This window comes from Opisthocomus hoazin, chromosome Z, assembly GCF_030867145.1.
Source record: "Opisthocomus hoazin isolate bOpiHoa1 chromosome Z, bOpiHoa1.hap1, whole genome shotgun sequence".
NCBI classification, from domain to species: domain Eukaryota; kingdom Metazoa; phylum Chordata; class Aves; order Opisthocomiformes; family Opisthocomidae; genus Opisthocomus; species Opisthocomus hoazin.
The window spans coordinates 39,979,271-40,123,449 of record NC_134454.1 but is presented as its reverse complement, the minus strand read 5'-3'; the positions used below and the strand labels follow the sequence as shown (position 1 = coordinate 40,123,449).

Below are 144,179 nucleotides of genomic sequence, written 5' to 3'. Positions count from 1 at the left end.
CTGAAAATATAAGAAAACAGGAAATGTTGTGTGATATGTGTGTATTTCATCTTTCCAGATAGGTTAGGTCTGCTTTGACAGGAGAAAAACAACAAAGGTCTTCATGAATTAGGCCAAAGATGGGGATGGGAGAGGAGCATGAAACCTGAACATCTTCAGAAGCTTAGAAGAAATATTCCACTCCGGAGTTCAGACTGAGGCTGGATAAAGATTTGAAGGTAAGAGCTGCAAGCAAGAACTGACACATAAAAGTACCCAGTTTGTGCTAATTTTATTTAAGCTTTCAGTCAGTTCTGTCTTATCCCAGAAGAATGATGGTTGCATAATAAGCATTTCAAACAGTGGATATGGACCTTGTTACGAGAGAATGAAGGGACTTGCTAGGATTTCCCATCTTAGCGTAGCAAAGAAGATGCCTACATGGGGTTTGCATAGAAACACAGAACCTAGAAAGGACCATTTTGGTCATCAAGTATAGACAAGCATGCAAGAGATTTTTAAATCACATAGATCCACAAGATCACTACTTCACCTGTCTCTGCATATCACATGTCAGAGAAAAATTTCCATCAATCACCTTAAAATAAATGGACGCCCTTCAGTACAGCAAATGAAAAATGAGGCTGAACTACAGGAAGTGAGCATGAGAGCTCAGCAATGTTGCCACTATAGGCTGCTCCAGAATCTTAAAATCCCACTTGCTCAGCAGCACATGTGTTTAGGAAGGTTCAAGAACAGCTGTCTTAGCAAACACAGTTCTTTCCCTAAGTCCAGAATAAACGTTGAAGAACTCTTAAATACAGAAAACCACAAGGCAGGAAACTTCAGCATCTATCCTGATGATAACTCCTTCATTAAGGGATGGGGAACGTTGACAATGTTTTTCAAAGAAAAGCCACAAGGAGTCCATCAAATATGGAGGTCCTCGTACATCTACCCATAGTGTGAGAGGGGATGTGCTAAAAATATCATAGCTAAAGGGCAATTGATTGCACAGCTTTTCAAATTGCTACTAGAAATTGTGTAACACTTTTTCTCCCTATAATGCCATGTGTGTGCATTATATCTTACAAAAAACCTTTGAAACAGAGACTACTTCATGTTCACCTACCTGCTTCAAACTAATGCCCTTGGAAGATTCTGCTTAAACAAACTTGATGTTGTCTCTGAATCATTCCAGGAAGTGCATATGAAATGCGAGGTATTAGGTGAAATTATTCATCTTTTAACTATTTGGAAGTTCCCCTTTGCCACAGTGTGCTCATGCTTTCTAAATTGTTAGTGTGGTCATTGTGAGATAAGTCCTCCAAACATCACTGATGGGCATGAAAAGAGATATGCATTTTTCACACTAATCTCATATTCTTCAGTAATAATGAGCGGCATAGAGAGCAGGATCTGAAATTTCAGTTTCAGTTTAAACTGGCCTCTGAAGTTGAGTGTTCCTCAATGTTTAAGTTCTTCCCTTTTAAGTGTGGTAGAAAAATAAAATTACTAGTATGATAAACAGCATGTAGCGTGAGAAAACCATTAAGAAATACTTTAATAATGCACATCGATTTCTAAATTCCCATAAGAAAACCTTATTACAACAGTAATCTACTCCGTAATACTTTCCGCTAGTGCTAAAAGAAAACTGGATGAAAATCATCTCAGAGGTGTGTCTAAACATAGCTTGCTTTGAACATGAGCATATTAAGTTTTGTGACAGACTGAGCTTCATTTACAACTAGTCCATAGAAGCTCTGCAAAAATTAAGGCATTACTGTTCTGAAAACGATGTGATATTCCAAAGCGTCACTTTTCAGATGTTCCCTGTAGTCTTCGTCCTCCTTCAGATCTAATAACAACACGAAATGATCTATTCCTCTTTGAAAAAAGAATAAAGTAGTCTGCAAGAGACGCTGTTGGCTGCAGGTACTGAGGAAATTCTGTGCATCTGCCTGAGTCCCTTGTACTATCTCGGCTGGATTAGGGCTCTGCTGTGTAAAGCCCTATTGTACAAAATGCTTCCTGTCTCACAGACTATAAGCCAGGATCCAGAAAAGCCTTTAGGCATCTAAGATAGGCTTTAGCTGCATAAATACAAATTGCAGTCCTCAGAAACGTCATTCAGCTGTTGCCTAAATCCGGAAAGTGCTGAAGTTTTCAGCATTCCACTGACTTAAAACTTGGTTTATGGTCATTCCCAGAATGACTGGAAAGTCCTGGTAATAGCACATAGCACTCTGTCTCATGTGCAAGCCCCACCGTGTCCCACAGTCCAGATCTGTTGTCTGCTGAGTGGCTCAATACAATCTGCATTGTAAGAGCGCACACCTTCCAGACAGGGTCCTGCTGAAGGCATGGCTATCGCGTTGCCCCAAAATGTGTCAGATGATGAACTGGGTACACCACTGCTCCTGCTCCTTATGGAAGATCTATTTTGGTTCTCTTCCCTACCTGAGAAGATCCCAAACTATCTGTCCTCCTTTCCTTTCACTCAACACGGTAAGAGAGGGACTCCTCTAATGTCAATTTCTCCTGTTGTTGATCCACTTGATACTGAATATCTCAAAGTAAAGTGAAGACAGATAGTGTCCATCTGTCATACTAAGGTCCTAGTCCCTGCTGTACTGACATCAGATATTTTATCAAATAGGAAGAGAAGGAAGAGAGGAAGGAAGAGAGGAAGGGAGGGAGGGAGGGAGAGGGAAAGAAAGAGAGAAAGAGAGAAGAGAGAAAGAAAGTGAGAAAGTGAGAAAGCAAGAAAGCAAGCAAGCAAGAAAGAAAGAAAGAAAGAAAGAAAAAAGAAAGAAAACATGTTTCCATGTTTTGCAATGCTACTCATCACTTGTTAGTGAAAATGTCAATTAGAGCTCAGTCACACCCTCAGAGCATTACTGTGGCATCAGACTGGCTACCAGACCTACTACTGTGCTTGTAGCACAGGTATTTTGTATCCTTGTGCTGTCTTCCCTGATGATTTTCACTTTCTAACGGAGTTAAATGTATGTTCAGTTAAAAACTGGTCCTAGTCTGACAGCTGATGATTCCTGTCTTTCATTAGAAGTCCATCCATTGTGAGGGGGTGGGAGTGTTCTTGGTTTTGGTGGACTCAGTTCACTCTCTCTGTTTCTACAAAAGTGTGGTGTTGTTGCAAAATTCCTTGCTTTGGTTACTTTTTTTCTTTTCCCTTCTTTAAGTGCCCTTTTTTTTCTAATTTCAGCCAAAGCAAATAGAAAAATATTGCAAAAGACAAAAATCTTTATTGGAGTTACAATTCCAGAAATTTACAGGCCTGTTTCTCATCCAAAGACATTTAGGCAAGTTTGATTAAGCTTTAAAATGAAATACAAAGCTCCAATAAAGCTCTGTGCCAAGCCATTACCCCTCTCAATATTGTCAGTATTGCACTAACAAGTCAGAGAAGTTCACGCTGACTTTACACCAGCTAATTGCCCCTGTGGTTCTGCTGGTCTGCCTTCACCAAGTCTTTCACACCTCGCAGCTTTCCCAACTCCAGAAAACAGTCATTAAACCCCTCTCTAGGGTCTGTATAGACCCCCGAAAAGTTGTATGCTTGCATAGAGGTCTCCTAGCCATTTATTGCTCCCATTCTGTCATTCCTCGCAAGTGTAACTCTGGAATTACCCCTTTATTCCCAGGAACATATCGAAGTAATATAACTCTAGACTGTACAATACTTTTTGAGGAATCGCTGTAGTCCAAGAAAACTCTAGAAAAAAATGCTGTCATTCCTCTTCATTGCCTTGTCCTGTCTTGTTATAACAATCTTCTCCTGTAGAGACATTTCCAACAGATGTGGTGGGGAAGGCAGTAGGAGGTGATTAAGATCCCCCTTCATTGAGGTTAAAAAAAACACCACCAAAAACCACATCCACATGAAAGGTCACTTTGTTAAAGGTTTCTCAGGGGCACAGTCCAGACACTCACTGTAAATGAATTGTGGTTTCTAAGATACCTCAGTGTTTAGGATGGCAATTCCAAGTAATCAGAAGAAATCTACAGCATGTAAGTAAAGCTAATAATTTTATCAGCTGCTTTGTTGAAAAATGAGGCTGTGTGATTTCTCTTTCTGGTCTTTAGTAAAAGGAAAAATACAAGAAAAAATATGAATTCTTTTTTTCTGGAATCCCATTCAACTTTGTTTTGACTGAACAGGGAAGAGAGTCACAGGGGGCCTAGCAAACCCAGTCTTATCAGTTCAACGAGTACATTGAAATATTTTGCTTTTGAGTGAAAAATGATGATGCTAAAAATGGTTGTTAAAGAAAGGAAATCTCATGTGTCTAACAATTTCCAGAATTTTTAGCTAAGGCAGCTTTTACACTGAAATTTGTCATATTCATTTTTCAGTTGTCAGCAGCCTTTGTTGGGTCTTAAGCTTTCCAAAAATTTCTGTTTCTGTTTGTAGGAATATATAGGCAATCAAATCTCTAGATATTGTGAAAAAACCCAAAACTTCTTAATATTTTTGAATATGGAAAGGAATCATATGGAAAGGAAGACAGGTCACATAATTTTATTTCTAGAACTATTCTTAGTGATCCTACGTATTTCATCCGAGGAAGGCATTATAAATAAGCCCTAGACACAGTACACTTACGATGTTTAATTTTTTATAAGTTCATATTTTCTCTCAGAGTGAAACTGAGTGATCTGTCTTACTTTCAACTCGGCAGATTAAAATAATCTCTTAAGGTCCTACCGAGAAAGAATTTTACAAATACTTCATTAAGCATATTTATATAAAGCTTCGCTACCAACACCTCTGCATCTACAAAGTGGCATCTTTCCACAGCTCAGTTTAGAGATTTTATTTTTCCTTCATCCAAAAGTGGTATCCTCAAAAATAATGAACGTTTCAGTCAGAACTCCCACAGTTCCTTAAGAATACCACAAGGATTTTGTTGCTAATTGAAGAAATAGATAACATGTGTCTTCACTTCAGCAGCCTTTATTTATTTTTTGGACATTTTTCATCAACTTTCAGACATTTTCTGTTTGAAATCCTACCTAACATAATGTTCCCCATCTGGAATGTTAATACTCGGCATCAAGAAAAGGAAGTCAAAGGGGAAAAAAAAAAAGTAACATTTCTTTGACTCCCGTGTCAGGAGTACCAATTAGCTACATGAATTTTCCATCTGCTTTTGCTAAAGAATAGGTGAACAGCTGCATCCTACAGGAAGACAACCTGATGCAGCCAGCAGAAACTGTCAAGCACCTGGTCATTTCCTGTCACTAGCTTGACTAGTGCTGCAGATATCAAATCACACAGGCTGTGTCTGCTAACTTTGCATAAACTCTGCTAAAAAAATTGCTGCTACTCTATTTACTGTTGGTGAAATCTCTTTGCCTGCTGATTTAAGTGTTTTGGGTTTATATTTTACTTTATGTGCATTGGATTGAATAGCATAATGCTGTATGCGTGGAAAGTTATAGGCCTCACAGTCTCCTAAACAATAAGTACACCACAGTAATGCTGCAAATTAAAGAGAAATCAATGATTTTCTTTGGTATGGTCTAACTCTGCTGTTAATACGTAATATATATTGTGTTGGGTGGTTGCACCTAATCTATTCATTTGCTTAAAGCAATACTTAACACTTTACCCTTCTGTGTCACAGCGTATCATGCAAACTCTCCATTCCTCAAATTTAAAAAGAGATGCTATTTTCTACCCTCCTACTCCCCATCACCCCATCCTCCTGAAAGAAAAAAAGAAAAAAAGAAAAAAAGAAAAAAAGAAAAAGATGCATAGATAGTACAGGGATAGATGACTTCAAAATGTCTGGCTAGCTGACATACAACTGGAAGCACTGATGTTTTCAGATATTTTGCATGAGCACGAAGATTTTTGCAAGATATCTGGACCTTTTTCTATGGCCTCCTGCAGAAACTGCCGAGAGAATACCTTTCTCCTGTTCATTGTTGAAGCAATCTGCTTACTTGCCATGGTATTGTTCAGCTCTCTGGCTGAATCAGTGAAAGGCTTATAAAGAGGTAAGACCATCTGTAGTGTTGGGAAGAGAGTGAGAATGTTTTCTGGAACTGTCAGGGGAATTAGGAGATTTCTAATCTTTTTAAACCCAAGGACTGTGAACCCTGTAATTTTGACCTTGCTTGAGAAATAATTGATTTTAAAAGAAATAGATCATTTTAAAAATAACAGTATGTGTCAGAATTTAAACTTACGCTCAACATCACCAACAGCAATTGAAAGTCACGTATTCATACATAGTTTGGGGCATGACGCCTGTATATTTATGTAATCTCAGTGCTGCATCTCTTCTCAGGAGTTTTGCCTGACTGCAAAACTGCTTTATGGACTGCCTGCCTGCCTTATTCAATTTGCTGATACCATGGCTGTGGTCTGCAGAGCTGTGAATACAAGACTGCCTCCTTCATACTACACTGTTTTTCGAGATCTACGTTCCTTCCAGTTCCAAATGGTCCAATAAATTGTCCTTCTCCCCAGTTTCCACGGCAATCATCTTTAAAAACAACAGTTGCAACAGAGGTTTTGTATTGTGCATGCATGCATGCACTACAAGAATGCACTCAGGATTTGCCAATAGGTCCATCCCTAGAAATTGGGAGGACACTTGAGCAAGCCTTCTCCAATTCTCTGTGAAGGTCTCTGTTGCAAAGACCTGTTATGTGTTGTCTTCTCTGGTCCTCAGCATACACAGGCTCACAATGAGAGCAGCTAACAGGGAAGGAAACATCTGTATGGGAGCCTGGGCAGACTCTGGGGGACGGTCTCATACGCATTATGCTGGCACAGCAGCGTCTTTGCAACCTAGTATTTCTGTTAGGTCAGCTCACACTGGCATGTATGGCATAGCAACAGAAGCATCTTCTTGTTGCTTGACTGGGAAAGACAGGTTTTCTGCCACAAACACATTGCTGTACCTCATTTCTACACAAACATTTGTGAATCTCCTGCATTTTTAGAAGAGGGAATTGAAATACAGGGGTCAGAGCTACAACCAACAAAGTGTCTTAGCTAATTGCAGGTGCTCATCCCGTGAAATCCACAGCATAAGTTTACAGCATTTCTTGATGCTTCATGAGTTCTGAGTGAGCCATTTTGTCTCACTCCTGTGTTCACACCTGTTCCCACAGCGCCTGTCCCTCATTTTTTCCTTTCACAGCTGACGGCCAAGCTGTTTTTCGGTCTTAGCCCAAGGAGGAAAAAAATAATCATTCGGACTCTTTGATTTACAAGGTTGTAAGTAAAACTGAATAAAGATCTTGGAACTGGAAATGAGTATGATTGGTATTCAGCAAACTAAAGTTGTGATGGCAATTATTGAAATTCAGAGTTCGCAAGACCCCTCAGAGACGAAAGAGATTTCATTTTATGGTATGTTTTACTACTTCTCAGAATACCCAAACATCTGTATCTATGAAAAAGTAGTGACCTTTTAATATAAACATCTCTACATTTAAAGATAATATCCGAAGCCAAAACTGTTTTTCTTCACATATATTTAGATCTTTTAGATAATGCTTGGTCACGAAGACGAGAATACAAATGACTGATTTTTGGGTCCCGAATTATTAGGTTATCATCTTATGAGAGATTTTCTGAAGTGCAGTGTAGAAGTATACGGCTTAGCAGTACCTTCTCTCTTGTTAATCCATGCTGTTGCGGATGTATGTCCATTCTGTTTTTCTCTTTTAGGCAATTGCACCTGAGAATAAGTATATCCTGACAAAATCACACTTTAGATCTAAGAACTGAAGATCATAATAGGAGATTCTGTAATTAATTTTTAGAGATAAGAGAAAATATCTGTAACTCAAAGATTTAGCTGCAGCAGTCACTCTTCATTATTGGAGTTATTTGTGCAAGGTTTATTCTTGACTCCTATTTAACACCTTCTGCACTTGCTGTATCTGTATATAGGCTCCTGTTTCAAAAGATTTATGATAGGTGTGCCATCATTGTCTGTAAAATCAGTTCTAGATACTTGGCTTTTAAAAATCTGCACCTATTCAGTAAGTTCGCAGCTGTAGCTTACCCTCCACAAACACTTCCCAAGCACCTAGACATTATTAGTCTCTCATAACAGCGTAACTCTCTTTTTAAACTCTTTTATGATGACAAAATCTCTGATAAGGGCTTCTAGTACATCAAGCTTTATCATTATCACCACTACTATAACAGCACCACTCTACAACACACAAATAAATTGGCTTTTGAAAATTGTTTTAGATTGCACAAAGTATCCGTTAGACAGACACATACAGTAAGCCACGTATCTACATTCGACAGCAAGAAAGGATGGGCAAAAGTAGCCCATTTTTTTGGATAAGGGTCTGTCCCACTGAATCATTTGTGTTTTACTGACTGACTCACCAGATGAACCAGATGCTGCAAAGCAGGGAATTATGTCAGATAAAAATGGTGAATAATAATTTAGTTAAAAACTGAAATAGAGACTGGTGTATTATCCTGTATTGCTTTATTCAGAAAGCAGCAGGATTGTGAACCTGTTGAAGTAAATTTATTTTTATTTCTTATGATTTACAAACCCACCCATTTTGCAGTCTTTAAGCTCTCCACCTTTTGTCATGCAGTAAAGATTCGTAATCTGAAGCATCAATCAGTGTGTGTATCTAGATACAAGGCAACAATCCTTTAATTCCATAATAGCCACTATATAAATACATACACAAATACATAGCATCAGTCATCAATCGCTTTGGTGTTTCCCATCAAGTGTAGGGCTGCACTGAGCTAGCTGCTGTACTAATAAGGAAATATTTAATGCCTTTCCTATTAAACAGAATACCTTTCATTTAATCCCACTGGTTACTGCCAGGGTTAAGGCTAGAAGCAGCAATAACAGACCATCAAAGAAAGGTAGAGAAGAGGTGGTACAATGGAAGATTTTGTGTTTGCACAGCCAGAGTTGTACCATACACTACCTGCTGGTATGGCTGTGCAATATTTATCCCCTTTAGTCACCATGTAGCACTGGAGAGAGAGAGAGAGCGAAAGTGAGCATGAGAAAAAGAGAGCAAAAGAGTGACAATAAGAGGGACAAAAAGAAGAAAAGGAGGAGACAACGGTTGTTCAAAGTGCAGGAGGGGCGGCGGTGAGTGGGGTGAAAGCAACTTATTAGCAGCAGTCAGCTAGCTACAAGGAGCTCCACTGGGGAGGCAGAAAGCTCAGCTTGAAGGCATTGGTGTGAAAACCATTGGCTGTGGTGTCAGTTTTGATGTGGTTCTGTCTCTAGTTGCTACTGTGGTTGCTCGCACTGCTCACATCTATCACTGCCACAAGCCTGAAGGAGAAGGCAGGCTTTGCAGTACTGTCAGGTAGGTGTAAAAAAATAGTCAGAGAGACAGTGGACTGAGAGGGGGAAATTCTTGCCTGCAAGGACACGTTGAGCCTGTCCCGCTAGAAACCCCATCATTTAAATCACCAGAGCAACAGCTTAAGCTGCTCCAATCACCCCAGCAGTAATGTGCTGTGCTGTGCTGGGAGTTATGGTTTCTCGGGTACACAGGTTTGTGCCAGAAATAGTCAGCACCAGTGTAAGTGCGTGATGTTGGATGGGAGGATTTGTGCTAGCTCTGCGAGTAAAGCTTTATACCAGAGACTTCACAGCTTAATCATAAAGATTTCTTAAGGAAGAAGCTGAAAAGATGGTGCTTAGTGACTAATTCCAGACACTGTAAACCAAGAGAAAGGGAAAAGATATTCAGTGGATGTTGAACACATTCATGTCAGTCAGCAAGTAGTACCTTCTTGTATTTTCCTTGTTGTTCTAGCCTTCATAGATTTTTTTCCTGTTTCAGTGATGTAATTATTATATAGGCAGAATCATTGATATATATTAATTCCTTGTTCTATTGCAAAAGCAGTGGGACTCAAGGTATGCCTTACTAGCTATGTGTAAATGACAAAGACTAAAAAGAATTCATGTTAATTAAAAAGAGATCATAACATGAATTGATTGTTTCCCATGGTTGCAATTTTTTGTTATAACACTTTATGCTCTTTCTTGATGCACTCATGTGAAAAATAATGCTTCTACTTGAATCAGTCTTCCAAACTCTTTTCAAGTCTACCGTGCACTCCAACCTTTAACAACAAGTACTTAAACAAAATGCACTGTTCCACCAGATTTACTGTGAGCCTCTTAAGAGATTCTTCTGGTCAGCAAACTCACTTGAAAGCTTGACAATCTAGCCTTTTTTTTAAGTCGAAGTGGAGCTAATTTAAAATCACTGGAGAAATCAAATATAGGAAATTAAAGCAGCAAATCAACAGAGGAAAGGCGAACAGAATCAAATGGCCAGTAATTTAACTGGTATCATCTCCTCTGATCATGTATACGTTATGGGCACTTCATCCCCCTTCCTGCCAGTACTTCTTTAAGATCACTAGGGGTGCAAGAGCTGCTTAATACACATACTGTGAGTAAAAATCATCTTAAAATATTTTTCCATAAAAGCCTTCATTTGACTTCACATCCCTGTAGTGAAATAACTCAACACAAGCTAGACGTCTAAACTGGTTTCCATTTAGCACGATTTCTGATGTGATCACTTAACAGGAATTAGACAACAAAGGAACTACATCCAGATATATTTTTTCTTTTGAAACCCACTACAAGCCCATTTATTTGAGCCATAACCCTGGCTTAGTGGTCCTGAAACTAGTTACAAACTTGCTAAATCATTTTGACTTAATAAAAAAAAAAAAAAGAAAAGAAAGCAATCTTCAAAGTAGGCTGGAGGAAGAGATATCAATGCTATGTATGCCCCTCTTCATCTCATGAGCTGGTGATATGTGTGCTCACCCAAGACCAGCCGCCTCGTCCACCTGACGGGGATTTCAGCCGACATCTCTCGCAGCACACTGCCTGTATCTACATGCCAAAGTTTATTCCAGGGTGATCAATCTTCTCGTTCATACCTTGTCACCCTGGCTGCTGTGTCAGCGCGATGGCTCTTCGGATCGGTCATATGAAGTGGAATAGTGTCATAAACGAGGCTGGGAGCAATTCAGCCTCACACGCCCAGCAGCCTGGCAGCGGCAGTGGCAGCACTCCCCTGAGGTCTCCGAGCTCTGAGGCTTCTCAGGGAGAGGACAGGATTGAACCCAAGCGTTGCCCAAGCCATCGAACACACCAGTCCCCGGGCTACCGGACAGATGAGGCTGCCGCTGCAACCACCTCAATAACCAACGTATCTCTACTAAAAACTCCCCCAACAAAAGGAGACTCTGCTCGGCTTGCGGCAGAGCACGTGAACTTATCCTCTCTTCACCCCTCAGCCTCCTGGTCTGCTTACCCAGGCTGAACCCACATTGTGCCAACCTTTGGGTGCATGGTCCTGTATGACCGTAGTTAATCACCTGGTCTTTTAAAAACTCCACCACCCAGTGCCCACACCACCAGCTCTCCAAGGTCAGCTTTCTGCAGCTCGCCTGAATTATCACCCTCTTTGATCTGCCAGGGGAGCTGTTTGTGTGATTCTCTCTTTAATACATTTCAATCTGAATGTGTCAGGCTGGCAAAACCCCACCACTTGAACTATTTTAAGTCAGATAAAAACTGTTTAAAGAGGCACACGAGGGCCTTTCGCACCTATTCTTCCTGAAAATACTTCAGAGACAAAACAGACCTTGTGCTAAGCAGGAGAAATGTAGAACTGTTGTGACTTTGTGAGTCACTAAAAATAGCACGTAATGGGATCTTCTTTTTTTTCCCTCGTGTCTGGTAAAATGAGAGAAAAGTAATTGTAAATATGTTGTCTTGTTTCACACAGGACTAGATCTCAGCCCTGGGATGCTGTCATAAACCATCAAATCACACACACAGGTTTTCGTAAGATGCAAAACAAAAACCCTCAACCATATATTAGGTCTTTGGTTTTGCTTCTGGTTTTTTTTTTTTCTGCCTCTGTACTGTCTACTGACTCCCATGTAAAGAATAACCTCACATTTTATCTTCTTTGCAGAAAACAGTGATCTCTTCATTTTCAGATAATTTTACAGGAAAACAAGTTTTCATACAGTTTTTGTACTTGGCTTTTTCAACATCTTAGCCATGAGATATGCACATGAAAAGATCTTCATGATGCTATCTCAGCCTGCTCCCAGCTACCAGCCTCAGTGAAATCCTGCCCCACTGAACTCAAAGGCATTTTAAGGTAGATTGCTGTAGCACTGGACTTCTTACCTATTTCCGAGGACAGCCTAGAGAAATCTAGCAACATACGGTTTGCTTTGAATCTAATGGATGAAAAGTGGTTGAGGGCAGACTCACGTCTCTGGCTTCCCGCTTGCTGCTGCAGCTCTATTTATTAATTCTGCAGTGGGTATGTTACAGGCACCATGCAATGCCAGCTGAAGGTTACCACAGTAAAGCAGCAAAAAAGATGAGGACTACAAAGTCATTGGCAGTTTATTTTAATTCAGCTGGAAAGAGCAACTTCTGCTTTTATCATCCTTTGTATTTGGCAAAGGTTAGAGTTTATCTGAGTTTCACAAGCTGCCAAAATGCTGAGTAGATCCTGACATTGTCTCAGTGAACACTGAATTGCATATTAATTGAAGATCTAAGGCTCTACATCAAACAATAGAAGTGTAACCAAACATTGCAGACCTGGGACATGACTGTCTCTGGAGCTAGACGGGAATGTTTGATTTAACAAGACCCTTTGAATGTTTCCTACAGAATGCTGCCAAATCCTTTGGAACTTTGACAGTGTTTTGCTATCAGCTGCCATTGAAACGATTTTCTGTAGGTCAGTCCAGCCTGCTTACCTGGTGGCCATATCCAAATGACCTGTGTTAGGAACTGCCCCAATCATCCCAGCTTCTAGGGCTGTTCAAGATCCCACATGTCCTGGAGATTAAACACCTCACCTCCCACAATGCCTATTGATCATGCACACAGGCACGTTCTTACCTTCCTACTTCCTAATAAAAGGAGAAATAAGATGAGGGCCCTGAGAGGAGCTGCCTATCTCATCCTTCCAGGAGGTATATGAGTGTTGCAAGGGCAGAAAATAGCAGCCAACGGAGGAGACCTAAACTGGTAAAGTGACATTTGTACGCTGCTTGAATAAACAGGTGAATTCAGTCACGCTGCAATGCATTAAGAATTTCTATCAGCCACAGATAAGACGTCTCCTGGATGCCATTTAATATATGCATATACATAAAATAGAAGGAGGCAGAGAGAACTGAACATTTTTCCAATATGAGATACTAATAATATAACGCATATTACTAGAGGTGGAAATCAGGAATAATGCCAAGGAATTTAATGGATTCAAATGCATATAAAAACAGGTCTGGTAATGACTACAACATATTTGAGTTGCAGAAATTGTTCTAAGCTGCTTATCTGATAGATTTATCTTTTACGGAAATCTGTATTGGATCTGGGTCCAGCTTTGCTGCTCAGTCCTTCTTTTATAGTGGTCCTGATCTAAAACACAGAACTCCAGCATTTATGTTTACATGTTTACACAGGACCCTTCTATTATGTGATTTATTTGTCCAGGGAAACACTGTGAATTAAATGCCAGCTTCAGCTTTGAGGAGGTAACTGGCAATAGTCGGTATCATTGTGGCTGGTTAAGTCCCTTGCTTTAGAAGTAGAGTCACGAACACAGGTTACAGTGTGGATATGGTATCTTAATCACATATTAGATACCTACACACCTTTCCGGGTCTGACTCCACTTGACTGCCCTATGTATAGTATGTGCCATTTACATAGGATATATTGCCAAGCAAATCCCTACACATCATTTTTCTCATCATATTTGTAACGTAAATGGTAAATAGTGGGCAGATGTAGAAGACTTGCAAGTATGAGTGATTAATGATAACATATGTAGTTTTAATGGACCTTCTTTTAATAGAGAATGGATTATAACTTTTAGCATGCAATAGTGTAATTTTAGATGTGGTCCAAAAGTCTAGGAATCAAACATTCGAGTAGGAAACAGCTTAAACTACTAAGTATCTGCCATAATTTTAGACTCTCAATGCTGTAAACTGCAGCCAGGAAAATTTGCACCCCAGGGTTGGATATCATCCAGAGAAGATCTTCAGGCTCCTACTACTTTTTACAGACTCACCATAGCAACTTCCATCTCTGCCTCATCCATACAGCTGACTGCTTTCCTTCTGCACCGTACTTTGGGGATGCACCCAGATACTTCCAGTAAATACACAGGGCAATTGATTCTTAAGATTGCAAAGAAAGGACTGGTGAAATAAAAGATGTTAAGGCTCTATTTCCTTATTCAGTACACGTATGTTAAGTAACAGAATTTTGTTGAGGTTCTTTTATTTCTTTTCTTGTGGGCATATAACTGATGCATTATAAAAACTTTGTCCTGCAGCTACTGGAGCCAGAACAAAGCGGTCATTGTTGCAAAAAGTCATTTATTACCAAGTGCCTCCTCTATATAGTTAAACACACATAAAACCTGTGATTCTAAGAGGTAGCAATAAAAAAAAAACAAACTGCAGTGAGATAAGAGAGGTAAGTTCAGTGAGATAAGATCTGTTCTATATAAAAAGCTCTACATCTTTCTCCTATCAGTACAGCAAAATGATTTTTACTGTTGTCTGTATTTCACCTAATTCTCCCAAATGCTGTTTCACTTCATAGTTACTATTTACGCACACTAGCATTTGACACGCTATATGTTAAAAATCAATCATATTTAGTGCTATTGTCAGAATGTTAAGTTCCATAAACAAGAAAGTGTGTGCAAGAGAATCACCTCTCAATGAAAAAGTTACAATGTAAAACTGAGTTCCTAAGGTAAAAGATACTATTTGTGATTTACTCACATGCTCAGAGGTGACTAACAATCCCCACCCTGCTTCAAGTTCTAACAATAGAAGGTGCTTCGTAGGTAATTCTTCCAAAACAAATTACAGCTTCAAAGGAAAGAGTAGCTTCATTCACAAAAATGGGTCACCAACAAGAGCTGTCAGATGGAAGGAAATGTAGCAAGCAAGAAGCATGGAAAAATGGAAAGTAAATTTACTGAGATCTCTTTCATGATATACAAAGAAGAACTCCCACCTCTTCTCATCATCTCTGGAGAATTTTATAGTGTTGCTTTTCTAATGCTGGATACAGAAGTGTCAGTAACAAAAAACAAAAACAAAAAAAAAAGCCATGCAAAGATTACAGAAAATTTTTTAATCTTTAAATTTTTTTCAGAGGGTGTTATGCACAGCACAAAGTCAACTGGAACATGTCATAAAATCTCTTGCAAAGCTCCACCTATATATTGCCACATACAATACAAATAGGGAATAGACTGTACTTAATTTCCACTACTTTTTGTATTTCCTTATTCACCACTGAATTCATTCTGTCCTGATCTTCCAGTCACTTAACTTGAGGGTAATTAGTTGTGTACTGGAACCCTCTCTTCAAGTTGTCCAAAAAAAAGTTAATTGTTTAGCCAGTTTGGAGACATTGGTAGCATAAGAGCCCCATTTGCGCAAACCTGCATCTAATATGTTACCTGTTCTTCAGAAATTACCTTCTTTCCATCAGTTTGCTTCCAAAACACATTAAAAGCACCTCCCACTCTTGTGTACAGCAAAATAGTGTAGCAGGGGCTTTTTGTTCAGAGAGGTACTCACCCTTACTTAATTACCTGTGCAGTTATACAAGCTGAGCTAATAAGGCTAATTGAGTTTCCCATGTCACACTGTAAACTCATCTGTAGAAGAGATCAGTCTGCTCATCTAAATAGCTGGTGCATTCTGCCTGTCTTCCAACAAGTCGTGGACAGATAAAATACCCCAGTTGCAGATTTTTAAGTCCTCATTTATTGCCAGTTGCTATACACTACCGTTTTCGGTGCTTCCCTACCAAACTTACACACACGATCACAGGGCATTCACTATAGAGTGTGGTAATAGTGTTGTATTTTAGGTTTGTAACACCAACCGTTTGTCTGGCACCATAGTGCATACTGTTTTCTCATCCTAAATCCAGAAGGCAGAGAATTTGAGTCTATCAGTTCAAAATTAAAAGTGGATCTGCAGGACTCCTCCAGGTTTTTTTCAGCCACATATGCAGCACTGCAACATCCAGCTTGCTTGTTCCATTGTATTTCCTCCCAAAGAGGAGCTCTAAAGGGACATTTCTTTGGCTGCTGAATGCCCTGTATTTTCTCTCTTCACTAATCATGCATACTGTGCAATGTAGAGTTTGAACTGCTAAGCAGAGTGTGATTCACTTTCTTATGTGAAAAAAAGGCAGGACTGTTGCACTTCACTTCAAAATCAGCACGTTTGTAACTGCTGGGACTTTTAATGATTGATGAGAGCTTTGGCATAGTTTCTGTTTGGAAAAGAGAGCTTTGAACTGGTGGATGAAATACGAAGAGGAGAGACTTACATAATGGGCCCATCTCCCCTAATCTCCTCACCAAAGAATACATAAGGAAGAAAAACAAGGAGTCCCTTGTAACCCTTGCAGTGATGAGCGCCTCACTTAATGTATTCAGTTACTTATTAGTAGGCCAATATATATCTAGCACAACAGTGCGCAAAGTCAGCAGGGGGTCTGAATCCTGATGTTATTTTTCCCACCACTAAATAAATGATCCAAACCACCAGCTTCAGAAGCTCACCCTCATTAGTATGTATGAAAGGAGTGGAATAAGCACTGGGAGATTTATATTGTTCTGTATTCAATTTAATTAATAAGAGACAGTGCCGATTTCTGGAGGAAAGAGGCAGCATCCATAGATTCCTGTGCACCTTTCATTGTTATTAGTGATATAAATCTATCACAGCATGGAGACCTTAAAAAGTGCCCTCATCATTTTCTAGTCCTACTGACATTCATTAACTAGACATTTTAGCAACCTGCATACTATAATCTGCCACCATCACTAAGGTCACCACAGAGTTTTCAGTGTAAGCTCCCTACTTACAAGGTTTTATAACTCATTTGGAAAATTTAAGGATAACCAAGGAGTACTTTTTGCAGCTGTCTTGTCTATTTTTAAATTCTGGACAGTCAAAAACCAAAAAAGAACAACATATAAGCCATTAAAAAAAAAAAAAAGATAACAAGAAAAACAAAAAAACCACATCTATTTGTTGGTGTCAGACACTGCTTTGAGAGCAAACAGTACAGGTAAAGTCACTGTGAAACCAGTTCCCAAAAGGCAGGAATGGGATATTAATTTCAGTAGCATGAAGCAGACTGTGGGAGAAGGTGGCTTGCGTATGTCTTACCTGACATACGCAAAGACCATGCCAAAATCTGGATTTGGACTTGCAGATCAGTGTCTTACCACACTGAGGTCAGCTACAGTTTTGCCATTGAAGCCAGTGAGACCAAGAACTGAACCAAACTTTCCAGTTTAATGCCTGTTTTATTTAATTTATTTTATTTTACAGTTACGGTCTTCTGAATTTTCTGTTTTCACAGAGTTAGGAGGCATGGTTACAAACTGGTTAATGTTACGGGTTTTGCATCTCGGGTGGTGTTCTGGTCTCGTGAAAGTCAGTCACAAAGACTTCTGTAAGGCCACGTCTTTACCCCTAGCACTTTAGCCCACATCAAACACGGATCATTTATAAATCTACTTTGTTTTTTATTCAACCGAAGACCCAAATTAAAGATTTCAATAGAATACAAGCCCTAGCAAAAATTTAATACTCTTAAATCAAGTTTTATTTGTGTCTTTCACATAGGATGTAAGTAGATATTAAAATGCACATATGCTTTCTGCTGAATTTCTGTGAACACTAATGCATATTCCACACAGTGCCGAATGTACAATCCAAGCAACATCCACAGGAAGTCCCTGCCAAAAATGGGGAATAATGTTGTCTTCAGGACAGCCCAAATAAAGAGTTAGTCACCAACAATATTGCTATAAATTATACCCTTGGCAATAATACGTGAATTTATTTTTCAGCTAGTGGGAGTTTCATCACTGACGGCACGTAAATGAGGATGTCTGTGGTTTATTTCATGCAAGTTGATGTTTTCCTCCACATTTCGTCTTTATACTTAGTCTTGCCACTTCCGCACCTATAAGGTATCCATCTTCACCTGCTAAGCTTCCACGCGTGCAATGTTAAGTACACACTAATACACTGTGTTAGGTATGATGGATTAAGGAAAGGACAGTGGTTTGACTCAGAAATCAAACATGTGTCTCCAAGCAATGGAAACCGTGCTTTCATGGTGAGTCAAACAGGCTTCTCCCAGCAGTCAGTTTCTGCATGATCTCTTGCCCTTTCTGTTGGATCAGTGACAAATCTTCCAAACGGATTTCACTCACGTCCTCTCAATTTTGCTGCATTAGTATCAGAGTGACTGAAACTCACTTAGTCAGGGCTGGAATGTCTAGCCTGTGATTTACCTGGGACGGTCACACCCGGGAGGACGGGCTAGCTAATGATTGCCAGGAATGAGCAAACACGGGAAGTCTCTGCTCTCCTTCTCGTATTCCCTGGTAATAGTGCAGGCTTCATTAGCAAATGCTTTTCAGCTCTAATAATCACTAGGAAACTCCAGACTACAACCAGCCTTGAGGGAGGGAGGGGTTGTAGGTGCAGTAACGCTGTTGTCATCATCGCCCTCAGATGGGCCAGAAGCTTATCACCCCTGCACACAGTAAGAAACATCTAACACCACAGCTACCTTTACTAGCTTCAGTGCAACTTCTTGTGGAGTAAAACCCTTCTAAATACAAGTGCCATTGGCAGAGAACAGATAGTAACCTGCAAAAATCTAGACTACCGAATTTTGTGTCTCCAGCATCATTATTTTTCCTGGCCTAATGCAATACAGAGAAAGGCAAATAAAGCCCTTTCTACACCAGTTAATTGAACTAGTGCTAGGAATGCCGTCCTGTCAGTTTTGCTCTTAGGAAAAGGACTATGGACAAGCAGACAAAGGAAAACACCCAATTCAGATCTTTTTCCTGAGTAACACCTTTGCTAGATGCATACTCAGAAATCACTGAAAAGACCCCATCAGCTCCCCACTGCGAATTCCTCACTATATCCCGTAAAAGCCACGCTGTGCTACAAGCTGACGGCTCATCCCAGGTCCTCCACTGGAGAAGAATCATTTTCTGCTCTTCCCTGTGAGACACCAGGGGTATTAATCCACCAATGGTAAAGCAAGGTGCATGGGGAGCGTGAGAAGTGAGGTCTTTCCACTCGCCTCCTGTTTTTGCCTTGCTCACAGGTGTGAGCCAAGAGAAGCCAAACTCCAGCCAGCCCATCTGGGGGTGATGGCTGCTGGTCGCCCCGCTGTGTTTCCAGACTGATCCACCATCCGACCCGTGTCCCAGAGCACTGTTATTTCCTGGCTACCCAGTGTCACTTTTTCCACACAGAACTAGGTCCAAATAGCTCATCAGGCTGTGTGGGGAGGTGACTGACACTGACGAAAACTGCTTTGCCAGAAGCAGGACACGCTCTTTTCATCCCAAATACTTTGTCATGTCTTTCAACACATTTTCAGTCACTCTTCTGTATCTTAGCAGGCCATAATGTGTTTGACATTAATTTCTCCTTTAGTATGTAAAAATATTCATATTGTTTATAAGCAAGTGTAAACCTAGAGCAACTCAGGCTCTCATCTCTTGTTGTTTTAATTCAGTAATCTTGTGGGATTGAAGGATAAAACCTGACTAAAAGATCATTATCCATCAGCTGCTCATTCGTCAAGGTTCAACCAATGCCATTTTTCCTGCACTGCTTTACTGTTTCTTACTAATTTTCTCTGCACATAGACACTCTTTGCTTTCCTCTTTCTTTGGTCCTCTTTCTTCCTTTCTCCTTCCCCCCATCACTCCTCTCTGGTTTCCCTCCCTCTCCCCCACTGCACACTCTACTTCAAAGATTTTCTCAGCTGGAGCTTTCTCCTCTACTCGTCTCTTTTAACCTGGCTGCTCTTTTCCCCTCTGTTCTCCTTCTTCCTCTTTTTTTTTTTTTTTTTTTGTCTGTCAGTTGCAGACCCTTTTTTCTTCCCACTGCCATCAATTTAAGGGTTAAAAAACAAAAGTCAGCTGGATGAGATTTAATGTTATGAATTAAAGTGTGTGTGTTGGGGAGGAGGATGGAATTAAGCCTCTTTCTTTCAGATACTGAAACCATTAAAAGTTTCTCTTTGGTAATATTGTATTGCCTGGCAATTCCACTTACTGAGTGTTCCTAAGGGCTCAGTTAAGCTGGAGGGACACTGAAAGCAATGATTTTAACTTGCTAAAAAAAACACTTATTATTATTTTAAATTGGATTTGCTCTCAGTTTGATGCTATAATTGTATTTAAAACATTTTTATTAAAATATCAACTTCTTTCAGTATCGTCTTTTCATTTATGATAATTTTACACTTAGTTCCCCCATCTAGATCTGAACTGTTCATTGCTTTTTAGGGAGCCACTACAATGGTTCACTTTGGACCACCTTTATCCACTGCAAGAACACAGGAAAAGCCAAAATAAATCTCTTTTCTCACTGTTTTCCTTAAGGTTTTGATGAAGCCCCTGATTTTATGGAGTACTGATGAGAACAGAGGATTTACCGCAGCAAAACTGTATGAATTCGACTTAACTTTCCAATCAAAATATATTTCGCATGTTTTCACAGTGTGCCTCTGCACCTCTTTGCTTGCTGTCCAAGAAACTCCATAGTGAAACCTTAGTGTCAAACCTTAATCATATAAAGAGAAACAGCAGCTGAGAGACATATTTTATTCTGTTCAGCTCCTCACTGTCCTCAAGAAGGATGCAACATCTAAGCACACTTCTGGAAAAGCTGGGGGGAGGGGGGGGGGATTTCCTGAAATAGTGAACTAAAAATGTAGAGCACAATACTTCAAACTAAACCACCATGAAATAACTGCAGAGCATACCACCTTCTCCCATAATAAAATTGATGGGAAAGAAACCCTGAAAACTCTCTTCAGATGCTCTCTCTATAGTTTCTGATTAATTTTCCTCTCAGAGACTCTAACTAGAAGAGACTAACGTGAGATCATCAACATCCAATGCGTGACGAAAGCAAGGTTCCCTTTATGGTAAATCCGATAGAGTTCAATTGCAAGTAATTTTTCTAGTGACTGAAACAACTGCCTATGGAACACAACAGATCAGTTATATTCCTGTTGTGGAGCTCTACAGGACAGTTAAAAATTACCATACACTCCCCTCCTGGTGAAATTTTACGAAACACATCATCAGCAGGTGAAATCCATATGGATGCATTAACGTTAATAAGATTATGTTAATTTACACCAGAGGAGGATCTGGCCCATGTGTACTCAGAGTAATTTGATAACGACTCTCTGCAAATTTCTGTTGGTTTTAACAACTGTTAAATTCCACATCACTTTCCCATATCAATCTTCCATGCTCTGTTGTTTTGTTTTTTTAACAGGGAACCACTCCCTTTACTATATGGTCCAGCCGCTATCCACAGTACTCTCTACTTCTTTCACCACCATGTAACACTCTCCTCTTCTGGGAACTAGAGGACACAGTGACATGTTAATGTTGCTCACAGTGCAACACTAATTTCTGCTGATTTTTCTGGCACAGTACAGCAGGGGCTGACCAGGGCAGCCTCCTGCATAAAACATCTGCTCTGCAGCCTTGTCTGCCTTCCAAAATCCTCCATAGTTGTAAAGACCAACCTGCACAGAATTGGCACAGAGAGACTCCCTTTGGGTTCACAGGCAGAGCCAAATCTTTCAGTGGAGTCCCTGGTATTTCTAGTGAATATCTTGAACTCCTTGTCTGAATTTTGAACACTTCAGTGCACCCGGGTCAGCTTACGGTCATCTGGGTATCCATTTGGAAGTTGTCTGAACAAAGTGATTAAGAAAAGCAAATTTACATATGCCATCCAGTGACCTAAAAACATGGCATTTCTAGCAAGGTCCTTAATTGCAGAAGGAACTTTGCAGGGACTCACCAACCAATAAAAATCACATCCGTCGAGGAAACTCACGGTTTACCTGTTCTTAATCTAATCTCATTTTACATGTTTACAGCAGTCTGTAAACTCAAGTGGTCATAATTTTAAACTATGAGCCTGACTCTGCAAGAGTTAATTGGGAAAAAGACCTGTTGCCATTTTACTTTAAAGACTGAGAATTGGGTCCATGTTGGCCTTCATGAGTATTCTCTCCTTTAACTGCAGTGTACTCAAGCACACCTATGTGCTGATTAAAAACCTGCCCACTTTCAACCACATTTTCAGAGTACAGGTCTGTTTGGTGAATTCCTCTGAAGTGATTAAAAGCAAGATTTTTCTCTGTGTAGGAGTAATTACTTTGCCAGACATTCAATAATGCTGTCTTGACAAAAATCTTATTTACAGTTTCATGAGCTTTCACTATTACTGTAAGACTAAAGAAGTCAACATTCTTTATACCAAGATGTCCCTGCAGTGAACATTTTGTTTTTATTTGTGGTGAGATATATCCTCACAGGTAAAGACCTCTCCTCTGATGCCAGAATGGGAGAAGGGAAAAAGGAGTTACAACCCCTCCTAAGATTACAGGCTTTGAGTGTCTCCTGGACAACAAAACTGTCTCATACCTCCTTGGGGGCAAAACCCCATAGTGTTTCTCAGACAGTTGTCAAATCCTCAGCTCCATCACTCTTGTGTGTTGTTTCTCGTCAATGTAAAACTCTGATGCACTTTGAACCTTCGAAATAAGGGCAAGAATGAACCGAGTTGAACCTAACAGCAACAACTGATACAGAAATCGGGGAACGTTACACAGGTTATTCTAGCGTGGGAAGACAACGAGGGGGGATGTGCTCAGTGACAAGGCACCCTCACACTCCTGCAGTACCCCAGCCTCTCAGAACTTTACCTAACGGGATGCTGCTCCTACAACCGCGTGGCTCTGGGAAGTTGGTAAGCAGAAAATATGGACGTATACAGTGTGGGGCTCAGCACACCAATGGGCATCGAATTTCACACAACCCAACGCAGGTGTCCCACAAACTTCAAGTCAACATATTTCACACGTGACTAGGAAGCAGGGGTACAGGTAACGCTTTCATACAAACTCAGTGCAAATCTCTGGTAGAGAGCTACTCTGCAGAGGGGTTGGAGCGAGTTGGAGAACTTCTCTGTAGCTTGTGTGAATTGTTCAGATAAGGCTTTTAAAATGCCCAGCTCCATGGAGAACTCACCAACAATTCCTGACTGGAAAACCCACTGCACTCAGTCTTTGCAGCTGCCAAAAAGCAGCCAGTGAAAAAATATGCTTCTTGCAATCAATAAGGGCAATAATTCCCTTCCCCAAGCCCGTGTGACTAGCCCACAGTTGTTAACTAGCCTAGGCAAAACAAATAAGGTTGTGTCTCTGTTCTCAGAAAACCCAACAGCATGGAGAATCGAGATTGATATTAAAGCGCCATGAAAACAGCCTAACAAACCTGGTGGAAGAGAAAAGATGAGAAGAATAGTTTACTGGATTGGGTACAGAAAGAGAAAGGGAACAGGGAGTCAGGTAGAACAAAAGAGAGTGTCTTTTAAGCCATGAAGACATGTCTGATTTTGCAGATCATTCTCGTAAGCTAAGAGCAGAAGGAGCAGTAAAGGAATGAAGGACAGAAGAGCTGACTTTCATTTTGGCAGAAGGCTAAATGAAAAAGGGCTACAATGTGTGATTTAAGTGAAGAAATTAGGCAGTGCAGGCTTGGAAATTAAAGACTGGGAAAGAAAGCAGATGAATGGAAACCAGTTTTGTAAAGGACCCTGAATATAAAACTTCTAGCAACTGCTGCCTTAGCTAGCAGCAGTATCTGGAAAAGACGATTCTTTAGCACTTTGTGCTTCTTGCAGAACTTTCATAATGTAAAAATCTGGTCTGTATTTTTCAAAACCCTAAATACAGGGGAGACAAAATGTTCTCTGTCACAGAGCCTTTTCTGATTAACGACGAAATATAAGTGTAAAATAAACCATTCAGTACTGCGGAAATGTTTGTGAAGCATCTGAAGCACACAGCAAGGGCCCAGTCTAGATCTGCTTACAGCCGAAACCCACAACAAAGTCAGTGGAAGTTTCGAACACCTCAGAACGTATGTAGTGATTGAGCATAATGCAATGATTGAATGTCAGCCTTTGGTCCTGTTGAAAGGGTATTTCCCGCAAATCCTGACTGCGTTCCGTCTCCGTTCTCATTTCCTGACAGAGGGAGAAGTAGCATGAGATGATCGGGGGCCTTTTTGTGGAAATGGGGTTAGTGGTCTTGGCAAATCAAGGGACATTCATCTGGTTTACCCCCCTGACACACACTCGGGTACCCAGGAATTATTTGTACCAGTTCGGTTTCTCTAATTGCTTTCAGATCTAGGGTAAGCCCATTTCACTAAAATTTATCTGTCCCCAGCAATTAGTCTGTTCGGTGCAGAACTCGCTTCTGGTTTAGATTTTCAGGGAAAGAAAAATATGTATTCTCAGTTCCTTAGGTTAGAAAATTACCCTAAGTATACATTGAGTTTAAACTGTCTGAAAGAAGAAACTTTTCTTTGACATAGATGAATGTTTTCCCTTGTAATCTAACAACTAGAAATTGAACGAATGTGTGTGTAATTCTAGATCCCAAATCAAATAACGAACCAAAACCAATTTCTTGGAGTCCTTTCATTATCTGGAAATAAAAGGCAGGAAAATAGCTGTCATAAACAAGTAATTATTTTAATTTTAATGCCACACTTCGTGGCCTGACAGCAAACCCCCTCGTTGCAGCCCGTCCTTTCGCTTACCTGGTTTGGGGGGGGGTTAGGAGGGTAAGAAATACTATGAATCACGATAAAGCGATGGCACACGCAAATGGATCCTCTGGAAGAGGCAATAACCAGAGGCTCTCGGCGCAGCGCGGCTCCGGCGAGACCCAGAGGCGGGAAACCACCGCCTGAAGGGAGCGCGTGCCGCCGCCACACGGACGCGCAGGCGGACCCCCAGCCCCCGCTCTGGGGCTGCCCGGCCGGGCTCACGCCGCAGCCCGCTGCTCCCGCAGCAAGCCCGCCCGACCCTCGGTGCTCCGAGAGGTCAGCAGGGCGCGGGGCGGGGGGGCTCGGACCCCACGGCGGCCGCGCCCGTGGGCAGCGGCTGAGCTCCAGGTGGGGAGCGGTCCCCGGCGCAGGCCCCGCCCCACCGCGCCCCACCGCGGGGATTACCACCGCCGCCGGCGCGGGGCCGCGGAGAGGGGGATTAACGCCTCCGCGCCGCTCGCTCCTGCCTGCCACTGGCTGGGCCGGCTCCGAGACGGGGATCAGCGCAGCGAGCGACCACCGAAGCAGGATCTGGGCGGAGGGAAGGGGGGGGAAGACAAGCGGGCGGCTCAGACCCGCCCCGACCGCCAGCTGCAGCCTCAGTCCCCGCTCCCCCTTGACCCCGGGGATGCGCCCGGGGGGCCTGGCTGGGGGGCTCGGAACCCCCGGGGCGGCAGCTCCGGGGACTGGGGGGGGAGGGCGGCGGGTCCGCTCCGCTCACACCTGCTCTATACCGGCCCGATAACACTCAGCCCCGGCTCCAAGCCCGCGGGGGGTGGCGGTGCCAGAGGGCGGGGCCGCGCCCCGCGCCCGCACCGACACGGAGGCACCGCCCGGGGGCGGGGCGCGCCCCCGTCCGCCGCGGTCCAGTCCGGGGTTTGTCTCCGCCTCCGCCGGCGGAGCTGCGTCCCGGGGGCAGGGGGCGGGCGGCGAGGGGAGGCAGCGCGAGGCAGCGGCGGGCAGCGCGAGGCAGCGGCGGGCAGCGGGTCCCCGGTTGTGGCTGCGCACAGTCCGATGCCCGGCAGCCCGAGGCGAGGAGCGGCTGCGCTTTTCCTGCCGTGCCACGGCGAGTGCCTCCAGCCCGGGAGTTTTCCTGAAGCGGCCGTCGCACCGGGAGCGCTTTCGGTAGAGGGGGAACAGGAGGACACCCCGCAATGACTTGCCTCCCGAGGCGCGACTGAAGGGGACTTGCTGGAGTGGAACCGTAGTGGAATTTGGGTCTTCAGAGGAGTTGCTAACGCCTTCTTTTTTTTTTAATCTTTTTTTTTTTTTTTTTGCCGCCTTCTTCTTGTTCTCCCTGTTCCCTCCCCTCTTTTCGCCCATCATTGGAAATGAACAAATCGCGTTTGCAATTCAGAAAGTAGAAATACCAAATACTCCGTCCCCCGGGAAGCACACATGTAGTAATGACAAAGGATTGCAAAGGCGAGAGTGGCTCCAGTTTCCCAGAGAGATCCCCTTAAATGGATTACTAAATGGGACACTACATCAGCTAGTTCAGTCCTCTAGCTGCCCAGATACATGCACCGAAAAGGTACGGTACCCCCCCCCCCCCGGTATCCCTGTCTGATATTTTGGGGTTGCTCGGAAGGGGAAGGCCCCCGGGTGGCCCCGGCGGGCTCGGGAGGAGCGGGGATGGTCCGTGGCTGACGGCTGGCCGCCGCTTTCTGTCTGGACGGCGTTCGCAGCGCCCGGCGAGGAGGAGGAGGAAGAAGAGGAGGAGGAGAGCCGCCCGCGAGCGCACACGCCGCGCCTGCCGCCGCCGCTGCCCGGGCATCTCGGGGCTTCGCCTTTCTTTTTCCTTCTTTTTCTATCCCCAGCCGCTCAGCGTGTCAGCCTTCCTCCCCGGCCCCTTGGCACGGCTTGCGTGCGCCGGGATCGGGCTCCTCTCCGCCTCCCCGGCCCCGACATGAGGGCCGGGGGGTGATAGGGCCCGCCGGGGCCCGCTCACCCCGGGGCCGCCGGGCACCGTGTGGGGCTGGGTCGGGGGGGGGGGGGGTCTTTGTTACAGGGACAGTGTGGGCGCTGCGTGCAGAGGCGTTAACCCCGCGATCTCCGCTCTCCCACGCGGGGGAGTGGGGTTGCCGTTGGTTTATTTATTTTTATTGGGATTTTAATTTTTCTTTTCTTCCAAAGCTGGGGTCGCGTTTTGGGGGGAAGCTGCCGGGAACCGAGGAAACTTCTTCGGCGGCGCAGCCCCCGGCCCTGCCGCGGGCTTTGTTCGCGATCGTGGGCTGCGGCCGCGGGCTCCCTTCCACGCCCGCTCCCCGCGGACGCCTTCCCCGCTGCCCCGGAGGAGAAAGACGGGGGGGTCTGGGGCCGGGTTGCGCCCCAGCCTCTGCCCCGCCGACCCCGGGCTCTGCCGGCCCGCGGGCTGGCCCCGGCGCCGAGCCCCGCTGAGACCGGAGCCCTGGGGCTGCCCGGCTCCTCTCCCCTCCCTGCCGCTCCGTCAGCCCCTCGCCTCCCTCGGCCCCGGGGGAGCCGGGCGAAACGGCGGAAGAAAGTTTTTCTAAGGGGCAATAACAGGGCCGGCCGGCACAAAGGAGTTGTTGTTCGACCGGCCCTCCCAGAGGGGCTGTGGGCTGGCGGCAAGGCGCCCGGGGCCGGGACGGCGAGGAGGGGAGGGATGCCGAGGGGGGACAGGATGCTGAGCAGGGTAGGGATTTCCCCCTACGACCCCCACCCCGTCCCCCGTGTACGCAAGGGCAGGGAGGGCTCCCAGCAAGGTGTGTCAGGAGCTGCGGCTCCGCATGAGCGGGGCCTGTCCGCTCCCCCCCGGACCGTGCTCCTGCCGGCGGGGCGCCGGGGACAGGGAGCCGAAGGGCGAGGGGGGGGCAGCGGGGGCAGCCCCTGCGGCCGGCCGGAGAAAAGTTTGGGTCTCCTTCGTCACGCGTGGAGAAAGTACCTGCGAGAGCTCGGCTATCCCACCGCCCTTTCCTTCCTCCCTCCCCTCCTCCCTTCCTTCTTCCTTCCCGCCCGAGGAAGGCGTTTCCCGGGGGTGGCTGGGGGCAGCGGGGCTGAGCCTGCCGCCCGCTCCGAGATGCCCCGCTGCCCACCGGCCCCGTGCTGCCCGCCGCCTCCCGGGGTGAGTCCCGCGGCCGAGAACGGCTCTGCCTTTTTTCCTAACCTTGACCCGCTTGTTCGGAGGGAAATTCTGTTCTCCTGCTCCTCTCCCGAGCTAATTGCCGCTTTTGAAGTTTGTAAACATGCGCGGTGTGCCAGCATCGGTGCAGCACGGATCCCTCGCTGCTGTAGGCAGAAATTGTTTCGCTAACAGAACGGCGAAAATAAAGGCTTTGGTCAGCTCTGCCGTAAATTTTAAAAGGCTCTAATTGCTGACTCTGCCAGGTGAATGCTTGGTCCCCCAGAGGGGCACACAAGGCTTGCAGGTGTTGTAAATGGCGAAGAGCTACACCTCCACAACCATCTTCTGTCACTGGGCTGCATGCGGTGGCTTGTTATTCGACACAGATCCTTGTGACTTTTGTTTGTTATCGTCCAGCAACGGTATTAATTATTAAGCTAACCTCAAAGATAGTAGCTAGAGGCGTGATTTTCCCACTGTCTTTGCATAATTTAGTTCAGAGACTGCTTTTGGTTTGCATTCGTGTAATCTAAGAGTCATCCAGCGAGCCATTCTCATGCAAGTAATCTTTACATGGCGGGTAAATCCTTTGGCATCAACGTGAGGAAGTCCAGCAGTGTCAGGCACTTTTAATCACAGAACTCATGGAGATTTTGAGGAGTCTGTGGTGTTTATCTCAGAGTGAGATTTATACAGCTGTTACTGTGTTCAGGGCGTCCTTTGCGTTTGTTTTCAGACCAGAAAAGCAAAATGATCTTGCTCTGGTTAAATTCTGGTGTGGTTTTGTTTTGTTTTGTTTTTTAATGAGACTAATCTAGTGTATTGTGAGGAAATTTGGGTCTGCTCCAGCAATACCATTTCTTGATGGAATTGCCTCGTACGTGGTTGAGAGCAAATACTAGCTTCAGTAGATTGGTAAGGTTTGTCACTCTTAAAAAAGTACAGTTGCTAAGGCGTTTCGCTGTCTAGGGTATAATTTTATCTAAAAGGAACCCATTTTTAATATGGTAGCTTCTTACAAGGTGTAAGACAAAGAGAACATATACTAACTCTCTTTAAAGCCAAGTAATTTCCTATGCATAAAAATGCTGATCTCTATTCTTCACCACTCTTCACTGGAGAAGATCTGTGCCTTTCATGGAAGTTTAGTTCCGGAGCAGAATGCCCAGATGAGGTTTCTGTCTGAATGCTAAAAATTTTTAAAATAGTAACACTGTAAAGAATACATGCAACATTTTGCTTTTCATGCAGTAGCAATTAAATGCTTGAAGCATGGGTGAATACTTTCAGGGGAGATGAATCATATGGTCACAGATGTTCTATGTATTCTCAATCAGTGTACATTAAAACAGTACATTTTTACTTAATGGCAAAACCAACCTTATCAACTGTACTGCTTGAACCAAAAAAGTAATTTGGCACTAACATCTATGAGAAACGTGACTAGCTAACATCTCTAGCTACTTGGAGGTGAAAGTGAATATTAGCCATAGTCCCCTGTTAATGTTTGTAAAGGATCGCAGTTACTGGAGTTTAAGACTGAAGAAGGAGGTAGGTCGGGCTAAGAATGAGGAGTTGCCTTCACTGAATTTTTGAAGGGGAGGGGGGGAGAAAAGGAAGAGAGATCAAATTAATGACCTGTGATAAATCCAGACTAGAACTGTTTGCATTAAAAAGGAAGTAAGTGATTGTGAACTTGCTTGTGCATGCTTTGTGAAGGGAACGGGAAATTTGTCATCTTGTTTTGAAGAGCCATACATAAATACACATGAAAGGAGTTCACTGGTTTACAGCAGGGGAGACATAAAATGTTTTAGGATTAAATTGACCTGAGCTAATACATGCCTTGCATCCAACTTGTTTGCGAGACCACACTGTTATACTACCCAAACAAATGTTTTGTGTATAGTACCTGATTCCCATACACTGTAGCAGAATGCTGAAAACAAACAACCGGGTAAATTCTGAAAAATAACATTCAACTCTGTTAGATGCAGCATATGCTAGGGAGAAGTTGAACCATACTAAACCAGAAGTTTTCACTACCCTAATTTGATACACATGCTGCAGTATTTTACTTCCTACTGTTGATTTATTGAGGAGGTAAATCTGTAGCCCATATCCTTCCTAATCTCATTCACCCAGGTTTGCTCACCCAGCGAAGCCTCGCTTGCCTGAGTAATTTTCTGAGAGTAAGGGCAGTTGCTGAAATACTACTGAGACAGGGAGTTTTTTTCATGTTTAGGCCCCAATCTGAAAATACTTTTTGCTGTGGGGATTCAATACTAGGTGAGGACCTGAAGCTGTGGTGTGAGCACGTTAGCTCTGGATCGACCTTCAGTGTTAGGTTGGACCTAGGTCTGCATGTTGTGGAGCAAGTCGCATCTGACAAATTGTGACAAGCTTTGTCTTGATGAGGCAACAGAAAAATAAGAGGAATGAGCAGTGCTTTTTACTGGTGACGATTGCAGCATTTTATGCTCATTAATTCTGGGAATCAGGATTCCTCTGTGGTGGGTGAGGCATTCACAGAGACCATTTTGGCAGTAAGATACAGTCAGGAGTAGCGTGGAGTCCGGCTGCTGATCAGCGGCTTACAGCAACTCTGAACAGTGTTCAAAGGCAGAAACAAGCAGCTGGGGGAAACCCTGGGCCTGAGCCTGACATCTCTCTATAGCAGTATTTTTATTTTTGGCCTGTTGCAGCCGTCTGTTGAGTGAGGAACAGCTTAGATGTGCGTAGGGTCTGTGAAGGCAGAAGTGGACTTCCCCAGTTCAAGTGCAAACCTGGCAGAGTGTAGTTTGTATGTCTTTATTTTCTTTATGTGCTGTCTTATGAGACAACTAAACCATTACCTATGGCCGTGGAATAACTGAATGTTCACGTTTATACAGTGTGAAGGGACTTTTAATTGTCCATGGTGAACAATGCTTTGGTTTTGGGTCTTGATTGCGACATGGCAAGTATGGCAGCACAACTCCGAGGCGCTGCTTTAAGATTTAAAGGGAAGAGTGCCACCTACTGTGTTATAATTATACATATTGCATGCCCCGTGTGTCTTCGGGAGAGCCCAAGCTGTTCATTTGCCTATCCTATTTTAGCAGCTGGAAGATGTGAAAGGATTCATAATTAAACGTGGTATGGGAACTGAGGGAGAAAAAGAAATAGAAGAAAAGAGGTGTGTAGCTAGAACATCAGGGTATTCTGAAAGTCTTAGGAGGGGTTTATTGAAAGACAGGCATACAGGCTTCTGGATTTTTTTTCTCTTCAGACTTACAAAGGCTGCTAACTGTTAATAGTGGGCCCACTGGAAACGGGGAAGGGCATGAGAGATCTGTGTCTCCCCCCCCCCTAAAATAAACATATTAGCAGCTTTCATGCACTGGATGAACATAAATGAGGCTGCCAGACTTATGCCCTCTGAAATCTGAAGTTTAGTTCCAGCTATAGTTTAATAAAAAAAGGAAGTAGATACCACTTCTTAAAAAAAAAAAAACTTTCGAAAAAGGACGAAGAAAGCGAGAAAAACCCAGCATGAGTTATCCCATAATTCGCAGCAGAACCTCTTGAAGTCTTTCCCAGTATAGAACTGTAGTTATTTATCAGCCAGAAGGAGGGGTGTACTATGCTGTATGTGAATAAGAGTAATTTTTGCATGAAAGGAATTTTTCCCCAAGCCCCAAAGTGTTTCTTTAGTGGCTGAAATACAGATGTAAAGTGAAATAGATAAACCAGCTATTAAGAGAACTGCCAGATGCTGTATCTCTAGAGTGAAGACATATGGTAATTTGCTACATTCAGTGATGACCTTTCCTTTAAAAGTATTGTTAATAATAGGCATTTCTATATAGAGTATTTATAGTAGATATTTGAAATTCACATATCATGGACGACCCCATGCCATTTTTTCCGGGTTTGTTTTTAGCTACCAAAAAAAACTGCTACTGAGGAACTTTTTACAGAAATACGGTTTTATAACATTCATGCAGTGCTGAAGTTAGAGAGTTTCCAGAGGCAGATGTACAGCATTGCAGCACATCGTGTGACATGGCAGCATGCGTGCTGTCCTCGCTATGGGAAGCCTTTGGCTCCTTCTCCCTCACCCTGCTCAGGTAAAGTTGTGCCTTGACTGCAGGGTTATACCCTTTGTGTGATACGGGCAAAAAAAGCGTGCCTGTGCTTTTATGATCTCTGTAGCCAGTTGCCTTTAGTGAAAACTTCATGTTTATGAAAGTGGAAAGAAATAAAGAATCTTTTTTAGCCAATTGCCTTTAGTGAAAACTTCATGTTTATAAAAGTGGAAAGAAATAAGGAATCTTTTTATTATACCCCGTCACCTTAGTCTGCGACCATGTGGTAGATGAAGACCATAATACTAGTATTTTAATGGAGATAATGGTTGAAGTTTGATTATGCACTAAGAAAAAAGGTATTCCTAACCCTCATCAATTTTGCAATGACCCTGACAGACTCACAGGGCCTTCTAGTAATGAAAATGTGTAGCGTATATAACAGATATTGTCGGGTGTTCCAGTTCAGCAGATGGAAAAAGTACTCTACTGTATGAATCCCCACCACAATGGGAAAAACTCTGTCCAAATATATTCCTGACTGCAGCAGACATTATTTCTACTTTCTTATCTCCACCTATTCAGCTTCACTCAGATGTTCTAAATATTGAGTATTCCTAGGTATGGGTTTGATAGTCGGATGGGAAATTTGCTGTGTTGGTTCCTTCACCATGGTTCATAAACATTTCTCCATTACTTGCACTAGAGGCAGCTGTTCATTGAAATGTTAATGAGAATTTGAACAGTTTATAGTTCTGCAGAATTTTTTTTTTTTTTTTAGCGAAAAAGAAAATTGATGTTTTGTTGATGCCTTTTGGAATCTATTTTTTGTTGGTAGATTGAGATGGATTCTATGCTAATTCCTCCTGCATTCCTGAATTATGGCCTAGCTAGGCACTGTCGCTGGGATCTTCATCTATTAATCATGGAAGCTGCTTTCTTACTCGGTTGCCATAGTTTCAGTGCCTCAGATAGTGTTGGGGTGCCTTGGGAAAGGCTTGAGATATACTCGGACTTGCAAGCCTTGCAGTTATTTTGGGAGTAGTAGAGCTCTGAAAGAACAGAGAACAGCATCCAACATTATTCAGAGTTGAATTAAAAGAGGAAACTTCTGGTTATGTCTCTCTGGACCTTGTTATGTGAATGTCCAGCTGATATTTACTCTCAAGATTTGCTTTTTGTTTTGTCTTGCTAGTAAAATTGTACACTTCAGAGACTAATGGCTACCTTTACCCGTTACAAGAGCAAGAAAGGCTTTTCATTAGTTCTGCTGATAAATGGTTGGGTAAATTAGGGCATTTAGGGTTTCTTAAGCATCCAGGTAATTTGTTTTACATTCTCTTTTACCCTAGCTACATACAGCATGACATTGTGTTCGAAACTGAGTTAATGTTTATTGTTACCTTAAATTTAATAAAATGACAACAAATACCCTTTTGTTAGCTGCGGAGCAGCTTGAATTAAAAAGTAGAAAATGGGGAGTAAACTTTTTTCCCGGACCGAACTGATGCTCTCTCAGCACTGTGTTAGCATTGGCAGTATTTTTTTTTTTAATACTGTTTCAACATCTGTTCAGAAATTCAGCATGAAAACATGGATACTTTCAGAAATACAGAGCTGAGTAGTCAGAAATAGCTTTTTTAACAAATGAGAAAAATGGTATAGTAGATAGTCTTCCAGTTACTTTCCTGTTAGACCTGACTTGTCAATGTAGTGCTGAATAATATTTTTCTCAGTTATGCACAATATAAAATAACGCACAAACATCTTTCACTAAGCAAATCATGGTCTCCTTTTTCCTTTCCCATTGAGGAAAAAATTTCTGTGTGAGCATGAGTAAGACACATGTTTTAGAAGATACTTAAATCCCATTTCTTTTGCACTTTACATTACAGTGTCTCTGGAATTAAGTGATTTCCCTCCAGTTCTAATAGAGCAATTTGGTTCTTGCACAGATAAGCTTGATACGTATCTTTGGTTCACAAAAAAAAAGCCTTGAATATTCACATCAAGCAAAGAATCATGTTAAAAACTGTGCAGTTTAGATTAAAGTATTCAGCATAATTGGAACGAATCTGGAAAATTAGCCACTTTTTTACTTTCAGATGGTTAGCCTGCTTTCAAAGATGAGTTTTAAAGCTTCAGCTTGGAACTTCACTGCCCAGTCTTGTCAATTTTTCAAGTGAGATTAACAAGCAGATTGAGAACATATTCCTGTTATTTGTAGTCCACCCTCAGGAGCCCTGCGAACTAAACAAATTAAAGTCCAAAAATTCCACGTGAGTTTTAAAGATGACCAAGCTTTGTTTGCTGGTAGATACACAGGAGATCTGTATTTGTATTTTTGTACTCTCACATAGTACAGAAGTTTCTGTTTTATAGTCTGGCTTTTGTGTACTCTGTTGTATACGCCTATTTTACCTGAAATTGATCCCAGCATTTTTTCTTTTAAACTTACAATGTGCATGTATGCAGCAGATTGTCAGTCTGATACAAAAAATAATTTGCCCTGGTCATTTTGTAGTTCCCTTTGGAAGGGAGCTGGTGATTGCATAAGAAAATTATTACAGTGGAAAAATATCTTAGGTCTGAAGCTGTAGAGGTACAAATTCAGTTGTGTTTTTCTTCTCAGAATTTATCGTATTCTGTTTAGTTTCAGGTTAGGTATAGAATGGCTCTGGATAGAAATTCATTTAAGGAGTTCTGTAAGGTACGTTTGTACTTCCTTTAACATTAATTAATGATTTTTATTGCTTGTTATTTATTTTTTACCTCTAAGATCTAGAGAATTGAGTGAGAAGTGATTGTGTAGTCAGTATGAAGGCCCAGTCTTGTTCCTGTTGGAGAGTAAAGGATAGTTTTTACTGAACACCTCAGCAACAAGCCCTTAGTGCATTTATAGTTCAATATAGTTCTTTCAGTTTACTTATGGTTGGTCATAAGAGTTCTTCTGCATCCCCATGCAGCTGAATTTTAGCATCAAACTACTATAGCAAAGGACACAAATACAACAATACACAAATACAATGTTACAAAGTTTGCTTTGCAGATCTAACAGATGTTGACTAGCATCTTACTGCCTGAATGCTCCTGCAAGGCTAAAACGTGGCTTGGGCTGGGTGCTGGTGAAGGGACCTGGGAGAGTTGTGACCCGTTCAGCCACAGAGGTCCCCGGTGCCTGCCGCCGGTCCCCGCGTGTGGGCAGAGCGCAGCCCTGCTGCCCGCCGGCCCTCTGGAGCAGGTGGACGAGGAGAAGTGATGGGAGGGCGGCCAGAGCGCTGGCCTGCACGCCTGGGTCTGCCTGCGAGATGCTGCGGTTGCAGTCGGCACGGGCCGGGAGCATACTACTGCGTCCTTTCCCAAAAGGCCAGAGCAAGGAAGAAGGTGGGGCGGGATGCCCTTGTGCCGTCTGAGGCTGTTTTTCCACCGCTTGCTCTACGCGCAGGGTACAGCCTGGTGTCTGTCGCCTGATGGCAAGGTAGAGGTTGAGTCTCACGGGATTATCTTTCTTAAGTAATACTTCACTCCATGAGCATGGCTAAATGCAGCCTGGTATTTGATTCAGAATACCTTTTTTATTTAATAGAGAGGATCACAGGCTGTTTAACTGTGATCTTGAACCTCAGGTTGTAGTCTTTGTGAACAGAATTTGGTGCTAGGTGTTTAAACTAATAGCGTTCAACCCATTTTGCTTTTAAATAATCTATACTTATTAATTACAAATGCACAGCTTTTGCAATTACAACTTAACCATCCTAACCATATTAATCAGAAATTACCACAGTTAAGCTGATGTTTTAGATTTGCTGTAGTCTGTTATAGAAAGTGATTATAGAATATATTTTTTTTAAGAACTGTGTCCATGTGGTAAGACTTTCTTTTATAGAAATACAGCATGCAGAATTTTTTTTGTTCTTGGAAAGGAACTAAAGAGGTGAGGCTTCTCAGGTTTTGCAAAGAAGTAAGATGACAAATTTTTTTCTAGTGATTCTTTGGGATGCTTTTTTTTCCTCACCGCATGAAATTATTCTTGAATTTGAACAGGAATTTGTTTTCTTTAAAAAGAAGTTAAGAGCTGAATCCTTAAAGAGCTGTTGTGGGAAGAGGAAAGATTTTTGCATGAGCTACTACACATTTTCGTTATTATCTGCAAGGTGTTTCCTTTTAATTCTGTCGTAGGGAAGTTCAGCATGTTCAGATACACTGATTAATTCCGTCACGAGACACGTATATTGTAGGGTGGTGTCGTCTTTTTTGCTTTATCCTGTTCTAAGCATAAGACCTAGAGATACTGCCAGAACACTTCCTTTCCCAAGATTAAAAAAAAAAAAAAAAAAAAAAAAAATCCTGTTCTTGTTCAACAGCGTGTATAGTCCAAAAGGCAAATTTAGCCAAGCTGGAGCTAATAGCCTGAAGGTGTGAGATGAAATCTGGTGACTGACTGGCTGACTGTGAGAATAGTGCAGTTTTGATTTGTCAGAACATTTTTATTAGAGTGCTACATACATGTGTTAAAGTATCAGATTAAAACTTTGAAAATAAAAGGCAAAGTGTGGAACAAAGTAAGTTCTCTGACACACAAAATCCAGTTTCTTTTTGGTGCACCCTTTACATTTTTGACCGACTGGTTTTTTGTTCATCTGTGTTTATGTCATGAGATCTCTTGTGTAGCTGAAATCCTGGAAGTAACATCATTTGCAACAAAACCCCAAATAGCACCCATCTCAAGTGTTGTTTACATCAGAGAGGCACTTCAGCCAGGCTCTTTCTAGTAATATGTTGGTGCAACTAAGTGCTGCTGATGTGCTGCAGAAGAGTAGAAAACGTAGACTGTATAATGACTGCTAATGTTGGAGAAGAGGTCTGTAAGAATGCTTGCATTGATTTACCTTGAATAGCAAATCAGTTGTTTAGACTTTCCCCCCCATCCCCCAAATGGTCAGTAATCTGTTGTAGTTTGAAACAGATGAAAGAATTCATTGTTGTCACAGTCAGAGAACTTTAAGAACTTTTCAAAACCTGGAGCACCTACATGGATGCTTACACCGCTGTTTTTTTTAAAAGGACTAATCCTGACCTCCTCCTTTGTGTCAGGCTTCCAAGATCCAAGTATATGGGTTCCCAGCTGTAAACTTCTATTCAGACGAGTCGGCTTAGCTTACATGAATATGTCATCAGAACCAATTACATTGCTCATGTAGATAAATGCAGAGGAGCTGGGCTGAGGCACAAAAGTATGGGCTAGCAGGATCTGACTTCTGATCTACTAACATCAAACAGAAAAATGAAGGCACAGTTTTGCTTCAGACTGCATGTCCATATTTATTTCACCAGGCATGGGATTTGGCTAGAAAAGCTAGCCTCGGACTCGTTTGTACTGGTGACAAAATCTTGCTGACTTCAGTAGGAGTCATTAATTACTGAAATATAAAATTTTGGGAGGAAATGAACTCATGAGCAAATTAATATCAAAACCATCAGGAAGGCATTGTACTGTAATGGCATCTGTACACTGAATTGATATTTTAGCTTCAAAGAGTCTACTACTGGGAATCTTCAACAGTAAGGCAGCAGAGAACATGTTAGTAGGGGGGCTGAGTGCTACTTCGCAGCTGCGCTGCCTACTTCTAGACAACCGTTGTATGACAGCCTGCTCTGACAACTACTCGCACTTGCAAAACAGGGTTGTGTAAGAATGAACACAACACACTCACCAAAATACATTTGTGGGGGGAGGGCCTGAAAGATTTAAACTGATGGAATTTACTGAGAGAGAATCCATTGCATTTTCATTACATAGCACGTCAAAGCCTGAAAGAGGGCAAGTAACTTTTCTTACGATTACATAGCAGTCTTAGAAATTGTTACAGATTTCAGGAGAAAAAGACCCTTCACCTTTTGACACAGTTTCTAAATGCAGGAGTAGAGCTATAACTAGTAGTGTACTGTCTAGAGAAAGAGAAGAAGAGCTTGGACACATAGGCCAAAAGTGAGAAATGCAGCTCTTTCAAAGTTTTCCGACAGCCTGCTCCACTGGGCTGTTTGCGTTGCAAAACCCAACAGGAAAATGCACTTTGCTTTTTCCTTTGCATGTAGCCTGCCCTCGTGTGTTTCAGAGCCTCAGTGCAGGCGCTTCAGGCGTCCAGATGATAACCACGGTAGTGAAAAACATGGAACAAAAACAGGAAATGATGGACAGCAGCCATGCTCTTCAAAGGCACTGGTTTTCTGCGCGCCTGTGTTGTCTTGCTGTTTGCAGTATAAGAAGCAATATAGTTTTCAGCTTTCTTATGCAGAGACAGAGACGTTAGAAAGTGGGTTAGCCAAACGTGCAGAAAAGCTCTAGGAGTGAATTCGCAGTGATGGGTAAAGGCCATAATACATATGATTAAAGTGAGACATGCTGCCTACACAAGGAATTGCTAACAAGATACTCTTTCGCAGCGTTTGTGTCTCAGCCCTGCTTGTACAGAAAATAAATTCATGTTTAGTTTCAGTGGCTGCACCGTTTTACTCAGCCCTACAGGATAGATAAGACCATCAAACTATACAAGTGCAACCAGTTGAACGCAAAATAATACAATTTGCACTGAGCAGAAACCATGGCTGTGCATATTAGCAAAGTGGTGTCCCAGATTAACATTCACTTGGTCTGTCTTGAGCTCCTGTTCTCTTGCTGCTTAGTTCTTTAGTAATTACAGGGAGCGGAGGCTAAAAGCACAGATGAAGTTAAGGCAAATTAGTTGGATATTTTAGAGAGGATGGAAGACAGAAAGAGATTCCATGTCCTTTAAACAGTATTTTTTTTCCTCTTGTTCAAACAAGATGGTAGAAATTGCTTCAAGCTATTAAATAGTTTCTGGCAGTGGTTCTAGCACTTTCCCTTGCTCATATGAGGTACATTTCTGTAGCTCAAAAGAGTGTTTAAATACTCTCTTATGTTTAAACAACTTCCAGAATTTAGAATTATGTAAAGTTTTTGCAAGATGCAGAAAGACAGACTACAGCAGCTGTATATTGCCCCAGTCTTTAGAAGAATAAAGAAATAGTAATTCAAGTAATTCTTTATTTTAAAAATGACTTAGAAATCAGCTAGAAATGGTCTGACCCATAAATCTAAGGGCCTATTAATTTTCAATTTTCCAATCAATTTTTTTTAACTTCTTGAGAAATAGTGTGCATTTGGATTTGGATTCTGCCTCAGGTCAGTCCCATGTGAGCTCAGTGCTTATTTTAAGCCATTTAAGTTGTGTATTGCTTGAGACACAAGATGCTTGAGCATCTTTCAGACTTCATTTTCTTAACAATAGTCATATTATGGATCCGGAACAGGTAAAATACAGATTCTGGAAGTGGTTCTTATAGCTGTCCAAGAGTTACTTTTGCATTAGGGACTCAAGCCCAAGTGCTCAAGTCCTAAAAAAAGCCTTGGGTAGAAAGCTGCTGTCAAGCTGCTGGAATTGTGTGTAGAAGAATGCTGATGTGTTCACAAAGAAAGCACTCAGTTCTTCAGTTTCATCTGATCAGGTCTCACTTTTTTAAAAAAAAGAAAGTTGTGTATGTTTAAGATACGTCGTGGCTAAAATGTCTATAGAGACTTAGAAACAACTCAAATGCATACATAAATCAGTCAGACATGCCGAAAGAATTATGAAAGACTCCAAGCTTTCTCTTCCTGGTACATCGTGAAGGCGACGCACTGGAAATGCATTGGTGATGCATGGAAATTAATCTGCAGATAAAGATGTTGCCTGATTGCTTTACTCACACTTGTTACCTGCTGATAAACCAGACTTTCCAGACCAGGCATTTGTTTATTTAAATTTCTACTTTGTGCAAGCTGGTAACTTCAGGTTTGGAGAAGTTAGAACTGGAAGCTTCCAGTTCTTCTCAGTACAAACCACAGACTCCACAGGCATCTGTCCCAAGCCTATCTCAATACTTACTGAATAGCCTGGAAAGAAGGAAGGTTGTATGTTGGACAGGGCATTGGGTTTTCAGTGCGACCGACACAAGGTGTGAAGAGATGGAGAACGTGTTGTAGCACCAAGTCATTTTGCTGAGAGCGGTGTCTCAGCAGTCCTGGCTCTGTAGACACACTGCCAGCTCTAGCTCAGGTCTCGCCGATTCAGACAAGGAAAGGTGGTTTCTGCAACTCTGTGGTGAAACCAGTTAGGATGAGACAGAGGTGCCACTGAGCAACAAGGCGGCTCATACTAACTAAACGGATATCGTTTAAGAAATGGGTGGGATACTCCACAAGTATTATGTTACACTCTCGTGATGGAACCTGTGATCCCCTAGGAACATGTGCAGTATTTCCATTGACATCAACAGGTGTAAAACAAGGACACTGTCTTTGGCAGTAGTCTTTGGCTTAGAAAACAGTAGGACATCTTAAAGTCATTGCTGTCATTCTCTGCTTTAAACTCCATTGCAACTTTATGTTACATTGTGAGATATAAAGAGATTAAACATTTTTCTGAAACCTGCAAGTCTAAATGGAAAATTAAGGGCAAGATGTCTCCCTTAACTGCAGGAAAAATCCTTACTTTGTATCAGTTTAAATGAAACCCTCTTCTTGAACTGACTACTTCATACCTAATGCATATTTTCAGCATTAACTCAGCAGGCAGAAGATGGGAAGCTGTGTTGTCCTGCTGAAGGATACATTGGAGGAGAATAAGTAGTAGGGAATTTATCTACTTCAATATTCGTGGTGTCTTTGAAGTGTTAATAATACTTGTAAAAGTTTGTATGTCAGGTTAATACCTGCTCTGTGAGCTTTTGAGGGAGATTGCAAGAAAGCTATGAATAATTTGCAGATTTAATTTTTTTTTCTCCACAGCAAAACCACTGAGATGGTCCACATTGAGGTGTCACTTCACCTTGACCACATTTCTTTGACTGAAGCTTCACTCAAAATATTTAAATGAAGAGAAAGATGTTTTTGATAGGTGCTCCCCAGTTGAAGTTATATTTGTGGAGGCATATCAGTGTTTTTGGTATGTGTAATCTCTCAAAAACATTATCGTTGAAAAGGTAACATCATGAGTAAGTCACCAAGAAACTGATAAACCTTGAAATTGTGAGCAGATAACAGCTGTGATACCATACTGCGAATGCTGGATCCCAACTACCCCTACAGGTCATGGGACAAAGACAAATACATAGACTAACCATTAAGGAAAAAAATGGTTATAGGGAGCAAGGAAAGTAGCTGTAAGGTCAAGGCTGAGGAGTGGAAGGTGTCTAGAAACAGCGGAATGAGGGGATAGCAGTAGGTGTATGTCGATACTGGTGCAGCAGGATAGCCAAAGTGCCAAAGTATAGGAGGGGAGAGCAAGGTGGAAGTGCCGTATTTCCTTGCTCTCTCTACATTACAAAACAGCAGTGTGCCGTGGGACGATTCCTTTCTGATGACCTGTCACCATCTAAAGTATATAGGATGCTTGGAGTGGGAAAAACAGATGGCGCAGGGGAGATGCAAGTGACGTTGTTTGTGTGTCTGCTGGCTTTCTTTACCCTTCACACAGAATTTGGTAGGTGGGGGACGAAAAAAGCCCAGATGGGACTCTCCTCTGTCCCCACACCCTCCTCTTTGCCCCTGGGAAATCTCATGAGACTCCTTTGACTTCTCTCACAAGCTATTGTTAGGGAAAAGAAGAAGGTTTTCCGTCATTGCCGAGTGATTGGCTTAGAAAGACATTTTTTTCTTGGGGAAGAGAGATTGACACGTAGCAGTGCAGAGAGAAGGAGGCACAGAAAACAAGTACAGTAAGCAATTTTGTTGTAATAAATCTTGGGCAAGGAGGTGGAAGGAGGCTTTACAATATGTGCATTTTGAGGGAAGCTGCTCATGGGCTTTGTGATCTTCATGCTGCCAGGCCAACAGTGAACCGATGTGTTTGCAGCCATGAGGGAAGGGCATTGGCATTACCTTTTGCAGCTGGCTGGTCATATGTCTGAAACAGGTTCATGGCTTTTGGCCAGTTTCCAGTGAACTAGTAGAACTTCCTTTTAAAAAACAAACCCTGCACCTGGCACTGTTTAGGAAAATTGTCGGTAGCCTCAGCAGGAAGGCAAAAGCCTAGCTCAACACAGAGGTTAAAATCCCTAAAAGTTAGATTTTGATATATTATACCTTTTTAAAAAAGCAGCAGCCTGTGTTTGTCAAAGATAGGTTTTTTGTGGGCGGGGAAGGAGAACGGAGAAGCTGGGTGACTCTGGAGGGAGGAGGCCCCCAGGTCTCTGCTGGACCCCAAACTCTTGCCGAGATGAGCAGGACTTGTCTATGTGCAGGCAAGAAAGTATGGGATTGGTCGTTGTAGTAGGGGAGGAATAACATCAGCGCATGGATCATCATTTTAAGGTGCGATTGTCACACAGTGGCTGTAACTGCTGATGTGCAGGAGACGTGTGAAGTTCAGATCCTCTTTTCCAGCTCTGGACCTGGATGTCCGCAGAGGGGAAACCTGCCGAGCCGGCTGCTCCGGAGTGAGCCAGGAGCACAGCGTGCTGGCTGGCTGGGCAGTACCAGGCAGCAGGGCAGTATGTGTGGCGGCTCTGCCTGCATCGTGATGAATGTGAGCAATCTGGTGTTTGTCACAGGTCTTAAAACTAAAACTGAGCGTAAATAAAGAACCCTGCTGCAAGCGAGTGGGATTTTTGTAGCAGTTTCCAGGAATGAAATCAAACCTAAACTGCAAGGGAAATGTTCTCTGCCATATTCAAAGTTTGTGTACAGAACTTTTCAAATAAATGCTCTGTAAAAATGATTTAATTCTGCTGTGATTATGAACTTTCACAAACATGCTGTTTTCATGTTACTCTCTTAAATAAATTTGATTAGTAACAGCTGTGACTCCTCAAGCCCCCTGAATTTTATTTTCTCAATAGAAAAGAATTGAAGGAATTATCAAATTATTGTAAATGAAGATTTTGTTTGTACTTTAAGCTAAAATGTGTTTGACAGTGTCCCAGCGATTATCAGGTGGACAGGCTCCTGCTTAGAGAGGCTGCAATGAACTGCCTTTAGTTCAGACAAACAGTCTTTTCAGTTCCCAGAGCACTTTGTAAGTATTAGTTGCTGCATGCTGAACAAGTACTAAAATCTACCTAAGGTGTAAGCAGTGCTGCTCAGTGACAGGGTGTTGGAAGCCAGAAGCAGGCTGCTGTGGCGGCATTGTGAATTACCCCCCACCCCACCCTACACAGACTAGACACAGACACTCACCCCCTCCCACACACACATATGTTGCATATGTTTGCTGGTTGTAGTGTTTGTTTACCCCCGGTGTCTGTGTTGTTTTGTTCACGGTGTGGTGCTTTGTGGGGTGAGATGGCTGAGGGCATGGGTTGTCATTCCCACCCGCTCCTCCCGCATGCAGAGGTTAACGGAGCAAGGATGCACTCTGCCAGTTGTGCTCTGTGCTGTTGAATCCATTGCTTGGCATCCCCCCAGAGATGCCAGATTTCACTTTACATCACAACGTGCTGCAGAGTTTTGCCCTGGTTAGGAGGACAGACCTCCCTGTCCCCAGTTCTGCCATACGCTGCTATTGCTGCCAGCGCTGGGCGGTTTTCTGTGTGTGTGACTGCAACCTACTTCCCCACAATCCTTGATGTGATGAGCAAAAGCTGCAGGCATAGTCTTCTATACAGCTCTGCTAATGAGCTTGTCTGCTAATTAAATAGAAAGACAAAGTTGGCAATGTGTTTGATATTTATTCTCAGTGTGGCCCTTTTGACTTGTTTAGAGTTTCAGGGTGGTCTTGAGGGAAGAGATCTGGTAAGCAATTGCTGGGTTTGTATTATGCTTTATCAACATTGAAATAAAGTTTGTAAAATATTGTTTTGTTCCTTCTAAGCCAGATAATGCAATATAATTAAAAAAGCAAAGCTTAACCCAGACCACACTTGCAATTTAGAAGCAAAAAAAGGAATGTGGGAAAGCCCTTTTAAAATTTATTAATGTTTTGTATATGCCACACATGTTCAATGACATCCATGATGAATGACAGTCAGAGGTTAAACAGCATTTATTACACACTTTTGACCACCTTACTTGCACTTTGCTTCCTAATTCTCCCTCAAAATTACTTCAACCATTTCAGCCTTCTTGAACAGCTTCAGGCAGCTGCCATTTTCTTAAAGGGAAAAAACCCAAACAACAAAGAACCCAGCCCGGGTTATGAAGGCTGCTTTTTTACCCAGCAGGTGAAGAGCATCCTATCTAGGAGTACATTTGCCAAGGGTAAAACACATTTTTTTGCTGAGGTAGGATGTTAAGTTTAAAGCTGAGATCCTCTGATCTGGTGAGGTGAGAGGCAGATGGCTGGACCCCCAGGTGATTTATGTCTGCACACTCACTGCTCCCTATCAAGCTCAGTGCTCTGCAGTATGCAGAGCAGGAGATTTACATACCTCCAAGGAGAAACACGCTACTTGCCTTCTAGTTGTGTAACTTACATAGGAACGTAAAGATTAATGCGCCTAAAAAAAACCTAGACTGGGTCATTTTGAGGTTTAGCATTTTTTTTCAATTAGTTACTGTTTTTTCCTTCCTTCCGCTCTCTATCCACCTCTGTAGATAGATCCTAGCTGGCTAACACACTAAAGTTGGATTTTCACAAAAACATGTGAAAAATGGTACAAAGGCATAAGAGAGTTTAAATATGTGAAATGCCGCAGGCATTCAGTAATGCTTCTTCTGTTTGTGGCTCTTCTCTGGGGGTTTGTTCATGATTGTTTCTAAAGATGGGATGGCAGGGAGGTTCACTTCTAGTCGTAATGGCCGGTATGTCCATTCCAATGTTCTGATGGTGTGGAAAGGTTCGAACACATGCCTTGGTCTGCTGACTGAAAGAGTTACTGGTGGAGGTTTGTGTGCAGATTAAATGAAAAAAAGTAATGTTATGACTCAGGCTCTTTGCTAAGATCAGGTCAAAAAAATAATACGGGAAAAGTTGAGATAACCATGCACCGTCTTGGTGGCAAGTTAATTTTCATGGACTTTCCATGCAGCAGAATAAATTGTGACTTTCCACAGTGACTTCACAGTGCTAATTTCAAGCCCAAGAATTAGAGAACTGCAGGTCTACGGGTATCAAATAATACCTGACAAAGTAGACCTCTCTGTAACCTTTCGGCAGCCCTGGTAAGTGTTGTTGAATGCGTGGCGACCATCAGGCTAGATGCTTATTTCGCCACACTCATTAAAGGGAAAGAAGTGCTGCTTACATTTGTGTCTTCTGTATGAGAAAATTGCAGGTTCAGAAATTGGCATTAGGAACAGATTGTGTTAAGAGAGATTATGAAAATCTGCAGACATTAAAATTTGTGTTCAGGTGAAGAGTGTTGAAGGATATATGTATGTTATGTAGGATGATCTCTAATTATTTCTTGGTAGTACATTAGTATTCAGTATGTATGAGAACTGATCTAGATGTTGTATAGTAAAATGGAAGTATGACTAAATTTTTTTTTGTACAATTATGTAGAAGAGGAATGTGAGTTAATTATCAAAGACCTACTCACAGGCTGTACATAGGAGAGTTGGACTGGCAGGGAAAGCACTGTAGGTAGTTATTTTCATTCTGATCCCTTCAGTGATCATGACTTGATGCTAACCACTAAATGTATTGTCTAGTTTTTTCAGAATAGAAAAAAATATTATTTTCTGTATAGGGACGTGAAAAGCTGTAATATTAATTGCCTGCTTTGTATTTTTAGTGGGATATTAAGGAGCAATCAGTTTTATTATTTTGCTTAATAATGAGGCTTAATGCTAAAGGGAATGTTCTACTGGAGATGCATTTGATAATTTTCCCTCTTACCAATAAAGAGATGTTAATGTTTTATTTTCTTCAGGGGTTTGCTCTTACGGTTTAGCTTTGCTTGCATTTGTGGAGATGTGCATTAAGGAAGATGTCAGGAATTTCAGAACTGCTGAATATTCAAGACTTCCCAGTGCAGTCGGTGGCACTGGAAGGTGCAGCACGCTTTCGAAGGGCAGGCCACAGAGATGTACTTTTCACTTACAAGAATAGGCGGCACAGGTCTTTTCTTTGACCACATCCTGCAACATCTGTTGATGCAAAATCCCTGTGGACTGTTGGCATTGGGTAGAGCCGGTGCGTCCATCCCAGCCGGCTCTGCCCCTTGCCTCGGTCTGCTGGGTTACGCTGAGCTCTGCCCCAGGGCCAGAACAAGATCACCTCTGTCTGCAAGAAGTGGTACTCGAAAAGCTCGTTTTTATCAGTGGTTTGAATTCCTTAACCTGGGCCTGACAAGTGGCTATAAAATACGTCACTGTGTCTTTGCTAACACTCTTAAGAGCACAGTTTTCTGGGCGTCTCTGGAAGTACTGAGAGACACAATTTGCCAAGCTTCACAGGTCAGGTCTTCAAAATGGTGAAACAGGGAAGCTTGCAATGTGTTGTGGGGCAGCAGAGTCCTCTTACTCCTGGACATTCATTTAAGGTTGTGATTCTAGAAGCAAGAGAAAGAAAATACCCAATGTTATATAGCCTTGTGATAAAAATTGTAGGAGTTAGCAACATTGGCACACAGGAGAACTTTTCTTTGAAGGTTGAAATATGCATTGTATTAGCTGGCAAGTGATTTTCTGGTGATTCTGAAGTTATCTTCAAAAAGGTGTATGTGTTTGTCAGCTGCCACTTAATACAAAAGATGACTTGATGAATAAAGAGTTTATAAACTTTGGTATTACTGTTTGTTCCTTGTCAGGTATGTCAGAGTGAACAAGGGGACATTCCCTGTGAGCAGACAGTGCATGAAACTGATGGTATGTCTGTAGACTCCAGGCCTGTTTAGTGATGGGTTTCTTGAAAATCAGTCACTGGATTTAAGTCATGTTTTAAATAGCTTTATTCATAGGCTATGGGACTGGAAAGCAAGGTCAGTGTAGAGTCCATCCTGTAGTTATTAAAGCAGATGGTTGAAAAATGCAAGCAGATATCTGCATCTGCTTTGCATATTTAAATACAAAAAGAACAAGAAGAAGTATCTCAATTTCTGTGGGTCTTTTAGACAGCGAGTATATATTTCTGAGAGGAAACTAAGAATAACTTCAAAAATTCAGGAGTGCCTGGGCAGCATGAAAGGGAAATTGGGAAAAGCGTGACTATTGGGAAATAGATTTTTACGACTCGTGAAGAATATAAAGAGCAGTGACATTACAGTTTGATTCTTGAACTTCATGAGAGAAATTTAGACTGTCATCAGCAACCAGACTGTCACTGGGAAAAGAAGTGTCATCTGCAGTGAACCTTTTTTTTTTAAAAAAAAGAACAGTTTTCAGAATTTGTATCTGATTGTCAACCCTATTGTATTTGGAAGTAGAAACCAAAGCTACTGAATCAGGGCTGACCAATAGAAAAAGTAAAGGTCGGTCTGAATAGGCTGAGGGTAGTTCCACAGTCACCAGCACGTCTAGCAGTGACCCTATTAAAAAATTCTGGTAAAGAGCTGGGAATTGGTCCAGTAGATTTGCTGCAAGTACATTCACTGGTAAGAGGATTTGCAGCAGTCCTGTGCCCGCACCAACTAGGTGCTCTTGTAGAGCAAACGACAAGGAACAGCGTTTTTACCCCCCTGTATGTAGGCACTGGGGAGTAGAAACAGGAGGAGCATCATCATGGCTCAGTGTGAAGAGGTTTACCAACTGGCACTTGGTGATTTTGTCAACACAGGTATCTGCCAGAGTGAATTAACTCTGCTTTTCAGGGTCTTGTAATAAACTCACTCCCTTGTTTGATGTAGGCTCACTGTTGTTTTACCTTATCAAGATATATAAAGCTCGTACAAAGTAGTACTTACTGTTTGTGTAGAATATTCCAGGAAATGAACTTATTTACTGGAGTGTTTCTGTATAGAAAATGAAAAGGACTATAAAAACTGTAAACAGAAATGTTTTCTGGTGGTGTTCACAAATGAATCAGATAGGGATACTAAGATTTTGCACCTGCTTTCAAAAACAGGATCTAGCCCCCTGGTAAAGTAGAGAAGTTAAATTGATGTGAAGTGGTATCTCTGTTCCTTACAGAAAGACCAAATATATGATAATTACTCATCATTAAAAAGCCCTACTTCTTCAGGTCATGTGGAAACCATATTTGCAGCCAACCGTTGTATTAGATGAACACTTTTGAAATAAAGTCAGTTAGTGGGAACAAATTTGCTACTGGAATTCACAGTAGTTAGAAGGTATTTATTCAACCCAGTCTCACATAGCTAATTTGCAGCTCTTTGAAACTCCTTGCTTTAGAGAAGTAACAATACTATAATTTTCAAGGTTTGAAAGGACGGGGGAAAGCTATAGACCCTGACTGCTGACTCTATAGAGGAAAGTTCCCGTTTCCCTTAATAGCTTGTAAGATCCCTCAGAGTGGCAGAAAGCTGTGGGAATCCTGCACGTGGCATGATGAGCCTTTAAAGCAGACGTGGGTTATGAAAGCCTGGATTGGGGATGTGCTGGGAGAGGTGTGTGAAAACTGTGTCACAGCCAGGGACCGGCCGTACTATTCCTGGAAATCGGTAGCGTGCAAAGATGCATTGTTCATGGCTTCTTTCCCTTTATTATTTCCCATACAGTGGTGTTTTGGGAAGCAGGAGTTAAGGACAGAACCTGGCAGCTCTGTGCCAACATCTGATGATTCCCTTTCTGAAGAAGTCTTGTTGCAGCTCAGCTGCAGACGTCTGTGTCCAGTTTGGCCTCAGAGCCGGGATGACAGCACTGAAAGGGTCCCCTCCTGTGAACTGGCCAAAAAAAGGGCTGTTCATGTTTGCAGTTCAAAAGCAGAAATAGTTCTTTATCATGAAACAAGAAAGGATAAGGAAATATGTCTTAACTTTTTTTTTTCCCAACTCACTTTAATTTTAGAGCACGTTTCTTATTTCTGTTACTCATTGCACGTAAAACATACTAAACTGCCAGACTTAATCTGAAAACTAATTACAGTAGACCCTAGCATTTTTGCATGCCTTACAGTGTACAACACCTGCACTCCACGGGACTGAATTCTTCATTGATAGGGCTGGAGCTGTCTTCCACCAGGGTAAACAGAGACTCCAGGCATGGCTGGCTGGAAATGGTGGGAAGAGTTACCCCGCATCAGGCAGTTGTTTGTACTAGCTTTATCGTTATCAGAGAGTTCAACAACAGTTACGTGAGAAAGGTACTTTTATTTTATTTGTTCAGTGAGCTTTTGTCCTTTATCGTCGAAAAACATCTCAAAAAGCTTTTGTCTGAAAGGAGCAAGGGAAACAAAACACCTTGTGTGTACAGATGTCATATGGGTAGCTGGAAGGGAGTTAGGGGAACTTGCAAACCGCTGCTGGCAGGACTGAGGTGGGAAGTGGGTTCATGTGTGAAGGAGCAGTCCAATGCATGTCAAAGTGTTGCTGTCTTACTGCCTCAGCTAAATTTTGAAATAACAGGAACAAGGAAGGTGAAATATCCTGTGCTCTTACTTGAAATACCTTTGCTACTTTCATTGTTTCCTGTAGTAATGCACAGGATATCCAGCTGATTAGCCACAGCAGGCTATGCAATCTTCACAACACCTACAGGAACCTTCTAGGATGTAATCTCTTGCTGAACTTGCAGAAGAAACTTTTAGAACTTACCAGCAATGCCAAATACTTCTCCTACGCATAAGGATTTTGGAGAAACCGAGTGTGGGTGAGGATGTCCAAGATCTGGTCAGCTAGGATGAATTTTGGTGTTTTTTTGCCAACCAGACTTTTTCAGGTCTCTTCTTTTCTCTGTGTCCTTTATCATATCTTCTTTTCTCTAAATCACCATGTCCTTGTTCTGCAGGACATAGATAGGTAAGACTCGTTATCTACAACTATGCTTTAATTAATGTGCCTTGACCCCTGTATGAGTGATCTTACTCTGAAGTGGCGTAACCTCAATTTAGGCCTGCACGCTTTGGAAGATTAGAATGTTTTAAAAATTAACTTCGAATTCGCATATTTCTTCAATGGTTTTGACTTTCCTCAGGATCCCAGTATTGACAAGCTCCTAATCTTTACTGCAGTTGAACCAAATCCTTTCTTCCTCTGAAGGATTCATGTTTCAAGCCTTTCTCCTTTTTTCTCTGTAATTGCAGCTGCCTTTCTCTCTACATCTTGATCGCAGTGGTCCCTGCTGCTTTGTATTCTTCCTTCTTTTGCTTATTTTCTGACTCTTTACCTCTTGTCCTCCAGTATGTGACAACATCTCAGGAGGTCTGATCTTCAGGTTCTTTGATGCTTTGTATCATTAGCCTTTGAGGAAAACCTGAATGATCTGAGATTTAGGAGATCCGTGAGAAGCAAACAACTTCGTATTTGCTGATCTCCACATTATATTAATAAATGTGCTTTCTTTGTAAACAGTGAGCCTGGCATAGAGATGAAGCATTATTTACGCAAATGTGAAGAAAATGTGGATGGAGTTCAGGATTTAAGCTGGAGTTCCAGTTGCAGCTGGTTCTTAATTTTTCCCCAGACAAAAGCAACTACTGCTAACTCAACCAAAAATTTAATGTTGTATTGAAGGAAAAGACTTGAGTTCATTTTTCTATATTATTGAAAATACTTTGACCAATAAATAACCTTCTAATATAAACAGAATCATCACTAGCAGAGCTGTGGTAGTTAAATCATTTTAATAATGCCTGTTCTTGCAGCAACAGAAAGTGTTAGCTATAGCGTGTGCTTGGGAACGAGCATCAGAGGAACCAGTCATCTGCAGGTCTGACTGCATGATTAGCTGCAAAACTCATACGTTTTTGAGCTTTTCTTTATATTATTAACTTTCCTGTACAAAATAGGCAGAAATGTCCACCAACTTATCTCCATCTTAAAAGAATGGGTACTTTCCTGTTCTTGATCTGAATAAAAAATGGGTGCTTTCCTGTTGGTGTCAGAGTGAGTGTGAGCCTCACAGAAAGAGGGAAGTACTTGCTGTTGTGAGGTCAGTGGAAAAACTCTCTCTAACCACTGTTTTGTTCCAGGTTCTTGCCAGACTGTTCTGAACATGTGTGGGTTTATCTGGGGATGGAGCAGCTGGGGTGCCCGTCGTTACTCGCTGTCAGAGCGATCTGTGCTCTCAGCCCTCTGAACGGGTAGCAGTCGGAGCTGCCTCTGGTGGGGATCCTTTGTTCTTGCTTGTGTCCGGATCAAGGCTGCTTTCTCTCCTGTTCTGAAAGCTGGAATTCAGAAGAAGTACTGGTGCCCACATGGAGTGTGTGCATCTAAGAGCAGCATATTCTGCTTCCCAGTTTGAAAAGCCTGTAGTAGTTGAAGCATTCTTATATTAACTCTGGTGCATACATAGCTTGCAGTTTGTTCTCTTGATTTTAATGATGAACAAAGGTGAAGGTAGAGATGGAGGTAACCTTTTGATTGAACATACATTCTTGAAAGGGAAAGAGAAATGGAGAATGAGAAAAGTGGGAAGAGTCTCAGATCACCTTTCATGCCCGAGATTCAGCTTGCAAGTGGATCCCAGAAGCAGTCCAGCTGGAATCCCTAGTGACGGGGGTTGTTTCAGTACATTAACAAGGAGTGTATCCAAGATACAGTTGCTCAGGTCTGGCCAGAAGAAAATAACGAGCACACCCTCTGGTACTGTTTAAAGTTCTGCCAGTTGGCAGTTGGCACTTCTTCAAACCTGTCATCACCTTCACTGCCTTCGAAAGAAGGTTTTGCTAAGAGGTGAAGGCATATGCTTTTCCCCTTGTTTCATCTGCACAACTTTTTGTGATCTTCAAGTAAATAAAAATGCCACTTAGGCTCAAACAGGTCTCTAGTCACAACACTAAGATTTATGGAAACTCAGATTTATTAGCTTGTTTTAACATGTTGATTATTCATCACAAGCACAGTCAACAAATGTGAGTGCTGAAAGTCTTGAGGAGGGAGCCTTATAATAGAATAACCAAATTTTTTAACAAGCAAAGAATGAAGTTCAAAACCTATCAGAAAAAAAAGTGAAATTAAGATATTCTGAAAGTTCCTTGACGTGGGAAATGCCATGACCTTCCTGTGTGCAATTGGAAAAAAAACACCTCTTTCTACTTGAACTTACGTGTTCTTCTTAGTCATTTGTGAACCAGGCTTGCCAGTTCATTAGGTAAAGAGAAAAAATAGCAAATAAATTGGAATGTGAAGGCAACAGGCAATGTGCATTGTATGTATTATTTGTTATTTCAGGGGGAAAGGCCCCCAAAGCTGGCTTAGCAAAAGACCATGTTATTAAACACTGTGAAAGCTAAAAATGTGCGCTTTCTAATGAGAACCGTGGAGGTTAGCGGTCCATTGAATTCTAGTAAAAAGCATGTTGTACCTTATTTTGCTCTCACAGTAGAGGAAGCTGGGAATTATACCACTGAAGCCAATACCATTGTTGAGTATGAATCAACCTGGTGGCAGTTAGGTAAGAGTTTTTCATTTCAATGGGAACCTAACGTGGAATTTTCCTGCAGAGCAGAATTTAAACAGTGAGAGTTCCTGCACAGTTTTCACTACTGCTAGCATGGTATTCTTTCCTGGGACTAACGGGATGCATATTTTTTGGTAAATTAGAAGCTTAAAGTGCTTTGGTTTGTTGCGCTGAAAGGAGCACCATGTAGGTGAACAAACGCTGTGAGGGCTGAGGTTGTCCTCAGAGTCTCTGAGCCTTCAGAAGTGCTTTCTGCAGTCCGCCGGCGTAGGATCTGCTGCGCGTATTTGAATGCTCTTTTTGTGATTGAAGGGATTTTACGAAATCTGGCAGAGTGACATAACTCACTGAAATAAGAGAGCACTAATTTAGTAATGGGGGTTACAGAAAGCAAAAAACATGTGAACAAGGGCGTGATACAGCTATGCAGAAGAATTCCGGTGTGGATAAACCAATCTTCTTTAAGGCTTACAGAACTTGCAGCCTTTTCCTGTCCTAGATATCCAACCACGTGTAAGATAGCAGCAAGTGTGCTGCAATTACTACAGTGTTTGAACCTGTAATGACAATAATGTGTTAAGTACTGGCAGACAAAAGTTATGTGGGTGGACTATCATTGTCAGCATATTATCATTAACCCTTTCTTGTGTCCTTCGCAATATCTTTTTTAGCAGCTACTTCAACTATATTTTTAGTATGCCGTCTTGTATGATTTATTCATTCAGAACATCATGGCTTTCAAATGAAATCTGTCTGCGGTTGTTCTTTTTCTTCTCAAAATGGACACCTTGTTTTTCTAAGACTGATAGATGAAAGGGCTGTGTTGTCTGATTTCACTTCCAGCAAGTTCAGGATTTTTAGACTAGGCTAATTCCAATTAATTAGTGATTTGCTTCAGCAAGTCAAGCATATAATTCATGCTTTCCTTTACTGCTGGGCTTTTTCTCACTGCATCCTGCACCTGCCCCCCACCCCCAAATCTGTGCAAGTGTTCACAGGGATATTCAGCCTTCAGCCCATATGGCACAAAACCAGTTTTTGACCTTCAAACACTTTGTCATCTTTAAGAGGCCTCTATAAAGAGCTTTTGCAGCAGAGAGAAGAGAACTGAATTTTTACGCTACTGTCTGTATAGCTTGTTTTGATTCCCGTAGTTTACGCTAAAAACTCTTGACACTGACTCAACTTTGCTTAGTGGAAATTTATTTGCAAAGAGTTTTTTTCCTTGATTTAGACACAGAGCAATAAACCGTAGCTAAAGGGCTAAGAGAGATTAAGATTAAGCAGGGGAAGGGGAGAATTGTGCCAACTAGGAAAAGAGAGAATTTCCAGGGAACGATAACATTACCATATGCTTGCCTAGCATCCTTTATTTGATTATCTTGAAGAGCATTACGAGAATTAATGTAGCCTCCTCACTTCCTGGTGAGGCAGGTACTGTATTATGATACTGATTCGTAAATGAACAAGCAAAGGCCTTGTGCAATCCTGGGACTCTCAACAAAGTCATAAATATTCTGAAGAGATCATTGGGAAGGGGTAGCAGAAACGAGCTAATGTGCAGTGGAACGGGATTTACCAGTGAACTACGCATACAGTGCTCAGTCGTAATTCGACATGGCTGCCTGGCATCCTTTTCCTGGAGAAAACTGGCTTTGAATGTTAAGAGGAGGACGTTAAAGAACTCCCCCAAAACAGAACAAGTTTGGAGACCTGGTATTTCACTTGGCTACTACTTTGCCACTTTGAACAGCCACTCCAGTCCTGCTCTGCCTTTCTCTTCTGCTATTTTATTTTGTTTGTCGTTTTGTTCCTCCAGTGCAAATCAAATGAGTTAGGAGTGGCTTAACTGTCTCTGCTAACACATGGTTTGACTCAGCAGTCTAAAGGGAATTTCCCACCTTTCATTTATTTGGCTATGATTTATTCTTTAGGGAGAAAAGATCGGGAACTGGGAAAAAGCATACATTTTCAAGGCTTTAAAAAATAAGCTGCAAGACCACCAATCGATTGGTGACAGCTTTACATCTCCTGTGTTTGGCCCTGCTGAGGAGGACAAGTAGTAAGGCGAAAATGCTCCACTTACACCTCATCATGAAGAGCAGGCTTGAATTGCACTGTGACTAAGTGCTTGATCCCTGCATGCCAAAATACATACTTTCTAATTGACATGAAAGCAGCTTCTGGCTTGGTATTTAGGATGTAACACAGCTCCTAGCGCAGGCTTGGTTTCCAGAGTAAAACACATTCTTTTCTGCCATGCATGTTAATGCATTGTCCTTCTTCCTTCTCCTAATAGCCCGTGAGATTTGAACTTGGAGTCAGCAAAGTAGGGGCTTTGTGAAGCACAAAAGAACACCAGGTTTTTATCACACCATGCCTGTATAAAGAGCTGTTCAACCATTCAGTTACTGCTTGCATTGTGCAGCTGTTATTCTGCTGCTGAGAACGTCTTGCTGTCGACACTGAAGTAGTACCTGCAGGAAACTTTGGCACACCGAGTGTTTCAGGAGGAGCTGGGCTTGGGGGTTTGCCAGATCCCTGTGTGGAGAGCCGAGGTATTTTCTCCCCCTGCGCCTTTCCCATTCTAAAATCCTTGTAAATAAGTAACAAATTTTTGTTTGCCTGCCAGCATCTGTTCTGGGGTTTTTGCACAATGATGTCTTCCCATCGTGATAAAGGTCTGGGTTTCTTCAAAAGCCACCTCTCCAAAGCTGACGGTGGGGCTGTGGTGGGCGATGGCAGCACAGTGCTGTGTGGGTGCCCCCAGGGAGGGTTGCGGCTTTCTCACACAATGGCCCTTTCTTTGCTGAACTGATGGTCAGTATCTGGTCAGCCTCATCTATTTAAAGGCAGCCAAGCAGGGATACTAGTGCTGGTGGAGAGGGTGCTTTGTTTGCTTATGATTTAACAGGAAATTCAACTGTTTCCAGTTAAGCACAAACAACTGTGTGAGAACCCTGAAAGAAGTGTCTGAAATCCACAGAAGGGAGAGGGGTCAGAGATAAACTCAGCCCCATTCAGCTTCCAGGGCTAAATTTGTCTCTGTGCAAATGGGGGTACAATTCCCACTGTAGGTCAGGGCTGAAATTCTTCTGAGCAATTAATGCAAATGGCTGTATTTTTAGCTTGGCATCCTAAAGAAATAAGACTTGTGTGATCGTATTGTCTGTGTATACGTGGTTGTCAGCTCCCAGTAAGTTGTGAGTTTCTCAGTTGACTTAGCCCAGGCTGCAAGATGCAGTGGTTTTCCAAGGTCTCTCCTAAAACTAGGCAAGCAGGTGGAAGAGTGTGACTTCAGAGAGGCGAAGGACACGCGGGGAGCTCTGTCCTTTTAAAGACATCAGCATCGGGACACAAATTCCTAGCAACCAGGCTTTGCTGGTTCCAGTGCTTGTTTAGTAGTAATGTTTCCATATAAATAAGCAGAACGTTCCTGCAGTAGGGTTGTGTGAGGCTGAATTTGGTATGTTGCGTTTTGCAGTGCCTGACACATCCTGTAACATAAACTAGCAGACTAGCTCGTGCAGGATATTAATTTCTTAAGGTCTGACTTGCTGGCTACACTCCCATTGACTTTATTAAATTAAAATGGCAGTTTTGTCTGCCTACGTTTTTCAGGATCCAGACCCACAGTTTGCATATTTTTAACAGTCTGGAAGTGTAGCAGTGCACAGCTCCTGATCTTTGCCATATGGGATACTAACCTTGTGCACCTTGTGCGGGAGACATAACCCCATTAAAATAAGACAGTATTAGGAAAAAAATGCATGGAAATTGATGAACGGCTGCGTGCAAGCACCAGTAACGTGCTGGATAACAGCATGGCAGGCTAGTAAGTGATACACCAATGTCAAATATCTGTTGTATGTGCTCAGGACTTAAATGTTCTCATCTTAAATGTTTGTGCTTTGCTTGTTGCTTTTTTAATTTTTTTGTTTCTTTTTGAGAGGAAAAATGCTGAAGGCACGTCATCTGTATTGCTCACTGGATCCTTTAAATCCAGTGGGAGTCTTTCCACTGACTCTGCCGAGAGCTAAACCAGTCCCCAATTTAAAAATTAACCTAGTCTTTCTTTCACTTTGGAGTGGTATAGAGAACCTTTAAAACCTTTGAAAGTACAGTTTCAGGCTGTGAAGGGGAACATTGTAGATCGCTTCTCGTGTGGAATTGGACTGATGTCTGGGACTGCCAAATTGCAGTCCGATACAAATTGCAACAGCTGACTTGTAATTTTTAAATCAGCCCTTAAGATGAGGGATTTATAATGGTTTCATGGAAAGAATGTTTATCTTTGCAGCTGTATGAAAATAGAGTTCTATTCCATTTAGATTTATCTACCCAACTCCCATAAGGCAAGTTAGTTACATGTTATGTTGGGCTTTCTGTACATATCCTTGCTCCCTCTTAGTTCTTGCAGGTTCCCTTCCCGCTGCCTGTGCTTCTCCAACTCATCTTCCATTCCACGTTGAGGCTTAGAAGTCTTTTCGCCTCCTCGTGGGCCATTTATCAGCCCTCTCCAATGCAGCCGCTGACTGAGGTGTACGATAGTGCTCTGCAGGAGGACATTTTCCTGTGCTTTTATAACAAGTCCCTGTGCTGCAGGCAACAGACACAATTACTATATAAATCAAGCCACGCATGGATACACACAGGGAGCTGGGCCCAGATTCCAAATCCTTCATCTCTGAAACATAAGGACAGTTCTCATACACAGGCAAAATTCCCTTGGCTCAGTAAGTTTCCAGGTTTTTTTAGCTTGGATCTCACAAGAGTCGTATTGTTTGGTGGACCACCTGCTTTCCCACCCATGGTCTAAAAGCTGCTTTCCCTTTCATTTATGAATAAAATGCATCTCTGAGACAACTACGGTGGTTGCTGACATGGAAGCGTGCATTTAAGAAAGTATTTAATGTATTTTAATGTATTTAGATGGCTTGTGACCAGAGAGGTGCTGGTAGAAGTGATGGGGAGTTGTCTTTTCATCCAATAGTGACCGATGGGACACAAACTGTGAACCTGTGTTTGATGCAGACATAGTGTGGGGACCTGCCGTCTTCCTGTGAGCCAGCTGCTGGGAAGGCAGCATCGTTGCCTCTTGTAATATGTGGCATCAGTCAATACGTGGAAGACTTCCTTGTGGCCTTCCCTCTTCTTGAATTATTTCAGTAAGATTAAAAAGCTGATGAGTTAGTAAAGGAACAAAATAACATGCCCATGAGACCCAATTTCCAAGCACGGACTCTAAATGAAAGTGGGTGTGGTATACAACGGTAGCTTTATTGATGTGTTTTCTTACTCTTGCCATTCCTTCCAACCAGCTGATGTCCTGCTCTTATTTCCATTTTCTTACAAATCTCCTCTGAATCTATTCCATTTCTTCTCCCTTTGCTTGTAATTGCCTTCCTTCAATTCTAAAGATTCTTTTACACATATCTGCATCTATCCTTCTGCATCACAGTCGTTTTAGAACTATATTCAGTTTGAAATGTCACTCCCATCTTTGTATTTTTTGCTCTGTCTCCCACTCGCTGATCATTTCTCTCCGTCCATGCCCAGGTACCACAACAGCTCTTCCTCCCCACCCTGCTTCACCTATTTGAACCTTCAGCTTCCCAGCTCTCACAGTCTTTGTCCTCTGCTTCCAAGTGACTGTACTCAGGTTTGTTCCCTCTTTTCCCCACTTTAGCCTTGCTCTTCCCCATTTCTTTTCCAGATTCTTCCATCCACTGTGTGTAAATATAACTGTACCTGCAGCCACTTATGTTCTTTAGTGTGGGAAATCTTTGTAGGAATCTGAGAGTAGGATTTCATCTCAAGTGTAAAAAACATTTTGGAGGTTGTGGTTGGTGATTCATGCCTCCTTCTCACATTAGGCCCACTCCTTGTGTTTACCTAGGAGTCCTAACAAATCACTGGCACAACAAATTGCTGGCACTGGAGGACATTGGACATTGGTTCTTCCGTTGATGGATGTTACTGGATCAGTACTGCTTTGAAAGCGTCGTAGTATAACAGATTAAGATAGCAACCACACAGGACTGGGGTGTGGAGAGATGCAGGTAGCATCAGCACAGAGGGTTGCTGGAACTTGTAACACTGCATCATCTTTCTGCGCCTTCACATATGCTCAGGTATATTCATACCTCTTCTGTGTCGGTCTTCGTAGTAGTTTCCACAAGGCCTAAAATGTAATCCATGTAGGAGTACTGCTTGAATTTCATCTCTCACTGTACCTACCATTTGATACTATACTGGCTTGTAGAAATGCCTTAGTACCTGCTTCTGCAACTGCTCACCAAGTGAAGTCAGTGGCATTTCTACATTCAGAATGAATGCCAAGTTCCACTACTTTAGAGTATAAAAGCTGCTCAGGAGTAGGGAGCGCATCTCTCTGCATCTGTACAGTGCTGAACACACAGCCGGTGCTCAATAAATAGTATATGTATAGGCTTGGTAAGGAGTGGCTGTTCATCTGTTGCAGCTGAGGTGAAACATCTTTTTATAGTAAGAGGCAATGCATTATCACTTTTACAGGTCTATTTTACAATTTAGGTTTTAAATGGTGAAAGTATATTAGCCAGCTAGTTCAGGGGATGCTCATTTACGCCACCTTCACACAATATGTCCCATGTTTCACGTGACAGGAAGGGTAGCTAGTTTTTTACAGCCGAATGCATAGTGGTTAAACTGTCTGGGCACCAGCAGTAGGCAGCCACCGAACAGATCATTGTTAAGATGGCTATAATTACAGAGTCAAAGCAGCCCCTTGCAGCACAGTGGTAATCTGCTTTGAAAACTGAGGCCGCAAAGGCATATGTCCTTTATATGTAGAGGCCCAAGCTGTGCAAAGTAGCTGAAGATTTTTATGTTACGTCAGTCCTGTCTTAAGCTGTTAACTGCTTCTGTCTGCTGTTTGGAAGCTGGCCTGTTTTCCTGGCTGGGGGGATGTAAGATAGAAATAAGTGCTGAGTCAAGGGCTGTTTAAAAAAAAAAAAATGTATAGCTGTGGCACCTCCACAAGAGCTCTCATGGTATTGCTTTAGTCATTAGCTGAGTGGATACTTGAGCTTAATCAGTATCAAAGGGACATACACAAAGTCATCTATTTCATTAAGCTAATTTGCATGACTCGGCTTACCAAGAATCAAATTTTCATGTATTGTCCATCTTGCTGTCAGCAAAATAAGGGGAGGGAGAGGAGTAAATGGTAAGCAATGCAAAATTTAAGATGTGGTGGTGGTTATTGCTTTTTTCAGAGATACCTGCTAGTCTTTCAGGAGCCTTCGTTGCTTTTGGATACTGAAGATACACACTAGAAAGCTTTGTAAAGTGTATTGTCAGTAACCTGTACTTAGAAATCAAACTTACAGAGCTTTATTAAGTGCAAGATCTTCAAAGCAGTGCATAGTTAGGCTTTTGGCTGCCTCTGTGGTTGAAGAGGAAGGTAAGTGTTGGTTTGGGAGGAGGCAATGGGAGGATTAGAATACTTAGCTAAAATAGACCGTGAGCCTTCTCTGGTCGCAGAGAGACATCAGTGAAGTGTTTTGTGTGTAGCTTCACACAACATTGCATTCCCCAGGGAATTGCTGCTGCTGTTTGTATCGTAAGAGATCTGGCTGTGGCTTTAACAGAAAGCTATAATGTGCTGAGATGGCTGTCCTTGTTCTTCTGTTTTGTCCCTGGTGCTCATGACACTGTCCTTCTTCAGTACTGAATTTCTTCCTTTCTTTCTTTAAAAAAGAAAGGTAATGTTTAGTATGTTCCTTTTCATTACTGCTAGAATTGAAACAATGACTGTTGAGTGAAACCATATTCTGTTAGTTGTATCATCTGGTAACTGTTTGCATGTTAAACCTCCAATTTGTCCAAGACATTGTGGCTGAGGCTTGCTTTTAAGTGTGAATTTGTTGTGATGATTAGATTATTCTGGTTAAGCCCAGCTGTTGGAGTCTCGTAATTAAATGTAATTTAACCTGATTGATTAGACAGAATGAAGGAAAACTTTCATAAGACAACTGAAAAAACGTGGGGCATCCTTTCTCTTATTATTGAACCAAGACTGAGTGGTAAATTCTGCAATCTGTTCCCAAACCTTGCCCGGGGTTTTTCAAGCATTGATGTTTCTAAAGTCAGCTGCTTACAAAAAAGATTTGATAATAACTCTTTTGTTACCTGGGTAACTTTTGTACATATAGCTACAAAAGAGCGTAGCTCTGACTGACCAGTCGGTAATGATGGAAAAACTAAACAAGTGCATGATTATGAGCTGAATATTTCCAATTAGATGAATCATCATGTTTGTGCTCCTGAAGCTGCAAAACTGTGCTTCAAAGCCATGTCCCTGCTGAAACAGAAACTGCAAGGAATAAGTCATCTATATTGGGGAATGCATCCCATATGTGTACATGTATGAGTGGTTCAATTTTTAAGGACTTAGTGCTGGACTGGAGGTCAGCAATCGAATGTGTTTGAGCTTGAAACATTGATATGAGCAGCTTGAGATGCTGGAATTCAGTTATTACGGAGACTGTTATGCTATAGAAATGCTGTCAATATTTTTACAGTTTGGTAACTAAAATGCTTGATTAGGGAAAGACCAGAGCCAAAGAAGACTTGTGTGTTTGAATTGAGAACTGCAGGTGGGAACAGTTTTTCTTGCACCTGTAAAAACTGAAAAAAACCACCTTTATCCGCATATGTATCTTATTTATGTGGATTGTAAACTTTTCAGGACAAGGCCTTTTTTTCTTAAACGTTGCACAACACTTTTGTTGTGCAGTTCTTGGGGTAAAATACAAGTTTAGGAAAAAATAACCAAAAGGGGCTCCAGTGCAGTAGTGTATGTGCCAGTGAAGATATTTCTTTTTTTCTTTCTGTTCATAGCAGTACTTAATCCCCAGCAGTATTTTGCTGTAGGGGTTGTAGACCAAACTTTATAATTGCACCAGTGACAGACAGAAACTACGCTAGTGTCTTCTAGTTTACAGTTGTGTCTAACCAGCAGTAGCAGTGATAGCGTGGACAGAGCTGCTTAGTGCACTACTTTGTTCGGCTGATGCAGGACACTGGTTGACTGTAGATGATGTGCAGTTGGTTTCTGACAAAGCAGTAATCTGTAATCAAATTGCTATTGTAGGAAATTGTAAATTCATCTATTGTATAGCTTTGCAGAGTCAGAGAGAAAAGGGTATAAGAAGGAGGAAATGTGGAAGACTGCTTGCTGCTGAGTAAATTCAAAGGAGAGTTTTCTTATCCTTGCATTCAAAACTGTGCTACCTCTGAAGTTGTATCTGGTTTGGCTAATTAGAGCTGCTTTATTTCAGGCCTGTCATAAAAGAGAGCATACCTTTTGTCTGCTTTTACATTGGAAATACTTTGAAAGGAGCATATTGGAAATGAAAGGTTTTCATAGAGTTTGTGTGTATTGGTTCATGCAGTATGATTAATCCTACCGGAGAGAGACCTAGGCAGGAGAACCCTATGGAGGACGTGTGGCTTAGCACTTTTGTCCTTATGTGTTTGGTCTTGGGCATTGCTAACCATACACAGCAAGAGAAGAGGTGGAGCTGGAAGATGTTATGAAAAAATTTCTGTCCTCATTTACATTTCCGGTGAGGCAAATGTCTTCTGGTTGACTCTGTCCTGCCCCTGGGGACTGCATAGCAGGGGCACCCTGCTTCATTCCTGGCAGAGGGAAATGGTTGTCCTGGTTTGGTGGGTCAGGGCAAAAGAGAGTGCCTAGCTCTGTCAACTGAGAAAGAGCACAGCAGATGATCTGTCTCCATGACTGAAAGAGAAGGAACATGCCTGGTGAGCTCCAGGAGGAACCAGCTTCCGCTCCATCTTCTTGATGCCTAGCCCCTGGGAGAAAGCTACCACATGTCTCTATCCCGGTTTCTCTGCATAACACCTGCCTTCATAGATTACCAGCATTTAGCTAAGAGAAATAATATCGCAAGTCATCTTTATTAAAATGTACATTAAGAGGTATATGCCAAGTTTACTCATCCTTTGATCATCAGGAGCTGTTTTGTTTATTTACATGAAACACTAGCGATCTTCTTAACGCTGTCCAAAAAAGAAGGGAAGATACCATCTGTCTCCACGACCTTGCAGCAGAAATAACCTTGTGAGCTTTAGGGGAATGTAAGGGTGTGTGTGAGTAAGGGGAGTAGTCTGTTCTGGTGTAAGGAGAGCCAAATCTGTTCTTGCATGAGGAAAGCCAAGTTCTGTTACGAGGAAGAGTCCCTGTATGTAAGTGCTGGGAAGGGACGGGATTGTGTGGAGCTCCTCAGGATTCAGGTGAGAAGTGTACAAGCGTTTCTCACAGCCTGTACCAGGGAGGCATCGGAGTTTTCAGTCTCACAGACCAATTCTATTCTTTATAAAAGCACTTTACTGTAGAGCATTGCCACTTTGCAACTTCATCTTGCTAGTCATAGGCTTGTGTTGCCCCTCCTGGCTGCATTCTTCTCCACAGAGACCCTATGCAGGTTGTTTTCTCCTGTCTGGGGCAGTAATACTTTTAGGACAGCAGGAAAAAGAAGTACGTTGATTTGCTGAGAGGAAAAAAATTGGTTTCTAGCTCTAAATTAAGGAGGAGAGTTGTGGTAGGCACTGGCATTGAATGAGTTAATCTTAAATTATCTATGAATTTCTACCCTTTTTCCCCTGGGTTTTTTTTAATCTATGACAACATACTCAATATTCAGATTTTTCTTTTTTAATAAAGTTGTTCTTCAGCATGTTCCAAGAGTACCCTTTGTTCTGTGGCTGGACATGTTTCTGAATCCACGTGCAGTAAGCATAGCTTACTGGTGAGTGAACTAAATGAACGTCTTTCTTCTTTCTGGAAGTGTTGTGAGAGTGTGGAGAAGCTCTAGGCTGTTTATCCCACTGAAGTACCTGTATGGCTGATGTCTAGGAAAAGCCATTGCTGTCAGCCTTGAGGTACAGCAAATGTCAGGTGACAGGGTCCCTCAGAGCTTCCAGAAGTGCTTTCTTTCAAAGTTACATTTTTCCATCAGAAGAGGGGAGATGCCTGAAGGGATGTCCTTTAGATCTCTTCGTTGCTGCAAGTCATTGAGAGACATCTTCTTCCAAAAACCTTTTCCACTGAGCCATCACAGTAGGTGGTATTGGTCCTGTTGTTCAGGATACCAGAAATTATCAGTGTATTTAGATACTGCAAAATGACATTTTTACAAGCACAGGTTGAGTATAGGGGCATGCATGTGCAAAAAATAGTGTCTGACTTGAAGCTGATGTAGTGATGTTTACCACAGAAGAATAATACCCATGAGATTGTTTTGAATTGCTCACAGGCAAATTTTAACAAGAAGAAATACAGTGTGGAATATGACCAGGAGCATCTAATTTACTTACTCTAAGAAAGCAAGAATTCAAACCAAAAGAAGAATGTCTTCTTTTAAAAGATTAAGTATAACCTCAAATTTCACAGGAAATTTGTATGTGGTATTTATTTCCTCAAGGTAGGTGGGAGACTTTGCTCAAAAGCTACATAAAGTTAGCAGAACTTAACTGGGTCTTTATGTAAGGATGTGTACTTCTGTGAGGGTGAAAGTATTAAACACATACAGTTCTTTATGAGAGGAAGGCTTATAAATGGTAAAGCAACATCACCTGTGAGTGGATGCAGATGGTATGAGCTGTGGAGCAGCTTCCTGAAGTCTTCTTGAAGTCCAGTGCGAATCAGTAGTCCACAATCTAGCAGACGTCAGTGTCAGCATTTCCACTGGCATAAATAAAAACAAGCCGATGCCCTTTAGTTGTAACTGCTAACTGTTGTGACTGTGCTGCAAGCTGGAGAGTCACTGCTTTGTGGTGCAAGGGAGCATAATCTATGAGGCATCATTCATACGTGTAGGCAAGGCTTGACGTGGGGTTGCCGGATTGGAGTCCAGTTGAGGATGTCACACCTTGATGCCAACCTGCATCTCTTCGAGGTTTTCTAGTGAGTTCAGCACGGTCCGTTCATACAGCCTTCAGTCTCATTAATAAGTAATTTGATTTTCTGGTCTAATGTCTTTTGTGCTTTTTTTCTATTTTATCTGCTGGCAAGAATTTCAGTCTTGGCTGTAGATCAGTTCCTGGCAGCTGATCAGCTGAATGTCCACATTATTGAGGCCAACCCAAAGTTAGAGGAAACTCTCTCTGCAGCATTTGATATAAATCACATAAGCAGCAGAACTGCAGAGTAAAAAGTAATAGCAGCAGTTTGCCAGCTACACTGTTTTTCCCCCTGTTCCTGCACAGGAATTTCTGTTCTGTCAAGCAAGCTAGGAAGGATTCATTTGGGTTCAAAAACACCTGGTGGACTTATTAAAAACCCGTAACTGTGTGTGCCTACTTAACAAGCAATCTTGCTGAATTCCTGTGTATGCACTCAGCTAATGAACCAGTGCTTTTCCTGCATCCCTCACCTTTAAGGAATTAAGTTGCGGAGCATGGGGGAGAACAGGAGGAGATTTAGGAGTAGGTCTTTTGTTTTTTGAGAAAGCCTTAGTATTTTGTTAGAGCCAAACTTTCTTCGGTGAACCCCAGAGCGAGAGTCTTCCTGTCCGGTGCTGGTGGATGTTACTTCCACTGCTGGGATGATGCCTGCATTCTGTCTGTTGCACATAGCATGGTTTTTTTCAGCTCCACAAAGTTAGTGGGAATATTAGTAATGATGTTCTCAGCATCAGTCATTAGCTGTGTGCTGGTGCCGTGAAAATGCCTTCTCTTCCTGTGTATCTCATTATTTACAGTTGGAACCTGAATGCAGCCAATCATTTCTAAAATAGCCATAGGAAGCGCGAGCAATATAGAAACGTCTTTGTCCTGCTGTGGGGTTTTGGGCTGCATAGCTGAGCCTGCCCTAGCACAAGACCTGGAAACAGGCTCCTGTCTCATCTGGGTGACAGTCTGGATTGTCCTTTGCAAAACCCTGCACGTGGTATCAAAAAGGCAGAGGATATTTCCTGCAGAAGAGAACAACTTTGCCTTGCTCTACCAATGATCCAGAGAATGGATTAGAGGCTTTTCCTATCCGCAAGGAAGCTTATCCATCATGCCCCATTCAAGCAGTCATACTCGGTGGGCTTGTTCTCTCTTGCTACACTGAACCCTTTTCTCCACAGTTTTTCCAAAGAAGTAAAGCACATAATAACAGAGCTATTGCTTTTGTCACTTGTACTACAGGCATTTGTCAATGCCGCTTTGACTTCCTTTTCTATGCTGCTCTAATTCCCTCATGCTGTGCTAAGAAACAGGTGTGAACAAATGTGTAAGGATGCTTGTATTCTTCAGTATGTGGGTGAATGTGTGTCAGGAGAAGAGTAGTGTATTTATGAGGTGCAGGGTGTCATCTCTGTCTAGCTGTAATCTTTTTACTTTTGCTGACCCACACCACCTCAATTTTAGGTTTGCCCTTGAAATCACATCAGATAGTTCCTGTTTCCTCTCAATAACAGACCGCAGGTAATTAAAATGATCTTGCACTGTTCTATTAATTACAAGAATTGTGATTTTTATATTCAGAGGTTAATTGAGGATATCTGTATATAGCATTTTCCCTTAAAATAAGCTGAATTACAGCAATTAATCTTATGTCCAGGTTAAGAGACAATATCATGTGTCTCAGCAGTATCTTGGAAGTAGGATTTTTCTTGTGTATCTGTTGGCTTCTTGCTTTGCCTTCTGTTTTGTTCATAAATCTGAAGTGATGGAATGAAGAGAAGAGTGAAAAATGTGTCATGTTGGCATATTGAGGTGATCCCTTTACTCAAAAGGTATTCTTGAGGATAGGGTACTTTCTTGTATTAACTTGTCCGTAAAGCTGTTTGGATTATATATGATGTAAAATTTGGGAATTTGTTAGGCATGAATCTAGGCAGAGCAAAGCTCAGTCTGCCACTGGCAGGTAGCAATTACTAGCAAACTGCAGGAACTGGATTATTGCAAGCATCATGCTCATCTCAGAGGAAAAGCAAACTACATAGATTTTCTGTCTCAGAGTCAGATTTATTCTACTCCTTTAAGGTTTCCAAAAATACCAGCGAAAAACATTGGGCAACAAAGAGTAATCATGAAAGATAGAGATATATGAACTTTCTCTAAAGTTTTAATAAAAAACCTTTCTTGTCACATCTTGTCATATTCTTGTGATAATCTATTTCATGCTCTTCTGCAAGGTGCAGAGAAACCTGAGAAAACTGATTTCGTAAACAAGTTAGGCACTAAAATTGTAAACATATATTGAGAACTGTTCGTTTACCTGCATTTTTTATCTGTCAGGGAGAAACATAACTTATTCTGATGAGTTTGCCTGATTTCCAGAGGGAAAAGCCTCGATCTTTTTTCTGCCTGTACGAGTCAGCTTGCCTGACCACGGTGTGTCTGTGTGTCCTTTTGCTGAGCAGCCTTCCCCAGAACACGATGACGAGGTCTGGCCTGAATTTTCCTCCTGCCATGACTGGAGTATTGCGGTGCAGAACAAGTGGTGGGCTCTCCAGAGATGGCTGTCGGGGTAAAGCACTTTCAAGTAGCGTGGTGTCCACAGCTGAAGTAATTCATAAGCAAACAGTAATACCTGTTCTTAGCGTTTGCAGTGTTACAGTAGATTTCATTCACATTGTGAGGGTGGGGATGTAGTTTGACGTTGTATCAAAACACTTCATGCCAAAGTTGATTGGTGCCTTTTATAAAAATACTCTGACAAAATTTGCTGTTTCACTCGAGCTAAATAAAGCCAGGTTAATGAGTGAATTTCTGCATAAATGGGTGTAGGGATAGAACTGGCCAAATTGCACGAAAGCTAAACAGTGTGCTCTGATTACTTAACAGCTGACTTAAATGCTCTACTGTTTTATCACATTAAAAAATGGGCACTTTCAAATGACTGGGACAAGTTTCCTGAAGAATACAGGCAGGGTTCATGCATTAGATGCGTGAACATTTCTTGCATTAACAAAAAGCAAAAGAGAATTGTTTGTGATTACACTGAACTTTAAACACAGTGATATGTTCTATGGGATCCTCACTTCTTTTTCAGAGTTAACCTGTGCCCTTGTATGTTGATCTGATCTGACACACATACGTAAGAGGACTGGAAATTAAGTTTTTCTTCATGGTTAAAGGGTGAAGAAGGCCTGCAATCCATTTAAGTGTGTACCAGCAGTGAAAAGAAGCAAATGCTAAGTATCTGAGGGAATCTGACCTCAAGACTTGGCTGAGCTGTCGGGATTGTTTTAGGATTACTGCCTGATCCTAATGTTATGTTTACAGCTGGCATGTGGCACCTGAGACAATTTCTGTAGCGCAGTGTCAAACTTTTAATCAGTGACAATTGTCAATATTGTTGTGAAAACATGCCAAGCTTCATGTTTCACCTTTGTTATCCAAAAGGAGAGGAAAACAAAGTGAGGCCACATTTCTTTCCTGTTGGGTCACCTGCAGCTACATAATTTTTATTCCATCCATCAAATGAGAGAGTGGAAGGTCAGTTGACTGGCACTGATATTTCCCAGGCAAAGTGAGGTTTGAGGAGAGTAATGGTGTTGCTGGTAGTGTATCTGTTTTCTATTAAGCACACTGAGATGAAGCAGCAAAGTATGTATTAGAGGTGGCGTTTTCTCCTGTCAAAAGGCAGTGATTGCTACATTTAGCTCTTAAATCAATTTAAAATCTTGACAGAGGCTCGCTGAAGCCCCACAAATAATCAATAGAGCTACTTTTATCTCTTAAATGAGTGAGGCTTTTAAAAATAATAAAGACATCTTTGTAATGACCGACCAAGCTGTTCCAGAGTTAGGTCTGTTGCTCTGTGTGGTTGGGGATGGTGAGTGAAAGGCCTTATTTAGGCATTGCCTTTGTTCCATTCTGCAGGTTTATAACCCCAAAATAAAATTGCAAATGTTTCTGGCAGTCATCCTCGAGGCACAGATGGCTTTCCTCCCAGTTTTGGCAAGCCTGATTTCAGTATAAAACTGAGCAATTATTAGAAAGTGAAATATTGCATGATATAATACCACTACCGCCACCATCAACATCATGACAAATGGAGCGTTCATTGTTTCTGGTGGCATGTAGAGCTAGTGCCACTGTGTTACCCCTTCCTCTAAAACCTGTACCTTTGGTGCTGCTGGTGATGCATAGACAGAGAGATGGAACAGAGCAGATGCTTTAGCAAGGAACTGTGGCCATTTTCTCATTTGCGTTGGCTCTGTATTTCAATGCAAATATCACTGAACAGGTGGCTGATGAGGCCCCCGTGGACTGTTTACAGTAAAGGTTACAACCAAAATCAATAGGCCTGAGATGCTTCTAATTCCATCTGGGAGATGTTCATCTTCCATCTGACTGTTCCCTTCTAAACAGCAGCATCCCATTAGTGCTGCAGTCATCAGGGATATCTCACTTGGGTCAGCAGAAGGTTTCTCCTATTTAGGCCTCCATTTGTTCTTTACATTTTCTTTTTGCACTGCGCTGGATCGAGCATTAATGTTGATCTTGACAAGACAGGTTGGCAGCATTAAGCATGCTGAGTTTTGCCTACTGACTTGACACCTGCTACTACCATTCGGCAGGCTGAGGCTCATCAGTGCTGCCTGGGGGTTGTCCAGATCTTTTCAGCTTATCGCTTGCTGAAGCAGGAGGTAGTGATGTTACGTATCATAGCTGATATTATTGTGCATGATGTATGGCCTTGTCAACTTGCAAACGAGGAGAGAGGAAAGCTGGTAAGGACTGACGTTTGCACAAGCCTGAACACAATAAGCAAGTACCCCTGAAACTTGCTTGGAAAGTATTTCGGCTGAAATTTTATATCAGACGTGCATTTTTTAAAGTCTTAGTGGTAAGATCCGCATGGTCCGCATATCTGTGTTTCATCAAACTAGTCATGAAGTTTGTATTGTTCTTTATAATGAAGGTATATGCTGTTGCTTACTATATGAGGCAAAATCGCTCTCATTGATGTCTTTCCCTTGGGCCTAATCGTCACTTCTGGCATGCAGCCCACAGCAGCTGGGCAATGAGTAAGCAGTACTGAATCCAATTAAAATGGTAGTAAACCGTGTATAGCAGAGGGCACCCATGCATTCCTCTTACAGTCAGGGAGAACTTTTTGATACACACAAAAGAAGAGAGGGACTGTGCTTCATACACATAATCTAGGGTCAACAGTGATGCCAGAGTGGTGGGGGCTTCCCTCAGGCACTGCCTGCCTCCTCCCACCAGCATTCAGGAGCAACCCCTCATTATCGTGAGATTTGAAGGAGTGCAGGTGATTACCCCAGTGCGTTCGTGCACCAGCGTCTCTGGCATAAGGGCCAGCTACCTGGAGTACTAGAGTGCTTTTTTGGCCATGTGAAATGAACGGCCAGCTGTAGTGACAACAGGAGCAGGACAGGAGAGCAAAGATGAGTGATGGCTGCACCATCGGTCACAAAAAGATGCTGGAGGTTGGTAGTGATGATGGGCACAGAGCTGGCATTAAGTCTCTGTGGCCACCTGCACCATCATGCAGGTGACTGAGCAGCAATCATTAGAGAAAGGACAACATGAGCAGAAGAGCTGGCCATCCTGGGCACTGTCCTGCCACGTGCCAATTCAGTTGTAATGTCTGGCACTCCGTGCTGTGTCTTGCTGATAGCCACTTGTGTCTCCTCTCTCTTGAGCTCCCCAAGCACCCACTGAGCTTCTGTTCACTCACATCTGCCTGAGCCCCTTGGCACCGCTCAGCCTGATCGTTCTGCGTGGTCCCTTCTGCTGCCAGGTGCTGCCGCGTGCCATGGCTGAGCAGCAGCCAGCCCACCACCCACACCGGCGTAGACAAAGGATGCTCTCCTGAACCGCTCCACTGTGCTGGCCTAGCTTTACTCGTTTTCTGGAAGCTGCAGCCTGCAGGTTGTATTTCTCTCTTTTTTTATTGTTTTTGTTGCATTATTCCTAATTCCTTTCTCTGACTTGCACAGAACTCTTGTCTTTCACTTTCTGGGAACTGTGAATTTAAAGGGGTAAATAGCAGTAGTGGCGTCTTCAGCTCAGAGACTTCTAAAGGCTTAGCCAAAGGAGATGAAGGATGCTTGCCAGCGTCGCATGGCAAATCTGTACCATTGCAGGGAACAGCAGTCAGGTCGGCTGACTGGCTTCTGCACTCTGCCTTCAGCGTGGCAAAGCGTGTGCTGTGTAGATCAATACGTGCTTTTTTGTGGGTGCATTGATAGATCTTGCTCTCTAAGTCTTTTTTGATGTGACATTGAAGTAGGACTTGGGTTTCTGATTCACTTGTGTGCCTTTAAAGCTCTTACCACGGGAGAATCTGAAATCTTTTTGTTACCTTTGTTATGCGACTCAAATCTGTTTTTTCTTTTTTATAGTCCTTTTGTTTTTCCCAGGGTAAGAAATGCTGATAGTGCTCAGAAGGGCTGTTTGCTGGCGATTTCCAGGGTCAGTTCACAGAGGCTGCTACTTTTTCTGGCCATTCGTTTTTCCTTATGCAGTAGTTCAAATTCATCCAGCTTCAGTTCTTATTTCCTCACTGTTTGCTTAAATGCTGTTCTGTCTTATTAGACTTACTGTCTTTTTGAAGAATAAGTTATTTCTACAAGTTTGTAGAAACAAAAGAATTTGTTTAAGACAGTCATGATATTTTATGGCCATTAAGTTTTCTGATCTTGCTTCACGCATAACAGAGACTGTTGAATTTTGGCTGGTAATACTCACGTTAAGGTTAATAATTTGTGGATCGAAGTGCAGCTGTCGTGTATGAACACAACCCATCATGGTATAAAGAAGGTTTGTAATAAATGAATATAACAAGATCTGTCTGTTACTGAGCAGGCTCACTGTGCCATGGGAAAATTCTGACATGGTTACATACTTTGGTTTTACTTGGAGTTACGCTGGGATTAGCTGAAAGTACAGTGAAGCCAAAGCAACAAGATGGGGGGGGTTTCTAACATGGAAGAACATCCCTTTCAGTAGTTACTTGTACGTGTGTCTACGCAGTCATTGCTGTTGCTGTTGAATTTGTTCTCAGGATCAAATCTGGCCTTACAGGTTTTATAGAGTTTACCAGGAAGTTAGCTCTTCCGTTTAGGATTTCTTGTATGATTTGTGTAACCTTTCTGGGACTAACAAGCTGTAGATACAATAACCTGGTTACTAGGGTATTACGGCAGCAGCCATGTAATCATTTCCTTGCCCAAGCAGCTGTTCTGTATGCATGTCCACCCAGACTGTTGTTCACTAGATGCTGAGAATATCACATAGCAAAAAGCAGAGCTCGTCGTGGTGGCTTCTTGTTGGTTCTGATAGCCATGGATAGACATAGTGGAGGGCACTTGGCACGGAAAAATCAGACTTTTCTCCTTGATTTGGAATGACTGTTACTTTCTTAGCTTCAGAAACTCCTTCATGACAGTAGTAGGATTTTTACAAGTTTAAATGCCCATATGTCAAGCATCTATGGAGGGGAATATGAATATGTATATTTATATGTAAACATAAGCTGTGAGTGAGTAAATAGAATAGTAATAGCAACTATATTGCACTAGTATCCAAACGTCCTATTTAGAGGCAGTTCACATTTGGGCTGCAGTGTACAAACAGAAAAACTTATTCCATCTAGGAAGGCAAAAACTTTGGGTTTTGTATACGTTAAGAGAACATATGGTTTATTTATACTTAATCATAATACAACAGAAAGGAGAGAACACAGAAGTAACCAGAACGAGTCGTCTTACATAAGTGTTTGAAACCATCAGCTTCAGGAAGAAGAAGCAGAGTACCAAAAGTACCTTGCATTGGTCTTAGGCATGCAAGGACCAGATTGGTTCGGTTTTTTTGAAGCTTGGAAGAAATCTAATCTACTCCATTAACTCAATGTCTACAAGTCATTGCATTAGACAGAAATTATAAAACATACTCTTAAACATTTGCAGGGCTGTATGTTATTAGCATGTCTGCTAATAAAAGAACACCACCAAAACTCACTTTTCTTGTCACGACTAGCTTCCTTCAACTGGAGCAGTAACCGTGTTTTGAACAGGGAGAACTGTAGAGCCAGTTCTTTCTCAACCAGTATGGCTTAATGCAGGCCAGATTGAACTGCAGTGGTCAGCATTGACTGATGATCTCTCCATTGATGTTTGTGAAACTTTTATTTGGAGGCAGTGCCTGTACTCGCTCGGCATCACTGTCTAGCTGCTAATGCTTCATCAGACACTGCGTTCACAAGCACCTTTGATTAGAAAGTAGTTTCAGCACACTTGCAAGTGAGAACATTTGCATCACTCCCAGGAGCCCAACCAGAACTGAGTATTTGCTGAAAAGGAAGTTTGTACTAAAAATAAGTGTGACCTTCTCGAATCAGCACTTTTCTGAAATTCCAGTGAACCAGTACGGCTCTTTCCAGCATTGTAAGAACAGCAAAAGTAATGTTGTGTTTCAATAATTATCTCCTAGTAAAAAGGGTGCAACTTGAGACCTAGTCGATCTTACTTTATTGGCACAGGCATTGATATAGATGTGTAGTCGACTTGAATTATTGACAGATCAAAGTTCACATTTTGCATTTACTTTGTATGAATTTGAACAACTATGTTAGCACTAGAGTAACACAGAATTATGCTTCTTTCCTCTCTTCTCCCTCTTTTCTTCCCCAGAAGCTACCCTTAAGAATGACAGAGAATTGCATTTGCTGAAAAACCTACTAATCTAGTCTTTGTTAGAAGGCAATATGTCTGTTTGTTTGTCAGTTAATTCTTTTCAGGTAGAAGAAAAAAGATCTGGCGTGATAAACATGTACATAAAATGACAAAGTGAGCGTGCTGGGCATTGTTCATTTTCCTGGAAGCTGCCTCTTGTATAGATTTACACGGAGTGGTACACGTCTGAACGAGAAGTAGGGAATGATGGTGCAGAATCGCCCATGGGAAAAGTTTTTCAGGCTTTAAAGTGGAATGGCAGTGATATGTCTGCAGTACCGTAATGCTTTCCTCATAGTGTACACACATTGTTGGATAGTGGATGATGTGCTGATAGGGAGTAGCAGAAAGCAGATATTCCTATGCTCCAGAGTCTCACTGTGAGCCAAGTGTTTTGAATTGTCAGCCTGCAGACTGATGCTCTGGATAAATAAGGTTTAAGTGGAAGAACTGGATTGCTTGATAAGCTTCTTCCCATTAAACTGTTGCTCACCATGTGCGTTTTAGAAAAGACTTCTGCATGGGACTGTAACAATTTAAAGAAAGAAAGAATCATTCTGTTTGTGTATTAAGATAGGGCACTTTGTTTTGTCACTTTGGATTGTGCTTACAGGGACAAAATTTTTAAAGCAGCAAAATTATATTTGAAAAAATCGTGTCGAGAGAAATGAATTAATCCTTTTAATGTGTGTATCTTCATTTAATTCAAACATTTTGAAGGAAACTGTGTTTCCAAGTGTTATATTTACTTCTGCTGCTTATTTCTGCTTTGGGCATTCCTAGGGGCCCCAAATGATGTTTCGCTGGGCATGGAAACAAATAGAAAGAGTTCCTGCCCCAAAGAGCTAACAGTCGGGAGAAAATGTAAGAGGTGATTAAAGAGACAAATGGAGGAAAGAGGTAAAGAAAGTGTCTGCAGGCAGACATAGCTGTGTCAGTAATCATACGCAGCTATCAGCCAAACCAGGGCTAGATGGAAATGCCTCTCTTGGGGCTTGTGTGTACTGTCTTCTAGTTTGCATTCTCACATAAGGTTTAATAGACAGACAGTGTCTGCATTGTGTTGCATTTATTCTTGCTGTTTTTATCCCTTGCCATTCATCTGACACTTTGTTCGGTTAAGGTGTCAGTCATTGCCTTACATTAAATTTTGTTTTTTATAGTCTCAGTCTAACTCTGTCTCTCAGTTATTTTGTTAATAGAAATAGAGAATCAACCAAGTTTCCAATTTGTGCGTTTGAATAATAATAGGCAAACACAGAGTATAATAAATCGTTAGTCCTTATGGGCTGTATCGCCCTGCAGTGGAGTCCCTATTCCAATCCAGTTACAGAAGCTGAAATTTTATTTGAAAGCGAATATCTGATAAGGCAAATTAATTATTGTGACATTTTTCAATTGGGTAAAAGATGAGAAATCAGCTATGTCTGTGAAGTTACAAATGAAAATGCAACACTCAAGACTTGTTAATGCTTTTTCTGGCATCAAGAAAGGAGACATAGGTATCTAATATTAACTGGTGTTGCAGAAGGGCAAGTTAGCACTTTGTTTGCCAAATTAAGTTTCAAAGACTATGTAGGTTATGAAGTTTGACTTTCTGCCTGTAAATCTTGAGTGACTGACAGACTACTGTAAAATAGCTTTGTTCAAAAGGAATCTTTGGCAGGCGGCATCAAAGGTTTGAAACTCTGGAAGGGATGAAAAGAAAACCCCACTTTTACAATGATTTCCCCTGAAGATCGACGTCTGTGTGAAATTTGCCTGGGAATTATGAGCGATTTACTGTATTATGTGCTGTTTTCTTTCACTGTATCCAAAGGCCCCCATGGTTCCTTTTATCTTCAAGATTTAGGGATATTTTTGTACATGAAATGTGAATGAGTGAATGCATCAGTGGAACGCAGGAAAAAAATGCTGGTTTTAGGCAGTTCTGTTCTCCCTTCTTTTATCGCAAGTTGGAGTGTTGGTTTTATGGCACCTAAATTTATGAGTACATATTTTTATGGTAAAGCCCAATGACATGTTCTGCATGCTCCATCAAGCTCTCTCAGTGTTTCTTCACTTGATTCACAGCTCTGCAGGGTATGAATCAGTCCCGTAGCATAACCCTTAATCTCTTTTTAACCAGAATAATGTAGTGTGTTTTTTTTTTTATGTATGGTGTGTGTCATCATGTCATCATCCAATTATGTAAACCAAAGAAGGGGAAAACAAAATATTTCCTGAACAACTCTTGTCAGCTGTCAATCAGCACAGGAGACGAAGTTTCTTTATTGCATGTAAGCAGCTGAGGCAGAAAATTCTTCATAATTCATGGATACTAAAGTCCATCCTCAAGCAAGATGTGGCACTGGTGGGGCGTGGGCAAAACTACCAGGGCAGTTTCTGTTTAGAAACATGACATGGCTTCTCATGTACAGTGAGAGGCTTGAGGAGAAGGAAAGCTCCCTCTGCTTCCCATTGACTGTTTTTAGCTTTCTGTATGCAGTGGTCAAAACTGAATCAACAGAAGACGCTTTAGCCCTTGTTTGTCTCCCACAGGGTGAACTGAAGAAGTGAAGCCTCCCAGCTGAACTACTATGAGGTCAGAAGCCTTGCTGCTATATTTCACACTGCTACACTTCGCTGGGGCTGGTTTCCCAGAAGATTCTGAGCCGATCAGTATTTCGCATGGCAACTGTAAGTATAAGAGGACAGAGGACTTCATTTGCATAATGCTGATCAGGGGACTTCAAATCAACAGTGTTTTGTAACAGATGCAATGAATGAAGTTGTTTTCTTGATGTCTCCCAAATCAGCCAATTTACGTACTCAGATACTAATATAGGAACGCAACGTTTTCATGTTGACTAATGACTACTGGGTGGTAAACTGCTTGCTTTATCTTCCAAAACCATAGCCTTTCTCCGTCTCAAACAGAGACACTTCAGGAGTGTATTCAAATCGAGTATCTTGCTCTATCTAGCAGCAGAAGAAGGAAGCCGCCTCTCCGCCCGGCCCCGTAATCAAAGTGTCCCTCACCTGACTTGTGAAAATGCAGTTCTGGGTAACTGTTGAAGCATGCCAGGGAATCCAGCATATCACACTAGAGTAACTGAGCTCTGAAAACATAATTTGTTCATCTAATATAAATAATTGAACTTACTTCTTTAAGCTCTGATGGTGTTCTGGTTTTGCTCTCTAAACGGTGATAGATGGATTCCGTGTTAGCATTAGGCATTTTTTGCTAAGCTGGAAATGTAGCTAAAATCCAAATCACGACAAAGAATCTTTTGTAACAGAATCTCTCTTCTTTCTTACCAGCAGTAATTGGCAAACTCTGCAAAATCTAGGGTAACACGGACAGCTGCAAGTCAGTGCTGAGATTTGCTGGCTAAACAGGTGAAGATCTTTCTGTGCACTTCACCATGAAAGTCAGGCTTAGCATAACTGATTTTTTCACATTTACTTCAACTCAGTTACCACCACTCCAAGGAAAAAGCTCATGTAGTTCCAAAGTTTCAGATTTTTAAAAGGAAGTCTTTAGCATCTGGATCTGTAAAAGTATGCTAAGGAGTAGCGAGTCAGCAATGAGTAGGCTTATGTTTAAGCCTACTTTGCGTCAAGAATTTGAATTTAAAGTGAATTTCTTGGTTGTCTTTGTTTACTGTGTTCTGGGGTGGCCTTGGCACCCACAACTTGTCTGTCTTGGATAAGACCAAGCTGAAAGACAGAGTCCAGGGGCACACTTGATGTGCTCCATATGCTGATAGGCATCTGGGATACAAGAACAAGGCAGAACTGCTCTGAAGCAAACCCTGCTGAAACATGTCTAGTGTGAACAGTAGGTCTTCAGCACCAACATTTTTGCCCTCTAGAAAAGTGAATAGCCAGTCTCGATCTTTTGGGAGGAACAGAATATGGGAGAACTTCTTGCTCTGCGGCGTGGCATGCTGAAAAGCACTTGAATGTACAAGCCCCCAGCTCATGCTAGATCGCTGAGTTACAATGAAACAGTACTGGACAGAGAACTGCTTGACGGTTAAGCTTGGCATTTTACACGTGAGACTCGATCAGAAGGATTAAGCTTCTGAACGTAAATCCTGCCTGCGCTATCTTAATTTGTTTCTCCAAGCGATGTCAGCATCTGATTTGCAGGGAAGTTGCTGTTTCTGTACAGTTTTATCGCCAGGGTTTCTGACGCATGGCACTCTTAAGTGCTTTGCTGGTGTGACTCAATACTTTGATGAAGCTTAACAGGGAAAATACTTTTAGAGGACAGTAGGTGAAAACACTACTGCAGTAGCAGTAGCTGAGTTTCTGAAGAAATAGGCTCCCTCAAACAGCTCCAGGTTTCTGGGAAAGCATATTGATGTGGAAAAGGCTCAGGTATATCTAGATGCAATCAGCTTTGTGGTAACATGCACATGCAGCAGTTCTGTATTTATGGTGATGGTCTTCAGAGCTTTAGCTTCCTCCTGTCTTCTGTTTCTTTGTTTACTTAACTAGCTCCCTAGTTTGTGCATCTAGATGTCATGATCACATATACATATGAAGTCTAAGAGCAAGGTGGCCCTTGGTCAGAAGCGTTCACTATTGTTACAGGTTGTACACACAGATCATCTGGGGAGCAGCAGCACACCCCGTGTATGCTGAGGTCTCACCAAAAGAATCATGGGAATAGAGTCAATAAATGCTTTGGCTGACTGGTAGAGTTGGGGAGGGGAGGGGAAGCTGACTTGTTGATAGCATAAGCTCAGTACAGGGCTTCCAGTCACTATTGTTGTCCAGTTGCCAGAAGAACTGGAGTACCAGACTGGCTGCCAAAATAGTACTCAGTGACTTATATTTTATAAAGTTCAAGTGGTGGTTTCCCACCGTTTCTCAGAAATCCCCACAGCTGTTCTACGATGGTAGTCCAATCGTGTAGGAAACACAGGGAGCTGGCAGTTTGAACGAAGGAGAGCCAAGTCTTTTGCTTTAACCACTACCAGTCCAGTCATTGTTGTGATTGATAGGCCACTGTGAAACAGCTTTGTCCTGCTAGACACACTTTGGCAGCCAGGAGGAAACATTTAAGCTCTGCAAGCAGCGAAAGAAACACTGTGAAAAAGTGCCATGTACCTATGTGCCAAGAGCTCCAGAACAGCTTTAAGCTCTAAAAAAATTCACAGTTTTTGTCTTCTTCAAGGGTGGTGACTTCCTTCTTTGCAGCTGCAAAGACTGTAACCTTGAAGAACTCTCCAGCCCTCTGTGCTCATGCCTTCCAACCCCAGGCTGTGGTGCCAGGGCAGGACAGAAGCCACAGGTTTTGGCTGTAGCTGGGGCCCATAGTGCTACGTGTTAGCATGATTTCAGTTTGTGATTCTCTTTTGACCCTCTATGTTTTTTCCCCTTCCCGCAGATACAAGACAGTATCCAGTGTTCGTGGGTCACAAACCAGGGCGGAACACCACGCAGAGGCACCGGCTGGACATCCAGCTAGTCATGGTCATGAACAGGACCCTCTATGTTGCTGCTAGGTCAGTAGTCCCCTGCTTGGCCACTCCCCCCTTGCTGCTTTCAGAGGAGGAAGAAGAAAACGAGGGATGTTTGGAGTTCTTCTCTGCTGGACACATTATTTTTACGATTTTCATGTGCTGAGAGAGAGCTTTGCAGCCTGTTAGTAAGACATATTGGAAACCTTGCTAGTCATTCAACTGATGTTCAGTTTTGCGAGGTGCTGAGACAGTCCTTTCAGGACTGCACACCTCTGCCTTCCTTTGAGTCCAGCAAGAGGGAAGTTGCCAGAGAAATTGTTCAGTCCCAAGGAGGACAGAGTCCATCCTCACCCTGTAATTTTGTTTGTGCACACCATTAATGATGTATTTTAGAGAATGATTCTGCTGGTACACAAATACAGGTTCGGGTAAGAGTTATGAAACTGTAACATTGCTGTTTTAGGCATATTTTTAATATCTTACAACTAAAAAAGAGGCAAACATGTTTGCTGCTGTTCTTTTGATGTGCTTAGCAAGGTTAATTCAATTTGGTGCCTGGATTTTTTGGAAAGCTATACTGTGCAGATATAAGCACATGCCTTTTTATAAAATTTGCGTATGGAGCCACCCATTCAGTTTGCATATCTCAGCACGGCACCATCAGCTTCAGCAGAGCTACACTGATGTATACAGCTGCCAATCTGGCACAGATCAGACATTAACACTTCCTGTCTCTGCCTGTTATTAGCAAGGAGATTGACGCTTAGAGTGGGAATTTCCTGATGGATGCAGGAGAAATGCAAGAAGGGTCCAGATTAGCAAGGGCCAGTAGTCCAATTTAGGAGCTTTTGGATCCAGATCCTGTTTGGACCTCCCTGCAAGCTGCCGCTCTGGTAGCAGCTTGTTTCCTGCTAGTTTTGTGGTCCTCTTCGTCAGAGAAATACACACCCTTCTGCATGTGCCACAGAGAGTTAGGCTGTTGCTGCGGATGGGAGAAGTGGTGGGTGGGATGGGCAGGAGGTGAGAGGGAACAGCTGCGGAACAGGCAGCCCCTCACCACCGCCCCTGTCCTCAAAGCCTTTGGCAGCCTCGAGGAGCTGCCCGGCTTCTTCCTCAAACAGCCACTCCCCATCGTCTGGGTGGTCGGATGTGTCCTGTGCTCGAGATGAGCCTGTTGATCTCCACTCAGCACCAAGTAATTAGTTGCATTACACCATCAGAGTCACTGAGTGAAGTGTTTACATTGTTGTGTCCCTGGCTGCAGAAGACCACGCTTCTGCCTGTTGACCTACCCAGGCGTTGCAGCCCCACCAGCTCCAGGCAGCTGCTTTGCTCTTCGCACACATGCCAGTTTGTACGGGCTCTGGGCAGCCCCAGGTCAGGTCCAGGTGAAGAGCGTGCGTCCTTCCACGGGGAGCTGTGGTAGCATCGGTTGTAGGACATGAAGCACGGCCTCCCTGTGCTTTTCCTGAGCTCAGGGCTTAGTGTCGTTGCTACATTTAATGTGATAATGAGTGGGGTAGGGGAGCGGGCTGAAGGGGTTTGAAAGGTGGTGGCAGGATTTCCTCCTTTTCATGGCTGAGTTCCCTTTGCTTTCCTTATTTGTTTTCCTTTAAATGAGGAAATCATTTGCAGTGAGAAGGTGGTAAATCCGCTTTGTGGATTTTGCTTTGCTGTATTCATAGTTTGTTCCCAGACTGAGATTGACGCAATTAGACTGTTGCAGTGCCAAAGCAAGCGGTATTACAGCAGGAAAACCCAGTGAAACATTTTGGGATATGAAACCACTGTATGCACAACTTACATAAAGAATGCGACTTACATAAAGAATGCTAGTATTTGGTGTATAGTATGTGTACTGGTATGTGAATATACATTCTTACGTATTGTGTGGCTATATATTTATATAAAACAGTTTACTACAATGAGAGTGCTTATATACTCGTAGGGTCTAGTGACCTACAAAAAAGAATAAAGACCTGTTCTGTTTTGTGCTTACACAAGCCCAGAAAATCTTCTTACACTTTTTTCCTGTGGTAACTCAAAAACTCTTTGACATATTCTTTTCCCCCTCCACATGTTACTGAATAAAATCCCTGCTGGGCTGAGAAGCCTATGTGATACAAGTTAAAATTCAAAGGTCATTTTTATCCTTAAGTAATAAACTTCAGAAAATGAATCATCCTTTGATAACTCGGGTGAATAAAAGTTTATAACTGCAATACTGCATCTCTTTTAGAGGCAGTAGTAAATCTGTAGACTGAAGCAAATGTGAACACAATCAAAGGTGTTTCTCAAAGAGTTTTGTAATAAGATTCATTGAAAACTGTAGCTAGCATAAATCCCTTAGCTATTGTATCAGATATTGTTTTCATGCTGGTTTTTTTAGACATTGAAATACATTGATGCTAAGTTTACATTTGTACCCAATTATCTGAAAAGCAATCAAAACAAATGATTAAACATTGATGGTTTTTATTTTGGAGTTGTTGGGTTTGGGTTGGATTTTTTTATTTGTTTGCTTGTTTTAGAAAATCCAGTGTTTACTTTACAGACAGTTCTCTTGCACAGGAGAGAACTAACTCAGGTTTGAGAACCAGTAACACTTTATTGCTGGGCGACTGGTGTAGAACAAAATTTCTGTCTTGTCAGTTGTTTATTTTGTCACATGGGGTATATGACTCCAGTACTAGCTATTACCGAATAAAATTTTGTGTCACTTCGGAAAGGCTTTATTCCATATTATCAGGCAGAGATACCCAGCCAGTGTAAATTAGAATAACTCAGCCAAAGCTCATGAAGCTGTGCTGTCCGACTATCTGGCTTGCAGTCTGCAAAGGACCTGCTCTGTTGTCTTTTTTCTCGTGGGAAGGGCACTCCCTCGCTGTCTCTTTCGCACTCACCCACAGCAGCGCACACACCCCCTTTTCTAAGTTTTCCATGTCTCCTCCTCCCATTGTCTTCTGCGGTGGCAGCTTTTGTTCACGTTATCTGTCAGCCCTCATGTGTATGTGCAAAGCGGTTTATTGAGCCCACGAAGCATCAGGCTAGCTCCCTCCTCATCTGCAGTTACACACTTCCAGACTGAGTGGCCAAGGGTCATGCACAGCCGGTGGCATTATTTAAATTCCCTTCCTCCACAAGATTATGCCATGGCAACAAAACTTGGTTCTGCTGACTGGAGGTGGGAAAAACGGAAGCTCTAGGATTAAGTCAATTTGTGTTAGAATAACTTAATTAGCAGCGAGCTGTACACATACCACAGCTAGTAGATAGCAGGAGTTGGGCAGCAGTGGGAAAAGGAGGGCGAGGACAATCCCGCATTGTCTGTGGTGAGAGAGCCCTCCCCTGAATTTGACAGCTCTTTCGTTCTCTGCTGACATTGTCAGCAACTACGTTTCATGTGCGGCATGAGAAAATGATATGTAATTTGCCTGATACTAACCCTCTTTCAGATGATTGCGTAACTTGGCATCTGAGTTTTCTTTGAACTGTTTCTTGAACCAGAAAGTAAGTCCCCTGAAAGCTGTTTTATCGAGTGTGGAACTCAGTAACTCTGGCCTCATTCTGAATACCGCCACTGTATTTTCTAATTGTCTTGTTTAAAAAGAAAAAATCATAACCACTGGAAAGCAAGTCTGATGATTAAAATCAAGAGCTGTGCTGGAAGAAGGTCTTTAGCGCTCCAGCCGCACCTAATTTGCAATTCAAGAGATTTTGTTCCCACTTTCCTATAGTAGGAGTGACAGCAACGAAGAGTGATGTACATGAAAAGGGAACCATGCAGTAATCTATGAAGCTGATGTCACGCTAGTAGGTAATTTTAGTCCAGCACCAACCCTGATCACTGCTCTGCCAGTGAAGTCAGGCAAATAACAAACTGAAGTGTTAAGCCCATCTTGGAAGTAAATGACAGCTCTAGTTTTACAGAGTCTGGAGGAGAAGAAAACCCACAAGTCCTCAGTCTGGCATCTTACAAAGCAAACAGCCTGAAGCACCGTAGCAGACAGCAGATTTCTAAAAGCCAATTCACCGCAACAATGCTGCCTCTTTTCTCCACGTGAGAGAATTGTTGCATATTCCTCTTATGGCAGTGGTTTCTGTTTGCTTCATTTAAGAGACTGGCACTGTTCCCCCAAAACCCAATAAAATCAAGGTAACATTTAAAGGGGGGATTTCTGAAATGAGAACAGTCTGTATCCTACTTTCAGCAGGCCCCTCCAGTGCTGTGGATCATGCTCCAGCTGCACAGCTTCCTGCATGTTGAAAAAAAGCCAATGTTATTTCAAGGAAAAATGAGATGATCAGTCCCAATTTGATGTGACGGTTACTACAGTGTTGTGGGTTTTTGAAATTTTAGGTTACATACAGAGATGTCCTTGTTCTCAGCTTACACAGAGAAGAATGTTTAAAAATATCTCTTCACCTGAGTAGCTGAATCTGTTTCCTTTTTCCAAGGAGAGATTGGCAACTAACTGTAAAGAGGGACAGGTTCTCAGGAAAACAGGAAGGTAAATGCAAGCAAGAAATGTGGACTTTTTCCAGAGGAGTATTTTACAGTTTAGTTTGGCCACCAGTGTGTGAAGAGGAGAATGATTTCTAGGAATAGTTTTGTAGCTGTCAGCCTTTTGCCTACCATATTGTCAATCAAATTATCACAGCTGAGGTTAGATGTGTAATTTTAAAAAATTTAAAAAAAAAGAAAGAAGCATTAACCTCTTTTTAACCCCGAGTGGCTAAATGTGGCACAGTGACTGCTAGCCTAGGAGTCTGGCAAAGGCTGCCTAAGAGCTATTGCAGCTGATTTCAGGATACAGAAAAACATCTGCGTGCTAGAACATGGCATCTGCTGTAGGACCTATAGAGCAGAAATTATATGAAGCTTATCTCCTTTCCAGAATCTCATTTGTTCGAATAATTGCTTTTGGGAAACAATCTTGCTTTGAAGTTTTGTAGCATTTTTCTTTTTTTCTTAATGGGAAGGGAGATAGTTTATATATGAAAGTTCTTTCTGGGAGAAGCAGGCGATGCTGTCAGTAATGTTCCCTGGTAAGACCTGTGATCTTCGTTTGAATGGATTGTGGATTATCTTGTGATAGATAGCTCTCTTCACAGAAAATGAACTGTCTGACTACTCCATTTGACTTTGCATTCATTTGCCTTTGTTTACAGGGACCATATTTATACTGTTGATATGGACACATCACATACAGAAGAAATTTATTTTAGCAAAGTAAGTAGCTTTTATCATCATCCAGAAACCAAGGACACTAGAACAAGCTTCAAATAAATAGGAAGATGACATTGTTTCAAACAACTTGCCAACGCTGCTGTAAAAACTGTAATAAGCAAGTAAGATGGCATTGCTAATCATATTTGGGGAAAGCTAGAATAGCAATCATGTCCTCTGTGAATTTCTGATAAGTAATTTAGCTGGGCTGATAAGCAATCCGTACTGAAATACAGTGAGGTCCCTGATGGAACATCTGTCAAACATATATTCATTTATATTCAGCAGTTTTCTGTAGCAGCTATACTATCCCAATTAAGTATACTGAAACTTTCATCATAAAAAGCAAGTGCTTTTTACATATTTTCATGCACACAAATTTTATTCACTCATCCAAGTACTCACTAAATAAAATCTTACTATAACATCACTTTGTAGATGTATTCACATTATCTCTATGGGAAGTTACATTCAAATGAAGAAGAGCTTTTTCTGCATTACCATATTGTATATTAACATAAGCATACTAGAAATAATCTCCCTTCGGCTTCTTTGCATTGCATACACATTGTGTAATACATGCCAAACACAGTCTTGGTCCAGCAGAAGGTCATACAAATTCCGGCACTGGATGAATTCCACTGTAGTGGAGAGTGTTTCATTATAACTATGAATGATGCTGAAGATGAGCTTATGATCAGCTGCTCATCAAAAAGTGAGGGTGCAGGCTTGTAGTGGAAATAAACATTCACGGTTACGCTTTCAGCTTGGGGGCCTTCATGAGTGCACAGTGCCACGGCTTACTGATGGGGAGCACTGTGAGGACTGTTGTGGCCATAGTGTGTAAGGTGTTACTACTGTTTTAGGCCATATGTTTTGAAGTAAAGTTTTATTTTAATTAATCAGCCTATCACATTTGACCACCCCTGAAACTTACCACAGAAAAGTCCAGGCTGCGGTCTACCTGTAATTGTTCTGGAGGAAGAGTATTAGCGGATAAATTCAGCAGCATCTTCACAGGTGGACGGCTCGCCGAGTCTCTTAGGTGTCTTGAAGTAATAAGAATTACCTGAATTTGACTTCTGTGCTGATCTAAAATGTAGTCTGCTAGAATACATATTTTGTTTAGAATCCAGCTAGGGGTTACAGTCTGTAAATGTTTATTCTGATTGTCAGAACAAGATCAAATTAAAAGAAGATAGCATCTAGTAGTTTTAAGAAAAGTGCATATGTTTTTGAAAGTTCTGCTATTGCTGAATTCCGTTGGTTTGGGCTTTAAAAAAATGGGATAGGTTTCTAGTCTAATGAATAGATGGCAACAGAAAACTAAGTGAATGCTTCACATGACTGATCTTTCGTTGTTGTGGTGAATTAATCATGGAGAAAGGGTGCAGAAAGCTTTCAATAAATATACGTTCAACAGCCAGTCTTCCCTAAGGGACTTCTGAAATCAAATGCAACAGGCTCTGGGCTCTAATTGTTTTCTTTCTTGATCCTTGCAGAAATTGACATGGAAATCTAGACAAGCTGATGTAGACACATGCAGAATGAAGGGAAAACATAAGGTAAGCAATTTTCTTTTCTTCTGCATCTGCCACTTTAGTTTAGTTGCCTCACTATTATCTCAGACTGCTGTCTGTGATGTGGAATGGATCATGCCGTTCTCTTCTTGCCAGTAATTGCTTTTTCCATCAGCTTACTGAAGGCTTTAATTTGCAAAAATAGTTTACTTTTAATGTGATAAAACATTACGACAAGAGCCACAGCAATATCCTGAAATACTTAAAGCACTGGGGATTTTGGACATAATACTTAAGTGTATTGAGTTTGCTTACCATTGCCTCGAAAGCTAAATGCTGCTGTCTGTCCTTCTGCAGGAATTTACTGAGAAGTTTGTGTAAAGCATCGGTAAGCATGAATGTGTACAGTTGTAGAAGGACTATTTCTCACACCAGTTTTACCCTACTGTAACCTATGACCAGCACAAGTGGTACCAGAATTAGATGCAGACTCTTTGATTTTTTACACCTGCTTCCCCTTCTAGTTACAGATGCTTTATGGGAATACATTGCATTGGTGATGTCTTACAGCAACATAGATGAGAAGAAGATCAGATATTTCACTCTTGAGGAAAGCAACAGCATTCAAACAAAATTCACCTATGTGAACAATAGCAAAATCTGAGCTATAATATGAATATCATGTCTTCAGTTCTTTGTAACCATTTTTAAACACTAGAATACAAATCAATTGCGTGTTGCTCATTGTCAGTTAAACATAGTTGAAATAAAGCCCAGAATATCACAGTGGCTACCAGCCAATTTCATTTTAGACCTGACAATGAAATATCGTGGCATAAAAATAAAACCAGACACCCAAAATGCGGTAGCTGAAATGCTTTTTATTATTTTTCTTCAGGATGAATGTCATAATTTTATTAAGGTTCTCCTAAAAAGAAATGAGGATACATTGTTTATCTGTGGAACAAATGCGTTCAACCCTTCTTGCAGGAACTACAAGGTATGTGATATTTTTTGAGATTCCAATTATGCCTTGTCTTTCTGTTAGATTTATTGTGACCATGCTGGCAACAGCATGAGATTGTCATTCAACAGTGCATCATTTGACTCTGTAGCATTTATCCTGACTTGTTTCAATGCTACAGAGCTCAATGTTGATTGGATTTCTGACTCCTGCACATCAAGTTTATTGCCACTTTGCATTGCCTTCCATTGATTCAGAGTCCTTCAGATCCCTGCTGACCACTGGAGATGTGGTCACTCCTCAGAAAGTTCCTCAGCTTGTTACTGACACTCACATCAAGTCATAGACTGAATCTGAGGGTTGCTGCTGGGGCTGTGTCTATTAAATGTCTCTGTTTTACTGTTCTCAATCCCAAAGCCAATTCTCAAGACACTTGAGGGCTTAGCACAGCAAAACCTGGGAAGATTAGTGTTGGGGACTCAGCATATGTGGAAGCTGTGGAGATCATATGGCTGTAAAAGTGACTGACAGCAGATTTCTACAGGGAAAGATACAGTGGGAGGATGATGTATTCCTCACTAGCTGGGGATCTGCAAAGCCAAAATATTAGTGTTTAGCCAAAATAGTGTAGAAAACTGTGCTGGTCCATGGATACTTGACATTAATTCCTTCACCCCAATTTTTTCCTTTGACATAGTGTGTCCGTGTCATCTGCAGAGCCCATTTATCCAAATGCTTCCCAATTTCTCAGGCTTGCACCAGTGTAATCTGATATAACCCCCAACAGTGGATGTCTCTGGAGCAGCTTTGAAAAGAATTCACTTAGGCCCTGGATATCCAGACTCTGCTTTTTCAGGCACTGCTGTGTCCCACAGGTCATTTCTCATCCTCTTCAGGAAAAATAAAATTCATCTTTGCTAATGCTGCTTTTGATAAAGTCACAGCACAATTCTCGTTCATTTCATTGGTTTCAGAGTTACTATGAAAAACAGAGGAAAGGCATTAACATCCAGGAAAACGAGTTGCTTAGTGGTATTTGCTGTGACTGGTGCTCTTCCTTGCTTTTTCTGAAATGCTGCTTTACCCTGTTTAGCCACTGTGATGGCTACAGTCGAGGAAACACTGAAGAGAAGCTCAGCATAGTCTTTTCTTTCCATCAGTGGAGACAGAGTCAAATCTGGATGAAAATACAAGTCTGCATCGTGGTAGCTGTGTGGTACAGGTAGCTGCTCTGTTAACAGCCATTGCTCCTTTTCTCCCTTCCTTGCATCCCGCACATAGCATGGAATGAAGCTTCTCAGTCTCAGTACTGTATCTAGTCTGCCAGCACACTTTGTCACTTTTTAGCTCTCAGGACCGTCAATGCGGCTAACAAATCTCAACCAGTCCCCTTGCTAGAAAGCTGTCTCTTAGTACAGGTACAGATCTCCCTGGCATCCTGATGTGAGGGATGTCGGTGACCCTCCGTATCCTTACCACAGGGGTTGCATTCCCTGTGACGCATGGCTTCTGCAGACTGCCTCACCACTTGCTGAGCTGCAGGGGCCAGATAGTGATGCCTTTGGAAGTCAGCAGAAAGTCTCTCCAATACCCACCCTGGATTTTCCTCCATTTATGTCGGCATTAAATAGAGAGAGCACCAAAGAAGTGCCAAACAGAAAACAGGGCTGTGCCTCCACACTGATGTTGGAAGTGTGGATGGGCCTGGGGTTTGGGGCTCGGTGCAGGGAAGATTGCTCAGGGCTGTAACTCGTTTCCTTTCACTATCACGTGAAATGCTTTTCAGCCCTTGAGAAAATGCAAGTGATTCCCTTCAGAGTGGGTTTTGACAGGAAGTGTACATGACAGAAAACAAATGATGACACATCATCGTCTGGAGGACTTGGGTACTGTAACGTACGAGGTAAAAGTTGATTGGAGTAGTTGGTGGTGCCGAGTGGGTTATTTTTCATGCTCTGTGAATTTATACCATATGTGATTTACACAGTATGGGCGGCTCAGGTTACTTGAATATGCTAGAAATATTCTTATTCCCAAAATATGGTAGTATAAGAATCTTAAAGAGGTAAGAGCTGTACCTTTCCCCCGTAGGTCACTAAACCCGCTTGAACTTAGTGTAAAGTTGATCTGTATATTTGTGTCATTATCAGTGCCCAGGTTGAGTTTATTTCCCAGGAGTTACACTTAAGCCTCAGATTTTACAATTCCTGCACAGATTAATTCTTGCCTGACGGTAAGAGGATTTCTCCATGACACAGACTCAGCTGATGCAGTAAGACTTGGAGAGCATCCTTCTGAGTATGCAAATCGAGGAAGAGAGCACCACTGTTGAGACTAGAGCAGAAGGATCTCCGGACTTTGGGGAGAAAAATGCACACACAGATAAATGTCCTAGTGTTGTTTCTTCTGACTGCTATGGCTTGCAGTCTTTTCTGTGTATAAGAGCGCTTCTGTTGCATCACTGTAGAGGATAAATTTTGAATCCTTGCCAGAACCACAGACCACATAGCCTGCTACAATTCAACAGGAAGCATGTGTATAGATAAAATATAGACTGAAGACTTTTGTGAAATGTGTCGAGATAAGAGTGATTAGCTCCAAAAGAATGCCTGACTTACTGGATGCACTTTCTTCACACTGATTTTATTTAACACCATGATTTTTGTCAGGTTCTTAATTCATAGTCAGGAGAAAAGTTAGAGAAAAGACCTGCCTCGCTGTCCAGAAAAGAAGAAACACTGTAGTAAGCCTCATCCTGGGTGAGAAGTTTTGTTTCTCTATCTAAAGAGCTCCCTTTTGTTTTTCAGATGGATACCCTGGAGTTCCTGGGAGACGAATTCAGTGGAATGGCCAGGTGCCCCTATGACGCAAAGCATGCCAACGTTGCATTGTTCGCAGGTAAAGTGATGGAGATAAACTTTTTGCTTTCTGTCCTGCAGCCCAGGCTTGCTATAGCACTGTCTCTGGAGTCCAGAATGCCAAAATCTAAAACGCGGCAAAAGGAGTGAATAATGACTAAAAACAGGGGGCATAAGGAAATCACTGTCATAGAAGCCTTCCCTTCTCTGGGATTAAATTCACTACCATAAACGTTGCCTGAAGCCTCAGTTTCCTGGTTCAGTGTTTCAGTGTTTCCTGGATTTTTGATAATATGATGCCAAACCAGTGCGAGGCACCACTTCTGGCTGCATCTGGCTTCTGCGAAAGTCAGGGAAAGTCAAGGCTTGTGTGAACTTTAGTGAGTAGCAGGCAGGATGTTCTCTTTAGCAGCTCTAAGCTTAAGTTAACCTTCATAATAAAAGGAAGTTAGGGAACATGCTGTGATGTCCCCTTTTCTATATCTAGAAGGAAAGGGAAAGTGATTTTATTTTAAAGCAGAAGACATCTGATTGTGATGTTACCAGCTGTTGTAGACAAAAGAGACAAGTGTCTTGGTTAATAATGATTTGTGCTGTATGCAGCAGAATACAGTTGGCTCTGATATCTACTACAGTAGTTAAAACAAGTGAGTGCTTATTAATGCGGTTAATTTGGGCTGTCAATTGTGAAATAGTATTTTTGTACCTCTCTTCATGAATCCCTGATTAAATTGTTTCTTTATTGAACTTCTCTTGGTGTGAACCTTGCTCATCTTTTCTTAGATTTGGCTGTAAAATAGGTGGTGAAGATAATACAAAAGTCACCCACGATAATGTCGGTCCTCTTCAGCAGGTGTGATTCTAGAAAGCAGAGCCTGGGTGCTCACATGGAAATACTTTAGCTGTTTCTCTGAAGACTTAAGAGTGTGTCAGTCTTCCAGCCACTCTCAACAGAGTCTGTGGCCAGAGGGCTGTATTAAGCACTACTGTGTTTGAGGTGGCATCATCTGCCTTACAAAGGAGAGATTTTATAGCAGGTTGCAATTTATTTTTTTTTTTTACTCTCTGTGGTGTAAATAAATGGGTCCTTTTGTTTAAAAAATAATGGTGATGATGGTGGTGGTGGTATATAATTTCTTAATTACAGTCAAAAGTACATAAAGTAGAAATTCTCTGATTGTGGCAGGTGATTCGTAAACCATGGGAAGAGAAAGACACCTGCAGAGAAAGGTTTATCCCATGTGTCTCAAATTCTCTATGCTTAGGGCAATCTGAATCACCTTTTAGAAGGGCCTTTCTCACTATTATGGCCAAGAAGGCATTTATGACCAACTTAATGTAAACATATACCTTGCATGCAGCTGAAGTTTGGTAAGATGACTCCCAGTCTGTCGCTGAAGAAGGCCTCGCGTTATTTGAAAATAAAAAGAATATTTATAGAAATCATCATGCTCTTTCATGATGATTCAGAGTAGATTTGATACTTTTCAAATAAATTCTTGTAGAATATACCATATAAATCTGCTACCTTCAAAAAATCGCTGGTTGATATGCCATACATATTGATACCCATAATAACTTTTCAGAGTGCAGTGAAAAGCAGTTTCAGAGCAGTTTAGGGCACTAATCCAGCTCATCTGAGTCTATTGGGTGCATTTACATGAATATGGCTCTTCTTGCAGCCTGTAGCTGTTACAGCTGATATGTGCGAATTGTAATTGGTCGCATGGTGTTCAGGATCTTGGCAGGAAAGAAAATAAATGTGTGATTGTGTTAACATGAGTTCAGACATCCATATCTAAACAATACAGCTTGTTGTTCCATTTTAAAATTGTTTTTAGTTTCTGCTTTTCTTGTAATGATTTTTTTCTGGTTTTGGTAAGAAAAAAAGCCGATTTTTACATAGCAAATAATGGGAATTGTGGGGCTCAGAACAAAGAGTACAGTCCTGCTAATAAGAAACAGTCTGATTTTTATATCTTGAGATGAAATTAAATCTAATTGCAATGAGGAGAGCTTCACCAGTAGAGGCCTCTTTGCTTTGTCCTGGGTATGTCTTCAGTGCTGTTGTCTTCAAAGCCCAGCACCAAACAAAATCTCTGTCAAAGGAGATGTAGGCCTTCTGAGTTTTATGTAGACACAACAGAGACACAAGTTGCTGTCGATGTGCTGCAGTGCTTGTGCTCCTACCAGATGTGATGTTCCAAGATCTGTCTCACACAAACAGGCCTGTACAGTTACCATGACCTGCAAACAGATTAGGCAACAGATACCATTTAAAAATGTTGTTGGGGCTCATGCTTTTACCTCCTGATGGTTTTCCATCTTTTGGTTGTCCTTGGGGTGCCATTTTGTAGACCCTTACTTATCACTTGTCCTCTGGTTCTCTAGGAGAGAGGAATGCATAATTCGTGTAGGAAATGCCTAAAACCCATTTTAGAAAAGAAACATGAGCAGGCAATCCTCCTCGGTCTCTTTGCATCCCTGTTTTGCCTGGTCTCCCTGCACTCTGTTTAATTTTTTGCTAATGATCTTTGGCAGAGGAGAAGTGCTCTCCAAGTGAGAAATTTGCGTAAGTGTCAATTAGCTGACAGTCCCTAATACCTGTCTGGTTTAACCCTCCCAGTTAAAACTAACAGTTCTGTCGTGGCTTCCCCATGTTTGTGGTGCTCTCACACGTAGACAGAATTTATGAGCATTGGACCGGAGCCATGTGCAGGGAAACTGGTAAGTGTCGTTCAGCATGACTTACCTAAACTGGGGAAGAATTATTCCATAGGGTTTCTTCTCCCACAGCATCCTTCTGACATGATCACTTTGAAAGCTGGTGACTTGCTCAGCCCCATTTATCTGGCTGGATTTTTTCCCTTCAGTGTTCCTAAGGTGATGGTGATGATTTTGTTTGCCCAATCTCATTTGACTGATGAGAGAATTCAATTATATTCTTTCTAATGATCCTCCCCTCTTGTTTCTTCTTTCCTACCTCCCCAGAGGGAAAGCTGTATTCTGCCACAGTGACCGACTTCCTTGCAATAGATGCAGTTATATACCGGAGCCTTGGAGACAGCCCAACTCTGCGGACAGTTAAACATGACTCGAAGTGGTTGAAAGGTAGATAAACAAACAAAACGCAGAAAGCGGCATCTCTGATGTGAGTCTTGGATTCCTGACAGACCTCTCTGTCATTTCATTTCACCAACGCTTTCTGGCAGAAAGAGGGAACTAAATTACATCTCTTACTTACACTGATCTGTTTATCTCTTTCCCTCTTCTCCTCACCCCACGTTACTGGGCCTGACAGAAACTGTGAGCATGGTAGATCAGTATATATATATTCCAAGCTGAAATCCGTCAGTTACAGATGTTGGATGTAAAGGTTGGAACTTGCAGGACTAGGTGTGCTTGGGCTGTGTTTGAAAATATTCTTGCCCCAGGACTGTGTTAGATTTTAGTCAAGGCTGCATGAAGTGTAGAGGGTTTGTGCTGTAACATTAAGATTCATCAATGAAAATACACTTATGGGAATATTGCACAAAGCCTTTCTTTTATGGTTCTTAGGGACTGTACAACTGCCATTGAATTAGGCGATTTCTGTGCTTTAAATGCCCTCATTGTTAAGAATGGTGCTGTTTAGCTTCATGTAGGCGTTATGAATAGTTAGCATTTGGACTGATTTTAACAGGGAGCAAAGCCATAGTTTGAAGTCTTTTTCTGTGTGCAGAAATGTTTTGCCAGGTGTCGACTTTAGCTGTCCCACTTTGCTTGCTGCTACAGACACTTGTGGCCAGAAACAGTTGCATGGTTTGTTATTCCCTCCACACACAGCCTGCATGCCATGAAGAGCACTGCTTGGACCTCTCAGGCATACCATTATATACTGCTTCATTACCTTTCCTCATGCACCACACAAGGCAGACGTGTTAGTGGCAAACACCTAACTACTGTGCAGTGATTGTGCACAGCCTAGTCCTCAGACAGTGGTTCATCCATGGTGGTGATGTTGCAAGTTCTAAAAACTGAGAAAGGTTGCCTAATGTGGGCATTTCACCTTTGGTTGTTTAGTGTGAATATATTTGGCTTATCCTTGCACACTATATGCTGTACATAGTGCCTGAATAGGATATCTTGGTTTTTTTTCTAGAGCCATACTTTGTCCAAGCAGTGGACTATGGCAATTACATTTACTTCTTCTTCCGGGAAATAGCAGTGGAGTACAACAGCATGGGAAAGGTAAGGGCAAAAAAATTGCCTTGAATGACTTTGTCAGATTCAGGAGGAGGAAAACATATGCTATTCTTGGACCAATGCTGTTAGGAGTGACCTTGAAATGAGAACCATAAATCACGATGACAAGGTCATCATTTTGAGAAGATTCCTATTGCTCAAGCCAAAAGGTTGGTTGGAGTGAAGCATTGCACTGTCTTGCACTTGTTTCTTGCAGTGATGGAGTATGCTGGAATCTCTTTTCTCAAATCATAAAAAACACAAGGCAAATGTAGTTAGTTAAGCGTAGTAGGTAATTGTTAAAATGGATTCCAAAACAGGGAGATCTTTTTCTTTAAGAGATATGAATTGGAGTGCTGAGTAAACAGAGGCAGGAATTTTGTGCTCTGCCATTCTGTAAAGAATAATTAAACACTTTCTGCATTTTTGCTAATTTCGCAATGGCTTTCTGACTAAGCAGTCAGAAAAGCTGACCGATGTCACAAAGGTGGAGGGCAGGAATAAAAGCCCAGAAAGATTTGCATAGTTTTTAAGTGCTGAAAACACAAGAGTCAGAACAGGCAGTGTGGGTTGCAGGGATTGTGAATATAAAATGTGCTTTTGTTTGGGGAAATAGAAAGCTAAGCAGTCTATATGGAAATGAGTTTTATATGGGTTGAGAACAGATCTCCTGAAGGATTTATGGCTGTGTAGTAAATGCCACAGCCTTATCTTTTATAGCACACTGTTCCAGAGCTGAGTTTTTCTCTGTTTCTTATTTGTCACAGATTATGGAACATAGGATTAAATTAAGCACCTTGCTGTGTTATTCCAAATGTTTTAAAAGCAGAATTCCGACAAAGTCTTCTAGTTCAAATAAACATTTAATTTTCTCCATTATTTTTGTGCTGCTCCTTCCAGGTAGTTTTCCCAAGGGTGGCTCAGGTTTGCAAAAATGACATGGGAGGATCTCAGAGAGTGCTGGAAAAACAGTGGACTTCCTTTCTCAAGGCTCGTTTGAACTGCTCAGTTCCTGGCGATTCACACTTCTACTTTAACATACTACAGGCAGTTACAGATGTTATCCATTTCAATGGCCGGGATGTTGTTTTAGCAACCTTCTCCACTCCGTATAACAGGTAATAGGCACAATAATCTTTTACCTTCTGTTTCCTTGATGTTTTGCTTTTCACTGCAGTTTCATTTTACTTTATGAAGGTACAAGAAGTGATTGCTCATATAATGTAATTATTATGTACCATGCGCTTACTGATAGTTTATGTTTCACTTTAAAATACCCTAGTATTGCTTACTGCATTTTGTATCTGATAATTTAGAGCAGCTTTCAGCCATTTACTATCTGGACACATTTGTTGGACGTACTTTTCTTTACATGGAAATAATTCAGACCGACCACCAAGAAGTTTTGGAGCACATAACTTGCAGAATGTTACTCCAAAGAGAAAATACGATTTTTTTCTTCTCACAGAGAAAAGACTTGGTCTGTCCTGTTTACATCTAAACGCCCAAGAACCATGTTGTAATCCTTCCCTCTATTTCATGGATCCCTGCAACCTCTTGCATTTTCTTCTGGGAGAGCCAAGATCCTACGCTGTCCTGCTGGCTGAGGAGGAGGGTCCCCAGAACACCTGTATTTCATTGTTCACGTGGTTTTCCAAAAGCATTGGTTCATCCGCAAAGAATGTATTACCATTACACATTATGACATGTTTCTCCAGAAGTTATTAGAAGAGTAACTGTATCTAATTATTGAGGTCTCCCAGAGAAGTTAAAAAAATAGTAGCATTCTAATTAAAAAATATATTGCTGTTGCACAGACTAGCTTTTGAGCTGAAAGGGGAACTTTATTGCTGAAATTCATCTGGTTTTGCTGTGCGCTCACCACCTCTTGTTGAAGCCTGACCTCAGTGAAGTCAAGCACAGAACTGACTTCAAATGAAAGTAAACCCAGGCCTGTAATGTGTAATTGCTGGTTTTGGCATCAAAACTATAGGAGCTGCAATGGAATAATTGTGGCACCAATGGGGAATACAGGCTTAAATTAATGTGATGTCTTTTTATGCAGACTGGCTTAATAAAAACAAATGAATAGAGATTCATCATCAGAAAATAGGTTACAACCTACAACCTTGAGATTGTCTCAAAATTGAGATTGTCCTCCCATTCTGCTAGTGTCTCCTGTGGCATGTCATGAATACTACTTTTCCTTAAACCCCGTATTTTAAAATCTAAGCACTTAGTGTTAAAATCAAGGTACTATTTTATAGGCCTCATTTTTTCCAGACATTGAACGTGACAGGAAGGCGCATAGGCTTAGAGACACCTCATTAACAGACCTACCTCTGACACAGATGCATCTCTCTCATTCCTCCTACACTGAGGAAAAGCTGCAACAAATAACTTTGATCTCTGGAACAAAGCTTCGCCCTAGAGTGAGCTGGAAGAGATTCCTTGGTCTAACCTGAGGTCATCCAGGGTAGGGGCTGGTGATGGGCTGTAGTCCAGTGGTTAGGAGATAGCTTGGCTGTGACCCACAGTACTCCATCTGTATGGCTTTATGGTACGGACCCACAAATTGCCATCATCAAGATGTTGCAGTCTTCTCACTGAAGCGAACCCTCCATCACTGTGGAGTTATGTGTCCATCACTGTGGAGTTATGTGTTGAGCACAGTTCTCAGCACTTTTATTTTTGTATAGTACACCTCAAGATTTTAGGGTTGTTTTTTCTTTTGGTCTTAGTTCAGCAAAGTGCAAAACCTTCTATCTGGAGTTGGTTCTTGAGGTGTCCTATTTAGGGTGAAGTCCTGTGTGTGGCCAAATATACCCTTGACGAACTCTTACATTGACATACGTGTGGCTGCCTGCATTTAAAACTCTCGCTGTGTAGTATCACGTTAATACAAAGCTTTGAAGTTTCCTTCCATATAAAAACACAGTCTGTGGAGATCAAAGTAAAACTAATACTGTCTCCGTACTTGTTGTTTCCTTCAGCAACAAGCGTTTTGAAACCTTTTGATATTCAAACATTTTCCTACCAATTTATGTACGTTTATGAGTTGTAGCAGTATTATGGTTCCTACATTTTTTCTTTTGTGTATAATAACCTACTAGCTAACAGATTAGAAAGCCTCAGCCATCTGGGTTCATGCTATTTACCTGATAAAATCAAGTGGTGAAAGTCAGACATGAATACAGTAGTTCATGTGTAAAGAAATGAAAGGTGTCCAGATGAATAATTCATGCTTCCAAGTGGCTGACCATGGGAAACCCCTAAGCCTTTGAGAAAGTATATAGGTAAGGATATAATTACTTTTAGATAATGCTATCATGCAGTTGCATGCAAATAAGAAGTTGAAATTTACAACTACAACATGATCTAAAAATAAAATTGAATTTGCTTTTATAAGGTCTTTATAGCTCATCGAGTTAAGCAAACTCCTGAGCATAGTTAACTCCTTTCCATTGGGAAAAAATGGTGATCAGACTGTGACAGGATGGAGTAGTAATATGTAAATGCCAGGTCCGTGGCACATAGCATCATGCTCCCTGTTTGATCAGTGCCAACTTCTGAACTGTCCACACTGTGTTTCTGAGGCATGACAGGGACTGTGAGAATTAATACCAAGAGATGCTGTGACTTACAAGAACTTAAATTTCCAAATAATGGGCTCTGAATGAGACTAGCTATTACTCCTCATGCATCGCCAGTGGTACACAGAGCTTCCCAGATTCTTTCCCTTCTTCGAGATTATTGCAAGTACTTCTTTCTATAGAGGCTTTGAAATGAATTGTGCTGGCAGGAGCTGTCTGCTGATTGGTATATTTCAGGGTTTTCCATGAGGCTGGCTTTTCCTGTCAATACTCAGAGGTTACAGAGTTCAGGATTGAGTAGCCTGTGACAGGAAGACTTCTATACAGAGTGTTTTTCACTGAAGATTTTATGCATAACTGCAGAATGAGTAACAATGTTTTGGAAATGTCACTTTGCAGCATCCCTGGCTCTGCAGTCTGTGCCTATGACATGCTTGACATTGCCAATGTATTTACTGGGAGATTCAAAGAACAAAAGTCTCCAGATTCCACATGGACACCAGTTCCTGATGAACGAGTGCCCAAGCCCAGGTACGTTTCACGTATAGTGATATTGTTCTGTTCCTGCACACAGCACAGAGGTTTTTGACAATTTGAACAGCCTTGTAAGGTGCAGGTACAACTGAAGATACATGTTATAATAGTAAAATAGAAGTTGAGTTGCATTTGCATCTCAGGTATGCAAGTGACAATTTTTCCACTTAAGCAAGATTTGTGTAACTTAGATCAGGCCAGCATCAGATCTACTTGGTCAGAATAATCTATCAGTTATGAGTAGTGTGTGTTACACACCTGTTACAAATTGGTTTGGTAATGGTTATAGCTCATTACAAAACCTGCACCAGTTCTGTGGTTTGCTGTTCTGCAGTTAACATGCAATTTATGTGCCACAGAGGATGCATCATGGAAAGGCAAAAACAGCATTCCATCAAAATGGAGATTCAGTTTACCTCATTCTTCCTATGAGATGTTTTCGCTGCTTTCACTTCCTTCCTGTTTGCATGTGGCTCCTCTATTACACTCTCTTCGTATTTTCTACAGGCACCCATTTTGTACAAGTTGCTGTTGACAGCCCCTTGTTAACTCATTTACACTAGTGGCATTTTGCTCTGAGAATATGATACGAATGTAGATAAATTCATTTATCTCAGTCAAGCTCTACCACTTCAATGTATGTTTTACATTGCCTGTGATACCTCGCATAACTTCAAAAGAAAAGTATATCTGAAGCGCTGTGGTGGCAACTGAGCTTCTGCCTAAATCCATGGCCCATCACATTTTAGAGTTGCTGAGTGTAGTATTCCTGTGCTCTCTTTATTCTGAGATTGTCACTCAAGGGAAGAGCCTGGAGGTGGCTGGAAAGTTTGGTAACTTCTGTTTTTGGTCTGAGCCGTAGTAAGGCATCTACTAGCACCGTTGCTGGATTTTCATCTCCTTTTTGCTGTGTTTCAGTAACTCACTTACATGGTGGGCTGCCTTGGTAGTGCAAGGCGGCACGAGGGCTCCAAGGTCATGTGTTTGGACCTTACTCAGATAAAAAGGGAGAGTGTAAAGGAGCAAGAGAAATCATTTCTTTCAGTAGGAAGGAAGAAGAGAAAATTGCATTGTGAGTTTGTGGGATGATCCAATAGCAGGCTAACGGTTATGGTGACGCTCCTTCTACTCCAGTAGGAGATAATTTGAACCGAGTTCGTGAACACTGTTTCTTGTAACATTTGGCCATCAATCTGCTTAACATAAATAATCATTATATCTAACTCATGTTGAAATGCATGAGAGGCACAAGATGCCTTTGAAATAAGGTCATTTTTATTTGGATATCCCAGTATGGTGCAAAAATATTAGTTCTCCTATTGATTCTAACATTTCTCAGAAATCTACTGGAGCCTTGCAAGGGGCCTTGCTTCCCTTTTTGGCTGAGGCGCACAGCAGGGTTTACTCGGTTTTATGTTTACTCAATTAAACCAGTTTTGAGATTAAAATGGGAATAATCCAATCATGTGATTAGGATTTAGGCTGAAATAGGCTTCCTGATTAGATATAGAGAAACCCTAGGCACTACTGTGCCAGAAGGCTGCTCCCTAGAGTTCTCTGGGAATGTTACCTCATGAATCAGTGCCCTTGCAGGGACCTAGGAGACTGGTAATGCCCTTGTTTTTTCCTTCTCTCCCTCTGTTGCTAGTTCTGTATGCAGTTACAAGACAGCAAAATATTCTGGATACGAAGAGGCAGAGCACACAGTCTCTGCAAGTAGTGTTTAATATGCAGCTGTGTGGGACCACACTCATTGACCCAGCTAGTCCCCTACAATCCTGTGCTACCTTCCTACATAACATTTAGTTACCTAAGTATTTATCTGAATCTCAGCGACAGATATGATAGGGCCAGCGCATATTTTGCTCAAGTTGACATTACTCCATTGATGTCAGTGGCTCTGCCCACGTCAGAGCAGATGAAAATTGGACACTGCAGTGTGTTTATGAATGAGTGGTCCATCTTTTGTCTTCCCACCTCACAGTGGCTTAAATGCTTCAAGAATCATAATGCTCTAGGAAATGGGATCAAATGGAGATCTTTTGTTGGAGAAAATAACGCACAAAATGTTAATCACAAGCAAAGCATTTTGCTGTTTCTTTTGTAGAGATGACCTGTCCGGGCGGAAGGTTAAGTTACCTCTGAGGAGCAGGATAGATTTTAGGAGTACGGTGAGCAGATTTGCATTTAAGTTACTGAAGAATGATTAGATAACATTTCAGTGAAAGTCCTAAATGTGCTGTCGTACTTAAATCATCCATCCAAATTGAAAGAAGAGTAAAACCAATATTTACATGGGTGCTTGCTGGGTTTTCTTCTCCAGTAGTCCACTTTCTACCAGATGGAACTGAAAGCAGCATTCTTTCACACTTGCTAAAAAACTCAGCTTCCTTCTGTATGTTAGGGACTGCTTTTATTCCAGGAGTGAGCAGTCAGCTAGGCAGGTTACAGATTGGAAAACACCTGTGCCTAGTGCGCAGCATCAAGCCAAGCACACACATGCAGTGATTAGGTTCCATGTGAGTGGATGAATTACAAACTGCGTGTGTCACACTCCTGCTGAAGAAACAGCTTTGTGCTGTTAGGTGACATGTTAAGTCCTTTTGAGTGGAGGATAGAGCAGGATTTTAGGCTTTCCGTGAGGGGCTGAACAAGTCCACCAGACTTGTCAGTCTTCCATTTAAACCCTTGTAATGCACATCAGGTTTCACTGAGAGCCTCACTACTAAAGGAGATTTGCAATAGGCAGCAAATAAGTGTTCTGGCTTTACCCTCATGTTTTATTTAGGCCCGGTTGCTGTGCTGGCTCTACATCATTAGAAAAATATGTAACCTCTAACGAGTTCCCGGATGATACCCTGAACTTCATCAAAACACATCCACTGATGGACGAGGCTGTACCTTCCATTGTCAATCGACCCTGGTTCCTGAGAACAATGGTCAGGTACGTATCTCCAAGTGGATTCTTGTCCTCCTCATAGCTGTCGAGTTGTGCTAATAGTCTTGCTCAGAATACTCTCATATTCTGTAAACATCCTTAGCGTGCTGGGCAGGAATCCAGCTGGGAATGATGGCAGCGCTAAGCAGATGCCGCAGAACTCCCTGAGCAGTTTTCAAGATAGGAAAAAAACTCAGTCCTTTCCAACGATGCTGTGCTGAAATGGGATTTTGGAGGAAATGTTGCGCAGGGAAGGTTGACCCGCCTGTTGTCTTATGGGTCAGTGTTTGAGACAGCTCTGTAGAAAACTTTGGGCAAGGATCAGCACACAGCCCAGGGAAGTGTACACAGGATACAAACTGCCTGCCAGCATAAGTTCACAGGATATGAAGATATCTGTTGGGATATATACTGGTATGTTTTAATGTTTACAGCAGTGTACAAGTGGAAGTAATCACATAATCTGTATCCTTTCTATGGCAACAACAGAAAAATAATAAGAGATTTGAGCAAAGACTCGTAAATCAGGAAGCCTCAAATACACCATCCCCTTCCTATCAAACTACATTCTCACTCTCCGCTGTGGTCACTATACTCCCTATCTGCCTTCCAGTTGTGAATCGTGACTAACTTTTGCCATGTTTTACTCTCTTCCTCCAAACAAGGGTAGAGTTTTGTGCTGGGCAGTGTTTAGCTCTGGAAAGGTCTGACATAGTTTTAGTAATGTATCTTCTGTCAGGTTTTTATGTCAGGTTCTGTACCTCCAAGAAAAGATGAGAGCAGCAACCTCTGCAGAACGCTTTCCTTTGATTGCCAGGACTAGATAAGTGGTACCAAATGACCAGTACTTTTTTTCAATAAAATGTGTCATCCCAAGATTCAGTGTCATCTCAGCACTGAATTCACTTAGTGGCAGTTGTGTGATTATTTTTTGTGAGGTAAAATGGTGTTTAGTATCTCACTATTGCACCCAGACAGCTTTTCCTGCCAAAAAAGTTGAATGTTGATCAGTTACCATTATTGCTACTTTTAATGTGGCAGAGCTTGGAATTAATAAAAAATTTCACTGTGCTGATTTTCTTTTGCTGCCTGAAGAAGTCACCAGGCTAGTAGTTTGCTTTTGATTGGAACAATAATTCCTAAATGGCCTCAGACTCTTAGCACCCCTTCAGCTTTCCGCAAACGCTTATTCTAGCTATTGGAAATACGGATGTGCAGACAAACACATGAAAATTCCCCACCATTTGTGGAGCCAAACTGGTACAGTCTGTGTTGACTTACTGGGTTATTCAGCTAGGAAAAGTGCTTAAATATGTTATATTGTTGCTAGAAGGCTACCACGCAGTTATCTGATGTGGAAAAAGTGATAAAGTAAGTGACAATCTAATCCCAAGTGATGCAAGATGCTGTATTGTTATTCTAGATACCGCCTGACCAAAATTGCCGTGGACTCTGCTGCTGGGCCGTATCAGAACTACACCGTGGTTTTCTTGGGATCAGAGAAGGGAATCATCCTGAAGTTCTTGGCACGGACAGGAAACAGTGGTTTCCTAAATGATAGCCTTTTCCTGGAGGAGATGAACATTTACAATCCTGAAAAGTGTGTATCTGACTCTTTGTACTCATGTATGGGTGACTTTGAACTTCTGATTTCCCAGAGAGCAGGTTGTCCCCCGAAAAGGGAAGTGGTTAGAGAAGCCAAGTTTTTTGAGTAATTTTAAATTGTTTGAGGAGGGGATGTCTGCTTATCAGTCTCTACGTTGCAATAAGGTACTTTTTATTCAGCGTATGTAAAAAACAGCCGATCCTATGCAGCAGTTGATGGATAATTGAAAGTGAAATTCTACAAAGGAAGATTAATTTTCTATCCTATAAAAAACCTGATTCCTCTCCAAATAACTCAACAGCCAGCAAGCTGCTCTCGAAGGGAAATTTCCTGCATTTCAGCCTTCCTTAAATAGGCCTAAGGGGGCTTTGAAGAGGGCCGTAATCATGCAGAAATTTCAGTTACTTTGAGTGCTGGAGAAGAATAAACACAAAAAGTGAAGGGCCCTCAGAAAGCTTGTCTGGTGTGCTGTCTCTCTCTGCTTTTTATGCCCCTGTCCTGTGCATTTTTAATACTTGTTTATCTGTCTGGCAGTGGTTTTAGTGGCTGTTGCATGTTCTTTTTCCTAGGCTTGTTCAGTTCTACCTTTCTCAGGGGTTTTTTGTGGGAGTTTTTTGGGGAGGTTTCTTCAGCTTGAGGAATCATGAAGTTTTCATCTGACTTCCCAGCAGAACTCATTTATACCTTTATTTTACATTTTTTCACATCAGGTGCAGCTATGACGGTGTTGAGGAGAAGCGGATAGTGGGCATGCAGCTTGACAAGCCCAGCAGCGCCCTGTACGTTGCCTTCTCCACCTGTGTCATCAAGGTTCCCCTGGGACGTTGCGAGCGTCACGGCAAATGCAAAAAGTACGTGTTTTCTGGTGGCTGTCAGAAGCCCACGTGCCAGGCACGGGGAAGGCGGGAGCACTCACGAATGCCACCTTGTGCTCTTCTTTCTGAAGGGCCTGCATAGCATCCAGAGACCCCTACTGCGGATGGGTGAAGGAGAGCGGGGCGTGCATGCAGCTGGTGCTTAGCTCCAGGTGAGGAAGGACTCTGGCTGGATGGGCTGTGAAGCTTTGGTGGTGGTGCCATGAAACGTGGGGCTCTTAGGGAAGAAAAAATGTGGGAAGTGTTTGTTTCCACCTTATCCGCATTCACCTCTGAAATGTCTCACAAATTGTTTTGGTGTGAACTCTCAGCTGATTGGTAACTGCTGAAAGAGGAGGAAGAAGAAAATGAAAGAGCTGTACTAAGGTCCGAGTGTTGTTGAAAGGAGGGAACTAGATGGGTATGTCTGGACAAGCCCACACTGGAGCCATCACAGCTGATTAAAGAGGCAATAGAATCCAAATTAAATTACTGAAGCAATTTGTCCACTGAAAGCAAAACCAGTCCTTCTAATTTACTGTGCATTACTAAGAGGAATCACAGAGCACAGTAAAGCAGATTCAGAGAAGTGCTGGATCTCCCTTTGCTTAACAGTAGAATTTAATTACTTTATAATAACGAAGGTCTGTGAAGGTTTGTTTAAATGTGGTTGCTAAAGACTCCTTGCAGGGAGCGGGACCCACTTCAAACTTTCATTTCTTGGCACATCTCGTGCTTGCCCACTCTGAAGAACAGCTATGCTTCCTCAAGGTAGTGGTGTAAGTGTAGCGCAATCATCACACAGCCTCAACAGACCCGCAGCCAGCCACGCTTAACCCTGCTTCTGTATAGGTCCAGTATGTAATGAATGAGTTACCATCCCTCTGCTTGCGTCATGTTCTTGATTTGCTATTTCAATTCATATTGTTTGTCCACTGGGGATGCTATAGCTATATCTCTCTGTATCTGCTTTACTACTAGAGTGTGGACTGTTCCTGACTGGACATTTGGTAGAATTACGTTAAACGGCACCTGTGTCTGTATCAAGTTTTCTCAGCATTCCCAAGGTGCTTGAGTCTTTCCGCACTTCCATGGCAAGCTGTAGGGGACTTCTGCACCTTACTCTTAAAAGGAGCTTCTGTGTTTTTCAATAGATCAGTCAAGACAGGCAGCACAGCTTGTGGTGATGCAGTCCAGAGGGGAGCAAGGCAGGTCACTCTCTGTCCAGCACATAGCCCTTAGGAAGGGGATCCAAATCAACTGTGAAGGTGTCTGGTGAACTTCTAAACTAGCCAACAGGAGGCAGAAATGTTAGGTGCCCTCCTGCAGTAGGTGACAGTTGAACACGGAGTTGGGAATGAGGTGCCTGCAAGGGTAATTATGCCTCAAGGGCAGGGTCGTAACTATTGCAGACAAGGGGTTGTGTTGGTGGTTTTCCAGGGCTCTTGTTATTCACCTTTGACTGTACAGGCACTTGGAAGAACAGCTTTACTAGTTATCCAGAATCGAAGGCAGAGGTTAGGAGTGTAAACTGAGCGTGTCAGCTAGAAAAGCCTGTGAGTGTTTTTCGGTAGAGCTCCCTGAGTTCAGTGGAATGCCTTCTGTGGACTAGACCTTACGCCTTGCAGCCTCGTCCAGCACAGTACGTCGATGATTGCTGAAATGCAGGTTGTCCTCCCCCAGCACAGTACCTACCCAATTGGTTAGCTTCCTTCTCACATCAAAATATCAGTGCACCTTGTCTACTGTATGGACAAGTTAAGGTAGGATCATAATTGTTCCTAATAATGTCATATATTATAGAGTTAACAGTTCAAAAAATACGAATCTATTTGCCTCCCTTGACAATGAGGCATGCAGTGGATTTTAAAAAAGTAATAGTAAAAAAGACAAAGCGTCAGCAGAAGCCAAGAGATCATTAAGCAACGGTGATAACTTGAATGTCTGTGTTGCAATTTTTCAGCCTTTGTATGGAAGTGCCAAAGAAACAGCCAGTTTCACAGCGGGGCTTTATTTCAGTTGCATGTCTGGTAATTTCTTTCTGTAGTGCTTGTGACTGTTGTTACTCATACTATTTTGTTTCTTTCCGTTATTTAGACTGACATTTGAACAGGACATAGAACATGGCAATACAGATGGCCTGGGTGACTGCCAAAGTAAGCAAAGCTTTTACCCTCTATTTACCATGTGTCACAGCATCCTTCGGAATGCCTCAAATCACCATTACCTGTTGGGCATTCTTTTGTAGCAATGTAAGCCACAATAGGGACAGCAACTGCGGCTAGTGATGTGGGTTCAGAAGAGGAATGGTTGTTTAGATGTATTCAAAGAAATAGCCCAGTTGGTGTGATTTATACAAACACTGGACTTCAAAGCAGTTATGCAGTGACAAAACCCCACTTCCAGGGAATACTGATTGTAGCCATGACATAATGAATTGATTGTTCGTTATCTTGATTAGCCACGGTGGTTGGGTTATTTATGTAAATGTACAGAAATGGCTTGATTTCTGGGTGTAGTCTGTGCCTTGGACTACATTCCCATGGACTACAGGGAGACAGTGAAATGTATCTTCAGCTTTCGATGCTGATCAAGAGGTGGGAACTACTTAGTTTGTGCATCTTAGTGGATTTTACACACAGGCTGGACAACATAGTGGTATTAAAGGTCTGCACTGGTGACACTGCCTAAGAAATTTTCATAGAAAACCTTAGGTACTGACAGCATCAATTGGAAGCTTAAACACAGTCTTTAAACATTTACGTTTTGCACTGAGGTGGTTAAAAGTGCACGGCTTGCACTGTGTGCAAAGAAACCTTGCATGCTTATTTCTCAGCCTTCAGGAATAACAACATCTGTGTTCAGGGCAGCTATTGTTCCAGCTGTTCTTTCCAAGGCTGGTTTAATTCTGAGCCCCAGATATTATTTATGAACCTTATGAAATGAAGAATCACATTCTTTTTGGCGCAGTTTTCACCAATGCCTGTAGATGCAGTAAAACTGCTGAAGCTGAGGAAGTAATGTACAATGAGAGAGTCATTACTTCTGGAATACAGAGCAAAATTATGGAGGGCTAGAGTGTGCCGTGGGATACAGCGCAGGCCAGCTGCTCCGGAGGAATCCAGAGCCTTCTCATGCCTTGTGCATCCTTGTTCAAGAGCCGTTTATTACTGTTATCGCTGTGCTTGAGGGAGTACAAGGATTTCAGCCTCTGCATGCCCCCCATCTCAGCTACACCTCCCTCTACCTCTGCCCTAAGACAAGGTTACCTAGGCTGTCTCTAAGTTTTTTGAAGGAGGTGTGCGCATAGTCCCTCCTGTGCTCCCTGTAAAACGGATTAGCACCAAAACCAGGTCAGTTCCCAGCTGGTGCAACTTTGCCCTTTTCAGCCAATTCTGCTCTCCTTGAGCAAATAGGTTAGACAGGAGTGGCACATACCTGATAACAGTTAAATATGATAGAAGGGTAGGAAATACTCAGAAACAGCATGTTGTGCTCATGGAAAGAGATCTGCTCCCGTGCAGAGAGCAACAAACCCCATACCCTGCTTAAATCCCTCTTTAGCCCCGATTGATGCATTGAACCTTGCCACTGCACAGGGGTAGATTTCACTCCCTGCTAACCCATCTGACCTTATTATTTCATGCGGTATTGGGTCATGTGATTTTTTCCTTATTGACTCCCGTTGCTGACTGCATCACTTGTAGTGCCTTGCATTAGATTAGGACTTGATCTTGCAAAGAAAGCCATGGCAGGGAGGACACTGGCCTTCCCACTTGGTATCCCTTGCACAGGGCTGATAATGAACACTTCCAAAGCCAGACATTGTTTTTGGGTATGTCTGAATATTAGTTTTCCCTGCGTCCTTAGGGTCCTAATCACATTCAAATAAATATCAGCTGAAGCATAGAACGTTGCTAGCAGCAAACTGTTAAAAAGAAAAAATGAGACATAAATAATGATTTTTCCCCTGTTATTTGTCTTTCAGATTCCTTCGTAGCCCTGAATGGTAAGGAAGTTCTTAGTTTTGTTACTTACTGACAGCAAATCCATTTTGCAGGAATCGCTTTTTACTAAACTTACAAGTATTTTCATACTTTTGTTTTATTTAATGTTTCTTCCCAATTTATTTTGTTCATAGACATTTCAACTGCTTCACCTGATCATGAAATGTCTTACAACACAGTGTATGGTCAGTTTATGGGTGTTTCTAAAAATTCTCCCCAGATCCTTGTGTTAGCTAGTAGTTCCTGTACTCAAATAGTTATTACCATTTTTCGCTTGTTTTGTATTGTTTTTGAGGGCCTAATTCACTAATCACAACTAGGATGAAGTCATACCTTTTGATTTTAAATCCCTCTTTTCTAGTCTTCCCTGCAAACTGTCTCCATTGAATTAAAGTCAGATATAGTCTGTGTTAATGTCATGCCAGCAAACATGATTAAGATATGCTTCATCTGAACACTCAGACAAAGGAACACTTGGGTACAGTGATGCATGCATCTTATCTGTTCACCAGGAAAAACAAGATAGCAGCTCACATCCCACTCATGAGTCGTCCAGGCTGGTGTCATGACTGCTACAGTAGCCAGTCAGAGATACCTTAGGGAAAGGAGCAGAACTGTCCCTGGGTTACAGAAAGATCTCCCATAAGGAAAATTAACCCGTTACCCATGGCAGCTGAGATGGGGTTATGCCTCGATTCCTGAAAGTTCCTGTCACTTCTAGGGTGAGTCATTTATGTTATCCATGCTTGCAGTGTCTTAATGACTGAATGGTGCCTGGTCTGTAAAAAAAAAATGGATTCATATACCAAATTAAATAACCTGAGCTGGAGGAGCATTTCTGCGAGCCTAGAGTAGCAGTTTCCCATGAGGCAGCTGTTAATCTGTGCTTACAGTACTTTCCACCACTTTGTTCTTTGTATTTGGAAGTGGATTACACTGGTACTTGGAGTGTGGAATAAATGTTTTGGTGAGGAATTATTGCAGAATAAATAATCCCTGTAAATTCAAACCTGAACATATATTCCAATAGTTTCTCTTTATAGACATCCTGAACAAAGACACAGACTCACAAGATAAGAGGATGTGTTATATTGCTCCCAGTGAAGTCAATGTCAAGTTTCCATGTGGGATGGGAGCTTGCTTGTGAAGTTGCTTTCAGGCTGTACAAGACTAGCAGTTATCAGAGCTAGGGCGAATTCACCATATGTTTGGCTGAATGTAGCAAGAGGTAGGTTAGTTTGCAGTTGCGATAAACATTTAATTGATCACTTCATCTCATGCCTGCAAAATATGTAGGTACAAAGCAGAACCAATGACAACTCAGTACGGCAAAATATAAATAACTGGAGGCACAGTAATACTGTTCAACATTTGTAAAAATAAAATCGAATTCCCCGTGCTGTTTATTATCTGGAAATGGAAGATGTGCAGGTGAAACTTGTTTGAAATTATGATAATGAAAACCAGTGAAGGGAATATACAAAATCAAAGACAAGTTGAGACTTTGTAATTTATTGAAGACTCATGGTTTCATCTGCATACACAGATTATACTTTCTTTCATTTGGAAATTGCTATGTTTCCAGTGCACAGAGTAGTAATTAAAGAACAGTAATAATAAAATCCATACTGCTCAACATGAAGAAAAAGAAGATGGCCCTGGGCATAGTGCGGATGTGCCAGAAATGTCCTAGGTTTCCTGCTTCCAAGTGCGTTTATAGGCTGCACAGTTACAGGTGTGAGGCTGTGGTTCTGAATCCTATCAGCTCCCATATTCGTAGGGACTTTAGCAAAAGCTGACATTTTAATCTGACCAAGCAAGTATAAAAATTGTTCAAGTGGCAGCAGAGTGAACGAAATTGCAGTCCTGGGGAGTACAGGTTACTAAAGGGGTCCATTCTACTGTCCTGCCATGTCAAGCCGACAGGCAGATTCCATGAACTAACCCAGCTCTTCAAATAGGACCCTACTGGCAGATGCAATGGAGAAGTGCTGAGCCAACATTAACACTGGTTCCCATTCACACCCTGTCTTCACAGATGATTTCTCCTCAGGTTCATTCTGATAATACGATCTCTAGGCAAGCCAGCTCTTCTTTTCATGGGTTTAGTTGAAGTAATACTCATTCTGATACATCCAGTGTTTCTTTTCACCTACCATAGTAAAATACGAAAGGAAGTGTACTAGTCACCTCTGTTGATCTTCCACATGAGGAGTGTAAAAAATTCCAGCATGAGGCAGCAAACCAGTCTCAGTAAACATGCTCGTGTTTGCTAACTGTAGTGATTACTCTGAGTCATTTTTTTTCCTGAGAAAACTGAAGTTCTGTAAATGGTGCATTTTATTATTATTGAGTACAGTTAAATACATAAGTAAATGGTATTTCTTAGTAGATTAAATCTCAGAATGCTGGGATATACCAGAATACCAACAAAGTGAATGCTCAGGGTGCTTTTGGATCCAGTGGGCTAAATATAGGCACCTGAAACTCCAGTTGCAAAAGAAGTCTTAAGACCTGATTCCCTTGATTTATTCCCCTATAAATCAGCTCACTTCAGTGGACTTATTGCTCATATGTAGCATGAATGAAAGGAGAACCAAGACCTTAATCTTCATATTCTTGGCATCAGCCTCCTCCTCAGTTTGGCAAATGGTCTCCCTTTTCTGGGGCAGTCTCACATGATCAGTTGTAAACAAGTAAAGTGCAGTGTCCGCACAGGTGACTGTTCAAGTGCATCCCTTTGACACCCAAGGAGAAGACAGCAGGCTGATGGTCTGGCTGCAGACGGTCAGAGAGAAGTGATGCAAGAGCCACATATTTAAACAAGGACTAGATGATCAACAGAGGTCCCTTCCAACCCCTACCATTCTGTGATTCTGTGCAATTAGGCTAGATTCCTCTGCAAAATTGTAAGCAGCTTCAGCTACCATTGGAAACATCAGTCCTTAGTGAATTTGGCTCTTATTTTACCCCCTAGCCGTCGTCCTTTCTCCCTCTAGTATTGATTTAGCCTCTCCCTCTAATTGTCTAATTAGGTTGCTATAGATGTTAATAGGATAGTGTGCAGACATCATAACCTCTGAGATCCTAATGACTTACGCGTATTAGAGCAACTATCAAATACGTATTGAATCCCTGTCTTTGTTTTAAACCTGAAAAAACCTGCTGATATTTTACAAGTGCACTTCAGAATGAGCTCTAGTTACAGAAGTGGAGCCCTTCTCAATCATTACCCATGCCTATAGACACTGAGTGCTTTTACTCTCCTTCTGTTACTTGATTACAGCACTCCAAATGAAATTTTTTTTGCAAATAATGGAAACATCTAAAACAGATTATTTTAAAGTGTGTCTATTTTGGATTTTACATGTTTGCTTTAAACAAAGAAATTTGAAAAGCACTGTGTCTGCAGTTTCTCAGATGGATGGTTTTAAAACAAAGGCAGTATTGTCTTTTTAGACTTGTAGGTATTAACCGATATTAACGTAGAGGTACTGGCCACATCTCAGGTATGCTAAAGCCTCTTTAAATTGCAGTGAAGCCTATTTACACAGAGTGGTAAAAATCAAGTAATGGAAAAAAAAGGCCCACTACGTGTTGCAAACTATACAGCACACTGTAAAGGTTTAATAACGGCTGTGTGTGAGAGGGCCAGGGCTGGTTTGCCTGCCACTTCAGTCTTTTCTCTGTTTATGAGAGAAACTTAACTAGCTCATACACTTGTGGTGCTGCTCTGCTCAGAGGTGAAATTCACCCAGCAGGACTGGCTGTTCAGGCACTTACTGGACCCAGTGGCTGCTCTGCTTACAGGAGCAGCCACTGCCCAGTTGTGTTTGCAGAAGACAGCCCTAAAACAAGTGGGGAAGGCTGTTAAGGTCTAATCTGCTCCTGCCCTGCTTCCAGAAAATAAAATGGAAGAAAGTTTATCTTGGTTACATGTGGAAGGTTGTTTCTCAGTGTGTACTAGACTAACACATCAGTAACAGAGCGAATAGACTGATTTCTTGCATTTGTGTGAAACCCTTCTCTACGTAGTGACCATCTGGTACACATTAATATCTTCACAAAGCCTTAGCTTTCCATTACGAAGAAGTTCTCTATGTATTTCGAGCATATGGTTCAGGAAATCTTTTTTCAGAAAATGTGTCCCTTAGGCATATATTTCCTCTAGATTACTGTATTAAGAAATGTTTTTCTTTAACCTTACTTATGGTTTTTCCTTAGAATTCCCCCTTTAAGCACACCTAAATTCCAAGTGTCTGGACAGAGATACGGGTGTATAAATGCATATCAAACACTGACATTAAATATTATTGCTACTTGGCAAGATTTTCTTCTCTTTTACCTCCTTATCAGGCTATGACTAATTGCTTTCTTACGCTGAGTGCAGCACTATTTGTAGGCTGACCCAATATTGTACATATTATTACGGTTGCTGAATGGGGTATTAACTTGGAGACTGGAACCCCATGAATGTTGGCACTGTGGTTTGGTCCTTAGGGAAAAGAAGACATGGAAACCTCATCATCTCCATTTTCAGGCCTGTTCTCTGTCCCATTATTTTTCTTGGGGATGAGCACAGAAGTTGACAAATGTAATATGGTATAGGAGTGAAAGCTTTCACATTCCAGTGTATTCATGTTTCAAGAGAGCACGTGTTTTTAGTCAGTGGACCTCTACCTGTCCTTTTGGAAACAGGCAGACCTGCTACAGCACTGCTGTGGAGCACATTTGGATTGGAGTCCATCATCTATGTAACTGCGTGTTACCAGTGCTCCCAGCCGTGCTGTGGCTTATGGAAACTTCTTAGAAGTGGATAATGTATGGCTTGTCTTTTCTATTTGAGCGAAATCAAAAGCTCTGTCTTCAACAAAATGCAGCCTCTAATTTGCCACGTTAAAGAAAGATGGCTGGGAGAAACCACACTTTGTATCTGGAGTGGTAAAAAATAAATACAGTGACCTTGTCAGTATAAGCCTTCAGCCTGAGGTCCAGAGCTAAACTGTGCTGATGATCAGCTGTAGTAGATGAAGGTTGGCTCTGTTGTGAGAATGCTGTGAACCTGACCGATTTTCACTGCTAAGCGTACCAGTTACAAGAGTTAGTTGTGTCCACGTCCTATGCAAGACACAGTGCAAAGTGCTGCCATACATAATCCTGTGCAGTAATTCAAAAGTTCTCCTCGAAAATATATGGAGCAGCATGGACGTTTTCTTCCTCTGTAAGGTGATTAGTAGTCAGCAGAACTTCTTTAAATCATAGCAGCATCTTAATAGAAGCTGCAGCGTTTTTGCTGACTTCATCAGTAGCTCAGCCACATGAAGCTGGGTAAAGGGCTGGATAAAATGGAACATGGGTGCATTGAAAAGCTTGGGAGCATTGGTGGGCAACATTTAGATATTTGTTTGCTAGAGTGAAATTGGGATCCTCTGTTCATCAGTGCTCTGTGCACTTCTGAGAGCTGGGGCTGGATGGCCTCAGAAGCCGTCTGAAGCAGCCTTTTTGAGATACAGCTTCCAAAAGCTTTATGCTTATCCAGTGACCATTTAAAATAGCATACAGAAGCAGTCTCTACTTGCCCAGTTCTGTGCCCTTGCTGTGAGGCTCTAAATTTGGGCCCCTTGTGTTGCTCTATCTCTGCCCCAGTGAGTCTTAAATGATTTTTCTCAGTAGCGAAACAACTTCAAGGGAAGGAGCAGGCAGAGGGTCCCTGCTAGGGTAGTCTGTAGCCTGATGATTGGACTCCTCTCCAAGGGAGACTCACATCTAAGGAAGGAAAATTAATTTGCAGGGCTGTTAAAAAGGAGGCAGGATAAAGGAGTGCTGCTGTCAGTCTGTCCAGCGGTATCTGGAGAGAAAGCATTATCTGCCATTCCATCTGTGAATAATCCAATTCTGTTAGTTTGTGTTTGAGCATGTTTCAAAAACCCCCTTTTTTGATGAGCCCTTTCAGGAAAGCAGGTAGAGGGAAATGTAGTTACTCCATGTCAAATTAACCAGCCCAGAGCTGCTGGAGTCCTGCTGAAAACAACTTATTTTGGTGCGTGTGCCAAAAGCGAACTTTCAGAGATGCGCTCATTTTTAAGGTCAAAATGTTGTGGTGTGGATGGAGCTTTGGTGCCTCCTCCCCAGCAGCAATGGAACAGCCCAAGTCACTGGGATGTCCAGGTTGGAGCCATCTTTCAAGACACCATAGACTCCAAGCTCCCCAGGCATTTTGGGTGCTGACGTACTTCTCGGGATCTAGCTGAAAAGGACGTATGAATCTACAAACACATCTCTGCCCCAGCCAAACCACTGTTAAAATTGTGTGGTGTTTCCAGCGGGGCATGTCATGTCAACCTGCTGTGCGTTGGGGTGTATTTGGTCAGTGAGGAGCTCATCGGATTTATTCAGGACAGCAGTAACAACGTCTAGAGTAGTTGTAATGGCTGCCAAGAAGGCTAATGGGATCCTGGGGTGCATTAGGAGGAGTGTGACCAGCAGGTCGAGGGAGGTTCTCTTTCCCTTCTACACTGCCCTAGTGAGGCCCCATCTGGAGTACTCTGTCCAGGTCTGGGCTCCCCAATTCAAGAAAGATGAGGAGCTAGTGGAGAGAGTCCAGCGGAGGGCTACGAGGATGGTGAGGGGACTGAAGCATCTCTCCTATGAGGAAAGGCTGAGGGAGCTGGGCTTGTTCAGCCTGAAGAAGAGAAGGCTGCAAGGGGACCTAATAAATGCTTATAAATATCTCAAGGGTGGGTGTCAGGAGGACAGGGCCAGACTCTTTTCAGTGATGCCCAGCGACAGGACAAGGGGCAACGGGCACAAACTGAAGCCTAGGAAGTTCTGTCTGAACATGAGGAAGAACTTCTTCCCTCTGAGGGTGACGGAGCCGTGGAACAGGCTGCCCAGGGAGGTTGTGGAGTCTCCTTCTCTGGAGATATTCAAGACCTGCCTGGACGAGGTCCTGTGCAGCCTGCTGTAGGTGACCCTGCCTCGGCAGGGGGATTGGACTAGATGACCCATAGAGGTCCCTTCCAACCCCGAACATTCTGTGATTCTGTGAAACGGGCATGCAAAACTTCTGTCCTAAGAGGAAGCTGTGGCAGCAGCTGCTGGAGTCATGGGTTCTTGGGCAAGGTGTTGTCTTCACTGTCACTCTGAGCAGAAATGATGTTCGGTTTCATGCTTATCTTAGGGCCATTTTGGACCCTCAGCAGAGACAGGACTGGTGGCGAGGGTGCGAGCAGCTGATGGGCCCTGCATGTTTCCTGTCCAGAGGGCGGTGCCGCGGTACAAGCACGCCAGTGCTGGGCAGTCCTTCATTCTCCCAGGGTCCACGGGGTAGAGAGCCACTGGCATCACCATTTTGTAGCTCTGGTAGCGTTCCCTTTCAGTGTCGGCCATATTAGAAGTTATTCCATTTTTAATTGTTTTTAAAATAGCTTTTTAACTAAGCCAGTACCGGACAGCATGGGCTGACACTTCAGTGTCAGTCAGGCATGTGTACTGAGTCCAGCCAAAGGATGCTTGACTCAGATAAAGTGTGCTCATCCTCTTCTGCATGCATTTAACTGTTGAGTAAAAGCACACAACCGTGAGCTCAGCAGCAGCTTGAGGCATGTGCGCACCTCTTAACACTCTCCACCTGACTGATCTGGAAGGTTCAAATCGCCTGTTTCCTTGGAGCGATGCTTTGAAGGACTTTTGAAACGTTGCTCAGCCTAAGACAAGATGTTTGTCCATCACAGAAGAAAAGCGGTGCGTGCACTCCTGAGTGTGGTGAGGTAGCGTGGTAAGTGACTAATGAGACTTGTCTTCCCTACCTGTATTTATAATGTAAACAGGACACTCCAGTTCCTTAGTCCCAAGCACCACCACTTCTGACTCTCGCGCTCGACAGGGTTATGATGCTAGGGGACGCATGCTGGATTGGAAGGATCCGCTTGGTTCATCTGAAAATACAGATCCATATGTGGCAGTTTCATCCCATAATCATCAAGACAAGAAGGGTAAGGTCTTGGAAATGATGTCCTGTGGTTAGGAGGGAGGGGGGGAGGACTAAAGTGTAACTGCTTCCAGCTGGCTCGGAGTAACATGTAATAAAACTCCTGTGCTATAATTAAAAGCTTTATCACAAAGCCTGAAACTAAACAGCCAATCTCAGGCTCAGTCCTAGATAATTCACTGCCTGAGGAAACCACACAAAACAAACAGAAGTGTATGCCTTTGCAGAGTGTATTGTGCATGTGTATGGGAAGGAGGGAGACAGTGGGGATTCAGCTCTCTTTAAACTCGATCTTCCCGTTGTCTGGCAGAGGGAGATCTGTGGCTTTGTTCTTAAGAACCATTGTTCTTAAGGGTGCGCTTTTGTATTGCCTTATTGTCTCAAATCTCAAGGCAGCACAGCAGATCTGGGCTAATTTCATGTTATTTCTGTCTCTCAACAACAGAAGTACTGAAGGTCTGCTCTAGTTTAACCATTGAAGTAAGACTGGCACTAGTCCTCGCCACTGGGTTCTAAGTCCCACTGTCTTCAGTGAGACCTGAGCATTAAATACCTTTTAGAGTAGGGGCTGAGGAGGTCATTAGCTTATTTTAAAAGATAATGGACATGACTGCTGGTGTAGAGATATTCTCTGTTGTGTTTTTAAAGCATCGAAAAGTTAGGATTTAGTTGGTGTTTCACAGTGTTCAGCCCAGAATTCAGTCCTAGCACACTTGGGACTAATACAAGTGACAGCCCTGTCATTTGGTCTCCAGTCCCCCTTTGCTATACATTCGGAGAATTAGGCAGAGAATTACCTAAATTTGCCACTTGAACTTGCTTAGAGAAGGAGAACCTTTTCTCTACTGTGAGGATGTTGGTACCCCCTCATTCTGTCTTGGCACTCCATTGTTTTCTCAGCTGCTTTTAATCTGGGTCTCAAAGAGGTTAAAATAGTTCCTTTGTAAAGAGAGGACGTTGGTTCAGGTAGGTCCTAGCTCTCTAACTGCCTAGAGAGATCTGAGCCCTTGTTATTCTTCTCCTGGGTGTTCTTAGATCGCTTCTTTCAATCTCTTCTTTGTTGAAGATGTTTCACTCTGTATGGTCTAATTAAGTAGTCAGTGGGCCAGGAGGAGGATGGGTATGAGCAAAACTCACTTGCTGAGTGGTTAGGACACTCACCAGGGGCAAGAACACACATGAGTGTCAGTCCTTTCTGCTATGAATACTTGATATAAAACACTTAAAATATTAATTGAAATGTGGATTCCAGTCTCTATTGTTCATGCATTTTACATGAAAAACTCATTAGACAAAAGCATCAGCTGTTCCTGGAGAAGCTGTTGGCATGCCAGACCCGCTGCTTTGCGTTGTCTGCCCAAACTAGTAGGTTACTAAATCATACTCCATCCCCTCTGTCTGACCCAGTGAATCTTGAATTCTCTGCATTGGCTGTGGAGACTTCCAGCAGGGAGCAATAAGCCCATTAACATTGCAGAACAGTCTTCAGCAGAGCTGCATGAACAGCTGGCAATGGTCTAGACCCAGACTGTGAACTCAGCCTCCCACAGTCCTGGGACATCCTGGATTTCTCACTGAACTCCCCAGGATTCACCTCAAAGAGCCTTCATGGTTCCCAGCCGTGAAGGCAATGGCATCACCTGGCTGGCCCAGCAGAGTTGAAGCCTGAAGCACTTTTCCAGCTGAGAAGGCTGGTCAAATTAGGCAGGAGGCGCAGTAAAATATCCCGAGAGGCCATGGCAAACATTAATCTAGTAGCCTTGGCTTTTAGGCTTGGTGGCAGGAAACGGAATATGAAGATTTGAATTCCCTGAAGCAGCGGATGCAAACTTGTCTGCCATGTCCCAGCAATGAGCTTTTCCTATAAAAAAGGGAAAAGCTGCCATTTGTTCTTCTCCCTTCAACTGGGTTTTAGAAGTGGCCCCTGTTTGAACAATTTTTTTCAGAGCTTGATCCTCTAGACATTCCGGAGAATAACTGCAAATACAAAGCAAAAAAGTTACTTTCTAGAACCTGATCAGGCTTACATGTGAGTTAAGCACAGAGCTCCTCTGCACCTTGCAGACCTCTGAGCAGCTGAGCCTCAGCAGAGAAAGAATTTTAGGCAGCTGCAATACCCAAACTGAAAACCGTAACTTAGGGTGCAAGGGACTGAGGGTGCTGAGGACAAAAACGCAGATTCCTAATTCCTGCTTAGGCTCAGTTTGAGATATTGACCTCATTTTTTTAATTCCTCAGCCCTAGCTCTTCTTTTCTTGACCAGAAAGTGATTTTTGGGTATCATGTATGTAGAGGAGAGAAGGCAGATAAGTCTGCTTTTCTGAAGATGGCATGTGATTTACCTAATATTCCTCTTTCCTCTCAGCAATAAATCAGTGATAATGCTAACAGCCAAAAAAATAAGGCTTTTTTATTTTTCTGTCCAGTCTTTTAGTAACATCTGGTATTCAAAATGCTTGAGGTGAGAGGGTATTTCTTAGAAAATCCAGTGTTCCCTCTTCTGAAAGTAAGTGGTGTCTTTTTCTCCTCCACCCTGAGAGGAGGGGATGTCATTAAGCAGATTTGATGAGGAAGGAAGGAAAAGATCCTTGAACCCAGCTCTTCTGCTGGCGTCAGACAGGGGAGTGGTGTCAGAAACAGTTAATAGTGGACGATCTGGCCCTTTGTGTACCCAGAGGAATTCGGAGACATGCATGCATTTTAATGGCACTATTTGTTATGTGTGGGTCCCTACTTCACAAATCTTCTGCGAAGCAATGCTTAATAGATGGAAAGCTAGCTCTTAAGAGCATCTTGTGTGCCAATAGCAGCTTCCAGAAGAGCATGCAGTGAAAATATTAATAAATGTGTAGCTGTTGGATTCTAATCATTTTCGCTTCAATTCACTGACTGATGAGGTGGCTTACATTCAATAGTTCCCTCTCCAGGGAGTGATGGTTACCAAAAAGCCTTATTAGCACTTGACAGGGTCATTTAAATATCATGCATTCTTTGGTGCCTAATTATGAATATTGACAAAGCTGGAAGCAGTCTACACGAAATCAAAACAATGGCGGCAGAGGTGACCGCATGGTTGTTTACCATTGCCATCTACTTGTGTGTTGTTACTCCTTGCCTTGCCCAGTCAGAGCCGGTTGGCTCCAAAATTACTATTGATTTGTTGTTTTAAAAGGGCAAAGGAAAGAGTTCTTACACAAAATTAAATCAGAAAATGTTACGCTTACTATCCTTTTGTCAAGGTTTTGTTTTCACTTTTGCTGTGATTTCTTTTATGTTCACACATTCACAGAGAAAAAAAAATACTCTTTTTTTTAACGTTTTGTCTTTGTTTTGCAAGGTGCTTTGTGTTGTTCTTCATTGGTTGTGTGTAATCCTTTGGACAACGTTTTCTTTCTTTTCTTGTGCTCACAAACGACTTCTTACTGATTGTACTAATTGTACAGAATCCACTTGCTGCTTTCTTTTCTGTAACATGGGTGCTTTGATGATGTCACATCCATCCATATGCTTCACTTTTAATTCAGTGTAGGCATCTTGGGGAATATCTGTGGGGGCGTGAAGAGGGGGTTCTTTAAAAGGATTGACTCATGGGAATGTGACATTTGTGTGCCACAGCTTTAGTAGCTAAATATACTCTGGGATTGTTGTTTCTGAGCTACATCACATTTCTTGCCAAGATGAAAATGTGTAGTGCAGCCCATAGAGTGGGAACTATGCGTTGCCATCCCACTGGCATTTTCATTTTGGCCATTCCAGAACAAAACAAAAAAAAATCAGCTCTGATTGGGCAAACTGCACCCCTCTTTCCTCTTTTCCTCCATCTCCTCCCCAGGGAAAAAAAAAAGAAAAAAAGAAACATGTTCTCGAGTATGTTTACGTTTTGTTTCCTTTCTTGCTGTGTTTTAGTGTTAATTTAATTTTGTGTTTCTCACCTTTGCTGACACGGTTTCCCTAACCTCGCCGCCTAACCTTGCCCCCTGCTGCCATTGTTCTTGGTCCCCCTTCCCTCCGCAGCGGTGAAGCTCCCACCGTGGAGCACTCCAAGGCTTTACCCTCTACACCCCAGTAGTGCTGTAGCGTTGTGTCTCTCTGTAGCCGTCCTACTAATGAAGTGGGGAGTAGTCACATATCGCTCGTAGAGAGGCCTACGTGAAGAAAACAAAGCGATTTTCTTCAAGAGTAGCTGGCCTTGCCCCTCGTTACCCTGCTGCCCTTCTCTGCTGCCTCCTGTCCTTCCTGCCTTCCCTTCAGAAACGCCTCACGCTTTTGAAGTCCTGGGCTCATTAGCAGAAATACAGCCAACTGCTCAGTTTTCTCACTCACTCCCTGAATGCCTGGAGCTTGCCTTTTAATCACAGTGTTGATAAATCGGTTGCAAATTCAGCTTACGGTTTTGTGGTTCTGCTACAGCTGCTCTGCAGCATTCAGGTGGACGTGGCTGAGCTGGGCACTGAATGACGAAGGAGTAGCATTGCTGTTAGCAGGCTTAATGTTCATATTCTTGCTTGTCTCAACACTCATTAAGTGAAGATTATGAGGTGGTATCTGTTTTCCTTAACAAGCCTTTTGTTGATATCCAAGTAACAATGGTAAAAAGCTGATTAGAAGCAGGATGTGATGGACACAGTTCACAGAGTTAAGAGTTACTGATGTATGCGGATCTACAGGAGCCCTCCTTTAGATATAGTATCCAGTAGAACCTATTACTTTGTAGAGTCTGTATTATTATTATTTTTAACTGCAGCCCTTCCTCTGGTACAGAATTCGACATCATCAGCAATTGTCAACTCCTCTGTTTGGAGAGGGCTTGCTATTAGGGAGCCCAAGGGCTGTTCATTTCAAAACCTGACTCCAGAAAGTATTTCATATTGTATGCAAGTGGCAGTGTTACTAAATTTTACTGTGATTATCACTACTTGAAAGATTTGCCAAGTGCTGACAATGCTTGTCTCCGGAGAGTCTGCAAATGTTCAGGCAGATTCTGCTGGAGTGAGACAGAATTATATGAAACTTCAGGTACAGTTATGATAAAGAATGTAAAGTGCTGATTTAACAAGATACTTTACAAGTAGACATGAAACAAGAGGAAAAAAGATCTGGGGCAAATCAAAGCTTCAGACTTTGCATAAATTAAACAACTGGTGTTCTGTCATGGGATCGCTGAGTTTTGCACCAGGAAGTACATTTGCAGAGTGTGTTTTTACACAAAAATGTTTTTATATGCCAATATGAGCAAGGATCTAAAAGATTTGAAGCATGTTTTATCAGAGGAAGGAGGGAAAGGTTGTTATTATCTTGCTGGCATTTTGTAATAATTCAGAAGAAGATTTAAAGTGGCACAAAATTTGTCAAAACTTATCCTTTGTGTCAGTGTTTGCAGGTCTGAGGGGATGAGCTTGGATTTTCAGGGTGAAGCAAATACTGTTTTTGATCCATATCGTCGTCCTGGCACTGTCAGAAGGAACTGACTGATCGTAAAAAAAGTGTTAGGCTAATGGGAGAAGGAGTTGCCCTGTAGTCAGTTCTGCCTGGATGGTGCTCGGGAAGAGCTATAAACTCAAAGCCTGTGTGCCTGGAGGAAGCTACACAAACACTGCTATTCTTTCCCATGTCTCAAACCATTGTACACACAAACATAAAGCAGACTGCAAGTACCTTGCAGTTTACTAACAGTTTCAAGTGCTGAGAAAACAACGAAGATTGAATCGCACTGGATCCTTGGCTGATTCTACTTTTAAGTCTTTGTCCCACAGTCTCGTAGAGAGTGCCATGAGAAAGGGAGTAGGGAATTTGCCCTGATTCTGTCTATGATTCTGTAGCATCTGGCTGAGATGTGAAGTGAGAGGTGTGGTTAGTTAGAGCTGTAGTGCTTCACAAAGGGATTTCACCTACACAAGACAAGATGACACGGGACTTAGTCCATTTAAACTTTTATAGATCCACAGCTAGATTAAAACCTACTTACATTTTCCATTAAGATGTAAACAGATGTTGGCTGAATGAGTCTATGCTAAACAAAGCCCTGTAGATTTTTTTTTCCTAAGATGTTCTTAGGTAAATTAGCATCAGCTTACTGTAAGCATCTCTGTTTCTAGAGGGAGGTCTTATTTACATTTGTCAGGTATATTGGCCGCTTGGATGAAATACTAAAAAAATCTTTTTTTAAAAAACAAATAACCCTTCCTGTATCTGTCTAGAATGGCTCTAATGAGCAACCAATCTAGGAACTGAATGTCTCAGAGACTAATCATGGCATACCTGCTGTGGAGCACCATTTTAGCTCCATATCAGATAAATAACAGAAAGCCATTGTTAGCAGTTAAATGGGACCAAATTTCTCAGCAGAGTTTTTAATGGCCAGATACCTGTGACACCAGGCCAGGCTAAGAACTAGCAACAATGCCTTAAGATTGACAACCTCACCATGCTAGAGTCACTGGTATCCTGTGACATGCACCAGAAGGCTGTGCAGACAGGGTTAAGGGAACACACCAGATTTGTCCAGAGGAGTGACACTGATTCTTCCTCTGTTCTGTCTTGCATGTCTGAGCTGTCTGCTCACCGGGGTAGAGACAGCTAATCATCTCAGATTGCATCCTCAAGTTCAAACAGTGGCAGCAGAAAACTAGATGCTAATTAATAAAATTGAAATTATATATAAAATTCATGAAAGAAGAATGCTGGAAGGATGTTTCTGACAACAGACTTGCTTCAAACTTGTTTTTGTTATGTTTTTCTAAGTTTCTTTGAGAACAAGTGCAAAGAGACAAACAGGAGACAAGACATACATAAAAGATGACAGAAACAAAGTCCTTGGGAAGGGCCACATCCTTAAGCCAATTTTAATAAAAAATGGGGATTGTAATAGAATACAGGGCAGTGATTTAGTGTGTCTTCTCTGTGAGTAAATCTTCATTTCAAACTTTACATAAAAAGTTCCAGGTCATTTAGCCACAGATTTTCTTTAGTAACCTTCTGAAAGTGTAAGGAGAGGAACAGTTTTCACTGCAAAAGATAGGCAAGGATGAGGAAACCAAAATAGTGGAAGGGGTATATTCCAACACGCACCAGCTGCCTCTGCCACACTTTAAAAAATGCGTATACTTCAGCACCGGCACTAACTTAAAATTTTCAGAAATCAAAATGTGTCTACGTTTTGCTAACAGTATGGATTTCAGATTTAACTTGAAGAAGTGGAAACGTGAGTAGCAAGAGCAGAACCAAGAGCCATTGCTTATTTAGTAGCCAAAAAAAGTCGTCATTGGTAATATGAGAGGTTGTGTTGATGTGCAGCTCCTGGTTATGAAAACTGTCAACACAGCTTTTCTTTCTAAGTGTTGCCAAATTACTGGATCCTACAAGTAAAAGAATGATGAAATTTAAAATAGAGCTCATCAAATGTCAGATGTGGCTGTGGGAAACAGCGGGTATCCTTGACCTGTAATTGCCCGCCTGTGTAGATTTTAAGTCAGGCTATCCATTTCCAGGATATGAGTAGGAGAAGCCTGTCTTACTGAAACAGGGAAAAACTGTCATTGCTCTGGGACCTTGATCTGCTTTTTCAATAAAACAGCCCACATCTAATTTGTCAAGGCAGCTGCTCAGGGTTCAGGGCATTAGAGCTATTGTGTGATGGACTAGATCCCCAGCTGCATTCATCCCCAGTCACTCGGTGAGGACAGCTCGATGGAGGAACACAGACTGCCGTGCGCTCTTGTTTGACCCTTGTAGCACTGACATATTTATCAAGAGCTGGGAATTTGCTGTAGGGTATGCTGGCCCCACAGGGGCACTGCTCTATGTGGAAATAGCAAAGCGTATTTGGTGGACAGGATGTTAAGTATCACCAAGCTTCATTTTTGTGGTGATTGTGTTGAGTACGGGGAGACGTTGTGCCGTACAAAGATGCTGAATTGGGAGGGCAGCCTAGCCATTTAAATGAGAGATTTCTGAAATTGCTTTGAAATTTGAAGGGATTTAAGAGCTTAAAGCTCCTTTTGGTGTTAACTTAATGCCACTGTACAATTAAAATGTCGATATGCTGTTCAAAGATATTTGAATAATTCATTTTTCTCATATAGGATGTGCCTAGTTTCAATAATTGTGTTAATTAATAGGTAAGATGTCCTGTAGTAATTTCACAATTTCCGAAACATCGACAGTCCTGGTTCAGAGCACTTTTAATGTGGTCTGTGAACTGTGAACTGTTTAATACATGCCTCTGTACAAAAACCACCTACGTTCTTCTCATACAGGTAACCTTTTAGTGAATGATATCAACATCCCTTTCTGTGTGTAGGAGGGATCCTGACTGACTGTCTTTCCTTTTTTCTTAGTTTTCTTAAAGACTGTAAAAAAGGTGAGCTCAATTCTTTGTGTCAGGATGGGCTAGTGCTTACCAATTAACAGCATGCAGTTCATTAAAAAAAGAAAAGCCTGGAGAGGGCGTGATTTAGATTTTGTCATGTTAATCTTATTAAACATTAAATACAGATAACAAATGTCACATTTGGAAAGTAGTTGTTCCTACGAAATCCTTAGTTTAGGCAGGTGTTTAGGCAGGTGTTACTTCGAGCTCTTTAACAGTTGCTTACTGAGACACTATAGTCTTCAGTATCCGATTACTGTTGCTATGACTTTGGCTAGATTTTAATCATGTGTTTTAAGATTTTCTGTGCCAGTAGCTGAGAAAGAGGATAGTGAAAAATATGTTGTTATTCTCATGATACAAAAAAGAATCTTAAGGGCATTTTATTGAGAAGTTTTGAAGCAGATAGTGCAGATTTACCATTATATCAAAAATGTGCATCCTGACATCGCTGTGAGGGAAAATGATCTTCATTGGCCAAGCTGTAAGTTTTTGAAAAAATCCTAGTCACTCATACCCAGAAGACACTTGTCACAGTTAGGCACTAAATACACAGACAGCTCCATGTACATTGAGCATTGGTGCTGCAACTGATAAGCATTTTAACCACCAACTGATAGTCTGACTGCTCTCCCTGCCCCAGAAGATCAGAGTAAGTCAGAGTCCCTGCTGAAGGAGATTTTAAGAGCTCCGTTGGCATTGGAAGAGCGTAGGGCATCTTATAGAGAAGTTGCTCAGGAGGCATTAAGAGGCATTTCTGGCACAGCTGTACAATGCAGCAAACATTTGGAAGTGGTTAACAGCACATTCATCACCAGCTTTGTGCTGGCTGGGAAGAATACCTGTAATACTCTTAAACAGTGAGTCCCAGTGGATAGCCTCCAGACCGGTTCCAGCCTCCCACATCTACCAAAGTGGTCAGCCCTGGATATTAAACTGTAGTTCTCCCGCTGGCAACCAAAGATTGCTATCTTCTGTGAAATAAAATTTCAGATGGAGGTGCAGTTTGATAGCATTGTCACAACTGGGCATAAACTAAACAGTTCTTTCATATGCCCAACAAGGATTTTTTTAGTTGGAAAGTAACGCCAGCTGCATGCTGTCAATAATATGCTATCTTGTTCGTGCTCCATCTCATCTTAACCCGCAACTGTAATAGAAAAGAACAGCTGTTAAAAAAAGGGGGGGGGAAGCAGGCACAATTTTAAAGCCCTACAAAGCTACTGTTATTCTCTGTCATGTTCTTGTAGAAAGAAACAGAGGGGTTTTTTTTGAGAGCCTGAAGGATCTGCAATTACTAAACACAAACAATACCAGTGCAGACAGGGAATTTAAGCGTGCACAGAAACACCTCCTGAACAGCAGCACACCAAAGCCTTCATTAAAAGAATTCCAAAAGACTTTGGAGAAGCACATATTTTCCAGGTGTTTCCTTATTCTTTACATCAGAAACCTATACTGAATTCCTGTTTGGAAGCAAGCAGGGTGAGCGAGACAGAAGCCATAATGCTGGGTAAACACTGAGTACCACTTGTTTCTGAAGAAGCTAACAGAAGTGGTCTTGTCATGTGGTGCAGAAAAGGCCATTGGTAGTTTCTTTGAGCCTGTGGTCAGCACTGGAGAAATTTTATTCCTGCCACTGGCTTATAGCTCCCATTAAAAAGATCAACAATTCTCTGTGTGTATTCGTTGCTGAATGAGTCCAAATCAGAAGCTCTCAAAGGAGGGCACAGAGCGGGAGTGCCCTCTGTCCGTTCTTCTGCCTGCTTTCCGCGCTGGACCTCCTGTGTTCACCACAGAGCCTGCCCAGAGGTTTGGGCAATCACAGCTCATAACAAAGAGCATAAAGAGCACTGCTCTTCTTTTGTGGATAGCGTTCGGCTTTATCACTACATAACACTAGTCTCTATTCAGTGTCTTAAAGAGGTCTTACAGTCCTGCAGCACTTTATATGCTTTTTGTCTAAATACAACGAAACTACAAGCAATGTCCTGAGGCATTCATCCAGTGAGACCAATTAATTTTCCATACCCAGGGGGATTTGTATATCTCAGTGTGCAGTTCTCACTCACTGAACTAAATTACTGATATCAAATCAGTGGGTACTTTGATATACACAGCATCGAGACCTGGAAAGACAATACAGTTTATCTCTACTTGCTTGTGGCAAGATGACTTGACATCAGCTGTGCTTCTGCAAAAGGTTTGGTCTCACCTACACTGTGTTTAGAAAGGAGAAGAAAGAATAAATGCCTATTACTGAGAGAAAAGAGATTGTAGTAGAATTTGTTAGGGTCCCAATGCTAGGGAAAAAATTAGGCTTTAACCTCTCACATGGAAATTTGTATATCTGTAGGTCAGTAAACATATCCTGAGAAATAGTCTACAGATGTGAAAAAGGCCAGTCATGTTCCTGGTTACAAGGAACTTAACTTCATGTTGATTAACTAGCTGTGCAAGCTGCCTGGTTTGCCTGCAGCAGTGGAAAATACTGGCTTAAAGAAAGAGCATGAGCAGAGACTGAACAAACACTGCAGTAAATCCAGAAAACGGAGGTTTGATCCAGTACAAGAACTGAATGGAAGGCTGGGGGAGTTGTGGTATTGCAGAAACACTCCTGCTTTGTGAGATGCGTGATAAAGCAAGTATGTGTGCATGGCCTGCTGCTGTACAGTCAAGACGGTGTCTGGGTGGGCTTTGAATATGTGTCAAGAGAAGATGCTGGTTTGCATACACTACTGTGGCCAGATTGCTGCTGGCCCCAGGGCAGCTTTCTTGTTCCTCGGTCAGGTACCGGTTTGCCAAAGTATGTCCTTGGGATGAAGCCCCAGGTTCACCTCATCCAGGGAAGAAGACTGTCCAAAGTAATCATGTTAAAAAATACACAGACAGGAAACTTCAATGAAGTTATGGTATCAAAGTGTGAATGTACATGCAGTGGCTGCCAGGTGGGGAGGTGATAAAGAAAAAGTAGGTCAGAAGATGCAGAAAACTATAAATTTGACAGATAGAAAAATGCATGAAGGAAGCCACCACTGGAGACAGAAAATGAAGTAAGTGAGTGAGAGATGGTAGCAGCACCAGGACAAGAAGTTCATCAGGGAAATGCTGTCTTTTACCTCAGGATGTGGCTGGAGTAACCCTGCTTGCTTTACTGGAGATACTGCGCATTCGAGCAGATGTAACTGAGAGGAGAGAAGGCTTCTGATATTTATATTGGAAGAGCAGTGAGATACAGAAAAAGGACTAGCAGTAAAATTAATCTTGCTGACTGTTACAGCCAGCGTTTCCAATTCTTCGTAATTCCTCAGTCACTTAGTATATTCAAAGGACTGCAATACGGAGGGAAATGATAAACCTAACATCAGGCATGTGTAAGCTATTTTTTGCCTACAGCACCAGCCCTGCAAATATTTCTGGAAGAAGCAGTCTTGTCTTTTACTGATCACTATGGGCATGTTTTAATTCTTAATGCAGGTCTTTTGATTACACCTGCAGCGTTCATAAGTGTAGGAGAAATGAGGAGTTAATCCGCGGTGTACGCTTCCTGTCACAACATACACAGTGCTGGCATTTTGGTGACAGAAGAGGTTTCATCCTCCCGCTGTGTTAGAGCAGACCTAACGTAGGGTCCAGCCATGTTCCTAACATGCACCAGCAACCCAGCTGTGGGCAGAAGGACAATCCCTAAGAAATACAGTCTGTGTGCATGAGTAAACGTTGTTGCCTTGGTCACATAGCTGTTCAACAGTTTAATGATCGTTTCCAAGGACCTCATGGAATAGGATATATCGGGTACAGTCTTATTATTTAAATATCTTGGATGTTTGATGGATGGCTCCTTTGTTAGTTCAGCTATAACGTGTTCAGTCACACTAGTGGCTGAAAAATATCATTTCAATTTTTGTGTCTTTAAAGAAGATCAGAGCTGATGAGGAAACAATTTTTGCTTTTAGTTCGTGTGCAGTGTTTGAAATTTAACCCCTATTCTTCCATAAGGCTTTAGCTTTTTGAGCTTTAGCCTTCTAAGCGGAGATGCTTATGTTGACATTCAGCAAACTTCACTTCTTCCTGTTGTGAAGAAAGGCCATAGTTCAAAACAGGCTGTAAAAAAGGAGAGGAAAAGCCACAGAATTTCTCAGTGAGAGCTTCTCTTTCCTTGACACTGTTCATAAAAACTGCTTCCAGAAAGGCGGTGAGCTGCCCAGAATACTTAATACCCATGGCAGGGGTGAAAAAAAAAAAGAAGTCATTTGTTCTGTACCATCAGAGAAGTTCCATGCAGTGAAATGGGAGCTGTGAAGATGAGAGATTCACTTTGCAGGCTACAACAACTTCTCTGGAGCCCTGAAATCATGCATATTCAGCCAAACATATGTAAATCTGGTTTAACCCAGCTGCGAAAGATCCCCTGAAGTAAACTAATAAAGAGCAGCTGGATATGTTTCAGCTCATCCCAGGCATAGTAGAAAGGTCCCAGAATGTGCACAGGGGTTTTTTTACGTCATTAGAGGAAATGCAGCAGACTTTAAAGGAAACTTGTGTTTCAAGATGCAAAGCAGCATGAAGTTTGCCTCTGCCGAGACAAGCTACAAAAGAATTAATTTTCCTTGACATTTGGATTTTATACGTCTCGTTTTAACTACTGTGAATGCCTGTATTTTACTTTTTTAAAGGACCTGCGATGTCTGCCTATTCCCTATCACACAGAGGCATCTAAAATTATCATTGCTCACTGGGAAGGGGTGAGACGTGAAGGAAAAGTACTGATATCAGGGAAGTTCAAAATGGATCAGCCACTGCCTACCACCTACCAGTGGGACAAAGGTTGTCAGGCTGGCCTGGAGCCTAGCCACTGGGACAAATAAAATTGGGCTGGCTTCAGGACTATAATGACTTTCATCATTATATTACACATCCAGGAGGATGTGTATCTCAAAACTTCCCCCATACTTGCAAACTTAATAAACTGGTTTATTTGCGGAGGTACTGCTTAGAAGTAACATAATTTAAAAAGCTCAAAGCGCTTAATATTCCAGTCCTGTTCAGGTCTGCTTCCCATTTGTTCAGTGGGGTTGAGAGTTTTCTGAACATGAATTTGGTGGTTCAGATCTTGTAATTTCCAGCTATAACAATCCCTTTCAAAAAAGAACTGCTTGTTTCTAATTTCTCAAAATTCACAAGTGTGGCCATGGTGTAGGTTTTGTATGGCTGATGTGGCATGGAAAAAAATTGTATTGCAGGCTCATAATTGAACCAAAAATGGATAATTGAAGTTCTGAAAATGTTACTTCAAGACTCAAAGGCTATCTCATATGGAGACAGTGGAGTTGTCTGTCTTACCTTTCTTGCTTAATTTATCTAGCTTAAAAAAATAAAAAATGAAAATTCTCCATCTTCTCATTGAGAGTAAAGCCACCTGTTGATCTCCCCTCTTTTAGTAAGTTACAGCCATCTTTTTGCTATAAAGAGTCATGTCGAAAGTCATTCATCAAAAGTAGAGAGAAGTGATAATTTGGACCATCTGAAAGGAGAAATCATGCCAACCTTAGAGATCAACCTGGAGGCATTGCTTCTGAAATAGGTCTGATTTAAGGGCTAGAAAACCCCAACAGAGGCCACCATGACTAATCTGATTGTTTAGATCCTTTTCCAGGCTTTGTTACTTCAGGTACAGTATATATTTATTTTCTTCTCACAGTTTTGAAGTACAGTTTCTCCACATACATCTGATGATCCCCAAGCCTCTTGTAACTGAAGGTCTTTTCTTTAACAAACTCATTATTCTCTCCAAGCGCAAGCATCTCCTCTTTTGTTTGCTGCATATCTCAGGCTGCTGCTAGCTTGGGCAACTGGCTTTGAGAGCTGTAAGGCGGAATCGGGGGAGATGGTTTGCTCCTCTCAGCACAGTCATGCAAAACTTAAAGTTGCAGACCTTTGCAAATCAGCAATACAGCTTTACTATGAGAGGAGAGGGAAGAAAAACATTTGCGAGCAGCCTGAACTATGAACGTTTGAGCTGTTTTTTTCAAGCTGGTGACACTGAAGACTCCAGAAAAACAAATACTGGGTAGAATTGCACAGAGTCAGCAGAACAAGTACTTGCAGCCAGAAGGAAGATGAAGGAAAAAGCTGTTTTCAACAAAGCACTTCCAATAAAGTTGCAAATATAAAATAATTGGGATTATAATGTGGTTGGTTTATGTCAAACATTGAAATTATTCCTTCAAGAAAAACAATGAGAGAAGAAATGCATGATAGGCTCTGGTCATTCCTGAACTTGCTATCACTTTCAATCGGGGTGTCCAGTCTAGATTCATCTGAAATTTTTTTAATTCCTGTTGCTGGTTAAAAAGGAGGAAGAAAGCTTGTTTATACCTGCAGGGATTTTCCAGGCTGAAATAGTCTTTTAGCAGCATGAGACTGCCTGTAAACACAGTTCTAACACCTGGAAACACATGTTGAAAACCTATTCAGTGGTATTTAAAAAAGGTATTCTGAAGCCCATAAAAACCTCCATTCTTAATGAGTCTATACCAACATTTCTTGCAAGTCTAAGCACAGGTAGACATACATCAGACAGAGAAGCTTGCACTGAAAAAAAACTAAATGAACTGCAAGGTTTACCTCTTAAATGACAACAGTGAAGAAATCATTGTGCCTTTCTGGACAATGACTTGTTCTGTGGAAAGTCTCAAGTCATTTTGTAGATGTTGGAGATGCAAGTGGCCTCATTCCCATTGAACTGGAGAGGTGAAGTTTAAGACAGCAATGACACTCAGTCCCTGACTGCTGTTAATGTGTGGTCTAGACAGAAATATTACTTTATTCCCTGATAGTTATTCCCCCACTTTGCTGCCAAAACATCATTCTTCATTTCCTACTGCGATGTTTCAGTTTCCTGTGTGCCAGCATTTTGGGTTATTACTTTACCGTCTGTTGCAGGCAACAGTGGAAAGCTAAATGACAACTCCCTGCAGAAGCAATCACAGAGTGTTCTTGGTGCACATGGCATGTGGTCCAGGGTACGCTTCTTATGGCCATCCATCATTTCTGGGATGGAGCTGTTTTTGTGTCCACAGACACAAAGCTAACTGTAGTGCTCAGACTGAAAGGTCTTATTTTTGGTGGCAGGTAACTAGGTTGTTCACACACGGGAACTTGTAGTTATGGGACCAGGTGTTGCTCTCTGCCCTGCTCTTGTTTTTCTTACAGGCTTCAGCTTGGCTGTGAAAGAAGACAGCACCCAGACTATTGTATCACCAGAACAGCCTCACATTAAGCTGTTCAAACTGAAAAGTAGTTTGTTGTTTGTTTTCATTCATCGAGCAGTTGTCAGGGTTATAAACTGGAATTTCAGTGTGTGCTCACTGTGAAGCATACACCAGAACCTAGACTTAGAGGAATGTGACTGTGGGGCTCTTCTTAATGTTCCGCCATCTCTCTCCCTGATAACAGATGAGACAAAGAAATTTAGGCTTTATCATGGGGTGTTTCTTTTATACTGCACATGCTAAAGAGACACAGCTCTTTTGCTGGGCCTCTGGAGTGAAGGTCTGCTTTCTGCAGATGCTTGTTAATTGCTGTTCTCCTGAGACAGACACCTTACTTCAGATCTCTTTCCAGGTAGACCTTTGATCAATACTTTTCAGTTGCAGCTTTTAAGCAAGTTTTAGCTCACTTTCTTTTGAGAAAATAAGTCAAAAGACTTTACAGAAGTCAAAAGGTATCATACTTAATGTTTCCCCATAAAAAGTAAGCCATTTATCCTGTCAAAAAAAAGGAATTTTGTCTGATTTAATGTAATTTATTCTTGGCAAATTTGCTGTGGTTGGCTTTTTCTTTATAGAACTACTTTGTCATCCTTTGGATGCTCATAAAATTGATTGTTTAATCACTTGTTGTGCTGTCATTCTCATTCTAAAAACTGGATCAGCAGGTCTGTTGAGTCCTCCCTTTGGCTCGTCTCAAAGGCATGTAATGTGCTTGTCCTTTTCCAGAGCTGTGGATACTCGTACTTCCTCCAGCGTTCTCCAAGATACTGCACTGTCTAGAAATTGCTTTGACTGTCTCCTTAAGCAGCTGGGAACAAATTCCTTTAGGCAACTTGAGAACATCTACCTTACCTAATATTTTTACTACTTTTGTCTGTTCTAGTCAACACTTAGTCCCTGACTTTGTTACGTTTCTGATCACAGGTCAGAGTGGGAATTTTTGCTGAAACGTGCAGCAGGAAAAGGAGTAAATGCTTCAGACTCTGTGTCTTCCTTATCTGCCCTCCTTTATTGAAGTTTGTTATACTGATATTCATTATTCTTATTCAGTTAGGCTCACGCCATGTATTCTTTAGAAGGATGAACTCTATTCCTTTGTGATTATTTCATCCTAATTACATTTCTGCCCTCGGAAGTTCTTTGCTGTTAGAATTAGAAGGAGCAGAACATGCCCAGAATAGCTGCATCAGCATTTTCCTATAATAATGCCATCAGCACTGTGCACATCTTACATTTTAACTAGTTTTTTACAGATACGAAGGTACAGTCCTAACCCTTGAATACTTTTGTTAACTGATGAAAAGAAGAAGCCTCATTTCCTTTCTGCTTGCGATAATCTAGTATACAGTAGATCTATATCATTCTGTCACCTCTGGTGTCTTCTTTTCTCTCTTGTTTTCACTCAGAGACATTCAACAAGTCTGCTTTTCACCTTTTCCAGAACTTTAGAAAAGGTGTATGTTTTTTTATTTATTTTATTGACATGAAATTTAACATCTCCTTGCTTTTTCCCCAGCAATCTTTAGTGAACAAGCTAGATCAATACGCTACTCATGTGATTTATCCAAGCACTAACTCATTTCAGAATTGAAACACTTTGAAGGTTATGAAATATTTTTCTTGAAGTCGTTTTAACCAGCCAGCCAGCCAACACTTTGTACCTTACCTTCAAGCTCTGCTGGAAGAAAGAATCAATTATGTATAGCAGAATAATACAATACCATATCAGGTCTTCTCTCTCATGAAATTACAGAAAGTTAGTGGGGGAAGACGGATCAAGTTGCCTACGGGAATCAGAATGGCCATGAAAAGTGGAGGGTATCAGGTGACTAGCCTGGCTCTTTTAGCAGCTGGAAGTAATAGTGTATCACATATGGGAAGACACTGAAGTCATAAGCCCAGTTGTGATTTGCAAGTGATGGAGCTTGACTTAACTGGAAGACTTCAGCGAGATAGAGAAGTGTCAGCATGTTTGTGGCATTAGCGACATGTAAGGTCTGATCCTTGAAGGTGTAAATATTTAACCTCATCTATGTCTTTGAAGTTTTTCAGTTTTACTACTGTTTTTACCACCAGACCGCTTCCAAGTTTAATGTTAATACAGGCAATTCTGTCAACAATATCCCTTTGCAAAGCATAGCTGGTTATTACCTATGGTGGCACGTCTCCAAGCACTCCAGAAAACAGTCAAGACTATGGATTAGCAGTTCAGGCCACATAAAATGAAATAAACAATGTATTTCCACATTTGGAAGGAACATATTGCAAACAGGAAAATGCTAGACATAGTATTTTAAAAGTAATTTAATTTAGAATAATTATTGCATTAGTAAATGTAAGACAGGAATAATATAGTGATGTCTATATCAGTCACATTTTACTGCTGGTTCCATAGCATTTTGTGCAGACAGCCCAGTCCGTTTTCCAGTACATAATGTCTTAGAAGGAAATCAGATAGTACATAGCTATAACACTTTTCAGTAGCAGATATTTCCTGAAAACTGGGTGTCCAAATACTTTAGTTGACTTTCAAAAATGTAAGCCCTACATTTTTCTAATTATTTTCCCCATTTATTTTAATTCTTTGAATAATGAGTGTATGATGCTGGATGGAGCCTTGGGAACTGTGGTGTGCTTTAAGAGCTGCAGGATGGGTAAAATGCAGTCTGTAAAGTGACGTGAACACTTCCTATCTGTGTGCTTTCAAACTGGCTTGTTTTGGGGACATAGTTGGGATCACACACTTGCTTGTTCATCCCAGTCTGTGAAGGCAGTTACTTCTGATGCTAGGGGCTTGAGATGTTGATTGACAACGATTGCAATTATCAGCCTATTTCAGATTAGATTTTTCACCCCCTGTGGTCATGCCAGTAGGATGCTGAACATTCCTCATACTTTTCATTACTTAATTGTATCTATTCTGTAATCATTAATGCAGGGTCAAATCTTGCCTGTCTTACTTCATTTAAGTTAAAGTTGTTGGTATTGCTTGCATAACAAAAGACTCATGGATGTGATCCATGATAAAAATAAATTATATCATTAACCTGGCATTGTGCCTAGAGAAGATCAGCCTGCCTAGTGCAAAGCCACTAATGTTAAATATCCTTTGAGTCTAGCATAGGAAACATGATAAACAAGGAAGGTTTGAGCTCACGCGGAACTAGCTGGAATCAGGCTGTTTTAAGACCCTCATAAATTTCTGGTGATAAAACACCTGCAGCGTGAGTGACATAATTTCAGCTTCCCCTTTCTTGAACACACATGGTCACTGAGACTGAACTGTGTGCCAGTTTTGTAACTTGAGTTGTAATGATTCAGTATCTGTTGGTAATGTAAAACTGAAGATTTCATGTTGCTTTTGTATGCAGTGATGCAGGTTTGTGCTTATGGCTATCATTTGCAGAGTAGGCCTTAGCCTAAAGCAGAAGGCTGAGGGTGGAGAACAACCTCCCTTAGCCAGTAGGAAATGCCAGGCATGGACATGAGCTTTAAGCCATTTCCTCTCATCCTATCATCGGACACCTGAGAGGGAGATCAGCACTTCCCTCTCCACCCCTCATCACAAGGAAGTTTTAGATAGCAGTGAGGTCTCCTCTTCTGTAAGCTGAACAAACCAAGTATCTTCAGCAGCTCCTCATCAGTCATGCCCTGTAGTCTTTCCACCATCTTTGTTGCCCTCGTTTGGACACATTCTAGTATTTTCACATGGTTGGCCCCTTGGCCACCAGGGCACATTGTTGACTCTCATTGAGCTTACCCATCAACCAAAGCTGCCAGATTCCTTTCTCCAGGGCTGCACTCAAGCCTCGTGTCTGCCAGTCTGTACATGAAAGGATGTTAAGTCAGCTTACTTAGCATGACTTTCCTCTCATGAACCCATGCTGGCTTTGACTGTAGGTGCTCACACCATTAGATAGACATGGAGCAGGGATTTTGAGTCTTTTTCCTGTAGAAAACAGTGGACTTACGTACCCAAAGAGGCCGTATCTCTGAGAAGTTTGTGCATGGAAGGTGTCCATGAAATCAGGCTTTTTAAGTGGAAGCTTTCCTTAACTTCAGGTGCAGCAATCCATTTCTGGGGAAGACTTAACACTTCCCTGACTATCCTTCCCACCCATTTAGGACTCTCTATTTCTGATTCTCCAGTTAATGACCACAGTTTTACAAGTGTAAATGAATTTAGTCTCAAAATGCTGCAGAGTCTAGCATGTAAATATCAGCTGGTGTAAGGTCCACAGAAGACCAGCACCTTTGCAGTGAAATGTAATTACTGCTGACTGTGCCATAACCACTAGACCATGCTTGTGGTCTGTATACAGCAATTTTGTGTGTGGATTTAAATTACAGGGGCGTTCTACCACCGCTTGTTAAGTGCTGATGACAAAGAATAGAAAAATCTGCCTCTTAAAAAGCTGCTGGGCTTTAAAAGAGGGTTCTCTTAGAAACACTTAATTTGAAGATTGCTTCTAATTCTACATTGTTTTCTGAGATCTACTTTCCTCCTGTTACTTTTTTACTATTAAGACATTTATATGAATGCGTGATCTTGTTTTCTTAAGCAATCATCCACTCTTGCTATTTATTCTGCTCATAAAATCATAATATTTTATTTGTTACAGCACAATAATAATAATTTCCGTGGCAACCAGCTGTGATGTCACACACAGGGGCTTATGATTTCAAGAGCTGTTTTGCTTTTAAATATAAAGTTCCCATCTTGTAAGCAAATATCCCTTGTCCACCTAAATGTTGGAATTAAATGAGGACAGAAATACGTGTGTGTTATAGAAGCAGCATTATACTAGCCAGAGTACTTTTCAAAGGTTTCTGTGAGATAGTGGCAGCTTTTCAATGCTCTTTTAACATAGTTTGCTGAGGAATATTTTCCTTTTGGTTCTAATTTTAGGCCACTAATACCTATTCTGCCAAGTACATGAAAAGATATTATTCTGAAAGGAGTTGATTTACAGCATGAAAGTTTTGTATTTTCACGAAGTCTCAAGAGAGCCTTGGAGGTGCATTTTCTGTCTTGCTGTCTCTCCTGTAATAAGGACAAGCATTACATTTCCTTACAGTGTGTGGAGCTTTTAATGTCCTGGCACTTGGACCCTCTCTGGAGAAAGAGGTGGGAGAGATGTTCCTTCAGCCTCTTGTCAGGCTGTGGCTGCTCCTCGTTAAGCACTAAGAACAAAACCAGAAATGAAAAAAAGCAAACTAGAGGCTCCATGCTTGTGTTTCATTAGTGCTCCTGGCCTAGTGCCCAACTATGTCAGAAAAAACAACTTTCTTCAGAAATTCAGGGTATTGATTAAGGCTGTGTTAGGGACTTAGATGGAGGAGACGCACTCTGCCAAAGATGCCTTTTCTGACAGCGAGCTTTAGAAGGGCCAAGTAAGATTTGACAATGATCTCTGACCACAGCACAGGACCACAAGGTGAGGCCCTCAGAGTCAGGGCTTTCAGCTGAGAAAGCATAAGCTTTAGCACAGAGGTTGACCTATTCACGTGTTCAGAACAAGAGAGATCTTTTAAAATTAAAATAGCAAGGACAGTCATCTAGCAGGCTCAATAGATTTCAACACTGTGCTCTATCTTTCATGGTTATTTAAGCATCCTCCTGAAGCTCAGGCATGTGACACTGACTTTTAAAACACATAACAAAGATAACAGAATGACGAGCAGAGAAAGAAGCTTTAAACAATGTGGGATGCACTCCCCTGGTATTCGCAGAGCTTCTGTCTCCTCTCTTCCTTTTAAAGGTTTTTCAATGTGAATGGTTTACTGTAGTAAAAATAAGATGGTATTAGCTGAGGAGAGATCGGATGGAGCGAAGGGAGGAATGAGCACTGTGTCAGAGACGGAGGAATAATAGCTCCAACCTGCTAAAGTCAGTGCGAGTTACCCAGGGCCAGGAATTCAAACCGACTGCACTTGCCCTGCAAGTAAATTCTCTCTCCTCTCCTGAACTTTGAAGTCTTCAACTCCAGATCTGAAGGCTGTACTGACAGCCCAAGGCTGCACGTGCAAAGTATAGCTGCCAGGTACAGTATGTCTCCAAATTTGGGCAAGCTGATCAAAAATCACCTTGCAAAACACAAACAAACCTCCTCAGGAGTGCTTTTGAATAAAGGAGTTAATGATAAGTAGCTTTTCCTCATCCTGAGTTTGCTTAATCACTGTATGCTGTTTATTGCAGGAGTGATTCGTGAGAGCTACTTGAAGGGTCATGATCAACTGGTGCCAGTCACCCTGTTGGCCATTGCTGTTATTCTGGCTTTCGTCATGGGGGCCGTCTTTTCGGGAATCATAGTGTACTGCATCTGTGACCATCGCCGCAGAGACGTGGCTGTTGTGCAGAGGAAGGAGAAAGAGCTGACCCACTCCCGCCGCGGCTCCATGAACAGTGTTACCAAGCTCAGTGGCCTCTTTGGGGATGCTCAGTCCAAGGAGCCAAAGCCTGAAGCTATCCTCACACCTCTGATGCACAATGGTAAGCTGGCTACACCAGGCAGCACTGCCAAGATGCTCATCAAAGCTGACCAGCACCATCTGGACCTGGCTGCCCTGCCAACCCCGGAGTCCACTCCAACACTGCAGCAGAAGAGAAAGCCCAGCCGTGGCAGCAGGGAATGGGAGAGAAACCAGAACCTCATCAATGCCTGCACAAAAGATATCCCCCCGATGGCCTCACCCGTGATCCCAACCGACCTGCCGCTCAGGGCTTCTCCTAGCCACATTCCCAGTGTTGTGGTCCTGCCCATAGCCCAGCAAGGCTACCAGCATGAGTACGTTGACCAGCCGAAAATGAGCGATGGGGCCCAGATGTCTGTGGAGGACCAGAATGCCACCCTTGAGTACAAAACTATCAAGGACCATCTCAGTAGCAAAAGCCCCAGCCACGGGGTTAACCTGGTGGAAAATCTCGACAGCATGCCCCCAAAAGTACCCCAGCGGGAAGCTTCCCTCGGGCCCCCGAGCGCCTTGCTGTCGCAGAGTGGCCTGAACAAGCGGCTGGAGATGCACTCTTCTGCTTACAGCGTGGACTACAAGAGAAGCTACCCTACAAACTCACTCACGAGAAGTCACCAGACATCAACCCTCAAAAGAAACAACACTAACTCCTCTAACTCGTCCCACCTCTCCCGCAATCAGAGCTTCGGCCGGGGCGACAACCCGCCACCGGCCCCGCAGCGGGTGGACTCAATACAGGTCCACGCTGCCCAGGCACAGGCTGTGACTGTATCTCGGCAGCCGAGTCTCACCACCTACAACTCGCTGACGAGGTCGGGGCTGAAACGCACGCCCTCGCTAAAGCCAGACGTACCTCCCAAACCTTCCTTTGCTCCGCTCTCTACGTCCATGAAGCCCAACGACGCATGTACATAATCAGAGTGGGGGTGGGGGGAGGACAGCAATTACACAGAGGTTGCCCTTGAAAACCAGTGTTCTGCAACTGTTATCACTCGCTCCTCTGAGAAGACGGTTGTTGCAAGCTGAAGATGTGTTGGATTTCTGCTCTCTGGGAAAAGTGGAATATTTTTTTAAGCCCGAGCCATATGACTCATGGTTGAAGGTTTGCAATTGCAGGACTTGCCCCCACAACCCGCTGGTTCTTTGCTCAAAAGACTAACCCTCCATCACCAACGTTGAGCCAAAAGCACACAGGTGAAAGATGACTGTGACATTTCACCCCGTCCTCAGCTGCACAATGCATTCCTGAACTGGGAAAGAGTGCTCTGAAAAGCAAAACAAATAATTACAAGAACAAACAAATTTTAAAAAGAAAAAAAAAAAGAAACCACTGATAAAGCTAACTCTGACTTAACAATGGCGGAAGTTTACTACGTGCAGGTACTGTGAAATGATGCCCATCAGTGTTACAGCCATTTGGTTACAGCAGTTAAATGCCGTGTTGGGCAAACTATGTCACAGATTTCTGCTACCCTTCTCTTTTAATGAATAACACGTGACGCAAGTAACTCCTCTTATTTATTGTTCAACTTTTGTTTTTCCTAAGGAAATGACTTCTGCATACCATCCTGTGAGCAGCTCTTCAGCAGTACCTTGAAAGTTACACCTATTTAACGTGAAACCCATTAACTGGAGTAATTGAAACTCTTTTATTTTTCCAGTGAATTCACTGAGTTAGATAAGTTGGAGCTGGAATTCTGAACTTTGTGCCTGGACTGCCCGATTAGCTGAAAAAAAACGGGGATATCTATTTAAGTCTCTCAGCTAATTAGCTGGCTAGGCCTCTGACCTAAGACAGCAACAAACAAATACAGCAAATTCATAACTTCTAACACAACTGCAAGAGAAACTCTTCAAAGCTGCACATTTGTGCACCATTGCTATCAACATGGCTTTGTCAGTAGCTAATACTTTCTGTGAAGGCACCAGCTTGTGATGTGCCATCTCATTTCACCTTGCATGTGAGACGGCAAACAAAATCCTCAAACAGTGTGAACTAGTTAATATGCCGGCTGTTACCATGCATAAATTATGGTCTTATCACACGGGTTTTTCGTGGGAATATATCTGTGAATAGCCTGTTTTCTTCCACATGTAAATTTGTGCCTTACACCCTCAGTTGTGTATACTTGTGAGCTGTAGTATGTAAAACCTTTTTCTTTTTCCCCTTTGAGTAATGCAAATATTTATTGATGCTTCCTCCTCCAAGCCCCTTCAAGAACTGGAGTAAAGACATTTAAAGAAGAACGTGGTGGTTATTGTCATAACCCTGTGTCCCTCAAGAAATTAGGCTAGCACCGTACCCTCCGCTTCAGTTTGTCTTTCTAGCTGTGCCAAGTCCTCTCTCAAAACTGCTCGCAAGCGGTGATGCTCCCGAGGCACCGCGCTGGGGGTTCTGCCTTCCGCCGCCTCCTGCTCCCCCTGTACCACACGTCAGCGTGGGAATCTTTCTCGCCGGGCAGCAGGGAAGTCACCAACAGCCTAGTCCATGGGGCTGGTGTGTCACCTGGCTGGGGACCGGCGCCGGTGAGAGGGGCCAAGCCCCGCAGAAAGCCTGGCTGCGCGTTGAGCAGCACGCCGGACACACGGAGCTAGGACAGTCAGGCGGGCTCCTGCTGTAGCTACCCGCTGCTCCAGAAGGATGCTGCATCTACTTCTTTGGGGAAAAATGTATTATTTTTTTTTTCCTTTGTTTCTTTTGTGTGACTGTGCATGTAGCTAGCGTGGGAGTGTGCGCGCACACAGGTGTGTGCGTGTGTGTGTGTGCGCGCAGGTGTGTAAGTTCCTTTCCGGTCTTTCAGTTTATGCAAAAACGTAGATGTGTTTTTAATCTGTTACAATAACTGTGTCAACATACTGTAGAAAAAAGATGGGGATCGCTTCTAAGCTTTTTATATATATATATATATATATATCTACTGAACAGTATGTTTGAGTAAGGTGGTTGTTTCCGTTTCAATTTGTTTTTTAAAATTTTATACTTCAATTTGTTTTTCAGGGTTTTGGTTTTGTTTCTGAATGATTGAAAAGACAGATTTTAAGTCCATTAGCTTATAGATGGTATATATAAAGTCTGGATGGTCTAGACCAAAGTGTGTAACAAGGGTGCTTGCATGTTCTTTCATTTTATCACAGCTTCTTTTATGAAACAGTTTTGTTCACCCTTAGTGAACTATGCAGACTGGAGTAGATAGTTCTGTATCCAAAGCAATGTTGTTGTTTTAATAAAAACAAACAGAAAACCCTTTTAAAACAATAGGTAGCAAGGTCATTTTTTTTAAAAGAACCAACTTGCCACCTTTTTACCAAGCTCCAAACTCCTGGAGCACCAAGTGTGCAGGTCCCGTTGATACCACCCAGCAAAGCGTTCTCCCAAAAACACAGAGGCAAATAGTCATGGCAACAGCTTGTGCAGCGATCTGCCTTCATGATGTACACCACACCAGTTACGGGGTTGACCTGGAAACATGCATTTTCTACTCGGTGGGTCTTCTGTTTTCGTCCTTTCCCACTCCCGATTCCCTTCCACCCTTTGTCTCGAGGGGTTCATGAACCTATGTGTGCCTTTGCTTTCCACCCTTGCTATACACTGGTAGATGCAACAAATTCAGACTCTCATTTCTTGTAAAGTTGTAAAGTATTGTGATGTCACCAGTTTCCCTTCATTTCCACATCCCCCTAACATCTGATTCACGACTTAATGTGTGTTGTAAAAAAAAAAAAAAAGAATGAAAAAGAAAGAAGGAGGAGAAAAGGAGAAATAAAAGCTCTTGATTACATATGGTAATAAAACCAGACTGTTCTACCTTATTTCTTGTGTCCTGGTTCTTTTGTTTCTACGGTGACTTACCCTTTTTCTTAAAAAATACAAACAAATGCAATGCTGATCATTTAGATGGCGAGAAAGAAATTTGTTACTTGCTGTCTCTCGCAGAAGATGGACTTCACTTCAGAGTACAGTGATGCTAATTAAAAATTGAATCACACATTTGCTCTCCCTCTATTCATATTCTGCATTTTCTTTTTATGAGCTTGTTCATCATCAAATATTTATGGCAGACTTGATAGTTTAAAAGATCAAGGCTGGGATTTAAGCACGCATGGTCCACCAAAATACATCATAATATAGATGTGACTTCATCTCCAGGCTTTACATATTAATAACGGAGGAGCCTGTGTTTTCTTTTGGCAGGCATTAATCTCTTCTGCTTCACAGCCCTGCTTTAGATTGCCTGAGACTTTAATTCTGCAAGGAAATGGTAGTAAACAGGTAAATAACAAAAGAGTATATTATCTACCTAGTCCTGGGAGTAACTAAAACATACCTGCCTTCTCCACACTGATTTTGTATGGCTGTGAATCACTTGTGCTCAGCCAGTAGTGTACAGGTAAATGCTTGGTTATCTTTGTTACTGATTTTGTTTTGTGACACGAATTCTGTCTAACCCTGTAGCAACAAGGGCTCCAGTCCAGAAATTTACCCTTACTCGGGTCATACTTGGGCTTCCTGCCCTGCCAGGACACGCTGTTTGGGACCTACAGCCTCACTGATACGTGCCGGTCCCCCACCTCACACCACGGATAGCTTTCTGGCTCAGCAGAAAGTGGTGCAGTATTAGCTTTCTTCAAGGAGCGGGGCATAGTGGATTCAAAAAGACATGTCGCAAAGCCTTGGCGTGCTCTCTGCGGTGGAAAGCACGAGGCCCTTCTCCAGCTCCAGCTCCCCTACTCTGCCCTGAAGGACAGCAGGGCTCCGAAGGTGGTGGCCTTGGCGCAGCCGTGACAGGCGAGAGCAGAGCATTGCAAACATGGTTTTTCAGTGCCTTGCCCACAGACGCCTCTCTCTTTTCATCTCGGGTGCAGGCTTCCTCTGAGCCAGGCATGCAGATGTGAGGTGTGGACGTGGGGATGATGTCTGCCATGGCCAGGACCTGGCAGGCTGCCCCGAGTGATGCTGAGGGATGTCTAGCCTGGGGACACAGGGCGCTGTACAGTCACACAGTGCTCCACACTCTGCTGCATTTGACCTGCATGCTCCGAGAATTGCAGCAGGCGGGAAAGCAAACGCTCTCCGGATGCTTAGAGACCCATGTTGTTTTCAGTCCTGCAGGCGGACCTCTGCGATGTTACGTTGTCCAGCTGTGTTTGAAATGCTTTGTTGAGGCAGCACCTAGGGAAGCTATTCAAGAGTAATGTGCCTCTATTTCAACATTAATATTCGTATTCCTCTATAAACAATTGCAGGCTGCTGCCTGGAGGACAGGGCCCAAGAACATCTCTAGAAGTGTCACTGGCTGCCTCCTTTGCGGAGCTCCTCCATCTGTCACCAGTAAAAGGAAGGTCCCTTGGAAGCACAGGCACGAAGAAGGGAGGGCAGGAAGGGGATGCCCTGATGCACAAACTGATGTGTATGAGGTCTGTAACTGCTCTGCTGGTGTGGCCGCAAACTGCTGCCCAAGGGAGGGTGTGAACCTAGGTCCTTAAAGCAGTTTTCCCTCGCAACACTGCCCCGAGTGTGCACCTCTGCACTGGCACGCACGTAGTCTCTGACAGAGAGCTGTCTTACCATAGTGTTGTGCAGAAATGACCAGAGAGGAACTGAAGGAAACAGGGTGCATCAGACCCCATGGCCCTGGTGGGGTCTTGGCCAGCCAAGCGCAGCGCAAGCACCCACAAGAGTACCCTGCCAAGGAAAAATCCCTCCACTGAGCTACCCCCCAGAAGAGGCAGTAGCCTCAGCCTCCAGTATGGTGGCTTTTGACAGGGGAGGAGACCTCTGACCTGCCCGCTGTGCATTTGAGTCATGAGATCCACCCACTGCAGGGACCACTGCTGCCACACCGCAGAAAGTCCCTGGGGTTGAACAGGGTGAAGAAGATAGCCAGGAGAAAGCAGGGGTGCTTGGAGTGCTTCAGTCAAGTTAATATTGCCTTACTCATCGTAATAATAGTACTCATGTAGACCTCATTTAGCATGCCATCAAGGATGCATGGAAGTTCCTTTCCAATCAGCATTAATTTGCATACATCTTTCGACAGAAAATGGAAGCCATCTGAATGACTCAAAACAACAGGTCTCCGTAAGCAAATCCTGGTCCGCCGCCCTGCTCCTCCTCTCCCCCTCCAACAGGCACACCTTTTCAAACCATACAAGAGGGTTGTTGTAAAGATAACTGCAAATCCTACCCCACTGTATCTTCTACAGCAGGGAATATTTTGCACATGAAAGCTGCTCACATGAAAAAAATGTAGATGATCAGGAAAAGCATGGGCTGTTCCATGCACTTCACTGCCAGCAGGATGGCAGGACACGGGGCTGGTTTTGCATGAAAGGGGATGCCAGAATAAAGTGCCAGAAAGTAATGCGTCAACTAGGAACAACACAGTGGTCCAGCTGATGGCCAGAGTCACTTCCAGATCATTCTTGTGTCACAGAATTAGAACAGCAGGATTACTCCATGCTCTCTGCCAGGGCTGGACATGGATTCTTGCTTCCTAAAGCTTGCTTACAAAGCTTGTTTAAAGCAATGTGGAGGACCTCAGTGGCAGTCTTGTCTACCCTGCTGCACTGAGGCAGGATCAAGAAAACCTAACCCAGTCAGGACAGCTGATTTCTTGACCTCTCCTTGTAAATGTGATTTACTCTGGGAAAAAGCGAAAGTCACCCAGGGGATCAACGCCAAGCGTTTCAGAGTGTCTAAAGAAAATAATAAGCTAAGAAAATGGGTTGGAGTGGCTTAGTTCACACCAGTTTTCTATTTATCCAATTAAAGTTAATTTCCCAGAAGTATGGCACCTGCTTGAACCAACGAGTGTTAGAGAAACACGTTGTGTGTGTAACATTCATATGCTTCCTGCTGATGCATGTGTTTGCTAATGACTGTCTAAGTCATCTTTTTATTACCTTTTTTGCTTTTTTTAAAAAAGTGGAGATACTTTTTTTTCCGAGTAAGTCCTAAGACCATCACACGCCTTGTGCAGGAGGATGATGATGTGTTAGACTTCTTTGTATGAACAGAAGCAAGTAAATAGTCATCTATCCCCTGACTTCGTAATTTAAACAGTGTAAGTCAGTAGGGAAAGGCTATAATTGGAGTCAGAGTAAGTGAGGTGAAAATTGCTAGGTGGCAGTACCATCTGCATCTTGTTTTAAT

At 42.2% G+C, this 144,179-nt stretch overlaps 1 protein-coding gene across 3 annotated transcripts; it reads left to right on the top strand.

The window, feature by feature from the left end:
• Positions 1–25,761: 25,761 nt before the first annotated feature.
• Positions 25,762–140,817, top strand: SEMA6A (semaphorin 6A). 3 transcript variants are annotated; one of them, XM_075410713.1, is made up of 19 exons: positions 25,762–26,337; positions 75,675–75,812; positions 78,517–78,634; positions 83,765–83,825; positions 85,325–85,387; positions 86,241–86,342; positions 89,114–89,204; positions 92,156–92,275; positions 93,306–93,394; positions 94,289–94,506; positions 97,381–97,512; positions 100,304–100,459; positions 101,877–102,053; positions 102,770–102,910; positions 103,006–103,086; positions 105,011–105,069; positions 106,902–106,922; positions 114,750–114,914; positions 136,752–140,817. In XM_075410713.1, exons 2-19 carry the CDS (start codon positions 75,713–75,715, stop codon positions 137,939–137,941), a joined length of 3,084 nt encoding a protein of 1,027 aa, XP_075266828.1. In that variant the 5' UTR covers positions 25,762–26,337; positions 75,675–75,712; the 3' UTR covers positions 137,942–140,817. The 3 variants fall into 3 exon arrangements, with proteins under 3 accessions (XP_075266828.1, XP_075266830.1, XP_075266829.1); XM_075410714.1 differs by lacking the exon at positions 25,762–26,337 and adding an exon at positions 27,806–27,888; XM_075410715.1 differs by lacking the exon at positions 114,750–114,914.
• The last annotated feature ends 3,362 nt before the right edge of the window (positions 140,818–144,179 follow it).

What these genes read in the sequence shown, in the direction of transcription:
- SEMA6A (XM_075410713.1), top strand. Translation starts at nt 75,713, where the DNA reads ATGAGGTCAGAAGCCTTGCTGCTATATTTCACACTGCTACACTTCGCT. An exon ending in AAGAAATTTATTTTAGCAAA is followed by an intron (nt 83,826 to 85,324) that starts GTAAGTAGCTTT and finishes TGATCCTTGCAG; the next exon opens with AAATTGACATGGAAATCTAG. An exon ending in TTCCTGAGAACAATGGTCAG is followed by an intron (nt 100,460 to 101,876) that starts GTACGTATCTCC and finishes TTGTTATTCTAG; the next exon opens with ATACCGCCTGACCAAAATTG.